Here is a 113,193-nt window from a genome sequence, read left to right as displayed (position 1 = left end):
TCTAAGAGATACATGAGCAGCTAGAGAACAAAAGAAGGATCCTGAAACGACACGTGTCTTGTAGATAATTACACCAAAAGATGGTAAAACATATGAAAAGCTGGCTATAAAAACAGGAATACAAACATGAATGTATTTATGACACAAAAAATGCAACAAAGGAAACACTGAACAGCTCACTTGTAGGATTTATGATACCTCAGATTAAATGACACTGAAATCTGATATAAATTCCTTTGGACAGTGATAGAGCTTAACAAGATGAACTTGATAAAACTCAGCCCTAAAAGGATTTCTGTCGCCAGCCGGGGCTGTGTACAAATCCCGAACGGGACGGGACTGCTGAGGAACGTGCCTTGAGCTGTTTTATTTTCCAGCATCAGTCTCGTTACATGGTTATGACAATGGGAAGATGCCAGCAGCTCACATCCCAGGCAGCAGACTAAGAAATTAATGTTACAACTCTATAAGCTTTTTGACCAATCACACAAAGCAAAAGCATATTTGACAGCAGTCCCATCCAACCACGATAAGCACACATACCTTTGGTTAAAACAATGCTTGCTTATTTCAAATACAATACCTGTGTCTAAGCATTAAACACAATGCACAGAGCTCCATTATTCAGCTTAGAACTTCTTAATATCTCGCTAGATATACTTTTCTGTAGCTTAGGGAGCTATTCTAGCCAAGCATTAATACACAAACCATTATTTTATTTGGCCTTACTTTTCTACTTCTTACCTAATTTCTCTGATGATCAATCTTATGGCTACTGTATAATCACAGTTCTGCTGTCTCTGAGGCCTGCCTTTTGCAGCTTTCCCAAAACCCTCTGATTTTAAGGATTCCCACAATTCCCCCTCTCAGTTCACCTTAAAGAAATCTTCATAACCATGTCATTTATTAACTACTTTGTGTTTTGTAGCTGTACTATATCTGCTTATTACTTGCTTAAAGCACCTTTTTGCTTGCACTAAGCATTACTATATTACAACACAGCAATTTTAATGCAGTGAAAGTCCAGTCAGTTCAAAGGGTATAAGTCATGTCTGATAACAATTACAAGACATTGTTCACAAAAGTCTCGTCAATTCCAAGGTCTTAATTCAAAACCTTCCTCCATGTCTACACCTTCATCCACCATCTCTGTGAGATTTCAAGAACTCTCTGTGAATCCATTTCCTACCTCTCTCTCCTGTATGATAGAAACTTCTTTGATAGTTTTGTCCATAATTTGTCACACACACCAAAGTATGCAAGGAATTACTACCAGTATCACCACCAAAACACCCAACACATACAAACCTATTTTACAAAGTTCCCTTAGCCCAGGTGCAAAGCTCCATTCTTGGAACAAATCACCTAACCAGGACCCACCATCTTCTTCAATTTCAGTTGCCAAATCTTTCAGCTTTTGTATGCTTTTGTGGATGGATTCAGAATGATCACACAGGTTCATACAACACAATCCTTTAAATTCTTCACAACCGTGTCCGTGTGCCAGTAAGAAAATCCATTGCTGCTCTGTTTTGAAGGGCAGCATGTCTAACACTGTTAACATCTGTCAGCATATCACTGATTGCAGTGGATGTGGCATTAGTTTGTTTACTCAGCCAACATCCAGCCCCATCGAATTGTTTCAATGCCATTGCTGAAGCCAGCTGGGGTAAAAACAAACCTGCTGAAACCATTTTGGCAGCATTCCAAGGCATGAAATCCCTCTTACAGTTCTCATCATAACAGTGAGCAGATCTTGTTCCCTATGTTTCTTCTTAATGACTGCTTTAGCAGTAGGGGCTATCCCAGTGAGCATTCCAGTGCTGCATGGGCCACCTTCAAGGCGTGATGGAATGCCCTGTCCAGCCCTATCTCCACCAATGAACCAACATCCTTTTGGCAATTGTCGTGGATATTGGTCAGCCTCGGAAAGCACATCCCAACTGTTTGAATAATTACACCAACAACTTGAATTTCTGTATGCAAAACAATGGGGAGTAACTTTGTACTTTGGAGGATCACCTTCTTGCCAATCATTAGGTGTAAACGTAAGGCAGAAATCCATTGTTAAAGGACCAAGGATTTGTAATTCTTGGGCTTCAGACGATGCTTTGGGATGTTCTTTGGCCCAAATGTTCCAGTTCAATACAGGACTGCTCCCATTGTCAATTTCACCAGGCATCCTACTGGATTGCTTTTTGATCACAGGCAAATCCTCTACTGGCACCAACTAGACAGGTTGAGAAAGGCTTTTCTGGTTCCAAGTTAGGCAAACATATGGTGTCCGAGCCTGCTGCCCTGGCTAAGGTCACCCAAACATTTGATTTTGGTTGTTCCACAGGAAAATCTGCACTACAAGAAGTAATTAAAACCAACCAACACCAGTGTAACATTCGATTTTGCTCCATCCTTTTCATGAGCTAATTTTTGGCAAAAAATCCTCCCATATACATCAATTTAAAAACTTTGCTTTTGACCTTAAAATAACATTTCACCTTTGAAAGTCTAATAGAGGGGATAAAACAAAAACCACACTTTTGCCAAAAATCAGCTCTATGAAACCAACAATTGACACATCTATAAATAGCATGAAATCCGAGTTTGCAGTCTCACATTGGTTGCCAAAATCTGTCTTGGTTTGCTGTCACTATAGGACACGAAACCACAGGACGTGGACACGCTGCTCTTCCAAGGCAAGAAAAGGCCTTTTTTATTTCTGACTCCAACATTTATACATTTCCAAAAGTGACAGTGGATTGGAGGCTGAACGTGCCACCCCTCCAACGACACTGGACAAACCAACAGTCCATCAAATTTCTCCTCCTCCATAAACAAATGAAAAACAATAAGTTATTTACATAAAGTGTGTGAGAAAGTTCGTTAGAAGAATGCAAACATCAGAAGGCTTAGAAAATCTTAAAAAACCAGGGCGACAGTTTGGAAAGCCAGGTGTCTGCTGAGGAAGGCAGGAGCCTCCCCTGAAATGGAAAATGTCAAGCCCCTCCCTCCAAATTATTATAATTTTGAAATTAAAAGGCTCTCAGGCAAAGATATGGGAATAGGAATAACAGTTCTTTACTAGGAAAACTAAAACTACAAATGCAGTAGTACAGACAAAAAAACCCCTGGCAGGGTCAGAACAGGAGCTGACACCCTGAGGGTCAGGGTGCTGGCAGCAGTCCCACTGAACGGGGGCTGCAGCCTCCTGCAGTGCCAGGTTGGCTCTGCTGGAGCAGGGATCCTGTGGAAGGGTGGAGTTTTCCTCTGGAGCTCCAGGGGGGCTGTAGCTGCCGTCCGGGCGCAGCTCCGGGGGCGGGAGGGGCAGGATCCGGGAAAGGGCGGCTGGGAAGGGACCGGCACGGACTGGGACAGGCTGGGATGGACTGGGACAGGCTGGGATGGACTGGGACAGGCATGGACTGGGACAGGCACGGACTGGGACAGGGATGGACTGGGACAGGCATGGACTGGGACAGGCTGGGATGGACTGGGACAGGCTGGGATGGACTGGGACAGGCATGGACTGGGACAGGCTGGGATGGACTGGGACAGGCTGGGATGGACTGGGACAGGCATGAACTGGGACAGGCTGGGATGGACTGGGACACACCGGGATACACCAGGATGCACCAGGTTACACCGAGACTCACTGGAACACACTGGAATACAGCACGCCCAGGACTGGGATCCACTGGGAGCAGGATCAGAGCACACTGGGACCCCACAGGACCAGAACTGGGGCAACAGGGATAATAATGGAAGAAACTGGGATATACTGGGAGTGTCTGTAACCATACTGGGGGTGACTGGTTTGACTGGGACCATGCTGGGGGAGAATGGGATCACACTTGGAATGACTGGGCCTGTGCTAGGGGCAACTGGGAGCAACTGGGATCATACTGGAGCAACTGGGCCATGCTAGGAGCAACTGGGATCATCGTGGCATCAGAGCAGGATCATACTGGGAGTGACTGGGTCTGTGTTAGAGGCAACTGGGATCATCCTGGGACCAAACTGGACCATGCTGGGGACAACTGGGATCATACTGGGAGCAACTTGGACCACACTGAGGGTGACTGGGGTCATACTGGGATCATATTGGAAGTCACCAGGAGCAAGCTGAGAACAGCTGGTACCATGTTGGGGCAACTGGGATATACAGGGAGTAACTGGAATCATGCTAGAGACGACTGGGAGTCGCTGTGAGCAACTGGAATCATGGTGGAAGCTACTGGGAGCAACTGGGAGTGCGTGGAAGAACACTGGGGGCAACTGGGATATACTGGGAGAGGCCAGGAGTGACTGGAATCACAGAGCAACCATAAAGGAAGCTACTGGAATAGTACTGGGACTATCTGGGAGTGACTGTGATCATACTGGGAGAGGCTGGAACCATCCTAGGGGTGAATGGTAACACCTGGGACCATGCTGGGATCATACTGGGAGTGACTGGGAGCTACAGGGCCCATGCTGGGAGTGACCTGGGCACCCCTGGGGGGAATGGGGCAACTGGCCCAGCTGGGGCTCAGGGTTGTTCTCCCCCAAGGCTGCCCCAGGTCCTGCTGCCACCTCTGACCCCACAGAGCCAGGGGACAGGGACAGGGCCAGGGAAAGGGGACAGGGGACAGGGACAGGGGACAACTGAGGGACAGGGGACAAGACAGGGGAGAGCTGAGGGACAAGGACAGGGACAGGGACAGGGCAGAGCCAGGGAACACGGCCTGGCCGAGGGACACTGAGCTCCAGCACTTGGGGCTGTTGCCCTTGGGCTCCCAGCACAGCCCAGGGGCAGAATCCCCTCCAGAAACTGTTGTTTGCTTTCAGCTTTGCTCTGCAACATTCCCCAGGAGCCCCTGCAGCGGCTGCAGCCTGGCCGGGTGCCCGGGGCCACCAAAGCCGCTCCGGCAGTGCCCTCCTGCCCCGGGCAGGGCACACAACAGCCAAGGAAAGGCTCCTGCTGGGCTCAGGGCAGGCACAGGGCACTCCCCTGGCGCTGCCACGGGCACAGCAGAGCCGGCCTGGGCACAGCATTGGCACCCATGTCCCATGCAATCCCAGCAGGGATTACGGCTCATTGTGTTATAAATGAGAAGCTTGACTAGGCCAATATTCGAGCAGCAATCAATTTATTAATTAATATGGTAAAGTATGAGCAATACAGCACTTGGTAACAGTGGGGGAAGTTTTCCCTCCAACTGCACACCCATAGTTGAGGCTTACAGGCATTGATAGGGGTACTCATAAGCTTTCTCAGCAGTTTCCATTCCCAATTTTTACATCACAACTCTATACACTATTATGATTTAGTTTTTCTCAGGATGTATCCCAGAAAGGAGTATCCCCAGATGGTGGGGTCCGGCTTCCAAAAGAAGAAAGAAGTCTCCCAGCTGGTGAGGTCCCGATTCCAGACGTGGGTCCACCTTTTAATTGCAAATCCCATAACAGTGATGTCCAGCTTCCCTTGGTCGACACTATCAATCCTTGAGTAGATGTTCATCTTCCTTTCTTAACCGGCTTTTCACTGTTTTTTTTAATGTATCAAGATAAGCATGTTTCCTTTTTATATATTCTAAATCTATCGTTTCAAAGATCCTTACTACAAGCAATATTCTAAAATTATACTTCAAGAGGTTATTACTGCAAAACTCATTAAGGCTTAGCTACAAGCAGAAAGTTCCTGTCAAACAGCAACATCCTTAAAGCTTTAATTCAAATGATCCTAAATCAACTGAAGACTTACAAAGGGTAATTGCGAACAAAGGATTGGTTCAAAGGCCTTCTTCCATTCTTTACTTCCTCAGTTATTTATTAGAATTCGTCTTTATAACTGTCCCATGGTCAGTTTCCACACGTATCACAATCACAAATACACACGTTGCCTGTATGAACCTGACACGAAACACAGCTTTGTATTTCACAATTGCACTGCTGGCATTGCATTGGTCGTCAATTCAAATCATTTCCCCATGGAATTCCCATGGCAATGGGTTAGGGGGAGATCTATCCATGGAATTCTCACCTGGCTGGGATGAGAGAGATCCGGCCATGGAAATTCCATGGCAATTTCTGCATTCCCAAGTCTCCCATTCCTGAATCCCACACTGCCACAGGAACTCCCCTCCTCCTCCCACACCCACCTTTGTGCTCCAGAGCCTCCCGACCATGTCTGATGGATTTTGGGAGCTCTTCCACACAGCTGTGTGCCTGGTAATGCTTCATCTGCTCCACCATGATCCCTTTGCATTCCCAGCACCTCTGGCTGATCCAGGTGGCACCGTCGGACACTGCAAAGCTCCCGGGCCCCAGCTGGAAGGAGATGAAATCCCACCCCTCGTAGCCTCACCCAGGGGATCCATGGACATTCCGTGGGAGAGGAGGTCACAGCTGGAAACCACCTGCAGCCTGTGGAGACCTGGGAACAAGGAGAGGACGGACCCAGGGAGTCGTGTCCCAGCCCCAGGGAGCCCCTTGGAGCTCCCTGCATTCCCATTCCAGCCCCACGGATCCCCCCCATCCCCAGAGATCCCAGCCCAGCCCCTCAGAGTCCTCCATCCCCAGAGATCCCATCCCAGCCCCTCAGAGTTCTCCATTCCCACAGATCCCAGCCCAGTCCCACGGGACGTCTGGAGCCTGGGAGCCACGGGATGGGGAGGAAAAGGGGAGCAGGGGGTCCTGATGTCCAGAAATGGGGGATTCAGGGGGGTCCCTGTGCAGGATACGGGGAGCAGGGGGGTCCCGGTGCCGGCAGTGGCAGCTCAGGGTCCCGGTGCCGGGGGTCCCGCTCCCCCCTCGCCCCCAGGAGCGCCCCCAGCCCCAGCGCTGGAGCATCACTCAGGAGCTGCTCCCAGTACGGTCCCAGCACAGCCCAGTCTCTCCCAGGGATCCCACTGCTGGCATCCCCCGCTCTGCGTCCCGAGCTGTCCCGGCTCCAGCCCCGCTCCTGCGCGGGCTGCGAGGGCTCCGGGAGCGGGGCAGGAGGAGGAGGAGGAGGGAGGAAGGGGCGGAGCGGCAGCAGGAAGCTCCGGGAGGAGGAGAAAAGGAATCTCGTGGCCCTGGCGGTTCCTGAAGCCGCCGCAGCCCCGGGAGCATCGCCCCCCATCCCGCAGGTGCCCGGGGAGGGGGAGCTCGGCCCGAATATCCCGGGGGTGCCTGGGTGTGGGGTTTTCTGGGGGCATGTTTGGAGCTGGCAGGGCTCCCAAGCCCAGCCGCAGATGGCCCTCGGGGGCACATCGGGGGTCCCCGGGTGGGGTTTTTGGGGGGTCCCGGTGCGGGTGGCGGCAGAGCCCCGGCGGGGGGCGGGGGGATGCGGGTCCCCCGGGTGGGGGTTGGGCTTCCCGGCCGGGCCCCCCGAGCTCTGCCGGGGCCGCGTGGGGACCGGGGAGCGGCGGCAGCGGCGGGGGGACACCGGTTTGGGGAGCCCCGGGAGAGCCGCGGCTCCCCTGAGCCGAGCCCAGAGAGAGGAGAGCCCCAGGAGGGCAAAGCGGGACCCCGAGAGGGGGGGACCCCTGGGATTGCCGGGACCCGGCAGTGGGGGGTGCTGGGGCTGGGGGGGCGGGATGGCCGGGAAAGGGGTTCGGGGGTGCCGGTGCCGGCAGTGGCTGCTCCCAGTATGAGCCCAGTCACTCCCAGTCATTGCCTGTGATGATGGAATGTGCCCCCAGCAAGGTCCCAGTTGATCCCAGTTCCTGCCACTTCCATCCAGTGTGTTCCCAGTTCTCCCAGTTGCCCCTAGCATAGTCCAGGTAACCCCCAGTATGATCCCAGTCTCTCCCAGCAGGGCCCCAGTCACTTCCACTTGCCCCTGTCATGTTCCCAGTTCCCCCAGCACATTCCCAGTGGCTCCCAGTCTGGTCCCAGTCACCACCCAGATGGTCTCAGACACTCCCAGTATATCCCAGTTGCCCTGAACATTCTCATCGTCATTGCCAGGCACTCCCAGTTACTTCAGCATGGTTCACTTGCCCTCAGTTTTATCCCAGTTGCTCCCAGTTCCTCTAATTATGTCCCCAGTTGGCTCCCAGCATGGGCCTGGGAGCTCCCAGTAACCCCCAGTCAGGGTCCAGTCACACCCACTCTAATCCCAGTATGATCGTAGGCACTCCCAGTATGATTCCAGTCTGATGCCAGTGCCCTCCCCCCCAGTGTGATCCCAGTTGCTCCCTGTCAATGCCAGCACAAACCCAGTAGCCTCCAGGATGATCTCAGTGACTCCCTGTCTCTCCCAGTACATCCCAATTACTTCCAGCTTTTTCCCAATCTCACTTTCTTCCAGTTGCTTTCAACACGATTGAAGTTGCTCACAGGCACTCCCAGTCAATCCCAGCATGATTCCAGTCACCCTCAGAGGGTTCCCAGTTGCTCCCAGCATGGCTTGAGCTGTTCCCAGTGTGGTTCCATCACTCTGCTATGGGTACAGACACTCCCAGTATGGTCCCAGTTGGACCCAGTTGCCCCTGCTCTAGTCCCAGTCACTCCCTATATGATCCCAGTCCCTCCCAGCACAGTCCCACTCACTCCCAGTTGTCCCAAGTGCTCTCCAGCATGGTCCCAGTTGTTCCCAGTGTAGTTCCAGTCCCCCCAGGATGGTCACAGACACTCCCAGCATATCCCAGTTGCCCCCAGCATGTCTGTCGTCATTTCCAGGCACTGCCAGTGGCCCCAGGAAGGTGTCAGTTCTCCCAGTGTGATCCCCCAGTCATGCCCAGAATATCCCAGCTGCCTCCAGCATGCATCCAGTCCTGCCCAGTTCCTCCAGTTTGCTTGCAGCATGATCCCAGTTTCTCTCAGGTGCTCCCAGTAGGCCAAAGTGTGATCCCAGTCGCTCCCTTTCAACCCCAATATGATCCCAGTAAGCTCCAGTTGGATCCCAGTCACATGCCAGCCCACCCAGTGTGGTCCCAGTATAATGCCAGTTGCTTCCAGTCTCTCCCAGTATGGTCCCAGCTGCCTCCAGCATGGTTCCAATTGCTTCCTGGATCAACCCAGTCAGTTCCAGTATGGGGGATGATGTGCAGGGTGTGTTCCCAGTCACTCTCAGATTCTCCCAGTATTAGTCCAGTCCCTCCCAGTGTGATCCACAGATGAGCCCAGTGTGCTCCCAGTCCCTGCCAGTATGAACCAGTTGTGCTCCACATGGTTCCATGGCTCTCTTTCATCCTCCATTTGGTTACAGAGGTTACAGACACTCCCAGTTCCTTCCAGTATGATCCCATTTGCTGCCAAGCACTCCCAGTCAGCCTCAGTGCAGTGGCACTCAGTGCCAGGATAATCCCAGTCATCTCCAGCATGATCCCAGTTGATCCCAGTAGAAGCCCAGTTTTTTCCAGTGACCACCAGCATGTTCCCAGTCACTCCCAGTTCCTCCCAGTTGGGTTTTTTGGGGGGATGTTTGGAGAATGGAGAAGTGCAAGGCTGAGCGGAAAAGCCCCCTCGGGGGGACATCGGGGGGTGGCGGTGGCGGCTGGCGGCAGAGGCAGCCTGGAGGAGCAGAGCCCTGTGTCCCCCAGGAGCCCAAAGTGGGGAGCCCAGAGAGGGGGGAGCGCCGCCATGGGCGGGAGCCTGCAGAGGCTGGAGAGGGGCAGGGGGGACTCCTTGGAGCCCCTGCAGCCCGGAGCAGAGCATGAGGGGAGAAGGGAGCCCAGAAGGGAGCCCAAAAAGCCCCGGCATCCCTGAATGGGGAGCGAAGAGGGGGCAGCTTTTGGGATTGCTGGGACTGCCAGCAGGCTGGGGAGGGCGGGCACCGAGGAGAAGGGGGACCCCCAATGCAAGCGTGACCCCAGCAGCTGGGACAGGGGCAACCCTGAACAGCAGAGGGGAGGGAGCAGTGGTGGGGAACTCCTGGGGAGGGTTTTTCATCACTGAATCTTGGTGTTTGGGAGGTTTTCTGGAGCCTAGGTCGCTGGTGGCTTGTAGAGATGCACTTGGGCAGTGGGGCCTTCACAGTCAACGTTCTCATCCCTAGTTTTCCCCAAACCAGGATTTCCCATTGTCACTTCTTGTGAGGCTGTGAGAGAGAGGAAGATGTCCCTGGACACTGAGGCAGGTGAGGAGGAAGTCAGTGCCCCTTTCCCCCTTTCTCCTGCTCCATCTCCCAGCTCAGCAGAGCAGAACCTCGTGGCAGAGGCCGTTTTGAGCGGCTCCACGGCGCAGGAACCCAACGGGGAGGAAAAGCCCCGGAGATGCCGCACGAGGAGGGGCTGCAAACGCAGCTGGCGGGGATCTGAGGGGGAAAGAGCCAGCCTGGGCCGGGAAGGCAGCCGGAGGTGGAACCAGAGCTCGCAGCTGGTGGTCCATGAGGAGGTTCCTGATGGGGAGAAGCCCCACAAGTGCGAGGAGTGTGGGAAGAGCTTCAGGTGGAGCTCCCAGCTGATAATCCACCAGAGGAGCCACACTGGGGAACGGCCCTACGAGTGTGATCAGTGCAGGAAGAGGTTTCAGACCAGCTCCAGTCTCCTCAAGCACCAGCGCACGCACACAGAGGAGAGGCCCTTCCGCTGCCCCGACTGTGGGCAGGGCTTCAGGCGCAACTCCCATCTTGTCAGGCACCGGCGCATCCACACTGGGGAGAGGCCCCACGAGTGTGAGGAATGTGGGAAGAGGTTCATGGAGAGCTCCCACCTGATCCAGCACCAGAGGACCCACACTGGGGAACGGCCCTACGAGTGTGGGGAGTGTACGAAGAGCTTCAGCCAGCATTCCAGCCTGATTGTCCACCAAAAGATCCACACTGGGGAGAGGCCCTACGCGTGTTCCAAGTGTGGGAAGGGGTTTCGGATCCACTCCCATCTCCTCCAGCACTATCAGAGTCACACAGAGGAGAGGCCCTTCTGCTGCCCCGACTGCGGGAAGGGATTCAGGAAGAACTCCAACCTCGTCACCCACCGGCGCATCCACACTGGGGAGAGGCCCTACGAGTGTGAGGAATGTGGGAAGAGCTTCAGGCAGAGCTCCCACCTGATCCGGCACCAGAGGACCCACACTGGGGAACGGCCCTGTGAGTGTGGGGAGTGTGGGAAGAGCTTCAGCCAGCGTCCCCACCTGATCATGCACCAAAAGATCCACTCTGGGGAGAGGCCCTATGAGTGTTCCAAGTGTGGGAAGGAGTTTCAGACCCGCTTCCATCTTTTCCGTCACTATCAGAGTCACACAGAGGAGAGGCCCTTCTGCTGCCCCGACTGCGGGCAGGGCTTCAGGCAGAACTCCCATCTTGTCACCCACCGGCGCATCCACACTGGGGAGAGGCCCTACGAGTGTCCCCAGTGTGGGAAGAGCTTCTCCAGCAGCTCTCACTTGACCCAACACCAACGGAGGCACCGGTGAGGGAAGCCCTGCGAGTGCCCCGAGTGCGGGAAGAGCTTCGTGCGCTGCTCCAGCTCCATCCCCCACTGCAGGAGCCACGCTGGGCACAGCCCTGGTGACCCACATTCCCTGTGATCCCTGTTGGGAACACAACTGCCTGCTTCTCCTTTTGGTTTGGCTTTTATTTTTTTCTCTTCTTCTTCTCTTTGCCCTCCAAAATCCAAGAGGGATGGATCTGTCGCCTCAAAACCACTCAAATCCCACTGAAAACAACTGAATTTTAACCCATAAAGGGTCAATCCCTCCTCAAAAAAACTCAATCCCATGCCAACCTCACTCACTTCCACAGCCAGCAGGATGAGATGGGGTTGGAAGGGGATTGGGAGCAGTGGGATCCCAATTGGGAGCGGTGGGATGGGGATTGTGTGGGGCTGGCTGGGTGGGATGTGTTTGACAGCAAATAAAACTTTCAGAGTTACTGATTTCTGTCCCATTCATTTTCAGTCAGTTCTGTTTGCAGAGTGCCGCCTTCTCAGCTGATTAATTTGCTATAAAAATCCCATTTTAAAATCATCTAACCCAAACAATCCAATAACCAATATCCAAATAAAAGCACTGCAATTAAATTTAAAAAAATAAATTGAGAGTACTTAAGGGTGTTATTAAAGTTTAATTGTTTGGTTAAAATGTATGAGAAATTCTAGTGGTGCTTGGTTTTGTATTTAGTATGTTTGTAATATGAATTGTTGTACTAAGGTGTGTTAGATTGTATATTAGTTTTATCTCAAGTATATTAGTTGTTGAGTTAAAACTTTCAACAGGTATTTCCTGGTGTATAATTTGTTTATTTATATTTCTTGATAATGGTATACTAATAGCTGTTGTTTTAGGTTGACTCATTATTGGAGTATTGTAAGTAAGAGTCAAAAATATTATATTTCATTTTTATTATAATTTATTTCATTTTAATTATAATTTATTTATTTCTTATTTTATTATCATTTCTTGAGAGTATAGGAAGGAAGTTCGAGGACAGGAAAATGTTTTCCTTGCTGGGAAATGAAATTCCAGATGCTGGGTGTGTGTGCAGGACCACACAGACTGGGGTCAGATATGGACTGGGAGAAAATATGGGCTGGGATCCTATGGATTGGGATGGCACAGGCTGGGGTTGCACACGCCGGGGTTGCACACACCGGGGTTGCACACACTGGGGTTGCACACACTGGGGTTGCACAGGCTGGGGTTGCACACACCGGGGTTGCACACGCTGGGGTTGCACACACCGGGGTTGCACACACTGGGGTTGCACATGCTGGGGTTGCACACACCGGGGTTGCACACACCGGGGTTGCACACGCTGGGATCAGACTGGCTGGAAAAGCATTGGCTGCCTTTGGCTGCCTTTGGCTCCATCCACGTCTAAGGGCGGCCACATCAAGTTGGCTTCATCCTGTTTGGGGCTCCCATCCCCCTCTTTCCCCCGCTCTCCCGCCCCTTCCCCATCGTTCCCCCATCCCCAATCCCCTCCCCCGTGTTTGGGTTTGGGGGTTCCAGCCCCTCCTGCTCCGTTTGGGGGTCCCGACCCCCCCTTTGGTTTAATTTGGGGCCCCGCCCCCCTTCTCCCCGCGCCCCCCGCTCCCCCCGCGGCCGGGGGCGCTGCCAGCACCACCAGTGCCACCAGTGCGGCCCCGGCTGCCCCCGCACGCCCCATCCCCATGCCCAGGGTCACCTCCCCCCTCCCCAAATTCCGCTGCCAGGGAGCGCTGGGCGCTGCGGCTCTGCCCGGCAACTGATGAGTCACAGCCGCGCCGGGCGCTGATTGGCTGCACATCGCCGGGCGGGGCCCAAGCGCCGAGCTCCCGCCCGGCAACTGGATCGGCACCAGCGCCGCGCGCTCTGATTGGCCAGCATCTCTTTTGGGCTGGGGGCGGCAGGAGCTGGGCACCCCCAGGAGCCCCTCGGCTTTGGGGCTCTCGATCCCCGCTCGGCCCTCGGGCCGGCCCTGGGGCCACCCCAACACCCCCGCCATGGGCAGGCTCCCCGCAGCCCTTCGGAACCGCCAGCAATGGGCTGCGAGCGGCAGCAGCCGCCCCGAAAAGGGATTGAAGGGGCCGGGCCGGCGATGGGGGAGGCTCTGGCCATGGCTCCGCTCCGGCCTGCGCCGGGCTGCCATTGAGGGAGGCTCCGTTCAGCGCCTGCCGAGGGGCTGGCACTGCGGCAGGGGCTGGCACTGCGGAGGGGCCGCGGTTGTGGCCATGGGGCCGTGCCGGGGCTGCGGCGGGGTCTCTCCCTGCCACTGGGCTCCGCCACTGGCTCAGGGTCTCTCCCCTTCCCCATCCTGATCCCATTCCTGTTCCCCATCCCCATCCCGCCGCTGTTTCCAGGGAATGGCTCCGATCTCAACCCCGACCCCAAACCCGGGGGCGTCAAACATTGGGGTCAAACACCCCAAATCCTGGGGTCAACTGCCCCCGACCCCAAATCCTGGGGGTTCAAACACTGGGGGATCAAACACCCCCAAACCCAAACTCGGGGATCTCAACCTCCCCCCCAGCCCGAACCCCAAATTTTAGGATCAAACCCCCAAATCCCAGATCCTGGGGTGTCAAACACTCCCCACTTCCCAAACGCTGGGGTTAAATCCCCCTGACCCCAAATCCTGGGGTTTGAAACACCCGGGGTGTCCAACTGCCCTGATCCTGAATCCTGGGGTCAGTCCCCCCAAATCCCAAACCCTGGAGTGTCAAACCGCCCCAAACTCCAAATTTTAGGATCAAACCTCCCACAATCCCCAAAATTTGGAGTTATAACGCCCCCAACTCCTACCTCCCCCAAACCCACTCCAGTCCCGAGGCACAGTGGGGTTTGTTTGGGGTTATTTGGGGTTTATTTGGGGCAGCTCCAGGTGCAATGTCTGCAGAGAGACCCTGGGTACAATGCTGGGAAGAAAAGGGGGGCTGGGGTGGGAATTGGGGGATTCAGGATGGGGAAAGGTTCTGGGTGGGAAAAGGGGATTTGGGTGGGCAGGGAAGGAGTTGGGGCGGTGGGACAGAGTGTAGATGTTGCAGAGCAGGAATCCATTTCGGTGCAGGGGCAATGCACATCTCGGGGTGCAGGCTGCAGCCCGCACACACAGCTGTGTGCTCCGAGCGCCGCTCTCGCACCGAGCCTTTGCTCGGAGAAACTGCTGCAGCCAGGGACAGAGATACGGGGCTGAACTCTGCAGCAGCGGAGAGGCTGCTGCGGGAAAACAGAGCAGAACAACCCGGGAACCCCTGCTAATAAAAAACACAAGCAGCAAACGTCAGGCGAAATCCGTAGAACGAATATGTACGAACCCGCGGTGCCATTGCACACACGCGCATTCGAGAGGGAGACAGAAAGGGCTCTGGGGCTGCCGGAGGCACGCGTGTCACTCCCAGGGAGCGGCTCCCGGCGGCGCTGTCACAAACCCAGCGGCGGTGCAGCTTTCCCGAAGCGCGGAGTTTGTTCGTGCCGCGGATCCCCCGCGCTCCCCGCGCCGCCCGCGGGACCCGCCCGGCCCCGGCCCGGCCCCGGCCCGGAGGGGCTCGCTGCTCATTGGCTGCCGCGGCGCGGGGAGGCGGGCGGCGCTGAGGGGAGCCGCGCCCTCATTGGCTGGGGCGGGGCGCGCCGCTATTGGCTGGGGGAGCCGGCGCGCGCGGCGGAGGCGGGAGATGGTGAGGGGAGGGCGGGGCAGGAGGGAGCTGAGGGGGGGCCGGGGGAAACCGGGGGGGTTTGGGGCGGGTCTGAGGCGGGCCTGGGGCGGCCTGAGGAGAAACGGGGGATTTGGGGGGATGGACGGGAAACAGGGGCTGTGCGGGGGGTTTGGGGGGCGTGAGGGGGTCTGAGGGGGCTTTGGTGGGTCTGAGGGGGCTTTGGGGCAGTCTGATGGGATTTGGGGGGTCTCAGGTGGGTCTGGGGTCAATTTTGTGGGGAACTGGGGGCTCTGAGGGTAATTGGGGGGGTTTAGGTGGGTCTGGGGTGATTTGGGCTCTGGGGGCACCTGAAGGGGGTGCCAGGGGGTGAAGGGGCCGCAGCCCCCCCGGCGCCCCCTGAAGCCCCCCTGTCCCCACAGTGGGGTCCCGGCCATGGCGGGGCAGGACCCCCGGCCCGACCACAGCATCTGCACCAACAGCCTGGAGGAGAAGAGCCAGAAGGACGCTGTGGGGGCTGAGAGTGTCCCTGCGTGTCCCCAGGGGCTCAGGCTGTGCCCTGTGTGTCCCCAGAGCTGCAGCGCTCTCTGTCCCCATTGTCACCTGTCCCTGTGCCAGCTGTGCCTGTGTCCCCAGAGCTGGAGCTGTTCCTGTTCCTGCTGGCACCTGTCCCTGTGTCCCCTGTGTCCCCAGAGCTGGAGCAGTGTCTGTCTGTGTTGTCACCTGTCCCTGTCCCCAGAGCTGAGCAGTGTCTGTCTGTGTTGTCACCTGTCCCCGTGTCCCCAGAGCTGGAGCAGTGTCTGTCTGTGTTGTCACCTGTCCCTGTGTCCCCAGAGCTGGAGCAGTGTCTGTCTGTGTTGTCACCTGTCCCTGTGTCCCCAGAGCTGGAGCAGTGTCTGTCTGTGTTGTCACCTGTCCCTGTGTCCCCAGAGCTGGAGCAGTGTCTGTCTGTGTTGTCACCTGTCCCTGTCCCCAGAGCTGGAGCAGTGTCTGTCCCCTCGCTCTGTCCCTGTGTCCCCAGAGCTGGAGCTGTCCCTGTGCCCGTTGTCACCTGTCCCCGTTGCTGCCAGAGCTGGAGCAGTTCCTGTCCCTGCTGTCCCTGTCGCTGTCCCCACTCTCACGGTGTCCCCAGAGCTGGAGCAGTCCCTCTGGGCCGTGTTCTCCCAGTCTGGTGGAGTTTGGACATTTTGGCGTGGCTGTCCCCAGTGTCCCTGTGGTGTCCCGTGTCCCCAGTGTCACTGTGTTTCCTCTGTCCCCAGAGCTGGAGCAGTCCCTGGGCGCCATTTTCTGGCCCTTTGGGCAGATTTTGGACATTTTGGTGCGGCGCAGTCTCCGCCTGCGGGGCCAGGCCTTCGTCCCCTCCGAGGAGATGAGCAGCGGCACCAACGCCCCGCGCTCCAGCAGGGCTTCCCCTTCCACGGCAGCCCACGGGAGACAGAGACTGGGGCAGTTCTGGCATCTTGGGAAAGAACGGGAATTCTGGGGAAAACCGCCCAAATCTGCCCTCAGATATCCCCAAAACCCAACTTGAAATCCCTCCAAACTCACCCTGAACACCCCAAACTTTCCCTGCTACAACAAGCCATGGTGAGACAGAAATGCAGGGGGGAATCCTGGAATTCTGGGAAAAAAACCAAAATCCTGAGGGAAAAAAAACAACCCAGAATTCCCCTCAAACCCCATCAGGAATCCCTGAAATCTAATTTGACACACTCCCAAAATCCAACCAGGAACCCCCAAAGCTTCCCCTTCTATGACAAGCCCATGGTGAGACAGAAATCCTGGGAAAATCCTGGAATTCTGGGGGAAAAAAAATCCTGAGGGAGAAAAAACAACCCAGAATTCCCCCCAAACCCGATCAGGAGTCCCTGAAATCTAATTGGGAACACTCCCAAAATCCAACCAGGAACCCCCCAAAGCTTCCCCTTCTATGACAAGTCCATAGTGAGACATCTGGGGGAAAAAACTGAATTTGTGGGGAAAAAACCAAAATGCAGCCTCGGATAACCCCAAATCCAACCAGAAACCACCTGAATTCATCCCAAATCCACCAAAACTTCCTATTCTATGACAAGCCCACGGTAAGAGAGAAATCCAAGGAGAAATCCTGAAATTTTGGGAACAATCCTGAAATTCTGAGGGAGAAAATCCCTACAATCCTTGGAAAAACCCCAAATCCAGTCTCAAGTATCCCTGAAATCCATGCTAGAACCCACCCCAAAGCTTCCTCTTCTGTGACAAATTCATGGTGAGAGCAGAATCCTGGGTAACATACCCAAATTTTGGAAAAAATTGTGAAATTCTGGGGGAAAAAACCCCAAAATTCAGTTGGGAACCCACCCAAAATCTCGTGGAAAACACCCAAATCCAGCCAGGAACCTCCCAGAATTCACCCTGAATCTCCCAAACCTTCCCCTTCTGCTCTACAGTGAGACCCAAACCCAGGGGAAAATCCAGAGATTCTTGGAAAAACATGAAATTTTGGGCAAAAGTATGAAATCTGGGGAAGAAATGGAAATGCAGCCAGAAATCCACCCCCAGTCCCCTGGGAATAACCCCAGATCCCTGTTGGAACCTCCCAAGTTCCTCTGAATTCCCCCAAAATCCTTCTGAAATTCCCCAAATTCCTTCTAGGAGTTGCCAAAATGCCTCAGAAATGTCCCTAATTGCTCTTGGGACCGCCCCAAATCCTGTCTGGAACCTCCCCAAACCCCTCAGAACCCCTGAAAATCCCTTGAAAAACCCCAAAATCCCTCTTGGAACTCCCCCAAGTCCCTCCGAATTCCCCCAAACCCCTCAGAAAGCCCCAAATCCCCTCTGGAACCTCTCCCAGATCCCCCCAAAATCCTGGGGAACAGCTCCAAAACCCCCTGAACCATCCCCAAATCCCCCTGGAGCGATCCCAAATCCCCTGGACCCACCCCCCAGTCCCCGGGAGCCTCCCCAGATCCCCCTGGAGCCTCCCCAGATCCCTCTGGAGCCTCCCCAGGTCCCCTCTGGAGCCTCCCCAGATCCCCCCTGGAGCCTCCCCAGATCCCCCTGGAGCCTCCCCAGATCCCCGGGCAGCCCCAGGTCCCCGGGCAGCCCCGCAGAGCCCTGGCAAAGCCCCAAATGCCTCTGGGCAGTGCCCGCAGTCCCTGCTGGAGATGCCCCAAGGGCCTGGCATGGCCCCGATGCCCCGGGCGGGAATGTGCCGTCCCAGCGGATCCAGCACGCCCGGCCGGGCTCGGCCAGCGCGGCCGAGGGGAAGGGAACGTTGGTGGAGCGGGAGCGGGAGCGGGACAAGCGCGGAGCCAAGGGGGGAGAGGCCCCGGCCCCAAAGAGAGCGGGGCCGGAGCGCAGGGGCAGCGCAGGGGAGGGAGGCTCTGCTGGGGCTGGGGCACTTTGAGGGGTCCGGGGGGATTGCTGGGGGGGCTGGGGGAGATTCTGTTGGGCTCTGCGGGGATTCTGAGGGAAGTTCCTGTGGGGATTTTTTGGGTGGAATTCCTCAGACTTTGGGTGGGATTTGAAGGGACTTGGGGGCATTTTTGGGGGATTTGAGAGGGGTTTGGTGGGATTTTGGTGCGGATTTCTTGAGTGGATTTGGGGTGGCTTTTGTGGGTTTTTGGGGAAATTTTTGTGGGCTAATTTGAGCGATTTGGAGGGATTTTTTTTGTGTGGATTTCATGGGATTTTGGGAGGATTCTATGGTGGATTTGGGGGCAATTTTTGTATCATTTTTTTTGGGATTTGTGGGGATTTTGTGTGGATTTTGGGGGATTTTTGAGGATTCTTTGTGGAATTTTTGCAGGAATTTTGGGGGGATTTTTGGGTGGGATTTTGGGGGGGGGGGTTTGTTGCCAGGATTTTTAGTGAAAAAGCCTCTGCTAGGATTTTTCCTGTCCTGAGGAGCTGAGAGCCTCAGGAAAGAAATGTAAACAATAACTATCTGCTGCTATGGAGTGCCACAGGTGAATCTTTCATTGGTCCATGTGGATTGTTTTCAATCAGTGACCAATCACAGCCACCTGTGCCAAGGCTGTGAGCAGTCACAGGATTTTTGTTATTCATTCCTATTCTATTCTTGTCTTTGTAGCCTTCTGATCTTCTTCTCTCTGTTCTTTTAGTATAGCTGTAATGTAGCATTTTAGTACAATATATATCATAATAAATCAGCCTTCTGATCAACATGGAGTCAAGCCTCGTGTCCTCGCACCAGGGGTCCAAGTTTAAACAAGAATTGGTGAACCCTGGACGTGTGAAACTGATGGTCACCCCAAGAGTGACCACGGAGTCCAGCTTGGAGCTGAAAAAACGAGACCCTGAAGATGGGCAGAGTTCTCAGCCAAGGCAAACAGGAGAACCTGTTGGACTTTCCTGGAGATTGTGTCCAGAGACCGCAGAGCAGCAGAGCTGCACAGCTGGATCCACAAGGACACTGTCTAAAGGTACTGTTATTTTTTCCCTTCCTGAAGATCCTGCCATTCGCAAAAGGTGGGAGGAAAGTTGGAAAAATGTACCTTCGGAAGCTCAGGTTCCGTTTACTGCGTCAGAGGAGAAAGTTATTAAATTCTGGTGCAAATGGGGACATGATTTGATTTTTAGGAAGAAACATTATTATCAGGTTTTCAGATGGGCAAAATTTCATAGATTTTTTACAAATGTGACATACTCCCTCGATTTAGACCTTTGGGAGTTCATGGATGCTGCTGTTGAGTGGACAGAGCACCAGGGTGTTAAAACGCCCGATAATGTATTCAGTGTCCCAAGCCCTCTTATTCTGTATTTTGAAAATAAGGGAGGCTGCGGGGGACATCATGGCTCGGTGGCGCGGCCGCGCTCCGTACCCACCAGGTTCGGCACGAGAGGAGCCTCTCAAAGAAGACGAACCGCGGGTTCGCAGCCCCCCCGCATTGCCCACAGCTGAGCAAAAGTTTTTCTCTGCTCCCTTGGAGCATGAGCAGACAGAGCTGCCTTCCCCCCAGCTCCTTCTCTTGGGGGGGATGGGGAGCCGGCCCCGCCGCTTTCCGGGCCGGCCCCGCCCGCTCCACCGCGGAACTCTCCGGTCCCCCCACCCCGGGGGGACGCGGCTCCGCCTCAGCCGGCCCCGCGGGAGACACCGGACCCCGCGGCTCTGCCTCAGCCGGCTCCGCCCGCGGCCCCACAGCCTCTTGGAGCGGCTCCGCCGGCTCTGATGACTGCGCCTGCGCCGCGGCACCCGGAACCGCCTCTCGCCGATCCGCCCGTGTTGCCAGGCAACGCGATCAACAACAGTGATTCCCCGGCTGTGCTGCTGTCCCCGGGAGCTGCAGGAACTGCCTCCGTGCCTTCTCCCTCTGCATCCCAGCCAGCAAATGAATTCGCAATGGTGCAGGCGGCGCCGGCGCGGGCCGACCCCGCTCCGAGCCCGCCGCCCCCGCCTGTCCCGCCGCTCCCTGCCAACCCGATTGCAGTGCAAGAGCATGCCGAGAATGGTGCTGAGCCCACGGGACCGCCTCAAGAGCCGACACCAGCGCCCGTGCTGCCCGCACCACCCACCCCAGTTGTCCCGCTGGTTTCCGAAGCTCCGTCATTCGCATCAGACCCTGCGAAGAGCCTGTCCTTCCGTGGAGGAGGCGTGGCCCTCCAGCTGACTGCAGGAGCAGTTCGGCTGGCTGTGTTCAAAATCAGTGTGGTTCGCGGGTCATTTCGCGCGTGGTCAGGGGCTTCTCCCCGGGGGTTGGGGTGCCTGCCTTCCCCCGAGCGCCCCAGCGGTGTGGGGGAGTTGGCTCCTGTGGCATCTGCCTCTGGTCCCCAGCCCAGTGGGGATGGTGGTGCTGAGGGGCAGAATGCAGGAGAAGTGGCATTTGCATTGCAGGAGCAAGAGACACAGAGCAAAGCAAGCATTGCTCGCTTGCTCTGGGGACAAGAAACCCTCACATCTGGGATGACAATTCCTGAGAATGCTTCTCTTCCCGAGCTGCCGGTGTGCACCGGTGGTGCTGCTGGGGGGAGGAAGCATTGGGTCATTTCTACTCTGAAGACACTGGCAGCATGGTCCTGCCAGGTTCTGAGCACACAGAGCCCGCCTCACAGGCTGGTTCTGGGCCGTTTGGCTCATTTCCCTGGGCCGGGGCCATCGCCCCGTCCAGTGCTGGGTTTGGGGACCTTGCTTTCCCCACAGGGACCTGGGCCACCATTCTGTGAGCCAGGTCTGGGTTCTCTGGTCCATCCAACAGGACCAGGGCCACCCAAGGGTTCTAGAGACCCTCTGCTGCTGTTCTTCTTCTTTTGAAAAAAAAAAAAAAAAAAATACAGAAAAGTGGAAAGAGCTAGCAGCTCAAAAGCATTGAAAAGTCAAAAATTAGCCTCAGCCCATGTAGCAGGCACAAGGCCTGCAAGGCCTTGGAGGTCAGAAGCCTGAGCTAGGAAATACCAAAGTCAGTATGACTAAGGGTTTAGAAGCCACTCTCTTCCGCCTTTGGGACCCTGTTATCTCTCTGTATATCCATAGGTCACTTTTCCCCTGACCCTTACTATTGGACAGTTTTCAATCCCCCTGTAAGGTATAAAAACCCCTAGCCCTGCCCGGTTCGGGAGAGGAGAGCTGTCAATGGACCCTTCGCGGAGACCCCAATAAAGAACCCTGCGGAACCCACACAGCGCTGCTCTCTCTCTCTCTGCGTCTGCTGCGGCGATACCCAGGGTGACGGCCCCAGGCAAGCTGAAAGAGCTGAAATCACTAAAGAGCTGACTGCAAATCACTATAGCTGCCTGGGCTGCCTGAACCCCCCGCTGGGCGATCCTGGACCCTCCGTGAGCTATCCTGGACAACCGGCCTCCCCGCTGGGCTTCTGCCCCTGGGGGCCATAGCTGGCGCACCGAACATAGCCGACGCCCGAACAGCGGGGGGCCCCTGGGCCGACATCTGAACCGCCGTGATAGCCTGGCCGCGGAACTGAATGCCGGACCTGGCATTTCAGAGGAGCAGCATTTCTTCGTGAAATTGTCACTGCCTCCGCTCGCCAGAGATCCTGGAAGGAGAAGCTCTTCGTTTTAGAAGGACTCTTCTGAACAGGAGGTCAGCCGACCCGCACGCCGACACCTGGGCACGCGAGTGTCCGCGGAGGCTGGCGAGCAGACGACCCCCAGCAGAACTTTGACCCACAACAGGCTGAAAAAGTGTAAGTTTAACACAGCCTCTCTTGCGCGCAAAATATTTTTTCCTCGGGTCCTTTTTTTTGGGTTTTTTCTTTTTTTTCTCTTTTTTCTGCTGGCGGGAACTGAAACATGGGATCAAAGCTTAGTAAGCGATCCCAGAACGAGAGAGATTTATATTCCCTAATCCTAGAAATCCTATCTTCTAACAACTTTTCTTTTTCTAAAGGTAACCTTTCAAAAACTAACCTGAAACATTTTATAAAGTGGATTCTCTGCCATTTCCCAGATACTAATACACAGACTATTACCTTAGACTCCTTTTGGGATACAATTGGGACCACGATATATAAGTTTCAAACTAACCAAGACTTTTCTGTAACCCGGTTTTTACCTATGTTTCACGCTATCACTAAAGCTGTAGAAAAAACTAACAAAAAGATTTTAACCTCAGGGCTAACTTCTGTCGAACGAAACGAAAAGTTCTTATCTCACTTAACAGAAGCGCCTATTTCAAATGCTAATGGAGGAGATAACACCCCCTCCACCCTGGATTCCAGCACTCAGCTGGGTTCTAGTGCCCTGCCATCTGCGCCGCAACCCCCCGACCCCAGGGCGCCCACGGCCCCTGCCCACCCCCTCTTCCCCCCGGGAGCCACATCCTGCGCGCCTCCTTGCTCTGCGTTATCTCCGAGAGCATCTGCGCCAGTTCCCGCCGGGACCGACCCAAACCCCACCCCTCCCCCTGTTCCCCCCGACCCTACTGGGGCCCGTCCCATCCCCTTTGCCGTCCCTCCTGTCCCTGCCACGCCCGCCCCCACTCCCTCCCTCGCCCTCGCCCCCCCCGCTACCATCGCGTCTTTCCCTGCCCCCGGCATCATCCCTGCTGCAGCAGGGGATCAGCCCGCCTGGGTACCCGCGCCCCCCCCCCACCACCGCGCTTTTGCCTGCCGCCGGAATTGTACCCGCCGCACCCTCCCTCAGTCCCGCCGCCTCCTACATCCAGCACCCCCCCTGCCCCCATACCCTCGCTGCGCAACCCCATACCCACGCTCCGCAGCCCCCGGTCGGGACCCCCCAGACTTCCCTCAGTTCTGCCCCCCCTGCCCACGCCCCCCAGTCCTGTGCATGCTGTATCACGCATTGCACGGCCACTTCGGCAATGCGGCCTTCCTGTAGCCACGTCCTGCCATGTGCTGCCTTATACCCGGTCCAGCCACAGGCACCTCTGCCAAATGCAGCTCCAGTCAGCTATAAGAAACATAAGGCAAGGCCTGTTAGCTCTCACTTCTCGTCATCTGATGACAGCAGTGACAGCGATTCTGATTTGGAAATAGAATATGTAGATCCTTGGGCAAAAATAAAAATGGAAGCCACACAGGCAGGGGACTGGCAATTAGCTCAGAGAATTACTGCCTTTCCAGTAGAATATAAGAAGGGAAAAAGAGGAGGTGCCACTAATAGAAAGACATGGGAACCTATTACAAATAAAGAACTTGTGCAATTAAGAAATACAGCCACAGAACATGGTAGAAGTTCACATATTTTTAGAAATTTCCTAGAAGCTACATTCTCAGCACATGTTCTGGTACCCCACGATATTAAAAATATTGCCCAGTGCCTCCTTTCTCCCGCCGAGTACATGCTTTGGGAAAGGCATTGGAAAAAGCAATTAAAAACATTATCAGATAACTATGCTGCAGATGCTGATAAGTCAAATTTTACACTCGAACAGCTGGCTGGTGAAGGGGATTTGCAGAAACCCTCTGACCAAGCTGATACTTTACCAAAGGCAACATTACAAGACGTGGCTATAGCAGCAAAAACCTCCTTACTTCTCACCCCAGATGATTCTACCCCCACCCAATATTTTTCTACTATTAAACAAGGAATAGATGAAAGCTTTATCAAATTTGTGGATAGAATTAAGGATGCTCTGGAAAAACAGATAGAGAGCACAGAGGCAAGAAAAGAACTGTTGTGTAAACTTGCCATGAGTAATGCGAATGAAAAATGTAAAGCAATTCTGAGAGCCTTACCCTTAGACACAGAACCTACCATAGAGCAAATGCTGGAAAGCTGCACACGCCACCTGTCCACTGAAGATACAGTGGCCCAAGCAGTTACTAAGGGTGTTGCAGAAGGAGTTTCTAGTGCATATGCAGTAATAGCTTCTAAAGACCAGGTCCGCTGCTACCACTGCGGAGATTTTGGACATTTTATAAAGGACTGTCCAGAGAGGTCACCTCCCAGGTACCCTCGCAATTTCTACCAAAGGCCCCAGAATCAGCAGTACCATCAGCCACGTCCGGGAAACTTCCAGTGGAGCGTGGTGGGGCCCCACGCAAGGACACCAAATCAAAGGCCATCCAGACCCAGTCACGCACCATCCCAGGAGATTCCAGACCACATGAGGAGGATCCAACACATGGAGCGATACCAAAGGGAACGCGCCGTCAGCTGGTAACTGCACTGTCCATTGACTTTAAAAATAACAATGTTTATCGTGTTCCCACAGGCAAACGTGGGCCAAAAGGAGGTCCTTCTAACATCCTAATTATAGGTGATTCTCTCCATAGCCCAAAGGAAATATTTGTTGTTCCAGAAGTACAAACAGTGCACCCGGGACAAGAAATCTTTGTCCAGGTGTACTGCACAGACTTACCATATTTTCTTCCAAAGGGTACCCCATTCGCACAGGCCTTTCTACTCCCTAAGAATCACAGGGAACAGCTTCCTCTCAACCCCACAGCAATGTGGATACAAGTTGTGGGACCCAGTAAGCCTGTCATCGAGTGCGGTCTTACCTGCAGAGGAGAGAAGTTCCACCTACCAGGGATGCTGGATACCGGTGCAGACGTGACCATCATCGCCCGCTCTGAATGGCCAGCACACTGGGAGCTACAACCTGTGGCAGGCATGATCACAGGGATCGGTGGAGCTACAGTTTCCATGCGGAGCAAGAACAACATCCTCGTCGAAGGGCCTGAAGGCAAGTTGGCAACCATCCGCCCATTTGTGGTAAGGGCCCCCATCACCTTGTATGGACGGGACATTTTATGTCAGTGGGGAGCCTCCCTACGTATTCCCAGTCCGGATTTCTAATTGGGGCCACTGAGGAGCGCGCACTGCCAGACACTCCTCGTCTCACCTGGAAATGCCATGACCCGATCTGGATCGAGCAGTGGCCCCTCTCTAAAGTCAAACTGCGCGCACTACATGCCCTTGTGGATGAAGAGCTCGCCAAAGGCCACATCGTAGAGACCACCAGCCCTTGGAATTCTCCAGTCTTCGTACTACAAAAGCCTGGAACGGACAGGTGGAGGCTCCTCCACGATCTTCGAAAAATCAACGAGGTCATCGAGGACATGGGTCCCCTCCAGCCTGGCCTGCCCTCACCATCGATGCTGCCTAGAGACTGGACACTTGCTATCATTGATATTAAAGACTGTTTCTTCAGCATCCTGCTGCATCCCCAGGACGCTCCACGGTTTGCCTTCTCCGTCCCCTCTCTTAACAGAGAGGCTCCACTCAAGAGATATCACTGGCGTTTTCTACCTCAAGGACTAAAGTGCAGTCCCAGTATATGCCAGTGGTATGTTGCTCACATCCTGTCTCCTGTTCGGAACCTATTCCCAGGTGCGATCATCCATCACTATATGGACGATATCCTGGTCTGTGCACCAGAAAAAACGTACTTGGACAAAGCAGTTAAAAGGACTATTGAAACCATAGAAAAGGCAGGATTTGAGATCCGTGAGGACAAGATACAGTACACCAATCCATGGACTTACCTTGGACTCCAGATCCGGGAACGGACCATCGTACCCCAGCAGCTCGCCATCCGAGACGACCCAAAAACCCTGAGAGACTTACACAGTCTGTGCGGATCCATCAACTGGGTACGTCCACTGCTAGGAATTACAACAGAGGACCTCGCTCCACTGTTCAGCCTTCTCCGGGGCAAGGAGAATCTGGACTCTCCATGCACTCTAACACCAGAGGCCCGAGATGCCATCACCAAGGTCCAGGAAGCCCTGTCTTCACGCAAAGCCCATCGCTTTGAGCCCAGCCTGCCTTTCCAGTTCGTCATTCTGGGAAAAGCACCTAGGTTCTATGGACTGATTTTTCAATGGGACACTCAACTTCGAGACCCTCTACTAATCCTGGAGTGGATCTTTACAAATAACCAACCCACAAAAACCATTACCACCTTCCAAGAAATTATGGCACATTTAATAAAAAAGGCTAGAACTCGCCTCCGTTCCCTTGCAGGGTGTGAGTTCACATGCATATATTTGCCAATGACCACTGGGGACCTGGAACATTTGCTCCAGACCAATGAGAGTCTCCAGTATGCCTTAGACAGCTATACAGGCCAAATTTCAGTGCATATCCCAAAACATAAGCTTTTTAATCGTGACGTGACATTTCATCTGACTCCAAAATTAGTCCAAAGTAGGACACCTCTCAAAGCTCTAACCGTCTTTACAGATGGCTCAGGGTCATCCCACAAGTCGGTAATGACATGGAGGGACCCTAAGACCCAAAATTGGGAATCTGACATAAAAATAGTGGAGGGATCTCCACAGATTGCGGAATTAGCAGCTGTTGTCAGAGCCTTTGAGAAATTCAAAGACAAACCTTTTAATCTGGTCACAGATTCAGATTATGTTGCTGGCATAGCTATGAGAGCAGAACATGCTCTTCTCAAAGAGGTTTCCAATCCAAAGTTATACCAATTGATTTCTACATTAACACGCTTAATTTCCCACAGAAAACAACCTTACTATATAATGCATGTGAGGTCACACACTGACCTCCCAGGTTTCATTGCAGAAGGGAACAGGAAAGCAGACACCTTAGCCATGGCAATAGAGACTGCTAATGTCCCTAACATCTTTGCCCAGGCAAAGTTGTCACACTCATTTTTTCATCAAAATGTGCCTGCCCTTATCAGAATGTTCAAGCTTTCAAAAGATCAGGCAAAAGCTATTGTTGCCACATGCCCGAACTGTCAAAACTTCCAGATACCATCTATGGGGACGGGAGTCAATCCCCGAGGTTTAAACAGCTGCCAGCTGTGGCAGACAGATGTAACCCACTTTGCACCTTTTGGAAGGTCAAAGTACGTGCATGTATCGGTTGATACATTCTCAGGAGCAGTATTTGCATCAACACATACAGGAGAAACTGCGCAGCACACCATAAAACATTTTCTCCTCGCATTTGCAACCCTGGGAGTACCAAAGGAGATCAAAACAGACAATGGACCTGCCTATACCTCTCGTAAGTTAAAAGAGTTCTTCAGTGAGTGGGGAATACAACACAAGACAGGTATACCTGCAAACCCCACAGGACAATCCATCGTGGAAAGGACACATCAGACTCTCAAAAGAGTCCTCAATCAGCAACAGAGAGGAACAAAAATCACTTCTCCAGTTGAAAGACTTTGCAAGGCTCTCTATGTCATCAACTTCCTGAACTGTACAACCTCAGAGCCTGATCCACCAATACTTCGCCACTTTGCAAATACCACCCAAGCAAAGCTCACAGAGAAACCACCTGTGCTGGTGAAGGACCCAGAAACACATAAAGTCTCTGGACCTTTCGAACTCATCACGTGGGGAAGAGGATATGCGTGTGTTCTGCTACCATCTGGTCCAAGATGGTACCCAGGGAAAAACATAAAACCATACCTAGGCACTGCAAATACCACTTCCACAAGCAGTGACAAGAATCCTCCTGAGTCAAACACGAGACCTCCTCAAAAACAGACCAGCTCGGCCTGGAGACGAAGACGTCGCCAAACATCCACAGGTGGAGGAGACGACTGTCCCATCACACAGCGGCAGACAAACCAGAAAGCTGAACAACATTCTGTGGCATCAAGCCCTAGGCCAGGCACAGCCTGAAAACAAAACTGTTCTCTGAATTAGATGTTACTACCCTTTTTACCCTAAAAACCCTATTATCCCTTTTATCAACCCTTACCAAAAGCCTCTAACTTTTACCCACTCCCCCACCCTTAGCACCATAGAAAAAAAACAAAAACAAAAAACAGTAAAAAACTAAAAATAAAAGGGGGGAGGTGGAAGGAACAGAGGAAAGGAACATGAAAGGAACCCTAACCCTCCCTTCCTACCATAAAAATAACAAGTTTTGCTTATATTCCCTATCAGAAGCCCCATTCCTGCCCAAAGATGAAAAATATCTCCGTTGGTGCTGTCCTCACTGCTGCCTGGATGTTCCTCACCGTGCCATGTGCCGTCGGTTGGATCGGCCCACAGCCGAGCCATAATGTCTGGGTAACCTTAGCAAGAACATTAAAACAGGATAACATGTGCTTATCCATGGGGAGCATTGATAACCCACTTTCCACATGTCTAGTAGGAATTCCTTTCGTAGCCGATGACTGGCCCGCCTATAATTCAGAGCTTCTCCGCACCACAGGTAAGAGACCCCACCAGGTAGAAACTTGGGACGAGTGGACAAAAATACTGCCCAATGCTCTTGAGGAACCTCAAGAATTGGATCTATTGGGGTCCTCTAAGGCCACCTTCTGTGTCAAATTTTACTTTAGACGTCCAAAGAATAATTTGCCTGAAATTGATCTGAACAAAAACACATACCGAAAAGACATATCACCAATTAACAAAGCCTACAACCCTCACGATTGGTGTAATTACACTGCTCGTGTGATCTCTGTGTCCTCTCTCCATCCCAAAGTTCTACCCAAGGGAACGTTTCTCATCTGTGGTGACAGAGTATGGGCTGGGATCCCCTCCCGACTCCAGGGAGGTCCCTGTACCCTAGGAAAACTTTCCACCCTTACTCCAAATATCACCTTGTTGCACAATTGGAAAAAAGAGAGCGAGTTAAAACGCCACAAAAGGTCCTACACAGCATTTGATGAAAATTGCGATCCCAAATTATACGATTGGAACAAACCTAAAAAGATAGCAGTCTCTATATTCCTACCATGGGTAGCTGCAGCTAAGGCCCTGGGTGACATAAATCACCTTGGGTGCTGGCTCAGTAAGCAAGCTAACGCTACTTCTGCTGCCCTGAGCGATCTCTTAAAGGAAGAAGAAACCACAAGACACGCCTCACTCCAAAATCGAGCAGCGATTGACTTCCTGCTGCTTGCCCACGGACATGGCTGCGAGGACTTCGAAGGGATGTGCTGCTTCAATCTCTCTTCACGCTCGGAATCCATCCACGCCAACATCCAGAAACTGAAGGGACTTGTGAAGGACTTAAAAGTAGAACAGACCCCAGACTGGGTCAATGACCTCTTCGGTCAATGGGGATTAACGGGATGGGTTGCATCTTTGGTTAAGGGAATGTTGTGGATTTTTCTTGTAATTGTCATCGTGTTACTTATGTTCTCATGCCTTGTCCACTGTTTTAAAAGAACCATAGGGAACGCCTTTTTTCTAAATACAGAAAGTGGAGTTGTAGCAGGCACAAGGCCTGCAAGGCCTTGGAGGTCAGAAGCCTGAGCTAGGAAATACCAAAGTCAGTATGACTAAGGGTTTAGAAGCCCCTCTCTTCCGCCTTTGGGACCCTGTTATCTCTCTGTATATCCATAGGTCACTTTTCCCCTGACCCTTACTATTGGACAGTTTTCAATCCCCCTGTAAGGTATAAAAACCCCTAGCCCTGCCCGGTTCGGGAGAGGAGAGCTGTCAATGGACCCTTCGCGGAGACCCCAATAAAGAACCCTGCGGAACCCACACAGCGCTGCTCTCTCTCTCTCTCTGCGTCTGCTGCGGCGATACCCAGGGTGACGGCCCCAGGCAAGCTGAAAGAGCTGAAATCACTAAAGAGCTGACTGCAAATCACTATAGCTGCCTGGGCTGCCTGAACCCCCCGCTGGGCGATCCTGGACCCTCCGTGAGCTATCCTGGACAACCGGCCTCCCCGCTGGGCTTCTGCCCCTGGGGGCCATAAGCCCAAGTGGTTCAATGAAGGGCTGTGGCCAGGGCATTCCAGAATTTTCTCTCTGAATTGTTTCATGACTGTCAATGGATTTTTGATAATTCTTGTTTTCTTTAGCAGTTCTTTGTTTCAGAATTCTGCAAGCCTGTTTCAGGACCAAAGGGGACTTCCAGAGATGTCAAAGAAGAACATCTTCAGTCCATGGACTCTGTCCTGAAACTCAGCTGTTTGGACTCGAAACAATGAACTTTCTTTACATGAGTTTTGAATTTTCTTATTTTTTAAGATTGTTTTAGTGATATGATAGAATTTGATGTTTGATAAGTGAAGAATTTCCCTGAATGTTCTACAGGTGAAGAATTTCCCTGAACATTCCACATCAGCAGATGATTGAGATTTTGATTGGCAACAGATGAACCTCAAGAGGTGTTGTTCTCTCTTATGCAAGGCCCCAGTAGAAGAGATTGCAAACATTTCTTTTTCTATTTAATTTAATAAATTTAAAAGGGTGAGATGTTGCCATGATATTTTAGTGAAAAAGCCTCTGCTAGGATTTTTCCTGTCCTGAGGAGCTGAGGGCCTCAGGAAAGAAATGTAAACAATGGCTATCTGCTGCTGTGGAATGCCACGGGTGCATCTTCCATTGGTTCATGTGGATTGTTTTCAATCAGTGACCAATCACAGCCACCTGTGCCAAGGCTGTGAGCAGTCACAAGATTTTTGTTATTCATTCCTATTCTATTCTTGTCTTTGTAGCCTTCTGATCTTCTTCTCTCTGTTCTTTTTAGTATAGTTGTAATGTAGTATTTTAGTATAATATATAACATAACAAATCAGCCTTCTGATGAAAATGGAGTCAAGCCTCGTGTCCTCGTCCAAGGGAACACAGTTTAAACAAGACTCCCCGACACATGAAATGTTTTGCGCCAATAATCTCCTGCAGTCTCTCACAATAGGCAATGTTGGAGGTGAATCCCAGTTCTGACCATGGGCACCTGGAAAAGGCAAGTTCTTTTCCATAGGAAGGGAAGGGCAGAGCCCCAGTGTTTGGAGGGCAGGTGAGAGTCTCACTAGGCCAATGCCTGCCAGACTTGTCAGGAATGGCAGATTTTGTCTGGGAGCAGTCTTTGAATTTAGGGAATTTTGAAGGTGGAAGCCCAATCTTGGCCATGGGCACCTGTAGAAGGACAGTTCTTTCCACAAGAAGGAAAGCACTGAGCCTTCCCCAGTGTTTTGGGGACAGATGAGAGGTGACCCTCATGAAACCGTTGTCAGCCAGTCTTGTCCTGGCAATATTCCTATGGGAATAATCCCTGGATATAAGGAAATCTGGAGATGAAATCCCAATTCTGGCCATGGATGCCTGCAGGAGAAGGACAGATCTTTTCCATATGAAAGAAAGTATGGAGCACCAGTGTTTCAACAGCAGAAGAGAAGAGGCCTTCAACATGCCATGGTCGTTGGACCAGTCAGGCAGTCCATGGGAGGCCAAACCAGCCAGACCTCTTCTGTGTTGCCGTGGTTTTAAGAGGCCCTGCAGTATCACCATGGTCCCCTTGGTTCCACAGGGCCCCACAGTGTCCTAATGGTGCTTTGATTCCATGGGGTCCTGCAGTGTTACAATGGTGCTTTGGTTCAATGGGGTCACACAATGTCACAATGGCTCCTGGGTTGCAGAAGGCCCCGAATGTCACAATGGTCCCAACAATTTCATAAGGCCTTGTGTAGGGGTGCATTAGTTTTAAGTTGGTTTATTCCTGTACCCCCCATTCTGTTTATGGTTCTGCCCGGGCTCTCTCTCTCTCTCCCTCTTCTTGATTGTCCTGTCAGTTACACTTTTATCTCTTCTAATACCTCCCTGGCTGCCTGTCCGTTATTCAGAGTCCATGCCTTTCCATCTAGAATCTTCTGTCCAGGACACTGGGCGATTGGACCGAAGGTCAGGGTTCAACCCTCAGTTTATTCCCACTGGAGATCTGAGATGCTTGTTATGCGTTATTCCCTCCTCTCAAAAATTTAGATTGGTTAATGTATCCTGTTTATAAAGCCTTGCCGGGCAAGCATTTTGGTCCGCGCACGACGCTCCTTCAATAAACACCTCCCTTTTCCCTGTCAGCGCGGTCCTGTCTTTCTCCTGCGAGACGCAGCCCGACTTCTCTCCAAACAGCTCCGGGAATTCTCGCTCTCCTAAAGGCATCTCGCCTTAAGCACTCTCCCCAGGAAGTCTCTCCGCGGGAGAGTGCCCTTCCCGCTTCGGTACTGCCGGTGGCACTGCCCGCAGCAGCCGGGGACCCAGAGGCAGTCGTAGCCGCTGCAGCCTTGCAGTGTCACAATGGTCTCTGTGGTTCCCCAGGCCCCACAATGACACGTGACTCCTCTATTCCATGAGACTGCAGTGTTACAATGGACCTTTGGACTACGGGGTTTTGCAGTGTCACAATGGTCTCCTTTGCCTCCACAGTGTCACAATGGACCACTGATGACACCAGGCCCCACAATGTCACAATGAACCTTTGGCTCCATGCAGCCCTGCAGTGTCACAAAGGCCTCTTGCTTTCACAAGGCCCCACAACATCACAATGGTCCTCTTGGTTCTGTGGGGACCCCCAGGGTCACAATGGTCTCACTGGTTCCATGAGGCCTCTCAGAGTCACAATGCTTTGCTTATTCCATGGGGCCTCATAGTGTCACAATGGTCTCCATGATCCCCTGACTCCATTGTGTGTCACAATGGCCCCTTGGTTCCATGAGGCTGTGAAGTCTCTTAATGGTCTCTCCATTGTGCCATGAGGCCTTGCAATGTCACAATGGACCTTTGGCACTATAGGGTCTCATAGTGTCACAATGGTCCCTGGGTGTCACAGGGCCCCACAGTGTCACCATGGTCCCTTGGTTCCATGGGCCCTGTGCTGCTGCATTCCCCCCTCTCCTTCTCAGGCCGCCCTGCCAGCTCAGAAATGCTCCTTGGGCCTCGGCCTTGGCCAACAGCCCCTGGGCTCAGCTCCTCTGCAGCTCAGCACAAACACTGTCTGCTCCAGGCACTGCTGTGCCCAACCAGCTCCTGGTTTCTGTAGGAGCAGCCCTGGGAACTGTTTGTGTTCCCTCAGTGGCACAACATCCCTGTTCTCACAGTGCCAAAGAAAGCTGTTGATGCCAAGTGCGGCCAGGATGAACCATTGCTGTGACTGCAGCCCCTCTCTTGGGGCCCTACAAACAGCGCTGCAAAAGGAGCCCCTTGGAGCTCTCCTGGGCCAGCGACTCCCTCTGAGTGGGGCCTCTCCCAGCCGGGAACTCTCCCGTTTGCTGCACTCGGGGATCCTGAACAACGAGGGAGCCTGGGCCGATCCCCCCACTCCTCCAGGCTCAACCCTTCACCCGCTGGGGAGATGCCAAAGCATCCACAGGGAGCATTTCCTGCCCTCAGGGGAATTTCTCACAGGAGCCTTGCACTGACTCTTTGTGTCTGTGTGCACACAGGAGTGCCTGTGCTGGGGAAATGTGGCAGAAATGCTGCTCTCGGAGGGGTTGGAGTGCCTTGCATAGCTGAGTCAGTCAGGCCTGTAGGTGAGGTTAAGTCACAAGGTCTAAGCTAAGTTAATTGCTTCGAAGAGTTGCTCTTTTGCTAATTTGTTAGGTTTAATTTAAGTTATTAGCTAAGATGACTATTGTTAAGTGTTATTCCACTGTTAAATTATTTAGTCATAGGTTATAAATGAGGTTAAAGACTGTTAATTGTTGTTCTTATACTAAATTGTTAAGTTTACGGGAGAAGTTAAGGTTAAGGTATTAGTTAAGTCCTGTTAAGTTTGAGCTCTGTTCAGCTTTTAGATCATATTCCTTTTATCCTTGTCCTCACTGTCCTTGTGTCACACACACACATATACACACGGACCGTTCTTGGTTCATTTCTGCTTTATTTGCCTGGATTTGGTTTGGTTTTGTTGTTGCTTTGTTCCCCCGGTGTGCCTGAAGTGTCCAGTCAGGAGCAGAGTGACTCTTGCCAAGGAACTTTGTGATGCTGTCGCTTAATATTAAATCTAGTTGTTGCTGGTCTTTTCCCAGGGATTTTTTCAGCGTTCTCAAGCCCTCGTTCGTAACAGGGTGAAGGAGCCCTGGCCCAGGCTCTGGCCCTGGGGGACACAGGGACGCTGCTGGGGGGTCCCTGTGCCCCTGTTCCACCCCCACAGCCCCAGCCCCCCGTCCCCGTGCCGGGCTCTGGGGTCGATCTCGTGGAACATCCTCTGGGGGAGGCTGCGGCGCCGGGGGCGGGGGGACCCGGGGGGACAGGGGACCCCGCTGTGCACGAGCAGCCTTGGACTGCTCTGGGGGAGCTGTGAGGGGGGCTGGGGCAGAGTGACCTCCCCAGTGACCTCACACAGCCCCTGTGATGTCACACAACCCCCTGTGACATCACACAGGCCCATTGTGATGTCACACATTCCCTGTGATGTCATAAAGCCCCTGTGATGTCACACAGACCCCTGTGATGTCACAAAACCCCAGTGATGTCACACAGCCCATTTGTGATGTCACAGCCCTCATTATGATGTCACAGATAATGTTGTGATATCACACAACCTATCCTGGATGTCACACAGCCATTCTATGATGTCACAACCCCTCTGTGATGTGGCACAGATACCCTGTGATGGCAGAATCCATTCTATGATGTCCAGCTATGATGTCACAGAGCCTACTCTATGAAATCACTGGCAACTCAGTGATGACACACACAACTGCTCTGTGATGTCACAAAACCCCTTCATGATATCACAGGGCCAGTGCTGGGATATCAGTCTGTGATATCATAAAGCTGCTCTGTGATGTCACAGAAGATTTGGTGATGTCACAAAGTCACCCTGTGATGTCACAGTCTGTTCTGTGATTGCACACCTGGCTCTATGATGTTGCTCCATCACCTGGTGATGTCACAACCCACTCTCTTATGTCACAGAGCCACCCTCCATGATGGCAGACTCTGCTCCATGGCCTCACACCCTACTCTATGATGTCACAGACAGTTCTGTGATGTCACAACACCCTCAATGATGTCACAAAACCCTCTCTGTGATGTCATACTGCCACTCTCTAATGTCACAGCACACACTTTGACCTCACAGCCTGTTTTATGATGTCATACTGCCATGCCATGATGTCACAGCCTGCTCTGGGATGTCACAGAGAATCCCCTCTATGATGCTGTAGCTGCTCAATGACCTCACACAACAAACTCTGTGATGTCATAGCCCAATCTGTGACCTCACACAGCCCACTCTGTGCTGTCACACAGCCCCTTGCTGACATGACAGCTGCTCTGTGCCTCTATGACACAGCCACAGAGGTGCCGCTGTGACACAGCCCCCTCTGGGACATCCCCCAGCCCCTGCCAGTGCTGAGCCCCTGTCAGCTCTGTCTGTGCCCTGCTGGTGTCCCTGAGCTGCCCTGGCAGTGCCCCAGCCCTGCTGGGCTGTGCCCAGGAGCTGCTCCTGGCCAGAGCTGTCTCTCTGCAGCGCTGCCCTTGCCAGGAGCTGCCTCTGGGCCAGGAGCCCGGCCCAGCTCAGCAGCACAGACACAGCACCAGGACTTTAATCACCCTCTGGGGCTTTGGTGCTCTTTGCATCAGACTCAGTCCCTTGGAGTGTGCTCAAAAAGCTTCTCAAGAACTCCAAGTTAAGCTGAAACATAGACATTTCTTGTAGTTTAAATGGGGTCCACTGAGGGATAAAACTCATGTGAAAGTGTCCCCAGGTTCCAGATAGAGCAGAACACTGGAGGCAGTGATGACAGCTTCAGACAAGCAAGGGAAAGGTGTCTCTGGTGCTGAGCAAACCTGGATGTGTTTCAGGAATGCAAAGGCCCAAGGCCTGAGCCCCAGCCCCTGGCAAGGCAGATCCTGTCCCTCCCTCCTCGCTCAGGGCTCTTCCCGGGATGGGCTCTGGGATGTGGGGATGTGCAATGCCAGGGGCAGCACCATGGGGCGGCCCCTGCCAGGCTGCTGAGCAGGGACAAGGAGGCAATGAGGCCCCAGGCCTGCCAGGGTCACTTGTCCCCTCCTGGCTCAGGCCCAGGGCCAGCAGCCATGGCCAAAGTGCTGCCCAAGGTGGCTCTGTCAGGGCCTTGCAGCTGCTGCCCATCCCTGTGCCCTGTGCAGCCCAGGCTGTCCTACGGTGTCCCTGCCCTGGCCTCTGTCCCTGCAGGCTCCTCATCCCCCGCTGCCCCACCTGGCTGGCCCCTTCCTTTGCTGACAGCTCTGCCTCCTGCCTGCCTCTGCCTGCCCACACAAAGCCTTGGGCTGCTCCAGGCTCCTTCTGGGGGATGTGTTGCACCACAGCCCTGCCCTGGCAGGGAAATTCCTTTCTCATGGCATTCAGTCTGGGCCTCCCCAGCTGCCCTTGGTGCCATTATTGCCTTCTCATGCTTATATTCTCTATGAAGAAAAGCTCCAGCCTCTCTGAAACCACCCTTCACTCTCTCCCAGGCTACTCCTGTTCTGTCCTCAGTCTCCACACCACTGAGCCCAGAGCCATCAGCCTCTCCCTGCTGGTTATGTGAAGAGGCCTCCAAACCCCATCTTGGGAGATTTTTCAGTCTTCTCCAAGGTCTGTGAAAATGGAAAAATAGTAGTCAAAGTTATTTTCTCCCAAATCTTGCAGTGACAGGACAAGGGCCTACATCTTTCAACTGAATGAGGGTGGATTTACATTTGTTAAAAGAAGAAAATATTTTACAATTATGAGAGTGGCCCAAAACTGCAACTGTTTTTCCAGAGAATTGTCCAAGAGCAGGAGCTTTGTGCAGCCTGACAGAGTGAAACCCTTTCCCCTCCCCAAGGACAGAATTCCTGTTGTGTGGGTTCTCTGATGTGCTGGGTGCCCTCACAAAGCTTCTGGCCAGAATGTCTGCTGAGGGCAGCCAGGCTGCTGCAGGGGCAGTGACCTCTCAGCCATCACCATGGCAGCCCTGTCCCCTGGGCCTGGCTCTGCCCTTTCCTCTGCCCCTGCCTTGTCTCTGCTGGCATGAAGAGTTTTGTCATTCATATCTTGTCCCCAAGGTGCTGGGGCCAATGGCTTACCAGGCAGGCTCCTGGAGCAGAAGTGGCTTTTCAGAGCCCGGGCAGAAATGAGCCCTGAGGCAGCAGCTCTGCAGTGCTGGCCACCAGGCCAGCTGCCAAGGGAGGCTTCTGGCCATGCCCTGCAAGCAGCTGCTGCTGCCAAGGTGCCTTTGGTGCCTCAGGCTCTGCCTGGCACAGCTCCCAGCACGGCACTCTGCCCTTGTGCCCGAGCCCTTCCCTGTGCTGGGGCTGGCCTGGGGCTTTTCCTGCAGCGGGACCTGCCCTGCTGATGGCACAGGAAAGGCAGTTCCTGCTGGAGCAGGAGGCTCTGCCTGCAGTGGGCTCCAGCAAGGCCCTGTTTGCAAAGCCCCCAGTGGGAAATGAAGGAGGGGGGTCATGCTGCTTTTGGAGTGAATAATGCTGAAACCAGCCTGACTGCTCCATTCCAAAGTTACACACCCTCAGAGGGAGCTGAAGCTGTGGCAGAACTGAAAAAATCCCCAAAGAAAGGAACAACCAAGCAACACCACTGAGGGCTTCTGCAGAGCTGCTGAGCTGGCCCAGCCTGGGCACATCTGACTGACAGGGCAGCACTTGAGACGAGAAAAGCCCCATCCCAAATTTTAATGGCAGCATCTCCTGACATTTCCCTTCTTGGGGGTGTGGAGATTCCTCCCTGCAGTGGGGACACCACTCAAGGTCATTGCTGCAGACTGAGCCAAAGGGATTTGCCCCTGGTCATTGGTCTGGGGGAGTGACATCAATCTCTGCTTAATTACTGGTTTTGTTTTAATACAGTTGCTTTGAAATCACTTCTGAGTGCTCTATATAAGATAATATGTTATAATATGTTACAGCTCTTATATCTTGGAGTAAATATTTCTGATTAAGATAATTTTGTCTCATCATTACCATAAGAGATATTTATATAAATATCTCTGGTTTGCTATCCTTAATCCTGTGGGACAAATTCTATAAAGGTTTAATTCCAGCTTGAAAATTCTTTCCACATGAACGCTTGAAAAGTCTGGGGATGGGACTGGACAGATGCTCCAAGGCTCCTCTCTCAGAAGGAGTTTAGAAAGCCTGGAGGTCCTTGGGGGTGTTTGGGTGTGGGTATGACAGTCTGGTCAAGACAGAGAAAGCTAAATAAGCTTTCCCATGCATTGGTCTGGGAACTGTTAGGGAGCTGGAGAGAAAGAATTGTAAACAAGTGGTTTACTGAAGGGTGTTATCTTAATTAGCCAGTCATGTGAAATGTGTTGATTAAATGACCAATGAAGTCCACCTGTAGCAAGCCAAGGTATAAAAGAATAGGCTTGAATAAATGGGTGGCTTTTGGCCCTTAGCCTTCTCATCTGAGTCTGTGTCATCTCTGACTCAACAGTGACATTTGGGGATTTATGTGGGCTATTCTTCGCCTTGTGACCCAACAGGAGCTTCTCTAATAAACTTTGCCTGAAGCTGCCACTGTGCCCATGACAAGAACCCCTGTGAGTGTCCAGGACATCCCGGTTCTTTGGCAGCCTGGGGACTTCTGGGATGTTACCATGGAGCCCCTGTGAGTGCCTGTGACAGATGGGTGCCTTTGCAGCCCAATGTGCCCTGGGATGTCACCATGGAATGGCTGTGACTGCCTCTGAGCACACAGCTCTTTACCATCCCCAGAAACCCCTGGGAGGTCTCCATGGAGTCCCTGTTTCTGCCTGTGACATTCCAGCACTTGAACAGCCTGGAGTCTCCTGGAATGTCCCCATGGAACCCCTCTGAGGGCCTGTGACAAATCTGATCCTTAGCAGGCAACCATCCCCAGCCCCCTGCTGCTATGGTCAGTTTCCATGGCAACCATCCCCAGCCCCCTGCTGCTATGGTCAGTTTCCATGGCAACCATCCCCAGCCCCCTGTTGCCATGCTCAGTCCCTTGGCAGCTCCATGCACACCCCAGGCCAGGGGTGGGTGCCATGGACACCAGCTCAGGCCTGCAGCCAGAGCCCGTTGCCATGGCAACCATTGGCAGCCCCATCTCCAGGGTCATGGGATCCCAGAACCACAGAACTGGCTGAGCTGGGAGGGACCCATCAGGATCCTGGAGTCCAACTGCTGGCCCTGCACAGGACACCCCAACAATGCCAGCCTGGGCCTGGCAGCGCTGGCCAAACGCTGCTGGAGCTCAGAGTGCCCTGGAGCTGGGAGCCTTCCCTGGGGAGCCTGGGCACGGCCCCAGCAGCCTCTGGGCAAAAACCTTTTCCTGAGATCCAACCTCAGCCTGCCCCGACTCAGCTGCAGCCGTTCCCTCCAGTCCTGTCCCTGGGCACCAGAGGGAAGAGGTTCCCACAGCCCCAGCCAGGGACCCGCTCCCAAGGCTGTTGCCATGGCCAGCAGGGCTGGGACCAGCTGGGATGCTCGGTTTCCACGGGCCGGGGTTCAGAAATGGGATTCTCCAATTTCCTGCTCCCTCTAAAACCGCGCTGCTGCTCGCTGCCCTCCCGCCTCCCATGGAAAGAACAAAAGGCAAAGATCCCAGGCTGGGATAAGAACAATTTACTGGGAACAGCAATGAGATAAGGAACAAACAGGAACAAAAACAATATTGATAACAGAAGGGATAAGAAAAACTATTTACAGGGAAAACTACAACATCACCACTGAGTGGCTCTTCCTGGCCACGTATTTCCTCCTGCCTGGAAAGGACACCTTTCTCCTCAGGGAGAGAGAGAGAGTCCCTTTCCTGCCCCTGGCAATGACCTGAGGTGGGAGTGAATGTAATGACACGGCTCTGGCCAGACCCTCTTGTTCTTCAATCCTACATCAGGTCACTAGCAGGGGCAGGAAAAGTGGCAAGTGTCTTCCCACCATGGATCACAGGGAACATGGATCAGCAGGTCTCTTCCCAATGCGGGTTCTCCAATGGGGGATGAAGCTGGAGCAGCACACGAGGCTCTTCCCACACTCAGGGCACTTGCAGGACTTCCCTTACTGGTGACTCTGTTGGTGTTTGGTCAAGTTAGAGCTGTGGGTAAAGCTCTTCCCACACTGGGGACACTCGTAGGGCCTCTCCCCGCTGTGGATGCACCGGTGCCTGGCGAAGTTTGACTTGCACTTGAAGCCCTTCCTGCAATCTGGGCAGCGGAAGGGCCTCTCCTCTGTGTGAATCCATTGATGCTGGAGGAGACTGGAGCTGGTCTGAAACCTCTTCTGACACTCGGGACAGTCATAGGGCCTCTCCCCGGTATGGATGCGTTAGTGAGTGATGAGCTCAGAGCTGCACCTGAAGCCTTTCCCACACTCCCCACACTCGTAGGGCCGTTCCCCAGTGTGGGTTCTCTGGTGCACGATCAGGCTGGTGATCCACCAGAAGCTCTTCCCACACTCCAAGCACCTGTGAGGCTTCTCCCCATCAGGAACCTGCTCATGGACCACCAGCTCCAAGCTCTGGCTGAAGCTCTGTCCACCTTCCTGGCACAGGGTAGATCTTTACTCCTCAGAGCAACATGGGCTGTGTTTGCAGCCCCTCCTCGTGCAGGATCTCCAGGGCTTTTCCTCCCCGTTGGGTTCCTGCGCCGTGGAGCCGCTCAAAACGGCCTCTGCCACGAGGTTCTGCCGCGGGGATTTGTCCTCCCTGCTCTCCATGCTCAGCTCCTGCTCTGGGGGAGGAAGGACAAGGACAGGATGGCATTTGCCACGGGCCACAGGCAAGGGCAAGGAGATGCCCCCAGGCTGTCCTGCAGCCGGGGCCCTGCTGGGCTGGGAGATGGAGCAGGAGAGAGGGGAACGGGGCACTGACTTCCTCCTCACCTGCTTGCATGTTCTGGGGCATTTTCCTCACTGCCTCAATGGGGGTTGGCAATGGAAATCCTGGTTTGAGGAAAACAAAGGATGAGCACATTGAGTTTGAAGGTCCCTCTGCCCAAGTGCATCTCTACAAGTCACCGGCCATTGGGGCTCCAGAAAAACCTCCCAAACGCCACGAGTCAGCCTGGAAAAAGCCTCCCAGGAGTTCCCTGTCCCTGCTCCCTCCCCTCTGCTGTTCAGGGTTCCCCCTGTCCCAGCTGCTGGGGTCACGCTTGCATTGGGGGTCCCCCTTCTCCTCGGTGCCCGCCCTCCCCAGCCTGCTGGCAGTCCCAGCAATCCCAAAAGCTGCCCCCTCTTCGCTCCCCATTCAGGGATGCCGGGGCTTTTCAGGCTCCCTTCTGGGCTCCCTTCTCCCCTCATGCTCTGCTCCGGGCTGCAGGGGCTCCAAGGAGTCCCCCCTGCCCCTCTCCAGCCTCTGCAGGCTCCCGCCCATGGCGGCGCTCCCCCCTCTCTGGGCTCCCCACTTTGGGCTCCTGGGGGACACAGGGCTCTGCTCCTCCAGGCTGCCTCTGCCGCCAGCCGCCACCGCCACCCCCCGATGTCCCCCCGAGGGGCCTTTTCCGCTCAGCCTCGCACTTCTTCATTCTCCAAACATCCCCCCAAAAAAACCCAACTGGGAGGAACTGGGAGTGACTGGGAACATGCTGGTGGTCACTGGAAAAAACTGCGCTTATACTGGGATTAACTGGTTTCACGCTGGAGGTGACTGGGATCATCCTGGCAGTGAGTGCCACTGCACTGAGGCTGACTGGGAGTGCTTGGCAGCAAATGGGATCATACTGGAAGGAACTGGGAGTGTCTGTAACCTCTGTAACCAAAGGGAGGAAGAAAGAGCCACTGGAACCATGTGGAGCACAACTGGTTCATACTGGCAGGGACTGGGAGCACACTGGGCTCATCTGTGGATCACACTGGGAGGAACTGGACTAATACTGGGAGAATCTGACAGTGACTGGGAACACACCCTGCACATCATCCCCCATACTGGGCCTGACTGGGAGCAACTGGGATTATACTGGGACCACACTGGGAGGGCTGGCATGTGACTGGGATCCAACTGGAGCTTACTGGGATCATATTGGGGTTGAAAGGGCGTGACTGGGATCACACTTTGGGCTACTGGGAGCACCTGAGAGAAACTGGGATCATGCTGCAAGCAAACCGGAGGAACTGGGCAGGACTGGATGCATGCTGGAGGCAGCTGGGATATTCTGGGCATGACTGGGGGATCACACTGGGAGAACTGACACCTTCCTGGGGCCACTGGCAGCGCCTGGAAATGACTACAGACATGCTGGGAGCAATTGGGATATGCTGGGAGTGTCTGTGACCATCCTGGGGGGACTGGAACTACACTGAGAGCAACTGGGACCATGCTGGAGAGCACTTGGGACAACTGGGAGTGAGTGGGACCGTGCTGGGAGGGACTGGGATCATATAGAGAGTGACTGGGACTAGAACAGGGGCAAGTGGGTCCAACTGGGACCATACTGGGAGTGTCTGTACCCATAGCAGAGTGATGGAACCACACTGGGAACAGCTCAAGCCATTCTGGGAGCAACTGGGAACCCTCTGAGGGTGACTGGAATCGTGCTGGGATTGACTGGGAGTGCCTGTGAGCAACTTCAATTGTGTTGAAAGCAACTGGAAGAAAGTGGGATTGGGAAAAAGCTGGAAGTAATTGGGATGTACTGGGAGAGACAGGGAGTCACTGAGATCATCCTGGAGGCTACTGGGGTCATGCTGGCATTGACAGGGAGCAGCTGGGATCACACTGGAGGCACTGGCATCAGACTGGGATCATACTGGGAGTGGCTACGATCGTACTGGGATTAGAGTGGGGGTGACTGGACCCTGACTGGGGGTTACTGGGAGCTCCCAGGCCCATGCTGGGAGCCAGCTGGGGACATAATTAGAGGAACTGGGAGCAACTGGGATAAAACTGAGGGCAAGTGAACCATGCTGAGGTAACTGGGAGTGCCTGGCAATGACGATGAGAATGTTCAGGGCAACTGGGATATACTGGGAGTGTCTGAGACCATCTGGGTGGTGACTGGGACCAGACTGGGAGCCACTGGGAATGTGCTGGGGGAACTGGGAACATGACAGGGGCAAGTGGAAGTGACTGGGGCCCTGCTGGGAGAGACTGGGATCATACTGGGGATTACTTGGACTATGCTAGGGGCAACTGGGAGAACTGGGAACACACTGGATGGAAGCGGGTGGAACTGGGATCAACTGGGACCTTGCTGGGGGCACATTCCATCATCACAGGCAATGACTGGGAGTGACTGGGCTCATACTGGGAGCAGCCACTGCCCGAACCCCTTTCCCGGCCATCCCGCCCCCCCAGCCCCAGCACCCCCCACTGCCGGGTCCCGGCAATCCCAGGGGTCCCCCCCTCTCGGGGTCCCGCTTTGCCCTCCTGGGGCTCTCCTCTCTCTGGGCTCCGGCTCAGGGGAGCCGCGGCTCTCCCGGGTCTCCCCAAACCGGTGTCCCCCCGCCGCTGCCGCCGCTCCCCGGTCCCCACGCGGCCCCGGCAGAGCTCGGGGGGCCCGGCCGGGAAGCCCAACCCCCACCCGGGGGACCCGCATCCCCCCGCCCCCCGCCGGGGCTCTGCCGCCACCCGCACCGGGACCCCCCAAAAACCCCACCCGGGGACCCCCGATGTGCCCCCGAGGGCCATCTGCGGCTGGGCTTGGGAGCCCTGCCAGCTGCAAACATCCCCCCAAAAAACCCCAAACCCAGGCACCCCCGGGATATTCGGGCCGAGCTCCCCCTCCCCGGGCACCTGCGGGATGGGGGGCGATGCTCCCGGGGCTGCGGCGGCTTCAGGAACCGCCAGGGCCACGAGATTCCTTTTCTCCTCCTCCCGGAGCTTCCTGCTGCCGCTCCGCCCCTTCCTCCCTCCCTCCTCCTCCTCCCCCGCTCCCGGAGCCCTCGCAGCCCGCGCAGGAGCGGGGCTGGAGCCGGGACAGCTCGGGACGCAGAGCGGGGGATGCCAGCAGTGGGATCCCTGGGAGAGACTGGGCTGTGCTGGGACCGTACTGGGAGCAGCTCCTGAGTGATGCTCCAGCGCTGGGGCTGGGGGCGCTCCTGGGGGCGAGGGGGGAGCGGGACCCCCGGCACCGGGACCCTGAGCTGCCACTGCCGGCACCGGGACCCCCCTGCTCCCCGTATCCTGCACAGGGACCCCCCTGAATCCCCCATTTCTGGACATCAGGACCCCCTGCTCCCCTTTTTCTCCCCATCCCGTGGCTCCCAGGCTCCAGACGTCCCGTGGGACTGGGGGGAGCCGGGGGCTGGGCTGGGATCTGTGGGAATGGAGGACTCTGAGGGGCTGGGCTGGGATCTGTGGGGATGGAGGACTCTGAGGGGCTGGGCTGGGATCTGTGGGAATGGGGGGGGATCCGTGGGGCTGGAATGGGAATGCAGGGAGCTCCAAGGGGCTCCCTGGGGCTGGGACACGACTCCCTGGGTCTGTCCTCTCCTCGTTCCCAGGTCTCCACAGGCTGCAGGTGGTTTCCAGCTGTGACCTCCTGTCCCACGGAATGTCCATGGATCCCCTGGGTGAGGCTACGAGGGGTGGGATTTCATCTCCTTCCAGCTGGGACCCGGGAGCTTTGCAGTGTCCGACGGTGCCACCTGGATCAGCCAGAGGTGCTAGGAATGCAGAGGGATCATGGTGGAGCAGATGAAGCATACCCAGGGACACAGCTGTGTGGAAGAGCTCCCAAAATCCATCAGACATGGTCGGGATGCTCTGGAGCACAAAGGTGGGTGTGGGAGGAGGAGGGGAGTTCCTGTGGGAGTGTGGGATTGAGGAATGGGGGCCTTGGGAATGCAGAAATTGCCATGGAATTTCCATGGCCAGATCTCACTCTCATCCCATCCAGGTGAGAATTCCATGGATGGATCTGTCCCCAAGCCACAGCCATGGGAATTCCATGGGGAAATGATTTGAATGGATGACCAATGCAATGCCAGCAGTGCAATGAGACGTAATCCCTGCTGGGATTGCATGGGACATGGATGCCAACGCTGTGCCCAGGCCGGCTCTGCTGTGCCCGTGGCAGCGCCAGGGGAGTGCCCTGTGCCTGCCCTGAGCCCAGCAGGAGCCTTTCCTTGGCTGCTGTGTGCCCTGCCCGGGGCAGGAGGGCACTGCCGGAGCGGCTTTGGTGGCCCCGGGCACCCGGCCGGGCTGCAGCCGCTGCAGGGGCTCCTGGGGAATGTTGCAGAGCAAAGCTGAAAGCAAACAACAGTTTCTGGAGGGGATTCTGCCCCTGGGCTGTGCTGGGAGCCCAAGGGCAACAGCCCCAAGTGCTGGAGCTCAGTGTCCCTCGGCCAGGCCGTGTTCCCTGGCTCTGCCCTGTCCCTGTCCCTGTCCCTGTCCCTGTCCTTGTCCCTGCCCCCTGTCCCTTGGCTCTGTGGGGTCAGAGGTGGCAGCACGACTTGGGGCAGCCCTGGAGGAGAACAACCCTGAGCCCCAGCTGGGCCAGTTGTCCCAGTTCCCCCAGGGGTGCCCAGGTCACTCCCAGCATGGGCCCTGTGGCTCCCAGTCCCGCCCAGTATGATCCCAGTCACTTTCACTTGCATTCAGTACAATCCCAGTATGATCCCACTATGATCCCATCATGGGCCCAGGTGTTACCATTCACCCCTAGGATGGTTCCAGCCTCTCTCAGTATGGTTCCAGTCACCCCCAGTATCATCTCAGTCACTCCCAATACTCTCAGTACAATGCCCTTTGCCCCCACTATGGTCCCAGTCCCCCAGTATGGTTCCAGTTACTCCCAGTCCGATCCCAGTCCCTCCCAAATAGTCCCAGTATATTATTCCAGTGGCTTCCTTTATGGTTGCTCTGTGATTCCAGTCACTCCTGGCCTCTCCCAGTATATCCCAGTTGCCCCCAGTGTTCTTCCACGCACTCCCAGTTGCTCCCAGTAGCTTCCACCATGATTCCAGTTGCTCACAGCGACTCCCAGTCACCTCCAGCATGATTCCAGTTACTCCCTGTATATCCCAGTTGCCCCAACATGGTACCAGCTGTTCTCAGCTTGCTCCTAGTGACTTCCAATATGATCCCAGTATGACCCCAGTCACCCTCAGTGTGGTCCAAGTTGCTCCCAGTATGATCCCAGTTGTCCCCAGCATGGTCCCATTTGGTCCCAGGATGATCCCAGTTGCCTCTAACACAGACCCAGTCACTCCCAGTATGATCCTGCTCTGATGCCACGATGATCCCAGTTGCTCCTAGCATACTCCCAGTTGCTCCCAGTCGGATCCCAGTTGCTCCCAGTTGCCCCTAGCACAGGCCCAGTCATTCCAAGTATGATCCCAGTCTCCCCCAGCATGGTCCCAGTCAAACCAGTCACCCCCAGTATGGTTACAGACACTCCCAGTATATCCCAGTTTCTTCCATTATTATCCCTGTTGTCCCAGTTCTGGTCCTTCTGGGTCCCAGTGCTCTGATCCTGCTCCCAGTGGATCCCAGTCCTGGGCGTGCTGTATTCCAGTGTGTTCCAGTGAGTCTCAGTGTAACCTGGTGCATCCTGGTGTATCCCGGCGTGTCCCAGTCCATCCCAGTCTGTCCCAGTCCATCCCAGCCTGTCCCAGTCCATGCCTGTCCCAGTCCATGCCTGTCCCAGTCCATGCCAGCCTGTCCCAGCCCATGCCTGTCCCAGTCCATGCCTGTCCCAGTCCATGCCTGTCCCAGTCCATCCCAGCCTGTCCCAGTCCATGCCTGTCCCAGTCCATCCCAGCCTGTCCCAGTCCATCCCAGCCTGTCCCAGTCCATCCCAGCCTGTCCCAGCCCATGCCTGTCCCAGTCCATGCCTGTCCCAGTCCATCCCAGCCTGTCCCAGTCCATGCCTGTCCCAGTCCATGCCTGTCCCAGTCCATCCCAGCCTGTCCCAGTCCATCCCAGCCTGTCCCAGTCCGTGCCGGTCCCTTCCCAGCCGCCGTTTCCCGGATCCTGCCCCTCCCGCCCCCGGAGCTGCGCCCGGACGGCAGCTACAGCCCCCCTGGAGCTCCAGAGGAAAACTCCACCCTTCCACAGGATCCCTGCTCCAGCAGAGCCACACCTGGCACTGCAGGAGGCTGCAGCCGCCGTTCAGTGGGACTGCTGCCAGCACCCTGACCCTCAGGGTGTCAGCTCCTGTTCTGACCCTGCCAGGGGTTTTTTTGTCTGTACTACTGCATTTGTAGTTTTAGTTTTCCTAGTAAAGAACTGTTATTCCTATTCCCATATCTTTGCCTGAGAGCCTTTTAATTTCAAAATTATAATAATTTGGAGGGAGGGGCTTGACATTTTCCATTTCAGGGGAGGCTCCTGCCTTCCTTAGCAGACACCTGGCTTTCCAAACTGTCGCCCTGATTTTTTCAGATTTTCTAAGCCTTCTGATGTTTGCATTCTTGTAACGAACTTTCTCACACACTTTATGTAAATAACTTATTGTTTTTCATTTGTTTATGGAGGAGGAGAAATTTGATGGACTGTTGGTTTGTCCAGTGTCATTGGAGGGGTGGCACTTTCAGCCTCCAATCCACTGTCACTTTTGGAAATGTATAAATGTTGGAGTCAGAAATAAAAAAGGCCTTTTCTTGCCTTGGAAGAGTAGCGTGTCCACGTCCTGTGGTTTCGTGTCCTATAGTGACAGCAAACCAAGACAGATTTTGGCAACCAATGTGAGACTGCAAACTCTGATTTCATGCTATTTATAGATGTGTCAGTTGTTGGTTTCATAGAGCTGATTTTTGGCAAAAGTGTGGTTTTTGTTTTATCCCCTCTATTAGACTTTCAAAGGTGAAATCTTATTCACCTTTGGTCAATAAGCAAAGTTTTTAAATTGATATATATGGGAGGATTTTTTGCCAAAAATTAGCTCATGAAAAGGATGGAGCAAAATCGAATGTTACACTGGCGTTGGTTGGTTTTAATTACTTCTTGTAGTGCAGATTTTCCTGTGGAACAACCAAAATCAAATGTTTGGGTGACCTTAGCCAGGGCAGCAGGCTCGGACACCATATGTTTGCCTAACTTGGAACCAGAAAAGCCTTTCTCAACCTGTCTAGTCAGTGCCAGTAAAGGATTTGCTTGTGATCAAAAAGCAATCCAGTAGGATGCCTGGTGAAATTGACAATGGGAGCAGTCCTGTATTGAATTGGAACATTTGGGCGAAAGAAGATCCCAAAGTATCGTCTGAAGCCCAAGAATTACAAATCCTTGGTCCTTTAACAATGGATTTCTGCCTTACGTTTACAGCTAATGATTGGCAAGAAGGTGATCCTCCAAAGTACAAAGTTACTCCCCATTGTTTTGCATACAGAAATTCAAGTTGTTGGTGTAATTATTCAGACAGTTGGGATGTGCTTTCCGAGGCTGACCAATATCCACGACAATTGCCAAAAGGATGTTGGTTCATTGGTGGAGATAGGGCTGGGCAGGGCATTCCATCACGCCTTGAAGGTGGCCCATGCAGCACTGGAATGCTCACTGGTATAGCCCCTACTGCTAAAGCAGTCATTAAGAAGAAATATAGGGAACAAGATCTGCTCATCATTATGATGAGAACTGTAAGAGGGATTTCATGCCTTGGAATGCTGCCAAAATGGTTTCAGCAGGTTTGTTTTTACCCCAGCTGGCTTCAGCAATGGCATTGAAACAATTAGATGGGGCTGGATGTTGGCTGAGTAAACAAACTAATGCCACATCCACTGCAATCAGTGATATGCTGACAGATGTTAACAGTGTTAGACATGCTGCCCTTCAAAACAGAGCAGCAATTGATTTTCTTACTGGCACACGGACACGGTTGTGAGGAATTTAAAGGATTGTGTTGTATGAACCTGTGTGATCATTCTGAATCCATCCACAAAAGCATACAAAAGCTGAAAGATTTGGCAGCTGAAATTAAAGAAGATGGTGGGTCCTGGTTAGGTGACTTGTTCCAAGAATGGAGCTTTGCACCTTGGCTAAGGGAACTTTGTAAAATAGGTTTGTATGTGTTGGGTGTTTTGGTGGTGATACTGGTAGTAATTCCTTGCATACTTTGGTGTGTGTGACAAATGATGGACAAAACTATCAAAGAAGTTTCTATCATACAGGAGAGAGAGGTAGGAAATGGATTCACAGAGAGTTCTTGAAATCTCACAGAGATGGTGGATGAAGGTGTAGACATGGAGGAAGGTTTTGAATTAAGACCTTGGAATTGACGAGACTTTTGTGAACAATGTCTTGTAATTGTTATCAGACATGACTTATGCCCTTTGAACTGACTGGACTTTCACTGCATTAAAATTGCTGTGTTGTAATATAGTAATGCTTAGTGCAAGCAAAAAGATGCTTTAAGCAAGTAATAAGCAGATATATTATAGTACAGCTACAAAACACAAAGTAGTTAATAAATGACATGGTTATGAAGGTTTCTTTAAGGTGAACTGAGAGGGGGAATTGTGGGAATCCTTAAAATCAGAGGGTTTTGGGAAAGCTGCAAAAGGCAGTCCTCAGAGACAGCAGAACTGTGATTATACAGTAGCCATAAGATTGGTCAACAGAGAAATTAGGTAAGAAGTAGAAAAGTAAGGCCAAATAAAATAATGGTTTGTGTATTAATGCTTGGCTAGAATAACTCCCTATGCTACAGAAAAGTATATCTAGCGAGATATTAGGAAGTTCTAAGCTGAATAATGGAGCTCTGTGCATTGTGTTTAATGCTTAGACGCAGGTATTGTATTTGAAATAAGCAAGCATTGTTTTAACCAAAGGTATGTGTGCTTATCGTGGTTGGATGCAACTGCTGTCAAATATGCTTTTGCTTTGTGTGATTGGTCAAAAAACTTATAGAGTTGTAACATTAATTTCTTAGTCTGCTGCCTGGCATGTGAGCTGCTGGCATCTTCCCATTGTCATAACCATGTAACGAGACTGATGCTGGAAAATAAAACAGCTCAAGGCACGTTCCTCAGCAGTCCCGTCCCGTTCAGGATTTGTACACAGCCCCGGCTGGCGACAGAAATCCTTTTAGGGCTGAGTTTTATCAAGTTCATCTTGTTAAGCTCTATTGCTGTCCAAATTAATTTATATCAGATTTCAGTGTCATTTAGTCTGAGGTATCATAAATTTTACGAGTCAGCTGTTCAGTGTTTTCCTTTGTTGCATTTTTTCTGTCATAAATACATTCATGTTTGTATTCCTGTTTTTATAGCCAGCTTTTCATATTTTTTACCATCTTTTGGTGTAATTATCTACAAGACACGTGTCGTTTCAGGATCCCTCCTTTGTTCTCTAGCTGCTCATGTATCTCTTAGACCAGACTACCCCTCTGGCTGGGCTCTGCACTGGGGCTCCATGGTTTGACCCAGTGCTGCCTCATGATTTTTAAGTATTTTTCAGAGTTCCAGGAAATGATGTCTCAGCTTTGTCAGAAGTCTTCTCTAAACTGATGGTATTGTGACATCTACTCTAAGCAATCAGATGCAGTCCCAATTGTTATTACAGAACCACTCCAACAGTTTGCTGTGTTTAAAGCATCTCCATGCTGAGGAAATTCTGGAGGAGACAGCTATTGGATGGTTCATCAGTCTTTCATCCCTAGACCTTTACTCCTAAGTGCTATTCTTAGGAGCCTTGTTTTCAATTACATTTATGGAATTTTCTCCCACTTAGAGCTTGGGTGGTGGCCAGGCCTTAACTCTACCTGGAGAGGAATTAGCCAACAGACCCAGATGTTTTCTGCATCAAAACTAGATTTGAGTTGCTTTGACTTTGCAATTTGAGTGTCTGTACATGACAGTTGAACTATTTTTAAAGGGAACTTGGGAATTATGATCTGGAAATAATTATCCAAGTCCCCACTGAATCGAGGTTTGTCAGCTGTTTGCAGACTCTGGGGTGATGGTACATTATTTCAGAGATTGCTATTTATTTCATTCCACCTATGTTGTTAGTTTTGTCTGCTATTAGAAATATTCCTGATCGTTGTATCCAAATTATTCCTAATTGCTCTAAGTTTCTTGTTCACTACATGTATTATTTTACTATGATATTTTTTCATACTCATAAAAGACATGCATCTCATTCTTAAAAAACAAAAAAGGAGAGGAATGAATGCCTTAAGAACATTCAAATAATGCAATATGTACATGAGAAATTTGGACGACTAATCATTTTGAATCATGCAATATTTACAATAGAAATTTGGAGAAAAGATCATCCCATCTAAATCCCAATGGAGTGTCCCACAGGGAAGCCTAATTGATTCATTAACTTCAGGAGAAGAGATGCCTGTGTTTTATCACCAGCAGCTCAAAGCAGTCACCTGTTCATTCCATCAGATACTGATCAGCTCTGAAGAAATGAGGCCCAGTGGAAAGAGAAATAACCTCATCCCCTTGCAGCCTTTGTGGCCAGAACAGGAACAGGAGTAGGACTGCCAAGACACAGCTGTGCCTGGAAACTGACAGAGGCAATTGGCCAACAAAAGCCTCATGGCATCATCATGGGACAGTGCTCCTCCCAACCTTCTTCAGTTCTTCCCTGTTCCAGCTCCCAGGAGGACATTCAGTGATGTCCAAGATCAACATTTCCAGCTAATGGACCTTCTCCTACTTCTCAGCTAATTGGAAACAATGGTCATTTCTTTCCATTTCCCTAAGAGACATTGGACATTATTCTTTTGTTTGCTCATGCTGCAAAACCCTGTGTCAATGACTTGACAGAATTGGGTAAGTTTTGTTGATTGTAATTGGTCTTTTATGTATCTTATCCCACATCTAACAAATAACCAGTGATAACCTTCATGAGATCATACCCTCCCAAGAGTGAGCTGTTTCAACATCAGAACATAGGAGCCTTTTTTAAATGAACAAAAAGGGGGAGATGTCAGAGACAGGTAGAATAATGATAAAAGAAAGGCCTTATGAAACCCGGCCTTGTTCTGCTATATTAACAGCTGGCCTGTCATCTCTTCTAAGTGCAGCTAAGCAGTCACAAGTTCCCATGTGAAGTTATTTTGAGAATGAGACTTGGTGAACAATCTGATCTGAGGGTGAAAAACAAATGCACCCACAATAACAAGGGATTTGTCCCATGAGAATCAGTGAAGAGAATAGGTAACAATACAAACAATACAACAGAGAGATTTGATGCACAAGTAAAATATATTTTATTATCCAACAGAATAACTGGCATAACTAATAATAAGAAATCTATTAACTAACTAAAGTGACACATTAGGTTTGTCAAACTGTATAAAATAAGTTGTGTGAATAAAATAAAGAATTCTTCTCCAGCTCAGCTGGGTTCTCTGGGATTTTGGTTCCTCCCTTCTTTGGGGCTTTGGCTTCCCCCTTCTTTGGGGCTTTGGGTTCCTTCTTCTTTGGGGCTTTGGTCTCTCTCTTCTCTGGCACTTTGGCTTCCCCCTTCTTTGGGGCTTTGGGTTCCTTCTTTTTTGGTGCCTTGCTTTCCTTCTCTGGGATTTTGATTTCCTTCCTCTCTGGGCATTTGGTTTCCTTCTTTTCTGGAGGTTTGCTTCTCTTCTCTGGAGATTTGGTTTCCTTCTTTAGGATTTTCAATTCCTTCCTCTCTGGTGCTTTGCTTTCCTTCCTCTCTGGGATTTTGATTTCCCTCTTTTCTGGAGGTTTGTATTTCTTTTCTGGGAGTTTGTTTTCAATCTTCTCTGGAGCTTTGGTTTCCTTCTTCTCTGGGAATTTGGATTCCCTCTTCTCTGGAGGTTTGTATTTCTTTTCTGGTAGTTTGTTTTCAATCTTCTCTGGAGCTTTGGTTTCCTTCTTCTCTGGGAATTTGGATTCCCTCTTCTCTGGAGGTTTGTATTTCTTTTCTGGGAGTTTGTTTTCAATCTTCTTTGGAGCTTTGGTTTCCTTCTTCTCTAGGAATTTAGTTTCCTTCTTCTTTAATAATGCTTTGGTGTCCTTCTTCTCTGGGGCCTTGCTTTCCTTCCTCTCTGGGAATTTGATTTCCTTCTTTTCTGGATGTTTGTTTTTCTTTTCTGGGAGTTTGTTTTCAATCTTGTCTGGGGCTTTGGTTTCCATCCGCTCTGGGATTTTGGTGTCCTTCTTCTCTGGGGCCTTGCTTTCCTTCTTCTCTGGGGGTTTGGTTTTCCCCTTCTCTGCTTTTGGAGGTTCCTTCCCCACAGAGACACCCTTCTTTTCTTTCTTCTGCTTCTCTTTCTCCTTCTGCCTCTCTTCCTCTGCCAAGGCTTTTGTCTCCTCCTCAAGCTTTGGAGCCGGCCGCTTCAGCTCCCTTCTGCAGACAAAACAGAAAACATGGCTGAGAGTCAGCACCAGAACCTTGGGCTCACTCGTCCTGGCTGGCCCTGCACTTCATTCCTTGACCCTGAGGCCAGGCAGCAGGGCCAGACCATTTCCGTGAATTCTCCTCAACCCACAGAGGTTGGGAACATCCCAAGGGAGGGCAGTGGTGGAAGGGCACCTCCAGGACCAGCCAAGCCTGAGCCTTGCCATCAGAAGGGCTTGACTGTGCAAGCTGCCTCTCCAGGCACAGCCAGACACCTCCAGCCCACTGCCAAAGGCTGATCCACCAGCTCTCTGCGCTGTGCCTGAAAACGCCCTTTGTCTCTTGACTTCCCAGTTTCAAGCAGAGCACAGAGTGCCAACGTCTGCTGATCTCTCCTGCAATTCTTACTCAGCTCATTCAGCCCCCTTCTCCCTGGGCACAGCTGAAGCAGGATTTCAATGAGTTCGGATTTCAGCTGAGGCTTAGAAGCAATTCACATTGATCAGGATGTCAGTTAGACAGGCAGACCATAGGTTAATGATGATTAGATGCTTCAGCCAGAGCTGATTGTTATATTGTTTACCATGATGAGCTTCTTGATAGAAGGAAGTGGAGTAAGTGAACTGTTAGAAGAACATCTTGAAACCAGCAGAACAATGGTTAGCACCTGGGCTTGATGTCAATCAATCACTAAGCAGGGGACCTTGGATGGTGCCAGAGGGTCACAGAGACCTGATGAAGACATTCCTGACTTCATCCCTTAAGACCACTGACCCAACTGGAGACCACCGACCCAATTCCAGAGAAGAATTGCACAGGTGTGAAGGACCAATGACCACATTTTAATACAGAGCGAGGAGGGAAGGTGCTGGGGTTGTGCACATCTATTGTATGTAAGATCTTGGGAAATAAAGAGAGGGCAAAGAACCTTGTACAGCGCGGTCACGCCTTGTAGGGACGACTCTGGTGCCGCCCACCGGGGTTAATAAACATACCACTTTCTAACTTCAATGAGTTAGAGAGTCTCTGTCCGTGAGCCTCGGTTTTAACAACTCATAGTCTGATCCTAAATGAGAATAATCCCATCAGTCAGAAAGCAAAGGCTGCAGGAACTGCTCTCCTGCAAGACAGGCTCTTGTCAGCCAGATTTCCTGCTGGAAGCCAGCTGTGACCAAGCCAGCTGCTGCTGTCTGCCATGGAAACCATCTGAAGCAGCCTCGTCCCTCTCCTCCCCATGAAACCAACTTCAGCCTGGCCTGAAGGAAGTCCTGATGCACAGGCTTGCTTTAAGCAGCCTCCACTCCCAGCTCACACTTTGCCTGTGTGTCCTGAGCTGGGCTGCCCTGCTGGAGCAGAGCTTCTCCTGTGCTTGCCCACTGCTGCAGCTGAAGGGGAGCCCCAAGGACAGGAGCTTTTATGGCTGCTGCCCCACCATCAGGAGAACCCTGGCAGATCAGCACTGCAAGGACTTCATCTGTGGCAGCACCAGCACCCAAACCAAGGTTTGGTCTGTGCCCCACGCCTGCCCACACCACAATCCCACTGTTTTGGTGAAGAAGGGAGATGATGAAGAAGATGCAACTCAACACCATGGAGCTAAAGACATCTCTAGAGGCAGTGCCAAGGCAGGGCCAGAGCCCAGCTCCCTGAAGGCAGCATCTGAGCCAGGAGGGCTCACCACTAAACTAGAGAAGAAGATGCTCTGTCCCAACAGAAGAAGGTGCTTCCTCTCTTGGGAGCCAGGGAGCCAAGAGTGGCCATCCCTGTGCTGCTTCTGGCCTTTGCTATGCAGCACCTCTGAGCTCAGAGTCCTTGGAGCAGGGAAGCCCTGCAGGGACAGTAAGCCATGGAGAGCAGGAACCCATGGAAGGCTTACTCACCTCTCCCTGAGAGGTGCCCCAGAGCCACAGTTGATCTCCTGGGAGCTCGGGGAGCAGCTGGCACGTGAGGCCTCCCCGGGCACCAGCACCTCGGAGCTGGGGCCTCCCTCCACGTGGCACAGCGCCGTGGCACTGGAGATGCTGTTGAGGTGGCCAGAGAAGGGCAAGGAGACCTGCTGGCTCTCTCCTGGCTGCAGCACACCTGACACTGGCAGGATACTGGAAGCCTGCATGGAAGACAGGAGAGATGGAGGTGTTGAGCATGGAAATGGATGCAGAAGAGCAACTTGGAGCAAAGTGCAGCTGCAGCCAGAGGGGCCTATTCCCCAAACACTGCCAGAATCACCCTGATCTCATCCTGCATCCATGCCACTGACCAGTGCAGGGACCATGGGGAAAATCTCCTCCCATCCTCACGGGTCAATGCATTCATGAGTACATGACATGAAAGTGAACTGGGATGTCTCCTGGCACTAGAAATTCTCTCTGATGCACAACTTGCCTTGAAAAAGTTTCAAAACTTACTGCTTTTAGAAAAGGAGGAGACTCAGAGTGAGAGCTCTTGGAGCTGAGCAAAGGACTCCCAGCCCAGCTCATCTGACTCCTGAGGCTCTGCCCCTCTCTCTCTGATTTAAATGCTGCTCCCTCAAGGTGCTACAGCAAAAGCTCCTGCAAAACCTTCCTCTGGACCACCTGAGGAGTTGCAGGGGGAGCAGTGCCCTCCATAGGTGCTGCACAGCGTCCTTGGGCAGCCCCACAACGTGTCCTGCACGGCCTCTCCAACACCCAGCTGCTCCAGCAGCACTTTGTGCTGGGCCTGCAGGGATGGGAGGCCCCTCTGTGGCCAATGCTCAGGGCCACCAGTGGCACTGGCAGCTCCAGCCCTGCTTGCCACACTGCCAGCGTGCAAGGGAGACAGATTCCCTCTTCCCTTCTCCGCTCCCAGGGCAGTGTGCGGTGCGTCCACGCAGCACCTGAATCCCTCCAGGCCTGCTGGGAGGTGAGGGCTTGCAGGAGCTTGTGGTGGCACCTGAAAAACAAGCCATTCCCTACGCCTGCAGGAAGAGACAGCCACTTTGCCAAGTCCCAGTTTGTAAGACAGCTTCAGGGCCAGCAGTGCAAGAGCAGCTCTCGGGTGACAGCAGAGAGCTGCAAACAGGGAGTCTGGCTGGGCTGGGAAGAGGGCACATGGAGATCAGGACTCATCCCAGCTTGCTCTGCCAAGGAAGCTGCAGCTCTTCCCATCATGATGCAGATGAAAGCCTCATCTTGCATTGGGAAGGCAACAAGGCAAAAAATGCCACACTCAACACAGGTCTGTAGGATCTGAGTGAGCTTCTCCAAGGAAAACTCTCCTATTTCTCCCTCCCACTCCCCCATGTCCAGCCACTGGCCCTGCTGCCCAGCCACTGTCAGGGCACAGGACAGCAGGGCAGCAAAAAGGGAGCTCAGCAGGAGCATGACTTGCTGGTGGCAGGCTGGGAGGCAGCACAAGCAGTAGGTGTACAAGAAAATCTACCTCTGCTCCTGAAGACTGGGTCAAATCCTGCTCTTCAGTCAGGGCTGTGGCTGCCTCCTGCTTTCCAGCCCTGAAGTGCCTCCATCGAGACGCTGGGCAATGCAAACATGTTCTCATCTCCTTTGGTGGTTGGGGAGTGAATTGAGGTGGGTGAAGCTCATCTCTGGAAAAGAAGATAACTGTGAACAGGGACCTGCAGTGGGAGGGAGGGACACCTGCACCAGCAGCTCCTGCTCAGGATGCAGCCCCTGGCTGGCTGCTGGCACCTTGAACTGAGAAATGCTTTGATCCAGCCCTTCCCAATCCAGGCTGGAGCAGGTCTGCTCTAAAGGCAGCCCAGGGATGACACTGAGCTGCTGCAGCAGCTGCAACTGCTTGCACTGAGGAACTGCAGAGGACAGGGATGAACACCCTGTGGGCATGCAGAAAGCACAGTGGGAGAGGAAAAGACAGAGAAGGCAAGCAAAAAGGGCAGATTTGAGACATCCAGGGGCAGACCCAGCCAGTGACAGCCAGCACAGCCCCCCCAGGGCCCAACAGCAGAAACTCTGCAGCTCCACCAGGTATTTATCAGGAATGTTTCCCTGACACTGCTGGGGGCTTGGCTGACATTTTCCAACACTCCCAGGGGACTCAGGTGGCATTCCCCATGCATCCAGACATACATACATGGGCTGTAGTGCTGGGATCCTGCCAGACTCCATCAGCCTGGGGCTTGGCGAGGTTTCTGCCAGCCGTCCAGAGCTCCATAACTGTTTTCTCTGTCCCAGGAAGCAGGCAAGAAACATTTTTAAAAAAACCCAAAGCAAACCACAAGAGGGAAACCTAAAAATCCTTCAACAGCTCAACCCTGCTCTAGTTATTTCTTTAGGGACAGCTACCACTCTCCAGCTGAAATGCTGGGCTTTTGGAGAAAAAATAAAAAGCAAATTACATGTTCACCTCCAAATTTAAAAGGATCAAGGTAAGAGAACCTTTCAAACTACAAAGGATTGCCCCAAAGGTAAAAGCTTTGCAAGAAATCTCTAGTTCAGACCAGGCTGACAGTTAAACAACTGGTTCCTCTGGTGGGGAGAAGCCCTCCTCTTTAAGGTAAGCAGTCTGAGAGTTGAAAGCAACTGTTCTGTCAAACCTCAGGCTCCCTGGCACAGCCTGCCTTGCCTGTCCTTCCTCTTCACTGATTTACATGCAGTGCCACAATGGCCCAGGTTCAGATGTTTGGTGCCATTCAGGGAATTTGGCATTGTCATTTCCTTATGTTTTAATGTCAGTTTCAATCCTTGCAACCACTCTTCAAATGCCAGCTTTCCTTTCGTTGACAGAAAGCTCAAGGTTCCCAGAAGTATTCTGACATCCCCTTTTGTGCTCAGAGAGATGCCATTTCCAAACAGATGTTTCCAAAGTTAACAGCATTTTCAAGAGTAATGCACTAAAGTGGCCCTGGATTCCAGCTCAGACCAACGACATTCTGTGCCAGACACTGAGATTACCACCCGTGAGGCACGAGCTGTTTGTGCCACCCATCCCTCCTGGCCTTCTCCACAGCAGCCTGTGCCTGTTTTCCCCGGCAGAATCCCTGTGCCCTTTGCAGCCTGCCAGGAGCAGCTGCACAGAGGCACACATCTCCCCTGCACTCACCAGTGGGTTTCTCTCATCCCCGAACACGCCGATGAGAACATTGGTGCGATGCGCGCCCAGCGCCTGCACTTCCACCAGCACCGGGATCTCTGCAGTGCTGTGAGGCTGGACAATCCCACAGGGCTTGGGGCTGGAGTAGAGCACAGCAGCGTCCTCCTTGCGTTTCTGCAAGAGACACAATGAAATGCAGCTTCAGAGGCACCTCTGAAGAAACTTTACACTCCCTAACATCCACCGCAACAGCAACTGACACACGTGTTTAAAAATGCCCAGGACAAAGGTAAAAGACACAAACAAGATGCAAGAATTGTAGGCTTAGCATTCCCAGGGCATCCTGCAAGGAGGCTGCTAGCACAGGCACTGGTGTCTGTGGATGCAGCAGCTTTCACAACCCTCTAAGATCTCCCACAAGAAAACACCCTGAAGACTAGAACATCAACTGTTCCCTCAGCAGGTTAAACTGCATCCTCAAGTTTACATTCGGGTAGGATCCTGTTCTCAGCAGATCTTTAAGACTGAATAGAAACCAGCAAGGTCATGTCCAAATCCTTTTTTCCCCTAATAAGCTCCTCAAAAATATTTGAGAGGGGGAGGTGGATGGGATGCCAAACCTGTTCAATGAGCCCGTAGCAGCCAGGCAGGTGGCTGGGATTCCTAATCAGGAACTTCTTCTCGTATGGCACCTTCAAGAGGCACTCATCATATTGCAGCACGTGGGGGGACACTTGCAGCTTTGGAACGAGACATCTGGACAAAGAGATGAGCCCAGGGGAATTAGAGATACTGAGAGAATGGAGAACATTTACCCCCAAAGATTGTGAAATGGAGCATAACACATTGGTCACTGTCAAATGGACATTGAACAGCCCTGCAGTGATAAATTGCCTTCTACATCTTCCTGCTCCAACAGGTCTTGTTAAGCAGGGGCAAACCCTGAGAGGCAGCACCCAGAGGCTGCCAAGTGCCCCAGGCAGAGCACTTTGTCCCACAGCTGCCTCAGCCCCTCCTTTCCCCAGGAAGGCTTGCAAGGACTCCTGTAACACTCCCAGTGATCCATGAGCTCTAGGGGAGCCTTCCCAACAAGGATCAGAGCTCACTAATGCTCAAGGAACACACAACTCCAGTGCCCAGGAAAAATGACTCCCTTCTCTGCCATGGTGCTGTTGCCCTGCCTGGGAACTCAGCTGCTTGCCCCAGCCTTGGAGGGCACGGGACACCAGCTGCCCTCCAGAGTGGCTGATCAGCCCCTCCCAGGCCCTACAGCTCCCTGGCTCCTTCCCTCCACAGCTCCAGGCACTGACTGTCCCCAGCCCCACCTGCTTGACAAAATGCCAGCCCAGGCACTGCCTGGATGGCTCTGCCTGGGAGAGGGAACAGCCCCAGGGAACTGCATCCCTCCTGGCATTCCACTGACACCCACAGCAGCACAGCAGGATGGAATTCTGCTGCAGCAACAACCACTTTTGCTCTTAGCTCTGAGAACATTCAAGCTCAGAGTGGGAAGCAGAGGGAAGGAGAAAATCTAGAGCTAAGCTGCCACACCAAGGGTTGCTTTCCCCTCCTGAGACCTTGCCCTCAGCACTCTTGCTGGCAGCCACTTCCCCCCTGCCACGTGCCCTCATGAACAGAACCAGAGCCTGGCTCTCAGCAGGCTGCTTGCTGTGTCCCAAACCAATGCACGGTGCTCGCACCCAGCACAACTCCACCTCTTGCAGCAAGAAGGAGAGGAGGCCCTGGGGAAATTTGTTCCACCTCAAGCACCAAAAGCCAGGCCAAGAAATGATCTCATTCCTGGTGCCTTCAGAAAAGGGCCCGGGACCCTGCTGGGCTGGGAGCAGGGCTGCTTTTCACCACAGGCTGCTGTCCAAGCTCTGCTCTTCTCATGCCCAGCCGGCACAACATGAGCTCATGATCCAGCACTTCTCCTTGGCAGCTGCAGCCAGCAAAGCCTGGGCAAGGCAGGGGCTGGGGAGACCAGGGAAGGGCTGGTACCTGGCTGTGATGACCAATGATGCCACTCCCTTGCCAAAACCCTCCAGATCCACCAGCATTTTCCGGTAGAACTCCATCACCGAGTTGGAACACAGGGTCACCTGGTGGAAGAGAAGAACAGGAAATTCTTCCTTACAAAAGCTCATTATCCACGTGTGATATCCTCCAGTCCTTGAGGGAAGATTTTGTCTTAATTCTGCTGCTGCTCCATGTGTAGAGCACAGTCTCAAAGCAACAAAAGCCTTCTGGCAATAGCAGATGTGTTAAACACACCTTGCTATCAGGGCATAGCTCAGCTACATTAAAACATTAGACTAAAGCTCTATGAACCACTGTATTCAAATTAAGGGGCCAATTTCTCATCTGACTACAATGACATCAATGCAGAAGAAATCTGACTTGAACACAACGAGTTCAGCTTTACAGCAGGAAGCTGAGGGCAAAGTGTGGCCCAGCAGGTGCTGGGCAGTTCATGGCTGCAGAGTTTTTTGTCCCCACTGGAGATTCCTGCAGTGAACACAAATCCTTCTGCTCCCCAGGAGAGGGGAAATGAGACCAAGAAGAAAAGCTAACTGCTTTCTACAATGACATCCCTCTAACAGCCACCTTCTGCCCTCATCTTTGCTCTGCCCACTTGCAATCAAATAAATGGCTCTCAAGAACCCAAGAGTGACTTCCTGCCTTGACCATATGGTATGTGACCTCAGCATATGATTTTGGAAAGAAAATAGTGCTCCTTGAGGAACACCCCGAGTAAGGCAGCTGGCAGAGGCCTCAGAGCAGTGCAGATCTCTCACTCACACCATGCTCAAAGCTGCAGCAGAGCTAAAGCCCTCCCACACTGCAGTGCAGCTGCAGCCCTGGTGCTGAAGCGTCTCTGGCTGCACTCTGCCCGTACCTGGATGTCCTGGTGTCCCTGGGGCAGGATGGTCCCTCGGCTGGGAGTGATTGTAAACTCCCGGGGCTCCACATACAAGTGAATGCCCTTCCTCCAGGCTGGGTCACTGTGGCAGCGGATCTGATCGACGCTGTCCACGGCCGGCTGCGTGCCATCGAACGACATGCGGAGCTGGAACGTCACGGGCACCGGGGAGCTGTTAGTGAGCCGGCAGCACTGGGTGTAGGGAAAGCCTGGGAAAGGACACCAACATCCATTGAGGCTCCCATTGTGGCATGACTCCTGCTGGGAATGGCCTGGCACGATGAAAGTGGCACTGGAGTTCAGCTCTGGATTATCTGAACTACAGCTCAGCCAGACGCTGCATGAGGAATGAATCGTCACTCAGTTCCCTTTGACACAGATTGCAGACTGCAGCCTTGAAAATGCCCACTCCTAGCCCTGCTGAACACTGCAAGCTTCTCTCTTGGCGATGGGGAGGAGCTGTCTCACCTGCCCCAAACCAGCACCAGTGATCTCCCAGTGATGAGTGTGCACCCAGACCGAGCATTTCCTCTGAGAATTCAAGCTGTCAAATTCCCTGTTAAGCCTGCCAACACTCCCACCCTTTTCAAGATAGATAAACAGTGAGTCAGCATTGAGAAGAAGCTACAGCAAAAGAAAGTGAGGATGGAATCAGGAACTAGAACGTGAGGCAAAGCAGCCCAATGCAGCTTCTCTCTGCAGGATCCTTAAGGCATCTCTTGGTTTGGGCCAAGCAGACTGAGCACGAGACAGCTCAGAGCCCACTCAACTGGGGGCACACCAAGCCTTGCTTGGAGATTGGCAATGAGGAACCAGGTCCCACCTCACCTAACAAACGGGGACATCACACCCATGCTGCTCACTGGGATTGCTGCCTGCAAGGCTTTACCCCACTGGAGCTCTGGGATTTGCTTTCCATGCTGGAAAGCCAGAGATGCAGCCACTCATGGTGGGGATGTCCTGCAGAGCCCGGAGAGCAGCCACAAGCTGCTCTGCAGTGGACATCTGGCTGGGCTGGCCAGCTCTGTGGGGAGGAGACTTCTCCCCAGGCCTGCTCACCAAGAGGCACTGGAACACAGATGGGGAGAAAAAACAACTGCAGCTGCAGCCCAGAGCTTCTCTGTGCCCATCCCAGTGAGCACTGCCAGCTCCAGCAGTGACTCCAGCAGGGAGGCAAGAGAGGCACAACAAGGACAAACACAGATGGCAAAACCTGCAATGAGACTGAGCTCACCGCACGCAGACAACAGTCAACAGTTCCAAAGAAGCAAAGATACAACAGCTGCCTTCAGCTGAAGAGACCTTAGGAATGAAAGCAGATCCAGCAGGATCAATCTCCTGGTTCAGAACCATAGTTCCATTGGTTGCCTTTCTTGTTTCCTTTTTTCAAAAAGGCAACTTGACAAGTGCCTCCATGGTGATGCAGGGTGGGACAGAAGCAGCTCAGGAAAGGCAAGTAGTTTCCTTAAAAAGTTCATGACCTTCCTTGTTCTGGGTTCAGGCTTGGTAGTGAATGCTCCCCTTGGTCTGGGAAGGGGGATAGGGGTTTTGGGGGTTTTGGCCCTGGGGGTGGGCTTTTCCCTCGGGGGTTTTTGGCAGCTGTGGCGTGATGCCGTGGGCGCTGTGCAGTGGGAGCTGAGGCTGGGCAGGGAGCGGAGCTTCCCTTCCTCCCGCTCGGGGATGGGAGCTCGGCCGCGTGCTGCTGCGGGAGGTTGTGTGCTTGGCCTGGGACTGCCCTGGCTGCAGCTCAGCCTGGCACCCACCCTGCCTGCCTTCCCGGCTGCTGCCTGCTGCTCTGAGCCACTGCCCACATCCCCCTGCCCTCTGTCCCTCTGCAAAAGGAGCATTTCCCTCCTTCCCTCCTTCCCTGCCGCTGCCGGCTGGCAGGGGATCACTGCCCTGCCAGAGCCCACAGCTCCTCCTGCTGGGATCCTTACTGCACCAAAGGGAAAAAACGGGACTTGGGAGCTGGCAAACGTCTGCTCTTGTTCTCTGGGCTCTCCTGATATAGTCTAGGAAAGAACTGTTATTCCTTTCCCCATCGTTTGAGCCCTGTAATTTCAAAGCTGTAATAATTTGGAGGGAGGGGCTCATCTTTCCATTCCAGGAAGATCCCCACCTTCCTTGGCAGACATCTGTCTTTTCAAGCAGGACAGAGACACCAGAAAATACTGACTTTCTCTGCCTTGCTTCTATTTGATCTGACAATGGCCAAATGCTCCCTGCGGCACCAGCAGCCCTGCAGTTCCCACCCTGAAGAGGCTGCTGGGGCAGAGCAGGAGCAAGGGATGCTTTTCCCTTGGAAGGCACAGATCCCTCCCGCTGTGTCCCAGCCCAGGCAGCACTCACCAAAGGAGATGTCCCCGAAGTTGAGCTCAGGGAGGTCGAAGTGCAAACTGGGTCCAGTGACGCTGCCCCTGCATGGCGAGGACAGAGCAGGAAATGCCTTGGTTCAAGGAATTGCAAAGCTCCGGCTGGCGTGGCTCGGGGGCACAAACCTGGTGTCAGGGCACCGTGCCTTTCAAACCAGCACACACCATGTGCTCAGCACAGTGCCCCTGGGCACAGGAGGCAGCTAAAGCCAAGTGGCCAGCAGCCAGCAGCCACTGATGGGCTCTGGGCACAGGGCAGGCAGGAAAAGCCCCCGGGATGCTGCTGGTCCCATGAAGGACCCTGAACACACAGCCAGACATGGCTCCGGGCCTCAGTTTCCCCATCTGCAATGGGATGGGCATCAAGGTGTCCCCACAAACTTCTGTGACCAGCCCTTCCAGCCACAGGTTCCTGCTTTGCTACTTCTTAGCTGTAACTGCTGTTCCCATGGAGGAGCTTTCTCAGCAGAGTTTGACCCACACCATCATTACAGACACAGTTCTGACACATGAACCCAGGGCAGCCCCAAACATCCTCTGAAAAGAGCAGCAACACTTCTACACAGGGCACAGATGAATCCTAGAGGAACGGACCAGCTTGTCAGCAGTGCAGCAGCTGGCACAGCCAAGAGCAACAGCTTCAACAACCAAACAAGGGGGTCCTGAATCTAGCACAGCACCTCACCTGTCCTTGAACTCAGCAGACACACTGCAAAAGTCACCAACACCCACTGAAAGCAGCACTTGAAGCTGCACAACACTCACCAGTTGATTTCATGGCTGATGCCAATTCATGCCCACTCTGCCTTGTGGTTAAAAATCCAGGCCCAGTGACCTGCGCCTTCTGTTGGATTCACAGCACTGCCCCTGGCTCTGCTCCACACATCTCAACAAGAGACAACTGCCCTTGCTCAAGGAGAAAGCTGCTGATGCACAAACATCCCATCACCAGTTTGGGGGAGGGACAGAGGAGAATCATTTATTGGATGGTGGAAGGTTCCCTCTTGATCTCCAAAATAAAAAAGCAACACTTTTCCTCCAAAAACAAAGCCAGCATCATTCTTTCTCCACTGGCGGCAGACCTACTCACCACTTTTCCCTTGCTAAGTAATAACTTCCTTGTTCTTTTTCATCCATCTCCCTCATCTTACTGCTATCATCCAGTGCAGATTGCTTTCATTTCTTCACTGCCTTGCCCCAGTGCCTCCCAAGAGCAGCAGCCTAGCTCCAAAGCTGCAGAGCAGCCAGCATCAGCTCTCCTGCTCCCACTGCATTATCCTAGCAGCCCATGGCTCAGGCTGGCAGGGACAAGGCCTCGTGCTGCTGTGGTGCTGAGCACTGAGCTCTGCCTCCCCTATCATCACCCCTTGTCCCTTCTGCTGGGCCAGGATGATCTCTTGCCATGGCACCAGCCCAGGGGATGGTGCCCAAGTCCTTGGCACAGCTCCTGCTGCACAGTTCCCTGACTCCCACATCAGCCCTTGCCTGGCTGTGCACAGGAGGCACCAGAGCCCTCTGGGCACAGCAGCAGGGAGCACAGCTTGTCCCCCACAGCATGGCCATGAGAGGGGAGGTGAGGCTGCTGCTGCCCATCTGGCATGGATTATTGACAGAAGTTTTTAAAAGCACTGCTGCTGCTGCAGAATGCCCCAGGCTGGCCCATCTCCAAAGCCCTGGGGGCCTTGCTGGCTGTTCAGCTGGGACATCCCAGAGCAGCCACTGCCCAAAGCTGATCCATCCCACTGCCTGCCATGGCCCAGGGCAGAGGGAGATCCCTGCAGGGAGGAGTCATTCCAGCTCCAGGTACCACACAGGGCAGGAGGCATCCTCCCACTAAAGCAATGCCAGCATCAGAGCAGAGATGAAGACCTCAGCAAACACCTTTTCTCTCTGCTCCACCCCAACAGGGGGTAGCTGGGGCATGTCCCAGAGACAGCTGCAGATGTGCCCACCAAGCTCCCAGGGTCCTTACCTGATGGTCAGGATGGCAGGCGTAGGAGATCCAGCCACACTGAACCGGAATTCTTCCTCAAACCTCCCCAACACGGTGGCACTGAAGGAGATCTGGAGAGTCTGGCTCCCACCTGCTGCAATGATGCCCTCCTGGGGTGCCAGCTTGAAGCCCAAGCCCACCTTTGTGGCTGAAGGGATGTAGCTGAAGGGAGCATCAAGAGCTCCTTTGTTGATCAGGTTCACCTGCAACAGCAAGAAAGCAAAGTGGAAATCCATGTGGAATCTTCCCTTCTTGGGAGTTATTGTCTAAGGATGCAATGAACAGCCAGAAAAGGCAGAAGATGCTTTGTGCTGCTGAATGGCACAAGTCAAAAGATACAAGAGGACAAGTTCTGCCTTTGGGTTTGCATGCAAAGCAGTGGCAGCTGCACAGACCTGCAGTCACCCTGGGGTTATCCCATGGACACAGAGCACTGCACCTCTGGGCAGCATCACCCAGCTCATGGAGACCTGGCCCTGAGAGCAACGTGGGGTGATTGCAGCTGCCTGGTGAATCAGCACTGAGCTGCTGCTGCCCCAGCCTGCACAGCTCCAACAGCACCATCACCTCAGTCACCTTTTCCCACACCATGGAAACAAGACATTGCTAATGAGGCATCAGCAGCAAAATGTACACACAGCACCATCTTTTGGTAAGAAAACTCAGGGTGTCTTTCTCTTCCCCAGCCAAGCTTTTGAAAGTGTCTGGCATGATGCAGTGCCTCATTTTCTACCTCTTTCAGTTGCTCTCTTGTGGTTTCTTTGCAAGTTAGCTCTATTGTGGGGGAAGCAAAGAGGAAGAAAAATCCTTTACTTTATTTCCAGGAACACTTTTCTCTTTCCAGAGCCAGAGATGCACCAAGGCTGAAGTGTGGGACTGGTCAGCAAGGGACAGAACTCCCAAGGCTTTCCTGGGACTTCCAGGAATGAGCAGGAGACCCTTGACTGGAAGCTGTTGGCAGTGGACTGAAGCTCAAAGGCAGCCAGTTGGTTCCAGCTGCTTCTGCAGAGCCCAGTCCAAAGGTGCCTTGTGTCTGGCACTGCCACAAAAGCCTCTGGACATGCAGCTTTTGCACCCAGTGCTGGTTTCACCTGCCAAGGCCTTGTTTTGCAGGAAGCCTCCCAGCTGATCCCTAAGGAAGGCTGCCCAAAAGCAGGGGCTGGGGCTTCATGAACAACAGACACACCTTTCTGACCCCCCAGATTGGACCAGCACATCAAATATTCCCTGCTCACAACTGCCCAGCTTGGCAGGAATTCCACAGCTCCACCAGGCTTGCTGCTGCCTCAGGAGCCATCAGCATCCATCCCCAGCCCTGCTGCTCACCTCACAGACATGGGGGGTGTTGACAAAAATGTCCCCAAGCTCCAGAGTGTCAGAGCTGAGCTCAACCAAGGGTCCTTGGCCTTCCCCTCTGAGCTGCAGGGGCAGCCTGCTCTCACGGCCTGGGGAGAGATGTCCATTTCAGTACAAGCATTCCCTCTGTCACACTGTCTTTTCCAGGCTGCCTCAGTGCTAGTCCCTGACTCTGAGCTGGATGCAACCAGCTCCTGATGCTGCAGGAGAAGATATGGACCCTTCTCTTCCCTCAGCAGATATCCCTTGGGGCTCACTTCTAATTTCTAACCCATTTCTCGGGCTGGTTTCCAATTTCAGCCACCAGTCTGCTGAGTTTAAAACACCTCTGCTGTCCTGTAGTGACAGGCCAAAGAGTAACAGGTATAAATTGAAAGGAAATTTAGGTTAGATATTAGGAAGACATTTTTTCCTGTGAGGGTGGTGAGACACTGGAGCAGGTTCCCCAGGGGCATTGTGGAGGTTCTAGTCCTGAAAGAGTTCAAAGCCAGGCTGGATGGGGCTTGCAGCTACCTGATCTAGTGGGAGGTGTCCCTGCCCATGGCAGGGGCCTTGGCACTAGATGATCTTTAAGGTCCATTCCATCCTTAACATCCTAGGATTCTGTGCTTTCCTTCCCATGCACCTAGAGGAGCTTGGAAATCCATTCAGTGAAGGCACAAAGCTCATCCAGAGCTGGGCAATTACCAAACTACCTGGCCCAGCAGCACAGCACTTTGTTGCCCAAGTCCTCACCTTCTGACCCTCAGCACTGGGCTCTGTTTCCACAGACTGAGAGCTGCAAGGTGGCAGCTCCCACACAGGGAGAGAAGCAGCTGCTGGCCAAGGCTGCTCCTTCTACCAACAGCCTGGGCTCAGTGGGGCTCAGCCCCCTCTGCTCTGGTGCTGTCTGGCCAGTGGGAGCTGATCCAGGCTCAGGGAGCACATTTCTAACCCAGCTCCTGCCACCTGATGATGGATCCATGTCCAGTGGAGCCATCCTGGAGGCCAGGGGCCTGCAGGGGCTTAGTGCTTGTTCACTGAAGCTGCTCTGCTCTGCAGCTCTCTGGCCTCTGAGGAAATGCTGGCAAAGGCATGGCATGAAAACCTCTCCCTGCACTGCCTGGGCTGTGCTGGGATCAGGAACCCAGACACAGCACTCTGAGCCCTGGCCTTGCACGGGACACTCCCTGGGAGCTGCAGGGCCACTGGGGATGTGCCAGCACTGCCCTGCTGGCCAGGGACTCTTCCCAGCACTGCCAGGGCAGCCCAGTGGGCTCAGGCTTGCACCATGGCTGCACTGAGGGGGAGAAGCAGGGCAAAGGAGCTGTACCTGAGATGCTGCAATAAGCCATACTTTGATACTCCACTGCTTCCAGGGGTTTGAAAGTCATCTTGATTTTGGCCAAACCATCCGGCTCGATTTCTCCCTCCTACAACAGAAACAGCAAAACATTTCTCTTCAAACTTCACATTTCTTGTTTTCAACCATCGTCCTGTAAGCCTTTGTTTAGAGCATCAGTGATGAGTGAACAACACAAGGAGCCCAAGGAAACCCTCCAAAGGCAGCTCAACACAGTGCTGGAAGCTCTCAATGCTGGTCAGGTCCCACTCTCCACAATTTCCTACTGCTCTGACACAAGCTCTTGCTCACATCATGCTGCTGTCAGCTGCAGTGGGATGTAACTGCCAATGTGCACTGGTGGCTCTTCACAAGGAGATATCATGATCCCCTCCCCCAGAAATAAAAATATTAGTTTAACCTGTTTTGAAAGAAAGCAGAGGTTGGGATTATTCTGGGCTTTACTCCAAGGGGAGAAGGGATTTTGCACTGTGCAGACACCAGGCATTCATCATCTCTCACAATGCCAGTGCTCAGAATCAGGGCTCTGGCTGATGGCAGCACGTGGCAGTTGGCTTGCAGAAACAGAAAAGGAAAAGGTTTTCTGTCCCTGTGTGCAGGAGAACTCAAAAGGCCCAGTGAAACCTTCCAGCCTTGTGTCCAGGCTCACAGATGGCACTGGAAGGCAGACTCAGAAATAGTGCAAGGCGTGGTTACAGGACGCCATTGGCATTTCTGGAATTAACCTTGGGCTGAGTTTGGCCTCCTTTTCCAGCCAGCCATTGCCAGCTTCAGGTCAGTGTGTGAGCTGGCAGTGCTGCAACAGCCTCTGCTGAGCCCCACGTGTGGGGGCAGCCCCTGCCTACAAGAACTGCTCCCTGTGACACTGCAGGGGCACGCATGGAGTGCCCTGAGCTCCAGCCCTGGCAGCAGAGCTCGGCTTTGTCAGGCTCCCAGCCCTGCCTTGACCCTCCAGGGCAGAAATGCTTTTAGCACTTTAGCATTTTTAGGTGAGATCTGCAGCTGCACCAGAAACTCAATGCCCTCCCTCCCAGCATGTGGGGCCAGCTGAGGATCTGCCAAGTGACCACAGCCAGGGTTGGAGTGGGTGGGAGGAGGAAGAGGGAGAGGAGGAAGAGGAGGAAAATGAAGTTCTCAGCTATCACTTACCATTGGCTCAATGAAAGAAACGTCATCAGAGAACATGGGGTCCTGGTGCACCTTTGCCATCTCCCCCGGGGCCCTCAGGCTGGCAGCACGATCTTCACAAGAGCCCTTCTCCTTCCCTGTTTCTTTCTCCTCCATTAATTTTTCCAGCCGCAGGTCTCTCTGTGACTGCCCAAAAAGACTCTGCCTGCAGCCAGAGGAGAGACAAAGCCAGCAGGTCGTTTAATACGCTACAAATTTGCAGAGAGAAGTGTGAGTGCAGGAGAACAAAGCACCTGGGGAGGAGCAGCAGTGTGACAGATGAGCAATGCCACGACTGACTCTCACCATTAACAGACCAATATCATGTCTATAGGTTAAGAAAAGGGTTTTTTACCCCCTGAGTTGTTATCAAGGGGCAGCTGGGTTTGGGATATTTGGGAGGGTCAGCTTGTCACCATGGTGACATCTGACCTCCAATCAAGATTGGAGGAAGTGAACTCCACCACAGGACAGCGAAGAAGGGGTCGATGGTCAGAATTTTGGGAGAGGCTAAAGGGTTAAAAGGCAAAACCTCCATTGTGTGGGCGAGCACACCTGGGGAAAATCCTTCCGTAACATCTTCTCTATCCAGTCTTCTGTTGTATTTTTGATAAGGTTTAATCAACCTTTCTAAACTTAGGAAAAGTGAGTGGCTATTTCTCACAAGCAGCCGCTCCCCAGCAAGGGCTGACCCCAAGCCCTGGGGGTCTCAGAGGGATCACAGGATAACTTGCTGTTCACTGGCACAGCAGGTAGTTTTACTCCACACCTGCAGGCTGGCGAGAGGTTTCCAAAGCCAGAACCCCTCAAGGGAACCTCCTGGCTCAAAGCCTCTGCCAAAACTGAGGGACATTCCACCAGCCACTTCAAGTGGCTTTTCCTCCCACTGAGCTTCTGGGGGAGGCAGATAAAGATTATGGAGCAGGACTTCCCTGGGAAGGGGAGACAGAGTTGGGTTGCAGCTCCATGTTACCAGCACTGTGAAAAATGCCTATTATATTATTGCCTTTTTGCAAATATTAAAATGAATACTATATGTGTGATGTTGGAAAGTGATGTTGTATTAATCCTTTCTTACAGACCAAGGAATAATAACTGTTGAATTTGCAGTGTGGTTCTTTGGTGTGTTTTACCTTGAAAACATCCTGATTGAGCCTAAAAAGGGCACATTTTAGCAGTACTTCAATGAAAGCTACGCTAAGAAAGGGAGCAGTCAAAACTCTGAAAGAGTGCAAATGCACATTAGAGCAATACAGTGACATGGAAAGCCAAAAGGAGGATGCCATTTCCAGTCTGAAGGATCCAATCCCAGCTCAATGAAGCACCATGAACAGGAGCACATCAAGGAAGCAGAACAGGAGGTTTCTCTGTATTTACCAGCAATGCAGTCTGGGACTGTGGGTTGTCACCCATGCTGGTAACTGTTTGCTTGGCCCAGCAGAGAAACTCTGTGCAATGTGTTGGAAATAATTATGCAGATGTGTTGGTGCACTTTGGATTTAACAGCAGCAATCAGGATTGGTCACCAGGTGAACAGCTCTTGCCTGACAAACACAAGACTCTCTGCTTTGATGCTCAGGGAGAGCTCAGGGGAAATGTGCTTCTGCCCAGCAGCTGCTGGCCTTTGTGCTTTTGTACAGCCCCACTGAGGAAACAAAAGTTCCTGGCCTTGGTGCTTTGCTGCTGCTCAATCTGTCACTTCCAAGTGTCTTCTGGGGACTTTGGTGATGAATGCATCACACACAAAAATAAAGAGAACATCTGCCAAGCTGAACTTTGTTCACGTCAGCAGTGATGAACTTGCTTCAGGTTCAGCTCATGAAGGACCTATTGCTGCAATGATGGGCCTGACCAGTTCCCATTACCACTGGTGAGAACATCCCTGCTGGCTGAGGGAGAAGCCTTAGGACAGCAGTGCTTATGTGCTGGATGTGAGGCTTTGGAGAGAGGGGTGGAAAGACAAGGCCCCAGCAGCCCCAGAGCTCCTGCATGTGCTCCAGGGCTGATGCCAGGGCTGCTGCAGCTCTCTGCTGGGGCTCGGGGGGATCAGTGCCTGCTCTGGGCAAGGCACAGCATTTTGTTCTTATTCTTCTGCCAAAAATTTCACTGGAACACAGAAGCTGCCAGTTAAGGGAATCCCTGGCCACACTTCAGCACTACATTCTAATCCATTCCATTCCATTCCATTCCATTCCATTCCATTCCATTCCATTCCATTCCATTCCATTCCCACTGCTGCCCCATGTTACATGCTCCTGCCCTCAGATGGCAGGATGGCAATAACACTCCTGGGGGAGACTTCAGGGCTTGCCTGAGAAAGAAGGGATCTTCTTCTTTTGAAATTATCAGGAGAAGAGGATCCAGCCAAGTTCAGGACTCAGTTTTCAGGACTGAAAAACCAAGTGCAAATCAGCCCCTGCATCTCCTACATCCCACCCCGGGCTGTACCCACCAGACTCCTCTGTTCCTGCTGGAGCAGTCATCTCTCACACAGACCTGGCTCCCCAAGACCCAAGGACACAAGCTCTACAGCTGAACTTAACTCCTCTGAATTTCAGCCAACATCACTAAGCTGTTCCCTGAGCCCCCAGATAGAAGAGCTGTGAAGGAGACATCCCTGACATTGTAATAACCAAATGAAAATACCAGTGCCAATAGATGGGGCTGGCAAGCTAAATTTTTGGCCTTTTATCTGTGAATTGTGAGCTGTTCCTTAAGATAGTTCTCATCCTGTTAGAGCTACCCTTTCAATGAATCACTACTGCACCCTGACAGGCACTACCGCACTACTGACAGGCAGAAAAGATAAGGTATGGAGAGGGTTTGAATACGTTGTTTTCTTCTGCTTTTTAACTAGAGCCCTTTATATGTTTGTTTCCTTGCATGGCATCTAAAGGCAGGTCCAGATCTCCCAATGGCACCTGGCAATCCCCAGACACTGCTCTTGCTTTGAGCAGTGTGTCTGCTCAGATGATTGCCAGAGCTCCCGTCCAAAAGTTATTCTATACTTTTATCTTCTAAATCAGCCCAATTGCTTTTCAAATATTCACTAAATGTCTCATATTTCCTACACACCTGTGCAAGTACCCATGGGCATGTGGTATATTGATAGGCATTAGAGGAGCTCGACCTTCATGAACGTTCCCAAGGAAGAATTCATGATCTTTTGTCAAACACTTAAACCAAAAAGAAAAAAAAAAAACAGCAGAAACACAGGAACTTCAGAGTATTCAAAAAGAAATCTCAATGAAAAGGGGGCACAACCTTATTCAGAGATTTAAATCATCTGTTTGAAATTTTAAACTGGCTTTCAAAGGTTCATCATGGAACACAAGAGGTGACTGATGCCCTCAGCTGACAAGGGAAAGCAGATCAGCTTCAGGAACAGGACTGCACTGGCTGCCTGCAGCACAGCTCATGCTGGGCATCTGATGCAGGGATCCCTGCAAAGCCACGTGCATGTGGCCTCCCAGAGAATGGCTCTGTTTGGCTGACAGTGCTGAGAAAGCATTTCAGGAGCTGCTTGTGCTCAGCAGGGTGCAAGCCAGCTGCCAACATGTTGCAGCAGCCTCCAGGAAAGCTGGGACAGAGAAAGCTCAAAGGCTGCATCCTGCTCAGAAGACCGAAAGCGAGAGCAGCTGCCATCCATCCTGCTCCCTTCCAGCCAGGGCTGCAGGGATGCTCAGGCTCCTTTTGTTGCTCTTTCCCAGCCCTGTTATCACCCAAAGGTGTTTTGCACAAGGACAGATCCTCACCTCTGGGTGCTCAGCTGGAAACGAGCTTCCAGGTTCCCGGTGTTGCGGAGCAGCAGAGTCTTCTGGCTGCTGCACTTCACTGGACATGTGGAGAAGTCCAGCTGGTCAGGGAAGTCCAGGACAGCTCGGGCAGCAATGGCCCGAATTGGCACCACTATCCTTTCCCTTTCAGTGACACAGAGCAGCTCGTGGGAATAATCCTGCAGGAAAAGAAACTGCCTCAGCACAGGGCATTTAGTGCCGTCCCCATGGCAGAAGAAAAACCATTTCCTATAACCCTTCAAGGGCATCAAGTTACCTATCCCACCCTAAATGAACACTAAGCTCTACTGATATGTCACATTTTAGAGGCACTAGCGCACTTTGCAAAACCTATCTCAGTGGCATTAAGCTCTTCTGTCACTTGGTCATCCAGAGAACTGCCCTAGGCCACCATCATTTTTACTCTACATTTTAATGATGTTAAAGAATTCCTAAGTCCCTTCTAAGGAACATGGAGCTAGGGAACACAGGACATTCCTCTTTAGCTTTCTATATTCCCACTGTTTGTGAATAGGACAAAGTGTTCAACTGACTCGAAGCAGCAAAAAAAAGATGAGAAAACAGCTGCACCCAAAGAGATCCTGCACCTCTGGCTTGGTAAAGAAACATCAGCTGCCTCAGAACTCCCCTCCAACTTTGCCTCTCCAACCAAGTCAGGAGGAGAACAGTGCTAAGAGGCAGCAGGATGCTGCTGGAAAGAGCCTCTCTTTGTTTCCCTGCAAGGCTTCCTCCCTTCCATGCCACGTCCTCAACCCTTCGGTATGAACAAGCCCCCAGATCACAACACTGACCCCCCAGATCCCAGCACTGAGATCAGACTTGCCAGGGCCTCAGCACTGCTGTTCAAACCTCCAGGCAAAAGCACCTTTGGCACAAATGGGTGCCAGCTGACAGAGCAAGCACAGGCACAGGCATGAAGACAGAGGCACAGCAGCGTCACTGCCACGGGCTCTGGGCTCACAGCTCTGCCTGCAGCTTGCACCTGCCCTACACCAGCTCCTGCAGGCAGCTGTCCAAGTCCCTGCAGCTCAGCAACCTCCTGCTGACCAAGGGCACCCAGAGCCCAGGGTGCCTGTGCCAGGCCGGGCTCACGGGCACAGCACATCCTCTGCCCTGGCCCTGCAGCTGCACCATGCTCACTTGTGCTCTGGCACAGCACAGCTGCAAGGCTGCAGAAGAGAGGCTGGGAAAAAGCACCGTCCTTGCTCCAGCCCAGGGGGAGGCAGGGAAGCTGTTGCCAGGCAGGAAGGAGGAAAGCTCTCAGACCTCTTTGTTCCTCCAGTGTTTGCCATCATCATGAAACCCCTTCCACTGTACCTAGAGATGGCCCAACATCTACCAACAGCCCTCTGTCATTTTCATCCTGCTCCCTGTGCATCTTCCCTTGGCAATGCTCAGGGATGTGCAGGGAGGGGAAGCAGAGCCTGTCAGGCCTGGCTGCAGTGCCTGGCAGCCCGTGCCAAGCTGGGACTGGCTGCAGGCTGCCTGCCCACAGCCTGGAGCCAAGCTCCCAGCACGGAATGGGCTGCACCCAGAGTGCAGGGAAAACAGTGGCTTTGGAGAGCATTCTGTGTTTTGGCTCCTCCAGGCTCACCTTGTTCTCGCCGGGGCTGAAGCGGATGCGCACAGGGACAGACACGGCCGGCACCAGGAGACGGTAGGCATCGTTGGAGCCCATGACCTGGAAGTAAGGTGATCTCTCCATGGAGACCTTCACCACATGAGGAAACTGCAGGAAAGACATGAAACAATGATTTTGTCACTTGTGGAAACAGGATGAGAGGAGACCTGTCCATGCCCTGGTGTCATCCCTCCTTGACCCCTTTTCCAAAGCACTTTCAGCTGTGCATGTACAGGCACACAATTCATGAGGGTGAACTCAAATTCCTTCTGTCTGGCTCCAGCATTCTGACCAGGCCCAGTAGGGCGGTGCCTGGTGGGAAGGAAGGGCCGAGCAGGTCAGCACCAGCAGGATGGAGACAGAGCACCTGAACCATGTCATCTGCACATTCAACAAGGCCAAAAAACCTGCTGGCTCCTGCCAGCACACAGCCATGCAGTCGTGTTCCAGAGGGGGAATGTGCTCCCTGAAAGCAAACCAGCACGTTGTCCTGGGGGAAGGAAGAAATTCCCTTCTAGCAGATCAGGTTTGGGTAGGGATGTTCTGGGGATACAGTCATGCAGGCAGACCAGCAAGAAAGGAGACCAAACACTGTGGCCTTACTGGGAATAAAAGCAAACCTGAAAAGCCAAAGAGGGAACACAGCAGGACAACCCCTAAAACAAGGAGGTGGCAAAGAGAATTTAAATGGGCAGTAAAGCAGCAAGGAAGAGTCATAAAACCATGAGAGCAATCAGCTTGCCAAAAGTGACAGAAACACAGACAGCCCTGGCCTAGGTTTCTAGGCCTAGGTTTCTTTGAAGCCCATATCACTATGGGCTTCAAAGGCATTTTCTGCCTGGAGAAACAGGACCAGCAGTGTGGTTCCAATACTGAAAGACAATTTTGGCTCTCCAGGGATTCTTGCTGCCTGTGCAGGCAAGCTGGGCTGCTGGGCATTCCTGCCTGCAGCCATCATGCCAGGTTCTGCCCTCTGGGATACACAGACACAGCAAACAAGCATTTTCTAGCACATAGATATCATCAACCAATGAGCACCAAAATGCTCTCAACAAGTCTAAACCAGATGACTTTGACTCCCTCCTGTCTCTTTTCACCAGCCCACTCTTGGCACAAGCCTCTTTTTAGAAAATGTTTCCCGACTGAAATTCCAATGGTCTCCGTTTTCCTCTTTACAGTGGAACACAACTGCTGACATTTTTCAACTTTTCCCCTTAAAGCTCTCTTGGCAAACTGCAAAACAACCACAATTTCTACAAGTGAAGGTGAAAACCTCCAGGAGCACATGGCTTTGGATGTGCTGTGGTTCTCCAAAGGGAAAGCAGAGCACAGTGTTGCTTTTGGAAAAGCTGAGCAGAGCTGGATGAAGCTTAGCAGGAGCCTCAAGTGGCACCTAAAGGGCTCCCTCTGCTTCTGCTACGTCACTCTGATTCCAGGGCTGCTTCAGAACACACCTCCTGCAGTGCCACTGCCATTAATGAAAAGTTATTCCAGCAGAAAGTGCAGAAGACTCAGCCCCTGAGCTTTGACTGTGAGCTGCACAAAGGGAGCCCAACAGGCTGAGAGAGGCAGAGGAGCCAAGATTAACCAAGGAGACACAGGAGGTGGTAAACACTCAAGGCAAAGCACGAGAGCAGATAAGAACTGTACAGGCCTCAACACTCCTACCAATCCAGAGCTTTCAAGAGAAGGCACCTCCTTTGGGACAGATACCGTCAACACATGGCCAAAGTCAGGGAAGAATTCCCAGCACAGGAAGGTTTCCACCATCTTGCAGAACAAAGGTGCTGAGACATTTTCTTCTGGACGTGCTGCAGCAGATACCCTGCTTTGCTGTACACTTCGGGAATTACAGCTCTCTCCTCTTCCAGCACAGTGTTAAAGCTCTGTAGAAACCTAGGCCAGGGCACTGGGAATATTTCTCTGTCTGCTCTGGGCTGTCCTGACTCCGGGGGAGCACTGACTTTGACCCTCACTCATGGAGAAACTTTCCTAGATGTCAATATAGGCTAGAATCCACAAAAGCGTGAAATAGATTAGAGAGAGTAGTGTAGGTGTATCACCTGCTGAGAAATTTAGGTTTTGGGATTTCTGTGGATAGAAGCAAGATGGAGGGCACAGGGTGTCATCCTGAGTTTCTTCTTCATGCTTCTTCTTCCTTCTTCTTCATGGGTTTGGGTGGCATTGTGTAATTGGGAAGAAAAGTCCGCATTGCATGCTTCCAGGGATCAGTTATTGGCTTAAAAGGGAAAATAATCCAGGTGTCCTTTCTGAATTGGATAGCTTAGTCTTAAAAGACTTTGTAACAAGAGACTGTTAGCCATTTTGTGCCTTGCTAATGACAAGCTGCCGAACTCATGGTTGTGAGACTGTTTTACTGATAAGAAATAATAAACACCTTAGTCTGAACATGAACTACCATCTCGAGTGCCTTCAATCCCAACCCAGAGAAACTGATAAAGCTCCATATCCCAGCACTTACCTTGTCCACATTCATGAGAGACACTGTCATTTCAGAGACATCATGAGTGTTGAAGTTCTGAAATATCACCTCTGGTGGGGAAATCTGCACCAAGTTCTGCTTTGGGGGAGCTGACGGCAGCTGGAGACGCGAGAGAGAGCAGGGACAGCTTCAGCTGCTGGGAGGAAGGCTCATGAAGGACAATCTTACACTGACCCCAGTGAAGTGCAGACTCTGGGGGGAGCACATCTGCCCAGCCCACACTGGGCAAACAGTGGCTCACCCACCTCTGCTCGGAGCTGATGGAGAGCTGCTGGCCACGCAGAGCAGGCTCGAGCCAAGCTGCACTTTTGACATGTATTTCTCCAGCTTTCATTCTCCACAATGCCAGGCAGCACTTACCTTAAGCACAGCCCTGTGCCCATGCGGTCACAGAGCTCTGGGGCACTGCCTGAGCACTCATGGAGTAAGTAAAACCCATACATTTACATCAGATTCCATGGGAAACGATTTTGCAATGTCCTTCACTCTGACACAGGGAAACCAAGGCCCACACAACTGCAAATACCTTTTTTGATCTAGAACTTAGGCACCAGTAGCAGAGGAGGTGTGAGAGATGAGGTGATATTTGGCTGAAGCCAAAAGGTTATCAAGTTAAGGAATGAAAGTTGTTGATTCTCTGTGTTGTTTGGGGTTTGGATTTGTTCAGGTTGGTTTCTTGGGTGTTGCTGTGAGAGGAACAGGGTTGAAGACCTGACCAAAAGGAAGCAGGGTGAGAGGGGAGGGGACAGACAAACTGGCGTTTGGAGGGAATGGAAGTTCCCAAGTACCCATCCAAAGGGAAAGGGGACAGAACAGCCCTCACCGGGTATAAAGGGGATAGAAAGATTGCCATTTTCTCAGAGGCTGTGTTTGTTCATCTCTAGGAGGAGGGAGACACGCCCGGCTCAGCTGAGTCCTTACTAATAAACAGTTTCCTTTTGCTTCAATGATTTTGTCCCCTTTCATTGTATTTAAAAGTGAGTGCATTTCTAACAGAGGTAAAGGCAAAAACAAAGTAACACAGAAGTTAGGAAAAAGACAAATGAAGTGAATGCTGAATGAGGATAAGGTTCAGTTATTTTCTCAGCAACTTGGGTAAAAGTAGAGTTGGTATCTCCTTTTTCCATGAGCTTTAAATAGGTGCTTTCTTGTAATTATTGCTACCTTACTTGATACCATTGTAGAGGCATGTCTGGAATGACACAACAGCAGCAAATGCTTCTGGAGCAGAGACATTACTTGGAGAAAATTCTCCCCTTCTGCAGCCACACTGCTGTCACTGCAGAGACACCAGCAGCTCTCCCGTGTGACTCCAGGGCAGACACAGCCTGCTGAAGGGAGTGCCTGCAGCACACTGTCCCCCACTTGTGCCCTTCCCTGAGGTGTTCCCAACGCCCCTCTCCAAGGCAATCCTTAACCAGTGTGTTCAATGTCTCTTGCTGCCAATTCACTGCTCAGCAGTGTGATAAATGAATGGGATTCGTGCTAACAATTGTAACTATACCGATATTTTAGAAAATATATGTTACAAAGTCCTAGAGGAAAAGGATATGTAATTAGTGTCACAAAACAGATGTTTTCAGATGTTCATGAGAAAATTGGAGACAGGATGTAGTGTGAGATAAGTAAAATCCCAAAACGGAATAGGCCTCGGGATAATTAAAGAATTGGCCTTGAAATGGACAAAATTAGGATGATTCTAGGTGTTTATGAAATAATATAGCTTATTTTTGGAATATAATGCTGGCTTCTATAACACAAGACCTGGGACGCATGTGCAGCCTGTGGGGTTGTTCAAAGGACAGTGACGATGAGGAGAAGCCTTCGTCGGAAGCAACCAGTGAAAAGCCAAAAGACCCCTTGGAAACAAGCTGAGCATGCACTGTGCAGTACAGTGACATAGATTTCAATAATTGAAAATAGGAGGAGATTTACAAAAAATTGTTGATGAACATGGATTAGCATACAGTATATAAGTTGTGTTTGGGTTCTTTTCTCTTTTGTACGGGAGGCAGGGTGAGAAACCCCCCCATACCCTGATTGTACCCCAATCAGTTTTGCTTGTGCTTTATCCTAACCACTGCCAAATTATTTTGTATCTATTTGATTACATTTGATTGCATAATTTTATATAAAATTGCTGCTCAATTTAAATTGCTGATAAATTCTAATTTGTGGTTTATTAAATTAGACATATAGGACCTCATTCATAACAACAGCCCACCTTGGTCACCTACCCTTTTGGACTGTGCTTTCTACTGAGCCAGTCCTGCCACAAAAGCAGCTTGAAACACACCTCTAAGTAGGCACTGATCCACAGAAAGCACATCCACTCCCCTCTGCCCAGGGCCAGTCCCCTGCACATCTGGCAGCCTGCAAAATCTAACACCCCGTCAGGATCCAACACATTGTTCCAACCCAAAGCCGGAATGCCATTGGTTTTGCTAAATCTGAAGGAATTCCTGCAGGTCATGGGCCTTCCAAGGCCAACACTGCCACTGTGGAGGGAATCCTGTGACCCCGAGCGTTTGATGGTGACCACACCAAAGCAAGAGGTGGCTCCTTCAGCAGGAGAATGGCACATGGCAATGCTGTGCCTTTGTGTCCCCAGCCTTCCCCCATTGTTTTAGCAATGGCAGCCACACTCCAGCACAGCCCAGCAGCTGCAGCAGAGGTTATTTGTGTTGCCTCAGTGCACATCAGGACTCCCAGTCCACCACTGCCAGCAGCTTGCAATGACAACAGCACCTGGACACGGAGGTGTTTTGCTGGAGGCAAGCCTGTCACAAGCACACACCCTCTTCAAACTTGCCATCAAGCAGAAAGGAAAAGAGCAGGAAAAGGCTACCTTTGGACCAGTCTTGCTCAGGTCTAGCCATAGGCCAATTCTGGGCAGAATCCTCCCCCCAGTGCTGGCCTCCTTCTTTGTGCTGGGAAACTTCTCCTGCTGGAACTTAGAGGGAAGCAGCTGAAAGGCAAAACAAATTCAAAAAAAAAACAAACATATCAGCAAGAAGCTCAGAGATGTGCTTGTTCAGAAAGGCATTTCTTGAGCAAGTGGCACTGGTGAATAATTTGTGATCACAGCCACTAGGATAGTTCTGGAAGCCCTGGAAGTTACTTGCTGAAATGCATAGCAAGAATAAATTAATAATACAGGGTGCAATACACATACTCCAACCACATGGCTGTGGCCCATTAGTCTCTCTGTGATCTGATGTGACATGTTTGGGGATTTCTGCTCTTTGGCCATTTGTTTCCTCTTATGTTTCATAGGATTGAGGCAGTGACCTTTACAGAGAGCGGGAAGGAGCTCTCAGAACTGCCCCAACTCCATCCCTGCACAACACTCACAACTCACAGCCAGGAGACAGCACTGCTGGCTGAGTCCAAGAGAAGCAAGAAAGAAAAGCTGCACCAAGAGGGAGGTGCACAGGAATGTGTCCAAGTTTTAGCTCTCTCTGTTAATGAGCATTTGTTTCCTCTGTCTGGGCTGACAGAGCCCTCCAGAGAAGAAAACAGAGGCATCTCCTTGGCAGAGCCTCAGCACTGGGGCATCTTCAGCCAAGTGAGCTCCAGACAGCAAGGGACCTTGGTGGCCCTGACTGCAGTGCTGCCTGCAGGGCTGGAGCTGTGCCCACCCAGGAGCTGAGAGAGAACTGCTGCTTTGGAAGCTCTTCTGGCTGGGACCAGCCGTGGCTCTCAAGGCTCTGGGCACAGTTTGAGCTCTCCCCCCCACATGCCCAGGTGCCCAAGGGCAGGTTGGTCACAGCAGCACAGGGCAGTGCCCAGCCTGACAGAAGGAATTCCTGTGGCAAAGGGCAGGCACAGAAGCACATGCTGAGGGCTTCAGCTGCACATTGCTTTCACTTGGCTCCCGTGGCACAGCCAGGCAAGGCGCCGGGCTGTCCCTGAAACATCACACAGTGTTCCCTCCTGCACCAGGACAGCCCCACCAACAGCAGCACGGCACAAAGAGCTGGGCAGGGGCTCTGCAGCTTCCCAGCGCTGCTGGACAACAGGGGCAGGGACACCAGGGACACCAGGGCACTTGCCAGCCTGAGCACAGCCCCACTGGCTACTCACAGTGTTAGGCTGCAGTCTTTCCCTCTGCAAAAGACGAGGTGTTGGTGTCTTTTTTGGGAATCCAGAATCCATTTTGAAGGGAGGATGTCACAGAGGAGCGACAAGGCCTCAGCAAAACTGGAAGGAGAACAATGGAACTCTGAAAATCCAGAACCCAATTCATGGCAGACTCAAGGCATACACTACTGCTAAACATTTTATATCATTTGAAAGTAGCTAAGTGCTTGTTTGGCATAAGTAGCTAGTATTGTTAGGCCTCTAGTTGGACTTTATTTGAACTAGATGGCTCCCTTGTGCAATTCAAAAATGGATCTTGCTGAAACCTGGAGCTAAAAAGCTGAACATTAATAATGCTTAGAGTAGACACAGCTGCAGCTTAAATATTACTTAAAATCAGCTTGAGTGGGCCTCCTCTTCTTTAGGCTAAACACCCCCTGCTCTCTCAGCTGCTCCTCACTGGACTTGGGAGAGACTGCAATGTTATGGCTCATGGCTTAAATATTGCTATAAAGGACGTTTTGCCCACTGTGACAAAACTCTATAAAGAAGCTGAGAGCACCCAAGCCCACCCTTCCCTGAAAATGCCTCCTGACTGGAACTTGGGACTGGGAGTTCAGCCCCACAAGGGAACTTGAGACAAGATAAAGGTGACACTATTGTCCCATTAGCTCAGGTCTGGGCAGAAGTGAACAAGGCCAAGGGAGAAAAATAGATCCACAACAAAGCCAAATCCAGCAGCTGTCCTGAAAATGAGCACTGTCTGCCTTCAGGCTGGGCAGGTCATAGCCACAGACTCCTCTGCTGAGCCAGGTTTGCACACAAACCTCCCATCAACAGAGGGGCAGGAGGGAATTTAGGGTCTGTGGCACAACCTCTGGTAAGGGGCAGTGGACACCCATCCTCCCTCCCACAAACTGGCTCAGCTCTAAAACCCCCCACCCCCAGAAGGCCACATCCAGGGGACATTCCCATCAGGGGCAGCTCAGGGGGTGTCATAGCCCATCAAAGACCCCCAAAGTGCCCCCAGAGCCGTTCCTGAGCCCTTGCACCAGATGATTGCAGGCCATGCAAAGTAACACAACAGATCCAAAAATCTACAACCCAATTCATGGCAGACTCAAAGGATATACTGGTGGTAAAGATTTTCTATTATTTGAAAGTAGCAATAGACAGTCAAACTTGCCCCACCCCAGGGAGGTACCTGGGAGGTCCCACCTTGCCCAAATCTGCATTCATCCATTGGAATCTTACATTTTGCAATACCTCACCACTGAGAAGACCAGAAGAGGATTTTATGGTATGCCAATGGGATCCATGGAATGGTGATATTTTTTACTTAATCTGTCTCTGTCATTCTCTTTCTTCCCCCTCTTCCCAACCCCATCTCCACCCCCTTCACCCCCCCCCCCCCCCGCCTTTTTCTATTCCTTTCTCTCTCTTCCTCACATTTACTGTTCCATAAAATCCAGACTACTGACTTTGGCAAATTGCCTCGTTTGCACCTCAATTCAGAGGCCTCTCCCGAATAATTTTAATAACCAGATGATAACAACCCACGGAAACTTGAACAGAACTCATTCACCTTGAAGCAGTTTAAGCAATCACTATAGGGAAAAAAAAGTATAGATGAGTACATTTAGAAAATGTTGCATTTCTTCAGTGCAAAAAAAAAGCACAATCAGCAGACGAACTATTGTTCATCCACTCAGCTGTGCATGCCACTGCACTGCTGCACCAGAAGACTGGCATTATCCCATCCTGTATTTCCCTTTGGCCTTCTCTCTCAGAGTGCACATGAGACAAAACCAAACAGTTCAACTTTAGTCAATCTTTACCTTCAAAGGAAATTCACGCTCTTTTCCAGAGGCCAATGCTCTGCACGTTGAGGAATCCTCTGCAGAGTCCAATGCTCCGCGAATTGAGGACTCCTAGCAGAGGCCAATGCTCTGCACGTGCAGGATGTTGTTTGCAGAGGCCAATGCTCTGCACTTTCAGGAATTCTCAGCGGGGCACAATGCTCCGCGAATTCAAAGGACTCGCTGGCAGAGACCAATGCTCCGCGAACAATTCACTTGGCGAATGGCCCAGTGTAGCTGCCTGTAGGAGCCCAGGCTGCGCACACCCAGCCAGGGCCGCGTTCTCGGGCAATTGAGGCCGCGCCGCTGTCACAGACGCTGCCGCCTGCGCGGTTACCAGGCAACCGCGGCTCCCGAACCTCGGGGCCGGGCCGGGTTCCAGCGGGTTCCAGCGGGGCCGGGCCGGTTCCGGCGGGTTCGGGCCAGGGCCGGGCCACAGTGATTTCCAAAGGAGATTGTCACTTGAACTACTGCCGTAACTTTCTGAAGAGTCTTTCTGTAAGTATTAGCGAAAGCCTAAAATGTGGTGCTAGAGGCACCTCTGTCAGGTCTGCTCTTGCTCTCTGTGCAGCACTAGTGTTCTGTCCCGGCTGGAACAGCCGGAGGGGCTGAGCGAGCTGGGAAAGGGGCTCAGCCTGGAGAGGAGGAGGCTCGGGGGGACCTTGTGGCTCTGCACAGCTCCCTGGCAGGAGGGCGCTGCGGGTTCAGGAAGCGCCGGAGCGGCGTGGTTCCCTCTCTCCTCTCCCGCTCAACCTCTTCCTCCCTCCCTCCTCCTCCTCCCCCGTTTCCGAAGCCCTCGCAGCCCGCGGGAGGAGCGGAGATGGAGCCGGGACAGGGCGGAATGCAGAGAGGGGATGCCAGGAGTAGGAGTGACTGGGCTGTACTGGGACCATACTGGGATCATGCTGGGAGGGAGTAGGAGCAGCACGATGGCTGCAGCCAGGCCATGCAGGGCCTCCTGCCAAGGGGAATGATTTCAGACAAGTGCTGACTGCGTGGGAGAAGGTGTTTTGTGTTGGAGGGCTGAGTTATCACTGAAGTTTTTCACTTCTGATACTTGGTAATATCAGTGTCATTTTGTCAGTAAGGAGCACACTCAGTGCCTGAGACATCTCCATCTCCACCTGCTTCACAACTCCACTTGAAGGCAGATGAAAATTATTTCCTTGTAAATGACCTGTTTTCACCAAATTCTGCAAACTCTTACTCTTTGCCATGAACTTGATTTTCTATTTATTTTTTTTTCCTTTTTTTTTTTTTTTTAAATAAGAATTGCTTTCTCCTTGCAAATGTTAAGTAAATTTTTCCCTGCCTGGGATGTCAGGAGGTGCACATCCTGTACAGAAACACTCCCCAACTGCATCAATAACCTTTTTGTACTGCTCAGTGAGTCCTGGAAAACTGCAGAGCAGTTTTGTCTCTGCAGGTTACTTGGCAATCAATTCTCCATCTCTGATAAATCCTAATTTACAAGGAGGATGTGACGAAGTCCCTCCTCTGCAATCAGGAGTTGGCAGTGCCCATTCTTCTGCAAATTTATGGCTTCAGCAGAATAATATCATAGGAACAGAGATGTTCTGCAGCATTGCTGCTTGGTTTGCTCCTCATTTTGTGGGGCAGACAGCAGCCTTCTACAGCCCTAAAAAGGACAGGGAATTTTCTGGACTGGAAAGAAAAGCATCCGTGAGAGAGGCAGAATGTGATGCTGTTACCCACGGCTGGTGTTCCCACCTCTGTTGTCAAATTTCCCTCCCTTGCTGCCTTGGGGCATCTGAGTAATGGGTGGTTTGTAGTGATGTTCTCCTTATTGAAATAAGTCAAGAGTTTGTGGACTTATTTCCAGCATGAAAACAACCCCTGTTTTGCTGGTTGTATGAGGGAAAAAATTATTTCAGGCAGAGAGAGGACAGAAAGAGGTGAGAGACCACTGAATTGTTTCCATGTGGCTGCAGGGAGGGAGAACAGTTGTGGTGTGGAGATGCGTTGTTAATGTAAAAGCAACAAAAAGCAACCCCAAATAGAGAGTGAGCATCACTTGAGCTGCACCTCTGCCAGTTAGGGATGGATCCCTCCTGCTCCTTGCCCTGCCTGAGGCACCTGTGTGGGGCTAGTTGTCCCTGTCATTTACCTTTCAATTGCACAACAAACAACAAGTTTCTTGGAAAACAGTTGGCTTTTCAGACTCTCCCGGGCATTCAAGTGAGTCCAGGAGATGTAGGGATGAGCTGATAAGTGGCTTTGGATGGTCTTGGCTGTTGGGTGTTGCTGTGTTTCCTGATGCTCCAAAGCAATCCCTGGCACGCTGCTTTTGTGGAAGGCAGAACAGCTCAAGAGAAAAATGTGCTTGAAATTACCTGTTCTGGGGAAATGCAATCACTGCGAATTTTCTGCTGGGAACTGCTTGTGAACAAAGATGGAGCCTGAATGAGGGATGTGCCCTTGTGGGGGTGCCTTACACTGACACAAAGCTCTCTGTGCCTCTCCAGAGGGTTGTCACCCTACAGAAACTTGTCACTTGAGGAATCTCCTGGCAGGGCAGGGAGGGGGGATTTGACATCACAGCTGCGTGCCTGGGAAAAACATCTAGGCAAATTCTTCTTTTCTGGCCAGGAAAGCCAGGGTGTGTGCCTGCTGTGTTCCACGAGGAGGAAATCAGTTGCTGAGGGATTTCTGCTGGGAGATTTGTGCTTTATGAAATTCATGCCAGGGGCAGAGGACTGGGGAGCTGCCAACGATAGCACTGTCTTCCTCCCTTCTGCTGCTTTAATTGTTTGTAATGATTTAACAAATAGCACTGTTCTTCCCTGCAGCAAACATAGGCATGTGGCATTTTATTATCTTTATTAGGGCTCCTGTTTGGAATTTCCTTGCTGTATTTCCTTCTTTGCAGAATTGGTCCAAAACTTGGAGGAGTTGGTGTGAGAACTGGACTTTGTGCTGTCAACATTCTGAGTGTTGAGCCAGTGCTAAATCCGTGCAACTATATGGGAATGAAATAAATGACATGATTTAAAGAAGGAAATGCTCCTGGCTTAGGCATTTTATCTGCACAAATGCACACTAGGAGAGGAAGAGCAAATCAGGTACAAGCTCCCAGTACTTAGAGAAGAATGAATGGAAGTAACTTCCTGTTTAGGCTGGAAATTAGGAGAACATTTGTACCCATCAGAAGGGTGTTGAACTGGAGCAGCTGCCTAGTGACAACAGACAAGTGGAGAAGTGAAAGCCCAAATTAAAGGCTTTTAGTGTGGAGTTTTTTGGATGTTGGGGTCTTCAGAAGTAGATCTTGAGTCCCACGGGCAATGCAGGCAGCTTCCCAGGGGAGCATCTCTGTGCCGTGCCAGGGACCTGCTGCCCTGGTCCCACAGAGTGATTTGGGGGGTACCTGATGGCCCAGCAGAGTTTCGGGAAATGCCTCAATGCTTGTTGGATTTGAATGGCATTTGGGTCAAACTGAGTTTCTCCTCTGAGGGATGGAGTCTTGAGCTCTCACAGGTTTTGCTTGAACATGTCTTTCGTCTGTCCCCCAGCCCAAAAACCCCCAGCAGATCCCTGCTCCTCCCTCTCTGTGTCTCCCACAGCTGCGATCCTCAGAGCTTTTCCCTTACACAAAAAAAACCTGGAAATTGGCTGGGGTTTATTCCCTCTTGGCGACAAAATAGTCTCCTGTTGTGCAGCTCAGGGGGAAAGGAACCTCTTCCTCCCTTCAGTGTGCTGCAACAAAGTGTTTTGTTCGTCTTTGTGAAGAACTAGGAAGAAACACTTCTTTTTAAGCTGAGGGAGCCCAATTCAATTCCCTTATCATTTTCAGCAAAATAACCAAGTTATTTATGTTGAAAGTCACTCCAAAATTTTGAAGAGACCTTTTTAGAAAATATTTCTCTTGGTGACTGATTACAAGTGGGTATGGGAAGAAACTCTTTGCCTTGAACCTCTCAAAGCAGTAATTTCTTCCCAAAGAGTAGGTGTAATTTCATTTGCTATGTGAAAAAAATTAAGTAGTAGTGGACCAAAGGAGCTTCAAGCTGATCTCCATTTGCTGTCAATGACTGAATTAAATGCACAGGGTTCCTATCATCTTTGCCCGACAAAACATTGCTTTTGGGTTATTGGAGGTTTTGTCAGAAATCTTTGTAGCATGAATAGTTCATGGACTTATCTCTGCTGGCTTCAGCCATTCCTGCTGTCCATCATATCTTGCTCTTATGAGGAAGCTCTTTTCATTATGTTGCCTTTTAATTCAGATATCTGAGCCTTTTTCTACTTCTGAAAAAGTCCCAGTTTTCAGGAGGACAAACATTTTCTTATCTGTGAGTGTATTCAGTGGTGGCCACACAAGTGAAGGCAAGGAACTGGCAGGTGATAATTTATGGAACTTTCTATAATGGAAAAACCTCAGCATTCAATTTCCATCTCCTTAGAAATCTTTATTTCTTTTCTTGTCTCTTGTGCACTTTGTGGCTGGTCTGAGTTTAGTGCTTGGAAATGCAATTCTATGGATCCCAATTCTTTTGAGAGAGAATCATCTTGTACACAAAGCCAAATAAATTGAACTTTTCAATATCAGAGCAGTTTGACATCCAGGCTTGGGGACCTGGCAGTGGTTAGTGCCTGACCAGCCTCAGAACAGAGAGTTTGTCTGATTTAGGTGAAATTTCATTCATTGGAGACAAAGTAAAATTGCCTCTTATTTGCTCAGCACTAAAATTCCACCTGAAGCTGATTGCCAAGAATTGCTGCTGAGTGATGGGATTAACCCCTGCAATGGCACCATGAAATGAGAGACTGGGAGAGGAATATTAAACAATGGCATTTCCAGCCATGTGCAGGCCCTGGTCTTCTGCTCTTGGCTTGGTGCTCTCCAAGGGGCTGCTTTTGATGGTTCTAGAGGCACTAATCTGGGCAGTGAAATGCACCTCAGGCACCAATTGCATCTCTGGTGTCTGCAAGTGCCTTTATCTCCCTTCATGCTCCTCAGAACCGAAATCCTGCAAGGACCAAGTGAATCTGAGACTTTGGGAAGGCCCAATAGTGACAGATTTTGGTGAGATTTGAGTCAGGAGATGGAAGCAGCAGCAGAAGGTGCTGTAATCTTCATCCCTGCACTCTCCTGCATGCTGATACAGTGTGAAGGAGGCAGGGATTCCATAAAGCACCTTCTGTAGCTCCTGAGGGAAAACAAGTGGCAAGTTCTTAAATTTCTTAGAGTTTCAGGCATGTTTGGCTGTGCTGCACCTCAGGGCCAGGCTCTGCCTCTCTCTGCTCCAGCTGGTGCTTCCAAACTGCCCTCTGTGATTTTTATTTGCAAACCAGCTCTCTGACCAGCTTCCACTTTGCTTTAAAATTTCAGCACCACGTTTGTGGCTGAACAGGTCCCAGAGCTGGGGAGGAGGATTTGAGATGCAATTTGCATCACAGAGTTGTTACAGCAGGGAAAATGTCACATCCCTCCTGTGCCTGGCGCTGCTAATCTTGTTCTGAACATTGGAAACCTCTTCAGCTGCTCTCATTATACCTCAATTTGATTACTGCTTTGATTTCACACCTCTTTCATGCATGATTTTCCTCTCTCCTTGGCTGGAATTGTGAGGCCTGAGAATTTGTCAAGCCTTGGGACAGTTCCCATCACCTATCCCTGCTCCTAAAGCTGGTTTGAATTATCTTAGGAACCTGAGCATGAGGGAAACTGGCAGGACTTTGGTGAGAGGAAAAGTAAGGCACAGAGGCCAAAGTGTAAAGGCAGAGTCTGGGGACTCTGTTGTGGGGATCTGGGCCCTGCAAAGGGATGTTCTTCCCTGTGAATGGCTGGTTCCTTCTCTATCTCCTCCTGAAATTCCTGAGGACCAGGGCTGGTGCTGGTACTGCAGCCACACAAACTCCCCATGGAGCTTTGTGGGACCCAGTGGGAATCATTGATTTGCTGCTTTTGATGAAAAGTTGTGACATGAACCTCAGTGTCAGGGAGGTGACATGTTAATGCTGCTGCTGTCAGACAGTGCCCACACACCCTGTCTGGAGACAGCTCTGGAGAAGATGAAGAAAAACCAGGATGAAATCCCATGTGCTACTGAGCTCTATCAGAAACTGCTTGGAGTGAAGTCTGTGAAGTGACTGGGGAGAGCTGGATGAAAGGGACAGCTCTGAGAAGTGTGTGGTACATCATTGATGTCCTAATACTCATCTTTGCACAGAGATGAAAACTTATCAGTTTGCATGGCCTGAATGTCTGGCTCTGGACATTCTGCATTGCACAAGATGTGCTGAGCTCATCTGGCTCTGAAATATCATCTCTGCACCTTAGCCAGGAACAGCATCAGAGTTCTGAACAGATTCATCAAAATCAGTCATAAGCCAGAAGCAAACCTTGGCAATACACATCTGTGGCAGGTGAGGAGACCAAAAGCTCCCATTCTTGTTCTTGCTGAATGAATTCAGCAATAAAAATTCCTCTCTCTTGGCATTAAAATACTTTAGTTTCAGCTCTGCCCCAGACTATCAGTGTCAAGTATTTCTCTGGGTGCTTGGGGGTAGGTTCTCCCCCTGGAGCTCTCTGCAGGTTGGTGCTAATTCAAGATGTTCCCTCAGGTTCAGATGTTTTGCTGCCTGAGCAGAGTGTGCAGAACAGGGATTACAAGCACTGACATTTGCTGTGCTAGAAAGTGCAAGGGACACATTTGTGCCAATGAACGTCACACCTTGAACTAGGAGGATCAATTCTTGTGCTCACCAGAGTCTGTGGACAGAGGGGGTTTCCAAAGGAAATCTTGGTCCATGTAGGGCTGAGGCTCCCTCCAGGCTGGCTCCAGCCCCTCAGGGTGCCCAGGAGCAGGGCTTGCCCACAGCCCAGTGCACCCTCCTTAGCCCTGGGGCTGCCCAGGGAAGAGCCATGGCTGAGGCTCTGCAGGACCCCACAGGATCAGCCCGGCTCCAACATGGGATCCGTGGGCCAGGCACGCTGGGCTTTGCCCCTACAGCTCCCAAGTGTGTCCAGAGAAACTGCAAGGAGAGGCTCACCTCTGTCAGTGGGACCACACTGTGCACAGGACACCCACTCCTGGGGTGGCTATGCCAGGGACCTCCAGCCCTGGGAACCTGGAGCAAGTGGAAACTACAACTTTGCAAAATGCTGCCTGTGCCTGAAGCAAATACAAGGAGAACTGGGGTGTGAAAAATAAAATTTTTTTATTACAGAAAAACAGCAGCAAAAATACAGAACATGTTTACATTATAAGAATATTTGTAACAACAACAATCGATAGAACATATATACAGAAAAACCTACCTAGCAAAACTATGGGAAACGTATTTACAGTAGTCAAAAATTGCCCTAAACTCTATATTCTAAAGAACAACAACAAACTGCAGAACATATATACAAAAGGGTGATGTCTCTGTGATGTCCATCGCACCTGGAAGAAAAGCAAATGCCACGGTCACTCCAGTCAGGCACAGAGGGCTCTTGCATGTGCCCCTAGGCTGGCACAGCTGGCCCAGCAGCAGGACTCTGCTAGCAGAACTGAGCCTGGCTGGGTCTGGCATGGAGCTTGTGTGGAGCAAAGCAGGCACAGGACAGGCTGTGGATGGCCACCAGAATCCAGTGCCCTGGGTACAATGTCCCTGAGCAGGGAGCACCCAGCCCAGCCCCAGCCTGGCAGCAGGAGACCCACTCTGCCTGTCCTGCTGCTGGCATTGCTCTTCATGCCAAGATCATGGCCTCTTCCTCACCTTTTTAATCAATGTCCATGTCCTCCATGGACTCGTCCATATCAACGTCCATCTCTTCCTCCTCATCCACATCCACCTCCATCTCCTCCTCTCCAGTGTCTGCTCCCTCCGTCTCCATCTCCTCCTCTGTATCAATCTCAATATCCGCCTCCATCTCCTCCTCTCTGTCTGGGACAGCCTGCAGAGGTAGCAAAACCTCAGAGTGGGGTCCCTGTCCCACTCCGTGCCCACAGAGCTCCAGCCCACCCGGGCAGGTGGGGAGTGTCCACCTCCATGGAATGGCACCAGACCTTCCTCAGGACAAATGGGGGCATCCTGCAGGGCTGGATGACAAAATCCAGGCACTAAGGATCTTTCAGGAGTGATGGGGTTATCAGGGGGCAGGTGACAAGCAGAGTGGGCAGGAGCAAGGTGAAGAGTGTGCAAACACAGCGGCCAATGGTTGTGTTGTGCCCTTTGCTGGGCGCTGGACATTCCAGCTGGAGCGTGGGCTGTGACATCACAGTTCCCAGGCTCCATCTGAAGTGGACAGTGGAGACCATGGAATGATGGAGTCCCTGAATGGTTGGGCTTGCAAGGGAGCCTGAAGAACAACATCTTGTTCCCAGCTGAGCAGTCTTCCCCCAGAGCGTGCTGCTCAGAGCCCTGTTGCCAAGGATGGGGCATGCACAGCCTCTGTGCACAGCCTGGGCCAGTGCCCCACCACCCCCAGTGGAAAAGAGCAGCTTCCCTAGATGCAGCTTCAATCAACCTGCTGCAGTTGAAAGCCATCCCCCCTTGTCCTGTCAGCACAGGCCCTGCTGAACACTCTGTCCCCTTCTTTCCTGCGGGACCCTTCCAGTCCTGCAGAGCCACAGGGAGGCCTCCCAGTGTCTCCTGTTTCCAGGCTGAGCATCCCCAGCCCCACTTGCCCAGCAGTCAGTCACATCAGGGCCACTCAAGGCTGCAGGGTAGCAAATAGCATCAGGAACTGAGAGATGCAAGCTTTAGACCCACGTTTGCCTCTAAATGTACAAAATTAAGAACAGTGGAGAGGAAGATGGTGGGACACTGGTTCTCTTCTAATTGGTGATTTTTTGTTTCTTCTTTTCTGTCATGCTGACCCAGGTTTTTCTGTTGGAAAGGAAGCTTGGCACAATGTCCATTGTCTTCACCATTTGTGAAACACCAAGCAGATTCTGGGCAGGCTGATATGCAGAGCAAAACCTGAAAATATACTAGTGATCCTGAGCCTGGGGGATGCAGCTAAACCCAGCCCAAAGTAATTTCTGCAAATTCAAGCCTGCTTTACATTTTCTTGAGTTTGGAAAACTTCACCAGTCATTTATAAAAAAGCAAACAAAATCCTCAAACCAAATCAGACAAAAACCCATGCAAACAAACAAACCCACGCAAACCAGTCCAACAAATAGATCAAAAACCCCAAATAAAACTACAGGGAATGAGGAGTTAGTATTAGTTGTGAGGATAGCACAGCAGGCAAATGACTGCTTGCCACAGGATCACCATCAAAAGCCACATAGAACTGCTGCTCCAAAATATACCCAAGAGGAGAAAAAGAAAAAGTGATCCATGGCAACTTTGGGGGCAGCTCCACATTCAGGTGAAGGATGAGCACGCAGTGGTACAGATCCAGCATTGCCCACCCTCCAGGCTGCTCTTTGCTCCTGATGAAAGACCCTTGCAGGACTGTGGCCCCTCTCAGTGCAGTGTCAGTCACTGCCAGAGCTCTCAGCTGAGCCACTGGCATTTGCAGAGTGACATCCAGCCGCAATCCTACTGCCTGCTGAGCACCTGTGGAAGATCCTGAGCCTAAATCTTCATGCCTAGGACCACAAAACAGCTCAGGATTTCTCTGAACTGGTTTTCAGGGGGGGTTTCCATATCCCCGTGAGATCTGTTCATCCCTCAACACGTATGACTTGATGTACAATGATGCATTTGGGTTCCTTGCTTCCTCCTGTGTGCCAGTGAGAAACCATCCATGGGAATGGAGGATGTTGTGTGCAGGGCAATGTATTCCTGGCTTGCCATTTTGCTTCACTGTCACTCAGCTGAGCATGGTCCTTATCTAAGAAGGACTTAGAACTTGCAACAAGTGATAAATTAACCTGCTCCACTCTCCTTAGCATGGCTGTGATGAGTGTTAAGGAAAGCAGCGAGCGCTTGCCAGGATGGGAGCTTGTTCTTTGCCAGGGAGGAGGGAGAAAATCTTGCTTGGAGTAAATAAAGCAACTCTGCATCCCCAGGAAGAGAAGCAATTCAATATGTGAGTGCTGCATGGACTGATTTGCACAAGGATTGTCTACTATGCAGCAATGTTCCCAATAAACCATGCTTCTCCTGACCTTTATTTTTCTGGGTTTCCACCACATGATACAAGAGACTCTCAATGAAAAAAAAGCAAAACACCTTGTGGGGAGACGTTTTTTCCTTTCTTCAGGCTGCCTCTTTCTTTTGTTCCCTCCAGAGCTCTCTCTACATTTCTGCTGTTGTTTGGAGCACGTGCTTCCCTCTTTCCTGATCCCCTGGGCTTCTTTGGCTCTGGGTGTCATGGACACTCTTAATTGTGGATTTTTTCCCCTTCATCTACTTGTGACCTCCAGCCCTGGGAACCTGGAGCAAGTGGAAGCTACAACTTTGCAAAATGCTGCCTGTGCCTGAAGCAAATGCAAGGAGAACTGGGGTGTGAAAAATAAAATTTGTTTATTACAGAAAAACAGCAGCAAAAATACAGAACATGTTTACATTGTAAGAATATTTGTAACAACAACAATCGATAGAACATATATACAGAAAAACCTACCTAACTAAACTATGGGAAACGTATTTACAGAAGTCAAAAACTGCCCTACAATCTATATTCTAAACAACAACAACAAACTGAAGAACATATATACAAAAGGGTGGTATCTCTGGGATGTCCATCGGTCCTGGAAGAAAAGCAAATGCCACGGTCACTCCAGTCAGGCACAGAAGGCTCTTGCATGTGCCCCCAGGCTGGCACAGCTGGCCCAGCAGCAGGACTCTGCTAGCAGAACTGAGCCTGGCTGGGTCTGGCATGGAGCTTCTGTGTGCAAGCAGGCAGAGGACAGGCTGTGGATTGGCCACCAGAATCCAGTGCCCTGGGTACAATGTCCCTGAGCAGGGAGCACCCAGCCCAGCCCCAGCCTGGCAGCAGGAGACCCACTCTGCCTGTCCTGCTGCTGGCATTGCTCTTCATGCCAAGATCATGGCCTCTACCTCACCTTTTTAATCAATGTCCATGTCCTCAATGGACTCTTCCACATCCACTTCCATCTCTTCTTCCACATCCACATCCACCTCCATCTCCTCCTCCATATCAATCTTTGCATCTACCTCCATCTCCTCCTCTCCGTCTGGGACAGCCTGCAGAGGTAGCAAAACCTCAGAGTGGGCTCCCTGTCCCACTCCATGCCCACAGAGCTCCAGCCCACCCAGGCAGGTGGGGAGTGTCCACCTCCATGGAATGGCACCATACCTTCCTCAGGACAAATGTGAGCATCCTGCAGGGCTGGATGACAAAATCCAGGCACTCAGGATCTTTCAGGAGTGATGGGGTTATCAGGGGGCAGGTGACAAGCAGAGTGGGCAGGAGCAGGATGAAGAGTGTGCAAACATAGCGGCCAAGGGTTGTGTTGTGCCCTTTGCTGGGCGCTGGACGTTCCAGCTGGAGCGTGGGCTGTGACATCACAGTTCCCAGGCTCCATCTGAAGTGGACAGTGGAGACCATGGAATGATGGAGTCCCTGAACGGTTGGGCTTGCAAAGGAGCCTGAAGAACAACATCTTGTTCCCAGCTGAGCAGTCTTCCCCCAGAGCGTGCTGCTCAGAGCCCTGTTGCCAAGGATGGGGCATGCACAGCCTCTGTGCACAGCCTGGGCCAGTGCCCCACCACCCGCAGTGGAAAACAGCAGCTTCCCTAGATGCAGCTTCAATCAACCTGCTGCAGTTGAAAGCCATCCCCCCTTGTCCTGTCAGCACAGGCCCTGCTGAACACTCTGTCCCCTTCTTTCCTGCGGGACCCTTCCAGTCCTGCAGAGCCACAGCGAGGCCTCCCAGTGTCTCCTCTCTCCAGGCTGAGCATCCCCAGCCCCACTTGCCCAGCAGTCAGTCACATCAGGGCCAGTCAAGGCTGCAGGGTAGCAAATAGCATCAGGAACTGAGAGATGCAAGCTTTAGACCCACGTTTGCCTCTAAACGTACAAAATTAATAACAGTGGAGAGGAAGATGGTGGGACACTGGTTCTCCTCTAACTGGTGATTTTTTGTTTCTTCTTTTCTGTCATGCTGACCCAGGTTTTTCTGTTGGAAAGGAAGCTTGGCACAATGTCCATTGTCTTCTCCATTTGTGAAACACCAAGCAGATTCTGGACAGGCTGATATGCAGAGCAAAACCTGAAAATATACTAGTGATCCTGAGCCTGGGGGATGCAGCTAAACCCAGCCCAAAGTAATTTCTGCAAATTCAAGCCTGCTTTACATTTTCTTGAGTTTGGAAAACTTCACCAGTCATTTTTAAAAAAGCAAACAAAATCCTCAAACCAAATCAGACAAAAACCCATACAAACAAACAAACCCACGCAAACCAGTCCAACAAATAGATCAAAAACCCCAAATAAAACTACAGGGAATGAGGAGTTAGTATTAGTTGTGAGGATAGCACAGCAGGCAAATGGCTGCTTGCCACAGGATCACCATCAAAAGCCACATAGAACAGCTGCTCCAAAATATACCCAAGAGGAGAAAAAGAAAAAGTGATCCATGGCAACTTTGGGGGCAGCTCCACATTCAGGTGAAGGATGAGCACGCAGTGGTACAGATCCAGCATTGCCCACCCTCCAGGCTGCTCTTTGCTCCTGATGAAAGACCCTTGCAGGACTGTGGCCCCTCTCAGTGCAGTGTCAGTCACTGCCAGAGCTCTCAGCTGAGCCACTGGCATTTGCAGAGTGACATCCAGCCGCAATCCTACTGCCTGCTGAGCACCTGTGGAAGATCCTGAGCCTCAATCTTCATGCCTAGGACCACAAAACAGCTCAGGATTTCTCTGAACTGGTTTTCAGGGGGGGTTTCCATATCCCCGTGAGATCTGTTCATCCCTCAACACGTATGACTTGATGTACAATGATGCATTTGGGTTCCTTCCTTCCTCCTGTGTGCCAGTGAGAAACCATCCATGGGAATGGAGGATGTTGTGTGCAGGGCAATGTATTCCTGGCTTGCCATTTTGCTTCACTGTCACTCAGCTGAGCATGGTCCTTATCTAAGAAGGACTTAGAACTTGCAACCAGTGATCAATTAACCTGCTCCACTCTCCTTAGCATGGCTGTGATGAGTGTTAAGGAAAGCAGCGAGCGCTTGCCAGGATGGGAGCTTGTTCTTTGCCAGGGAGGAGGGAGAAAATCTTGCTTGGAGTAAATAAAGCAACTCTGCATCCCCAGGAAGAGAAGCAATTCAATATGTGAGTGCTGCATGGACTGATTTGCACAAGGATTGTCTACTATGCAGCAATGTTCCCAATAAACCATGCTTCTCCTGACCTTTATTTTTCTGGGTTTCCACCACATGATACAAGAGACTCTCAATGAAAAAAAAGCAAAACACCTTGTGGGGAGACGTTTTTTCCTTTCTTCAGGCTGCCTCTTTCTTTTGTTCCCTCCAGAGCTCTCTCTACATTTCTGCTGTTGTTTGGAGCACGTGCTTCCCTCTTTCCTGATCCCCTGGGCTTCTTTGGCTCTGGGTGTCATGGACACTCTTAATTGTGGATTTTTTCCCCTTCATCTACTTGTGACCTCCCGCCCTGGGAACCTGGAGCAAGTGGAAGCTACAACTTGGCAAAATGCTGCCTGTGCCTGAAGCAAATGCAAGGAGAACTGGGGTGTGAAAAATAAAATTTGTTTATTACAGAAGAACAGCAGCAAAAATACAGAATATGTTTACATTGTAAGAATATTTGTAACAACAACAATCGATAGAACATATATACAGAAAAACCTACCTAGCAAAACTATGGGAAACGTATTTACAGAAGTCAAAAATTGCCCTAAACTCTATATTCTAAAGAACAACAACAAACTGCAGAACATATATACAAAAGGGTGGTGTCTCTGTGATGTCCATCGCACCTGGAAGAAAAGCAAATGCCACGGTCACTCCAGTCAGGCACAGAGGGCTCTTGCATGTGCCCCTAGGCTGGCACATGCTGGCCCAGCAGCAGGACTCTGCTAGCAGAACTGAGCCTGGCTGGGTCTGGCATGGAGCTTGTGTGGAGCAAAGCAGGCACAGGACAGGCTGTGGATGGCCACCAGAATCCAGTGCCCTGGCTACAATGTCCCTGAGCAGGGAGCACCCAGCCCAGCCCCAGCCTGGCAGCAGGAGACCCACTCTGCCTGTCCTGCTGCTGGCATTGCTCTTCATGCCAAGATCATGGCCTCTTCCTCACCTTTTTAATCAATGTCCATGTCCTCAATGGACTCGTCCATATCAACGTCCATCTGTTCTATCACCTCCATATCCACCTCCATCTCCTCCTCCATATCAATCTTTGCATCTACCTCCATCTCCTCCTCTCTGTCTGGGACAGCCTGCAGAGGTAGCAAAACCTCAGAGTGGGCTCCCTGTCCCACTCCATCCCCACAGAGCTCCAGCCCACCCGGGCAGGTGGGGAGTGTCCACCTCCATGGAATTGCACCATACCTTCCTCAGGACAAATGGGAGCATCCTGCAGGGCTGGATGACAAAATCCAGGCACTAAGGATCTTTCAGGAGTGATAGGCTTATCAGGGGGCAGGTGGCAAGCAGAGTGGGCAGGAGCAGCGTGAAGAGTGTGCAAACACAGCGGCCAATGGTTGTGTTGTGCCCTTTGCTGGGCGCTGGATGTTCCAGCTGGAGCGTGGGCTGTGACATCACAGTTCCCAGGCTCCATCTGAAGTGGACAGTGGACACCATGGAATGATGGAGTCCCTGAAGGGTTGGGCTTGCAAGGGAGCCTGAAGAACAACATCTTGTTCCCAGCTGAGCAGTCTTCCCCCAGAGCGTGCTGCTCAGAGCCCTGTTGCCAAGGATGGGGCATGCACAGCCTCTGTGCACAGCCTGGGCCAGTGCCCCACCACCCCCAGTGGAAAAGAGCAGCTTCCCTAGATGCAGCTTCAATCAACCTGCTGCAGTTGAAAGCCATCCCCCCTTGTCCTGTCAGCACAGGCCCTGCTGAACACTCTGTCCCCTTCTTTCCTGCGGGACCCTTCCAGTCCTGCAGAGCCACAGGGAGGCCTCCCAGTGTCTCTTCTCTCCAGGCTGTGCATCCCCAGCCCCACTTGCCCAGCAGTCAGTCACATCAGGGCCAGTCAAGGCTGCAGGGTAGCAAATAGCATCAGGAACTGAGAGATGCAAGCTTTAGACCCACGTTTGCCTCTAAACGTACAAAATTAATAACAGTGGAGAGGAAGATGGTGGGACACTGGTTCTCCTCTAACTGGTGATTTTTTGTTTCTTCTTTTCTGTCATACTGACCCAGGTTTTTCTGTTGGAAAGGAAGCTTGGCACAATGTCCATTGTCTTCTCCATTTGTGAAACACCAAGCAGATTCTGGGCAGGCTGATATGCAGAGCAAAACCTGAAAATATACTAGTGATCCTGAGCCTGGGGGATGCAGCTAAACCCAGCCCAAAGTAATTTCTGCAAATTCAAGCCTGCTTTACATTTTCTTGAGTTTGGAAAACTTCACCAGTCATTTTTAAAAAAGCAAACAAAATCCTCAAACCAAATCAGACAAAAACCCATACAAACAAACAAACCCACGCAAACCAGTCCAACAAATAGATCAAAAACCCCAAATAAAACTACAGGGAATGAGGAGTTAGTATTAGTTGTGAGGATAGCACAGCAGGCAAATGGCTGCTTGCCACAGGATCACCATCAAAAGCCACATAGAACAGCTGCTCCAAAATATACCCAAGAGGAGAAAAAGAAAAAGTGATCCATGGCAACTTTGGGGGCAGCTCCACATTCAGGTGAAGGATGAGCACGCAGTGGTACAGATCCAGCATTGCCCACCCTCCAGGCTGCTCTTTGCTCCTGATGAAAGACCCTTGCAGGACTGTGGCCCCTCTCAGTGCAGTGTCAGTCACTGCCAGAGCTCTCAGCTGAGCCACTGGCATTTCCAGAGTGACATCCAGCCGCAATCCTACTGCCTGCTGAGCACCTGTGGAAGATCCTGAGCCTCAATCTTCATGCCTAGGACCACAAAACAGCTCAGGATTTCTCTGAACTGGTTTTCAGGGGGGTTTCCATATCCCCATGAGATCTGTTCATCCCTCAACACGTATGACTTGATGTACAATGATGCATTTGGGTTCCTTCCTTCCTTCCTCCTGTGTGCCAGTGAGAAACCATCCATGGGAATGGAGGATGTTGTGTGCAGGGCAATGTATTCCTGGCTTGCCATTTTGCTTCACTGTCACTCAGCTGAGCATGGTCCTTATCTAAGAAGGACTTAGAACTTGCAACCAGTGATCAATTAACCTGCTCCACTCTCCTTAGCATGGCTGTGATGAGTGTTAAGGAAAGCAGCGAGCGCTTGCCAGGATGGGAGCTTGTTCTTTGCCAGGGAGGAGGGAGAAAATCTTGCTTGGAGTAAATAAAGCAACTCTGCATCCCCAGGAAGAGAAGCAATTCAATATGTGAGTGCTGCATGGACTGATTTGCACAAGGATTGTCTACTATGCAGCAATGTTCCCAATAAACCATGCTTCTCCTGACCTTTATTTTTCTGGGTTTCCACCACATGCTAGAAGAGACTCTCAATGAAAAAAAAGCAAAACACCTTGTGGGGAGACGTTTTTTCCTTTCTTCAGGCTGCCTCATTCTTTTGTTCCCTCCAGAGCTCTCTCTACATTTCTGCTGTTGTTTGGAGCACGTGCTTCCCTCTTTCCTGATCCCCTGGGCTTCTTTGGCTCTGGGTGTCATGGACACTCTTAATTGTGGATTTTTTCCCCTTCATCTACTTGTGACCTCCCGCCCTGGGAACCTGGAGCAAGTGGAAACTACAACTTGGCAAAATGCTGCCTGTGCCTGAAGCAAATGCAAGGAGAACTGGGGTGTGAAAAATAAAATTTGTTTATTACAGAAGAACAGCAGCAAAAATACAGAACATGTTTACATTGTAAGAATATTTGTAACAACAACAATCGATAGAACATATATACAGAAAAACCTACCTAGCAAAACTATGGGAAACGTATTTACAGAAGTCAAAAATTGCCCTAAACTCTATATTCTAAAGAACAACAACAAACTGCAGAACATATATACAAAAGGGTGATGTCTCTGTGATGTCCATCGCACCTGGAAGAAAAGCAAATGCCACGGTCACTCCAGTCAGGCACAGAGGGCTCTTGCATGTGCCCCTAGGCTGGCACATGCTGGCCCAGCAGCAGGACTCTGCTAGCAGAACTGAGCCTGGCTGGGTCTGGCATGGAGCTTGTGTGGAGCAAAGCAGGCACAGGACAGGCTGTGGATGGCCACCAGAATCCAGTGCCCTGGCTACAATGTCCCTGAGCAGGGAGCACCCAGCCCAGCCCCAGCCTGGCAGCAGGAGACCCACTCTGCCTGTCCTGCTGCTGGCATTGCTCTTCATGCCAAGATCATGGCCTCTTCCTCACCTTTTTAATCAATGTCCATGTCCTCAATGGACTCGTCCATATCAACGTCCATCTGTTCTATCACCTCCATATCCACCTCCATCTCCTCCTCCATATCAATCTTTGCATCTACTTCCATCTCCTCCTCTCTGTCTGGGACAGCCTGCAGAGGTAGCAAAACCTCAGAGTGGGGTCCCTGTCCCACTCCATGCCCACAGAGCTCCAGCCCACCCAGGCAGGTGGGGAGTGTCCACCTCCATGGAATGGCACCATACCTTCCTCAGGACAAATGGGAGCATCCTGCAGGGCTGGATGACAAAATCCAGGCACTAAGGATCTTTCAGGAGTGATAGGCTTATCAGGGGGCAGGTGGCAAGCAGAGTGGGCAGGAGCAGAGTGAAGAGTGTGCAAACACAGCGGCCAATGGTTGTGTTGTGCCCTTTGCTGGGCGCTGGATGTTCCAGCTGGAGCGTGGGCTGTGACATCACAGTTCCCAGGCTCCATCTGAAGTGGACAGTGGACACCATGGAATGATGGAGTCCCTGAAGGGTTGGGCTTGCAAGGGAGCCTGAAGAACAACATCTTGTTCCCAGCTGAGCAGTCTTCCCCCAGAGCGTGCTGCTCAGAGCCCTGTTGCCAAGGATGGGGCATGCACAGCCTCTGTGCACAGCCTGGGCCAGTGCCCCACCACCCCCAGTGGAAAAGAGCAGCTTCCCTAGATGCAGCTTCAATCAACCTGCTGCAGTTGAAAGCCATCCCCCCTTGTCCTGTCAGCACAGGCCCTGCTGAACACTCTGTCCCCTTCTTTCCTGCGGGACCCTTCCAGTCCTGCAGAGCCACAGGGAGGCCTCCCAGTGTCTCTTCTCTCCAGGCTGTGCATCCCCAGCCCCACTTGCCCAGCAGTCAGTCACATCAGGGCCAGTCAAGGCTGCAGGGTAGCAAATAGCATCAGGAACTGAGAGATGCAAGCTTTAGACCCACGTTTGCCTCTAAACGTACAAAATTAATAACAGTGGAGAGGAAGATGGTGGGACACTGGTTCTCCTCTAACTGGTGATTTTTTGTTTCTTCTTTTCTGTCATACTGACCCAGGTTTTTCTGTTGGAAAGGAAGCTTGGCACAATGTCCATTGTCTTCTCCATTTGTGAAACACCAAGCAGATTCTGGGCAGGCTGATATGCAGAGCAAAACCTGAAAATATACTAGTGATCCTGAGCCTGGGGGATGCAGCTAAACCCAGCCCAAAGTAATTTCTGCAAATTCAAGCCTGCTTTACATTTTCTTGAGTTTGGAAAACTTCACCAGTCATTTTTAAAAAAGCAAACAAAATCCTCAAACCAAATCAGACAAAAACCCATACAAACAAACAAACCCACGCAAACCAGTCCAACAAATAGATCAAAAACCCCAAATAAAACTACAGGGAATGAGGAGTTAGTATTAGTTGTGAGGATAGCACAGCAGGCAAATGGCTGCTTGCCACAGGATCACCATCAAAAGCCACATAGAACAGCTGCTCCAAAATATACCCAAGAGGAGAAAAAGAAAAAGTGATCCATGGCAACTTTGGGGGCAGCTCCACATTCAGGTGAAGGATGAGCACGCAGTGGTACAGATCCAGCATTGCCCACCCTCCAGGCTGCTCTTTGCTCCTGATGAAAGACCCTTGCAGGACTGTGGCCCCTCTCAGTGCAGTGTCAGTCACTGCCAGAGCTCTCAGCTGAGCCACTGGCATTTCCAGAGTGACATCCAGCCGCAATCCTACTGCCTGCTGAGCACCTGTGGAAGATCCTGAGCCTCAATCTTCATGCCTAGGACCACAAAACAGCTCAGGATTTCTCTGAACTGGTTTTCAGGGGGGTTTCCATATCCCCATGAGATCTGTTCATCCCTCAACACGTATGACTTGATGTACAATGATGCATTTGGGTTCCTTCCTTCCTTCCTCCTGTGTGCCAGTGAGAAACCATCCATGGGAATGGAGGATGTTGTGTGCAGGGCAATGTATTCCTGGCTTGCCATTTTGCTTCACTGTCACTCAGCTGAGCATGGTCCTTATCTAAGAAGGACTTAGAACTTGCAACCAGTGATCAATTAACCTGCTCCACTCTCCTTAGCATGGCTGTGATGAGTGTTAAGGAAAGCAGCGAGCGCTTGCCAGGATGGGAGCTTGTTCTTTGCCAGGGAGGAGGGAGAAAATCTTGCTTGGAGTAAATAAAGCAACTCTGCATCCCCAGGAAGAGAAGCAATTCAATATGTGAGTGCTGCATGGACTGATTTGCACAAGGATTGTCTACTATGCAGCAATGTTCCCAATAAACCATGCTTCTCCTGACCTTTATTTTTCTGGGTTTCCACCACATGCTAGAAGAGACTCTCAATGAAAAAAAAGCAAAACACCTTGTGGGGAGACGTTTTTTCCTTTCTTCAGGCTGCCTCATTCTTTTGTTCCCTCCAGAGCTCTCTCTACATTTCTGCTGTTGTTTGGAGCACGTGCTTCCCTCTTTCCTGATCCCCTGGGCTTCTTTGGCTCTGGGTGTCATGGACACTCTTAATTGTGGATTTTTTCCCCTTCATCTACTTGTGACCTCCCGCCCTGGGAACCTGGAGCAAGTGGAAACTACAACTTGGCAAAATGCTGCCTGTGCCTGAAGCAAATGCAAGGAGAACTGGGGTGTGAAAAATAAAATTTGTTTATTACAGAAGAACAGCAGCAAAAATACAGAACATGTTTACATTGTAAGAATATTTGTAACAACAACAATCGATAGAACATATATACAGAAAAACCTACCTAGCAAAACTATGGGAAACGTATTTACAGAAGTCAAAAATTGCCCTAAACTCTATATTCTAAAGAACAACAACAAACTGCAGAACATATATACAAAAGGGTGATGTCTCTGTGATGTCCATCGCACCTGGAAGAAAAGCAAATGCCACGGTCACTCCAGTCAGGCACAGAGGGCTCTTGCATGTGCCCCTAGGCTGGCACATGCTGGCCCAGCAGCAGGACTCTGCTAGCAGAACTGAGCCTGGCTGGGTCTGGCATGGAGCTTGTGTGGAGCAAAGCAGGCACAGGACAGGCTGTGGATGGCCACCAGAATCCAGTGCCCTGGGTACAATGTCCCTGAGCAGGGAGCACCCAGCCCAGCCCCAGCCTGGCAGCAGGAGACCCACTCTGCCTGTCCTGCTGCTGGCATTGCTCTTCATGCCAAGATCATGGCCTCTTCCTCACCTTTTTAATCAATGTCCATGTCCTCAATGGACTCGTCCATATCAACGTCCATCTGTTCTATCACCTCCATATCCACCTCCATCTCCTCCTCCATATCAATCTTTGCATCTACTTCCATCTCCTCCTCTCTGTCTGGGACAGCCTGCAGAGGTAGCAAAACCTCAGAGTGGGGTCCCTGTCCCACTCCATCCCCACAGAGCTCCAGCCCACCCAGGCAGGTGGGGAGTGTCCACCTCCATGGAATGGCACCATACCTTCCTCAGGACAAATGGGAGCATCCTGCAGGGCTGGATGACAAAATCCAGGCACTAAGGATCTTTCAGGAGTGATGGGCTTATCAGGGGGCAGGTGGCAAGCAGAGTGGGCAGGAGCAGCGTGAAGAGTGTGCAAACACAGCGGCCAATGGTTGTGTTGTGCCCTTTGCTGGGCGCTGGATGTTCCAGCTGGAGTGTGGGCTGTGACATCACAGTTCCCAGGCTCCATCTGAAGTGGACAGTGGACACCATGGAATGATGGAGTCCCTGAAGGGTTGGGCTTGCAAGGGAGCCTGAAGAACAACATCTTGTTCCCCGCTGAGCAGTCTTCCCCCAGAGCGTGCTGCTCAGAGCCCTGTTGCCAAGGATGGGGCATGCACAGCCTCTGTGCACAGCCTGGGCCAGTGCCCCACCACCCCCAGTGGAAAAGAGCAGCTTCCCTAGATGCAGCTTCAATCAACCTGCTGCAGTTGAAAGCCATCCCCCCTTGTCCTGTCAGCACAGGCCCTGCTGAACACTCTGTCCCCTTCTTTCCTGCGGGACCCTTCCAGTCCTGCAGAGCCACAGGGAGGCCTCCCAGTGTCTCTTCTCTCCAGGCTGTGCATCCCCAGCCCCACTTGCCCAGCAGTCAGTCACATCAGGGCCAGTCAAGGCTGCAGGGTAGCAAATAGCATCAGGAACTGAGAGATGCAAGCTTTAGACCCACGTTTGCCTCTAAACGTACAAAATTAATAACAGTGGAGAGGAAGATGGTGGGACACTGGTTCTCCTCTAACTGGTGATTTTTTGTTTCTTCTTTTCTGTCATACTGACCCAGGTTTTTCTGTTGGAAAGGAAGCTTGGCACAATGTCCATTGTCTTCTCCATTTGTGAAACACCAAGCAGATTCTGGGCAGGCTGATATGCAGAGCAAAACCTGAAAATATACTAGTGATCCTGAGCCTGGGGGATGCAGCTAAACCCAGCCCAAAGTAATTTCTGCAAATTCAAGCCTGCTTTACATTTTCTTGAGTTTGGAAAACTTCACCAGTCATTTCTAAAAAAGCAAACAAAATCCTCAAACCAAATCAGACAAAAACCCATACAAACAAACAAACCCACGCAAACCAGTCCAACAAATAGATCAAAAACCCCAAATAAAACTACAGGGAATGAGGAGTTAGTATTAGTTGTGAGGATAGCACAGCAGGCAAATGGCTGCTTGCCACAGGATCACCATCAAAAGCCACATAGAACAGCTGCTCCAAAATATACCCAAGAGGAGAAAAAGAAAAAGTGATCCATGGCAACTTTGGGGGCAGCTCCACATTCAGGTGAAGGATGAGCACGCAGTGGTACAGATCCAGCATTGCCCACCCTCCAGGCTGCTCTTTGCTCCTGATGAAAGACCCTTGCAGGACTGTGGCCCCTCTCAGTGCAGTGTCAGTCACTGCCAGAGCTCTCAGCTGAGCCACTGGCATTTCCAGAGTGACATCCAGCCGCAATCCTACTGCCTGCTGAGCACCTGTGGAAGATCCTGAGCCTCAATCTTCATGCCTAGGACCACAAAACAGCTCAGGATTTCTCTGAACTGGTTTTCAGGGGGGTTTCCATATCCCCGTGAGATCTGTTCATCCCTCAACACGTATGACTTGATGTACAATGATGCATTTGGGTTCCTTCCTTCCTTCCTCCTGTGTGCCAGTGAGAAACCATCCATGGGAATGGAGGATGTTGTGTGCAGGGCAATGTATTCCTGGCTTGCCATTTTGCTTCACTGTCACTCAGCTGAGCATGGTCCTTATCTAAGAAGGACTTAGAACTTGCAACCAGTGATCAATTAACCTGCTCCACTCTCCTTAGCATGGCTGTGATGAGTGTTAAGGAAAGCAGCGAGCGCTTGCCAGGATGGGAGCTTGTTCTTTGCCAGGGAGGAGGGAGAAAATCTTGCTTGGAGTAAATAAAGCAACTCTGCATCCCCAGGAAGAGAAGCAATTCAATAGGTGAGTGCTGCATGGACTGATTTGCACAAGGATTGTCTACTATGCAGCAATGTTCCCAATAAACCATGCTTCTCCTGACCTTTATTTTTCTGGGTTTCCACCACATGATACAAGAGACTCTCAATGAAAAAAAAGCAAAACACCTTGTGGGGAGACGTTTTTTCCTTTCTTCAGGCTGCCTCATTCTTTTGTTCCCTCCAGAGCTCTCTCTACATTTCTGCTGTTGTTTGGAGCACGTGCTTCCCTCTTTCCTGATCCCCTGGGCTTCTTTGGCTCTGGGTGTCATGGACACTCTTAATTGTGGATTTTTTCCCCTTCATCTACTTGTGACCTCCCGCCCTGGGAACCTGGAGCAAGTGGAAACTACAACTTGGCAAAATGCTGCCTGTGCCTGAAGCAAATGCAAGGAGAACTGGGGTGTGAAAAATAAAATTTGTTTATTACAGAAGAACAGCAGCAAAAATACAGAACATGTTTACATTGTAAGAATATTTGTAACAACAACAATCGATAGAACATATATACAGAAAAACCTACCTAGCAAAACTATGGGAAACGTATTTACAGAAGTCAAAAATTGCCCTAAACTCTATATTCTAAAGAACAACAACAAACTGCAGAACATATATACAAAAGGGTGATGTCTCTGTGATGTCCATCGCACCTGGAAGAAAAGCAAATGCCACGGTCACTCCAGTCAGGCACAGAGGGCTCTTGCATGTGCCCCTAGGCTGGCACATGCTGGCCCAGCAGCAGGACTCTGCTAGCAGAACTGAGCCTGGCTGGGTCTGGCATGGAGCTTGTGTGGAGCAAAGCAGGCACAGGACAGGCTGTGGATGGCCACCAGAATCCAGTGCCCTGGCTACAATGTCCCTGAGCAGGGAGCACCCAGCCCAGCCCCAGCCTGGCAGCAGGAGACCCACTCTGCCTGTCCTGCTGCTGGCATTGCTCTTCATGCCAAGATCATGGCCTCTTCCTCACCTTTTTAATCAATGTCCATGTCCTCAATGGACTCGTCCATATCAACGTCCATCTGTTCTATCACCTCCATATCCACCTCCATCTCCTCCTCCATATCAATCTTTGCATCTACTTCCATCTCCTCCTCTCTGTCTGGGACAGCCTGCAGAGGTAGCAAAACCTCAGAGTGGGCTCCCTGTCCCACTCCATCCCCACAGAGCTCCAGCCCACCCGGGCAGGTGGGGAGTGTCCACCTCCATGGAATGGCACCATACCTTCCTCAGGACAAATGGGAGCATCCTGCAGGGCTGGATGACAAAATCCAGGCACTAAGGATCTTTCAGGAGTGATGGGCTTATCAGGGGGCAGGTGGCAAGCAGAGTGGGCAGGAGCAGCGTGAAGAGTGTGCAAACACAACGGCCAATGGTTGTGTTGTGCCCTTTGCTGGGCGCTGGATGTTCCAGCTGGAGCGTGGGCTGTGACATCACAGTTCCCAGGCTCCATCTGAAGTGGACAGTAGACACCATGGAATGATGGAGTCCCTGAACGGTTGGGCTTGCAAGGGAGCCTGAAGAACAACATCTTGTTCCCAGCTGAGCAGTCTTCCCCCAGAGCGTGCTGCTCAGAGCCCTGTTGCCAAGGATGGGGCATGCACAGCCTCTGTGCACAGCCTGGGCCAGTGCCCCACCACCCCCAGTGGAAAAGAGCAGCTTCCCTAGATGCAGCTTCAATCAACCTGCTGCAGTTGAAAGCCATCCCCCCTTGTCCTGTCAGCACAGGCCCTGCTGAACACTCTGTCCCCTTCTTTCCTGCGGGACCCTTCCAGTCCTGCAGAGCCACAGTGAGGCCTCCCAGTGTCTCTTCTCTCCAGGCTGTGCATCCCCAGCCCCACTTGCCCAGCAGTCAGTCACATCAGGGCCAGTCAAGGCTGCAGGGTAGCAAATAGCATCAGGAACTGAGAGATGCAAGCTTTAGACCCACGTTTGCCTCTAAACGTACAAAATTAATAACAGCGGAGAGGAAGATGGTGGGACACTGGTTCTCCTCTAACTGGTGATTTTTTGTTTCTTCTTTTCTGTCATGCTGACCCAGGTTTTTCTGTTGGAAAGGAAGCTTGGCACAATGTCCATTGTCTTCTCCATTTGTGAAACACCAGGCAGATTCTGGGCAGGCTGATATGCAGAGCAAAACCTGAAAATATACTAGTGATCCTGAGCCTGGGGGATGCAGCTAAACCCAGCCCAAAGTAATTTCTGCAAAGTCAAGCCTGCTTTACATTTTCTTGAGTTTGGAAAACTTCACCAGTCATTTATAAAAAAGCAAACAATATCCTCAAACCAAATCAGACAAAAACCCATGCAAACAAACAAACCCACGCAAACCAGTCCAAGAAATAGATCAAAAACCCCAAATAAAACTACAGGGAATGAGGAGTTAGTATTAGTTGTGAGGATAGCACAGCAGGCAAATGGCTGCTTGCCACAGGATCACCATCAAAAGCCACATAGAACAGCTGCTCCAAAATATACGCAAGAGGAGAAAAAGAAAAAGTGATCCATGGCAACTCTGGGGCAGCTCCACATTCAGGTGAAGGATGAGCACGCAGTGGTACAGATCCAGCATTGCCCACCCTCCAGGCTGCTCTTTGCTCCTGATGAAAGACCCTTGCAGGACTGTGGCCCCTCTCAGTGCAGTGTCAGTCACTGCCAGAGCTCTCAGCTGAGCCACTGGCATTTCCAGAGTGACATCCAGCCGCAATCCTACTGCCTGCTGAGCACCTGTGGAAGATCCTGAGCATCTTCATGCCTAGGACTGCCGCTTCCCGGCTAGCTGATGACAAGAGGGCGGTGGCGGCAGGTTCCCCCTGGAGCTCCGTTGAATCCCAGTTGTCAATTGTTTTGGTGCAATATAGAACTCAGGCAGTGCACACGGGTCCCAGGGAAACTTTATTTGATGGTAAACTTCCCCTTTTCCTCTCCTGAGACCCCGATCAAGGGGCAAACAAAGACTTCTATGCGGGGGGAGGTCAGGGGTCAGCACAACTTTCAACAAATCAGGAGAGTTGGGAGTAAAAATCATAGGCAGGGATAACAGCAGTGAACCAATAACATTCCAAAGGAGGAAAAGCGGTTTCAATAAGCGGCTAAAATTTGGAGAAATAGAAACTGGAAACTAGTTGACAAAATAGCTGGGAAAAGGCGGAAGCAAAAGGAAAACAGCACCAAGGAAAACCACCAAATCACAAATCAAACCATAAACTTACTAATAAACCAAAAAGCACAATACAACATCTGCCCCTTCTTAAATACAAAAAGGACATTAAAGTTTATCTAAAAGAACAAAAGGTATTAGTGTAATAAATCATAAAATTTTACAAACGCAAAATAAAACTAATTATAATTTAAAAATTTTTCAAAAACTCAAATAATTTTGGATATGTCTAATTTAGCTTATACTTGTCTTGTTTTTCACTGATTATGTATTTTAACTATCATTTTATTCATTTCTTCAATTCACTGCGAAATAATATCTTAATTTTTGAATAATTAGCTGGTAAAAATTGGGCTCAAAAGGTAATTAAAAATTGTTTTAAATTGTCAAACAAAAACTCAAAAGTGACAAACTTAAAAAGAATTTAACATTTCATAGAAAGCTTACCATTTCATAAAAGGATGTTCCATAGAAAGATGTTTCATCGTTTCCAGGAGTTCAATGTGTAAAACAAACAGATTTATTTCATGTTACATAAATATAAATTTTCTTTTCATTTTGACTCAAAACTTATTTAAAACTTGAAGGTATGGTATTAAATTGATTAAAAACCAATTGGCTCCTGGTTGCTATTTTTTGAACAATTTAACATTTCTTTTATTAATACAGCTACAATTTATTTCATAATACAAAGCAAAGCAATGAGATGTTCTTCACATCAATTTGGCTGATCTTCTTCTCTGTTTCAAAACTTCAGTTGTCTTGTTCTTCTGTTGGGAAACTCAAGTTTGAAGGTTTTCTCTCTTCAAGGAAATTCAGTTCAGAAAATGGTCATGATCAAATGTAGCATAGTAGACTTCGGTGTAGTTATAACATTCTTCTTTCTATAAGATACAACTGAACAACTGGGTTAATTTTCCAAAATGATTTCAAATATGACAAACAACTCATTTTTTTAAAAACCATACAAAAACATATGTTCAAAATAAAACCACTTAATTCTTCAAAACTGAAAACCTGTATAGTAATTGAACTTTTATAAATTTAATCAAATGAATAATCTTTTACTTCTGTAAAAAGCACTGTTTAAAAACCTTTAAAAAGGTATTTTGCATTTTCAAATCACATTAATAACTTTTCAAATTAACAAACTAATTATTATTAAAACTCAATTGTTATAAAACCTCTAATTAATTTAAAGCAAAAACTGTAAGTTCACCCTTTAATATCATCACTGTGAGTATGGCCTTTGCAGGGCCCTTTGCAAAAAAGCAATACCCAGGGTTTAAAGAATAATTCTATAATTGAATTTTTAAACTTGTCAATTTTGTAAAAATATAAACTGAATTAAAATTTGTGCTTTTGCCAATTTATAGTAATATAAAATTTAACATTAAAAGGAACATTGGGTAAGGTTTGACTAGGAAACTGGAGAGGGAAACTTGAGCAGCACTTCTTAGAGTTAAAAATTAAAATACTTTAATTATTAAAAATAGATAAAGTTGCATAAAAATAACAAAACCTTCTAAATTGTTCTCTTTTTTGGTTCTCTGCTTACTTATTGTTTCTTGAAATCACTAAAATTCACAAGTCTATAATTTGAAAATTTCTTACAAGGGTTTTTTAAAATCCTAAATTATTTAAAAGGTCTTTTATAAAAATTAAATGCTAATTCAATCTGAATTTCACAGAAGGTGTTGTAAAGCAATTGCCGGCTGCTCAAGTGATTAGGGTTATGTGAGGGGATGGATCCGGGCCCGCTGCCCTGTGGGGGAAAGCAAGACTGCCATTACCAGATCGGGTTTCCAATTCTCCCTCTTCCCCGCAGGGCTCCCCTCCCGAGGGGAGGGGGCTCTCAAGGAGAGCGGTTTCTGGGCAGGGGCCGGGTTGGGGTCCTCGTCCCCAGAGGCGGAACTGGGAGAAGGAGCAGACATTGCTTCAGACCCACGCCTCCCCCTCAGCAGGAACGGGCTGACACCTTCCCCGTGGAATGTGGCCCCCTCAGGGGAGGATGGGCTGCCGGAGAGATTCAGGAGCGGAAAAGAAGGCAGGGGGGAAAGCGTGTCTAAGGTGGAGTGGCCATCCTCCATCTCAGACAAAGAGCGGGGTGGCGGGCCTGACTCGCTGCAGTTCCCCAGTGAGGCCTGGACAGCGAGCGGCCGGGCGCTCGGAGCAGTGCAGCCAGCCAGCTCCCAGGGAGGTGGGGCGGGGAAGGGTTGTTTTTGGAAAGTCTGAGGGACAAGGGAACAGGGGAATTCCAGTGTGCTGCTGACCTGTGAAAATCTTTTGTCTTGCTCCTGTCCTTCTTAGAAGGACAAGAGGAGGACCTTCTGATGAGGTGGGAGAGGGAAACGTGCCAGAGATAAAGATCCTCACGGGCCTGGCCATGGGCCCTTGAGAAAATTCCACCCGCCAGGGATAGAAAAAAGAAAAAAGAGAAAAACCCCCGCTGTGGCACAGCTCACCCACTGGCGCCGGGCCTCTGGCCGATTTTTTCTGGGAGACGAGACATCCGTCCAGCCAGCCCACTTCTGCCGGATGAGTGACGCTGGTTGACCACCACAGCACTTCCACTTCTCATCAGGGTGCGCTGAAACTGATGTTCTGATCGCTGACAGACTGGGGACTTTCTCTTCCTTGGATTGCTGCCTCCAGGGACTTGGGTGTTCCTGGTGCTCCAAAGCCTGTTCCCAAGACTGAGGGCGCAGCCACTGTGGGTCCCTGGTGTGCTTGTCCCAGTGCACACACCTTGCCTTGCTGCAGGAGCCCAGCAGCTTTTTTTCTGCTGTCTGCGTAAAGCCCTGACTCAGTCAAGTCTTCTGCAAGCTTTCTTTCTCCGCTTCTGAGTGAGAAGGAAGGGCGGAGAAAGTCCATAGAACCATAAAATTCACCGATGGGCTCCTCTTAGAGTCATAAAAGGAGCTCGTAAATGATCTTATCTTGCCCCATGTTGGGAACGCGAAACTGCCGCTTCCCGGCTAGCTGATGACAAGAGAGGGGTGGCGGCAGGTTCCAACTGGAGCTCCGTTGAATCCCAGTTGTCAATTGTTTCGGTGCAATATAAAACACAGGCAGCGCACACGGGTCCCAGGGAAACTTTATTTGATGGTAAACTTCCCCTTTTCCTCTCCTGGGACCCCGATCAAGGGGCGAACAAAGACTTTTAAGTGTGGGCAGGTCTCAGGGGAAGGTGCAACTTTCAACAAATCAGGAGAGTTGGGAGTAAAAATGCTAGGCGGAGATAACAGCAGTGAAACAATAACATTCCAAGGGAGGAAAAGCGGTTTCAATAAATGGCTAAAGTTTGGAGAAATAGAAACTAGAAACTAGCTGATGAAATAGCTGGGAAAAGGTGGAGACAAAAGGAAAACAGCACCAAGGAAAGCCACCAAATCACAAATCAAACCATAAAACTACTAATAAAACAAAAAGCACAATACAACATTCTGGGAACTCAGTGACTTCATTCTCTGATCAACCTCATTTCTTTCCTCTTGTCACCTATTTCTGCCCTCCTGCAGCCTATTAGTTCTCAGAATGAGAGAACTGTAGAATATGGCCAGTTGGAAGAGGTCCTTCAGGATCATCAGGATCATTGCACAGAGCAGCCCAATGCTAACTTTGTGTTTATCTGAGGACAGAACCTTCTGCAGGTGTCGGCAGCTGCAGGGAGAAGCCAGGCCCCCTTCCCCCAGCAAGGACAGGGAGCAGGCTCTGGCCAAGGCCTGTGCTGCTGCTGCTCCTTCTCCCCGTGCCCCAGGGTTTGCTCTCTCCTTCCCAGGAGCCGCTACGCCCAGGCGTGGAAGTGTGCGGCCCAACTCCTCCTGTCCCTGATGCAGAAAATGGGAGTCACGAAGCTGGCAGGCACAGCCAGGGCTGAGAGGCTGGCACAGGTGGCAGGGACGCTTGCTCAGGACTGTCACCAAG

At 51.4% G+C, this 113,193-nt stretch overlaps 2 protein-coding genes and 5 long non-coding RNA genes across 7 annotated transcripts; 1 reads left to right on the top strand and 6 right to left on the bottom strand.

Moving 5' to 3' along the window:
* Positions 1-10,239: 10,239 nt before the first annotated feature.
* On the top strand, positions 10,240-11,670 carry LOC135292700 (zinc finger protein 436-like; the record flags this gene model as incomplete). Its single annotated transcript, XM_064406805.1, has 1 exon — positions 10,240-11,670. A coding segment is annotated over one exon (1,080 nt), but the record flags the coding sequence as incomplete, so codon positions are not given.
* A 45,970-nt stretch (positions 11,671-57,640) lies between these two features.
* Positions 57,641-83,509, bottom strand: LOC135292699 (hydrocephalus-inducing protein-like). Its single transcript, XM_064406804.1, has 16 exons — positions 83,218-83,509; positions 81,383-81,499; positions 80,145-80,264; positions 77,276-77,395; positions 74,767-74,901; positions 73,131-73,330; positions 69,358-69,541; positions 68,179-68,278; positions 66,837-66,955; positions 65,490-65,713; positions 63,495-63,562; positions 61,122-61,354; positions 60,224-60,324; positions 58,843-58,978; positions 58,232-58,396; positions 57,641-57,694 (listed from the first exon to the last, which is right to left on the bottom strand). The coding sequence occupies exons 2-16, from the start codon at positions 81,452-81,454 to the stop codon at positions 57,641-57,643; spliced, it is 2,031 nt and encodes a 676-aa protein (XP_064262874.1). The 5' UTR covers positions 81,455-81,499; positions 83,218-83,509.
* Positions 83,510-93,185: 9,676 nt separating this feature from the next.
* On the bottom strand, positions 93,186-94,603 carry LOC135292656 (uncharacterized). Its single transcript, XR_010354876.1, has 3 exons — positions 94,466-94,603; positions 94,212-94,353; positions 93,186-93,896 (listed from the first exon to the last, which is right to left on the bottom strand). It is a non-coding gene; the product is annotated as an uncharacterized LOC135292656 (long non-coding RNA).
* A 5,014-nt stretch (positions 94,604-99,617) lies between these two features.
* Positions 99,618-101,012, bottom strand: LOC135292660 (uncharacterized). Its single transcript, XR_010354880.1, has 3 exons — positions 100,897-101,012; positions 100,643-100,784; positions 99,618-100,325 (listed from the first exon to the last, which is right to left on the bottom strand). It is a non-coding gene; the product is annotated as an uncharacterized LOC135292660 (long non-coding RNA).
* Positions 101,013-102,834: 1,822 nt separating this feature from the next.
* LOC135292659 (uncharacterized) lies at positions 102,835-104,250 on the bottom strand. Its single transcript, XR_010354879.1, has 3 exons — positions 104,114-104,250; positions 103,860-104,001; positions 102,835-103,542 (listed from the first exon to the last, which is right to left on the bottom strand). It is a non-coding gene; the product is annotated as an uncharacterized LOC135292659 (long non-coding RNA).
* Positions 104,251-106,274: 2,024 nt separating this feature from the next.
* LOC135292658 (uncharacterized) lies at positions 106,275-107,471 on the bottom strand. Its single transcript, XR_010354878.1, has 3 exons — positions 107,331-107,471; positions 107,077-107,218; positions 106,275-106,759 (listed from the first exon to the last, which is right to left on the bottom strand). It is a non-coding gene; the product is annotated as an uncharacterized LOC135292658 (long non-coding RNA).
* Positions 107,472-109,896: 2,425 nt separating this feature from the next.
* On the bottom strand, positions 109,897-112,795 carry LOC135292661 (uncharacterized). Its single transcript, XR_010354881.1, has 2 exons — positions 111,540-112,795; positions 109,897-110,171 (listed from the first exon to the last, which is right to left on the bottom strand). It is a non-coding gene; the product is annotated as an uncharacterized LOC135292661 (long non-coding RNA).
* Between the last annotated feature and the right edge of the window lie 398 nt (positions 112,796-113,193).

Source organism: Passer domesticus, unplaced genomic scaffold (genome assembly GCF_036417665.1).
Source record: "Passer domesticus isolate bPasDom1 unplaced genomic scaffold, bPasDom1.hap1 HAP1_SCAFFOLD_44, whole genome shotgun sequence".
In the NCBI taxonomy this organism is placed as follows: domain Eukaryota; kingdom Metazoa; phylum Chordata; class Aves; order Passeriformes; family Passeridae; genus Passer; species Passer domesticus.
Note: the sequence above shows the minus strand (reverse complement) of the source record. Positions and strands in the feature narration are given on the sequence as shown.

Bases quoted from the DNA above. Each gene is read 5' to 3' on its own strand.
- LOC135292699 (XM_064406804.1), bottom strand. From the start codon at position 81,454: ATGGATTCTGGATTCCCAAAAAAGACACCAACACCTCGTCTTTTGCAG. The intron at 66,956-68,178 runs GTACAGCTCCTT...ATCTCTCCCCAG, and splicing joins GGCTTATTGCAGCATCTCAG to GCCGTGAGAGCAGGCTGCCC. The intron at 63,563-65,489 runs GTAAGGACCCTG...CTCGCCATGCAG, and splicing joins CCTGCCATCCTGACCATCAG to GGGCAGCGTCACTGGACCCA.